At 43.6% G+C, this 144,179-nt stretch overlaps 4 protein-coding genes across 10 annotated transcripts; all 4 read right to left on the reverse strand.

The window, feature by feature from the left end:
* Positions 1–29,263: 29,263 nt before the first annotated feature.
* LOC308431514 (MAL-like protein) lies at positions 29,264–54,047 on the reverse strand. The gene is made up of 4 exons (XM_080931024.1): positions 53,919–54,047; positions 36,583–36,750; positions 33,289–33,411; positions 29,264–30,517 (listed from the first exon to the last, which is right to left on the reverse strand). The coding sequence occupies exons 1-4, from the start codon at positions 54,027–54,029 to the stop codon at positions 30,455–30,457; spliced, it is 465 nt and encodes a 154-aa protein (XP_080787150.1). The 5' UTR covers positions 54,030–54,047; the 3' UTR covers positions 29,264–30,454.
* An 8,504-nt stretch (positions 54,048–62,551) lies between these two features.
* On the reverse strand, positions 62,552–105,067 carry NPHP1 (nephrocystin 1). Of its 5 annotated transcripts, none has more exons than XM_080931022.1 (20): positions 104,987–105,067; positions 98,008–98,081; positions 97,081–97,141; positions 95,476–95,600; positions 92,059–92,272; positions 90,298–90,399; positions 88,242–88,351; positions 87,598–87,640; positions 86,130–86,214; positions 84,718–84,812; positions 83,442–83,570; positions 82,276–82,350; positions 80,886–80,996; positions 79,396–79,478; positions 77,816–77,892; positions 75,885–75,984; positions 70,119–70,231; positions 67,844–67,917; positions 64,746–64,790; positions 62,552–63,001 (listed from the first exon to the last, which is right to left on the reverse strand). In XM_080931022.1, exons 1-20 carry the CDS (start codon positions 105,053–105,055, stop codon positions 62,729–62,731), a joined length of 2,058 nt encoding a protein of 685 aa, XP_080787148.1. In that variant the 5' UTR covers positions 105,056–105,067; the 3' UTR covers positions 62,552–62,728. The 5 variants fall into 5 exon arrangements, with proteins under 5 accessions (XP_080787148.1, XP_080787147.1, XP_080787146.1 ...); XM_080931021.1 differs by having other exon boundaries at positions 84,718–84,815; XM_080931020.1 differs by having other exon boundaries at positions 86,130–86,217.
* Positions 105,068–107,724: 2,657 nt separating this feature from the next.
* Positions 107,725–108,480, reverse strand: MTLN (mitoregulin). Of its 2 annotated transcripts, none has more exons than XM_080931210.1 (2): positions 108,215–108,480; positions 107,725–107,836 (listed from the first exon to the last, which is right to left on the reverse strand). In XM_080931210.1, exon 1 carries the CDS (start codon positions 108,459–108,461, stop codon positions 108,291–108,293), a length of 171 nt encoding a protein of 56 aa, XP_080787336.1. In that variant the 5' UTR covers positions 108,462–108,480; the 3' UTR covers positions 107,725–107,836; positions 108,215–108,290. The 2 variants fall into 2 exon arrangements, with proteins under 2 accessions (XP_080787336.1, XP_080787337.1); XM_080931211.1 differs by having other exon boundaries at positions 107,740–107,836; positions 108,127–108,480.
* A 2,164-nt stretch (positions 108,481–110,644) lies between these two features.
* On the reverse strand, positions 110,645–140,241 carry BUB1 (BUB1 mitotic checkpoint serine/threonine kinase; the record flags this gene model as incomplete). 2 transcript variants are annotated; one of them, XM_080931000.1, is made up of 25 exons in its annotated part: positions 110,645–110,840; positions 112,458–112,564; positions 113,683–113,851; positions 113,980–114,137; positions 114,315–114,476; positions 114,823–114,938; positions 115,611–115,754; positions 117,126–117,334; positions 118,279–118,366; positions 120,363–120,537; positions 122,751–122,832; positions 123,632–123,728; positions 124,458–124,568; positions 124,661–124,789; positions 125,901–125,959; positions 127,053–127,285; positions 128,789–128,940; positions 130,785–130,962; positions 131,048–131,104; positions 132,613–132,713; positions 134,163–134,206; positions 136,113–136,309; positions 137,801–137,939; positions 138,022–138,081; positions 140,216–140,241. In XM_080931000.1, 25 exons carry the CDS (start codon positions 140,239–140,241, stop codon positions 110,645–110,647), a joined length of 3,189 nt encoding a protein of 1,062 aa, XP_080787126.1. The 2 variants fall into 2 exon arrangements, with proteins under 2 accessions (XP_080787126.1, XP_080787125.1); XM_080930999.1 differs by having other exon boundaries at positions 130,785–130,965.
* Positions 140,242–144,179: the final 3,938 nt, after the last annotated feature.

Consider the following 144,179-nt stretch of genomic DNA (forward strand, 5'->3'; position numbering starts at 1 on the left):
CCCTCCCTGCAGCCCCATGCAGCACACCCTCCCTGCAGCCCCATGCAGCACACCCTCCCTGCAGCCCCATGCAGCACACCCTCCCTGCAGCCCCATGAAGCACACCCTCCCTGCAGCCCCATGCAGCACACCCTCCCTGCAGCCCCATGCAGCACACCCTCCCTGCAGCCCCATGCAGCACACCCTCCCTGCAGCCCCATGCAGCACACCCTCCCTGCAGCCCCATGCACCACACCCTCCCTGCAGCCCCATGCAGCACATCCTCCCTGCAGCCCTATGCCTTCCACACCTCAGTAACCTCTTGTCGCTTCTCTTGTCACATGTGACCTTTGCCTTCCCCTCTCATGGTCCCCTAACTACTTTGATAGTCTACATCTCTTGCTACACACATGCACACATTAAACATTAGAATTCACATAGGAGAGAGAACATGGGATCCATTTGAGACAGGGTCACTTGACAATATAATTGTTTCTGGTTGCAACAGCTTTCTTACAGATTTTATAATTTTATTTTTCTTGACAGCCGAGTAAAATTCTGTTTTGTGCATATGCTACATTTTCATTATCTGCTCCTCTGTTGGTGAGTATTGAAGCTGGTTCCGTTTTCTCGAAACAGTAGTAGACAAAGATATCTCTGTGGTATAGAGAGAGCTCTTTGTGCAGATGCCCAGGATCTGAACACCTGGGTCATACGGTTTTCTTTCCCTCCCTCCTTCCCTCCCTCCCTCCTTCCCTTTGTTGTTGTTTCAAGACAGGGTTTCTCTGTGTAACCTCGGCTATCCTGGAACTTGCTCTGTAGTTCAGGCTGGCCTCAAACTCACAGTGATCCAGCTGCCTCTGCCTCCTGAGTGCTGGAATTCAAGGTGTGCACCACCACCCACCACTGCCCTGCCTCTCTTCTTTCAGAACACTTTTGAGGCCTCCATATTGCCTGAATAAAGGAGTGCTGTGGCCCCCTAATGGCAGTTTGAAGTATAACATGTTCAGTCAAACTGGAAGGAAAATTATCGGAAATTCCTTATGCTCAACTTTTTTCTTTCTTAGAGATAAGTGTGAACTGTATCCTAGCCTCTTGCTCTGATGCAGTCTCTCAGAAATCTTGGGGAAATTCTTTTAAAGTCTTCTCTCCCAACTTGCACCTTCTGTAGTGGGAATTCGGGACTCCCTCTACTGCCTGAACTTCCATCTTTATTTATGCTCCTCCCACCGGACTTGGAGACCAATTCTGGAACTCCTCTCCACCCAAAACCCGGCATGAGACTTTCCAGATTCCCACAAAGCTTTTATGTTCTTAGGACCGAGGAATGAATGTGGGCTGAAAGAGTTCAGGTCTGAGACCAAATTCTCAGACGACACTGAGTTTCAACATATTATGAAGGTTTCTGATGTCTGTGGGCTGACATAAGTGCTTTCTGGGGACAAATTCTTTCCTAAGCTAAGATACAAAGAACTAAGAGAACCTCTCAGCTCCTTGGGTTCAGTTTTATGCCTCTAACACAGCCTACTCCATTGGATGAGCAGCTGTTTCTGCCATGGACTTGACTTGGGCTATGAGAAAGCAGTGGGCTGCCTGCTCCGTGACTAACTGGTCAATTTTTACTTGTGGGGAGAAAGTCTAAGGCAAGAGGGCTATAACCATGCATAACCTAAAGGAGTCCTCAAAAACCAAAGAGCAAAGTGTGCTTGCCAGCTGGAGCCTCTGGGACCAAGGAGTGCCCCCACCCCACCCCCACCCCACCCCACCCCATCTCAGGGTTACAGCCATCTCTGTCAACCATGCCTCCTGGACCATAGAGGTTGGGGATGTGTGAGAATGGGAGAAAGGTCTGCTGCCCACATCCATCCAGTCCTGCAGCAGCAAGAACTCTCAGGCAGGATGAAGGGACTAAGCACCAAGGTCAGCAGGCTGCAAGTGGTGGGGGAGAGCTGAAGAGATGACTCATGGGTAAAGAACATGTACTTTTGTTGCAGAGGACCTGAGTTCGAGTCCCAGAATCTATAGTTAAGCTGCTCAAAGTCTCTTGAGAGTCCCAAGGGATGGGACACCCTCTTCTGGCCTCCTTGGCTGCTTGCACCCATGTGTTTCCTTATTCATTTATTTATTTTTTAATCCCAGTCTTACTGTGTACACTAGGTTGGCTTTGAAGTCTCTGTCCTCCTGCCTCAGCCTCCCAAATGTTGGGATTACCCCAGGCTCAGCTCAAACAGGTGGATTAAGCTTTATGCTGAGGCATACAGCTAAATTCCTCTTTTCACTCTCCAAAGATGTTCACCTGGGGCCAGTGAGACAAAAGTGCTTACAGCTAAGCATAAAGGCCTGTGTTTGATCCTCCACATGGTAGAAGAGAAAGAAGAAGAAGAAGAAGAAGAAGAAGAAGAAGAAGAAGAAGAAGAAGAAGAAGAAGAAGAAGAGGAGGAGGAGGAGGAGGAGGAGGAGGAGGAGGAGGAGGAAGAAGAAGAAGAAGAGTAAGAAGAAAGAGGAGGAAGAGGAGAAGAAGGAAGAGGAGGAGGAGGAGGAGGAGGAGGAGAGAGAGAGAGAGAGAGCGCGCACACACACACTCACTTAAACAAAATAAAGATTATATTTTTTGGAGAAAGAAAGATATCTATAGCAGCTCTACATTTTAAAAAGGCAAAATTTCTCAAGATCAATCTACAGAATAACAAAATCTCCACCAAATTCTTTATGGTTATGCATAATGTAGTCCTATATTTTAGGTTAATGGAAAAGTCACGGGAAAATGCAAAGGATCCAAAATAGCTAGGATAACCCTTGGTTGGTTTAGTGCTTCAGTACCACAAAGCCTACATGGGGTGATGTAAGCCTGTAATCCCAAAGCCTTTCGGGGTGGAGGGTACCAGATGTTCAAAGTCAGCCTTCGCTACATTTTAAGTTCAACACCAGCTGGGGCTGTGTGAGACTTTGTCTTTTAAACATACTGATTCCTAGATGTTTCTGACCTTGAACATAACCCAAGGTTGGCATGTGCACCTGACGGGGAGGCACTCTGTTGTCCCAAACACCAGCAGATTTCTTTCAACCTACCTTTCCCTGCTTTGTTTTTGCTTTTTATGTATGTGTATCTGTGTGAATATATGTCTCATGTTATGTGGGTGCCACCAAAGGCCAGAAGAGGGTATTAGATCCTCTGGAGCTAGAGTTACAGACAGTTGCAAGCTGCCCAGTGTACGTTCTGGAAGTGAACCGGCAAGCACTGTACACGCTGCTAGTTGCTGAGCAGTCTCTTCAGACTTTAGTATCTTTTTTTTTTTTTTTCTGAGACAGAAGCCTCCCTAGCGCTGGAATTAAAGGCATACACACCATGCCCTGACTTTGCTTTGGGTCTTAACACAAGGTTTCACTATATAGCCATAGGTAGACCCAAAACTCTCAATCCTCCTCCCTCCGCCTCCCAAGTGCTGCGGTTACAGGTATACACCATTACACCCGGCTACCTGCCAGTTCTGTGGCTGCTGGCTGCATAAATGTCACAGCAGCCTTGCTCTGACTATAGTCAGTTCAAGCACACACATTTGACCCTGTGTGGGCACAGAAACAACTCTGGGTTTCTCCATCAGTTCTTGAAGAAGACTGATGCTATTTTTCCATCTGGTGTCTCTCTTGTGCTTTTAATTATATTGTTACTAAATAGAAAGCACAATGAATTATTTTCTGCTACGCGTAGTTTCCCTACTCAGCCCAAATGAGCACACACAGGACTCCACAGAACACGTCCACAATGTGTCCAAAGGAGGGAAGTAAAATAGAAGGAGCTTCCCTGCGTGCGCCTCTTTTGTTGTTACTGTCTTGCTATGCGGCTCAGGTTGTCTAACGACACACAACCTCCCTGCTTCAGTCCCCTGGATGCTACTATTAGGATCACAGGTGTGTGCCACCATGCCCAGCGTGTGTGCCACCATGCCCAGCTTTTGCTGGGATCCTGATCCACATTTTGTCATCTAGTTGTCATAATGGAAGGGGAAGAACTGCCTAGGTTAGAGTCTCTGACCTTCATGGAGCTGGTGGAGCTGGTCCTTCAGAGCCACAGGACAAAGAAAAGATGCCCATATGAGCTATAAATACTATCCATACAGTACATAGAAAAGATGCCATTTACACTCCTGTGGACTAACTTCAAGAACATTGTTTCAATTCTATTTTGTGATAAGAAAGGCAAGTGTTTAGGTTAAGTCATAACTGTAGGTGGCGTAAGCAGGTTTTAGTCCAATGAATAGTTCACAGGGTTGCAGGATACTCTGGCCTGATTCCAGCCAAGATCCCCTTGTCTTGTGAGTTCATGAGCTGTCCGAGACCAGCTCGAACTCCCAAGAGGTCCACCAGGAACCAGAGCGAGGATTGAAAGAAAAAGACAAGTCGGTTAAAGCTGCAATATGACTTCAGCCGGACTTGAGGCCGAAACCTCGGGGCCGAAGCGAAGCTTTTTTATTTGTCCTCTTTTAAAAACTATTTTAATTACATGCAAAAATGGTAACAACTGTTCAGGGATCAAATGGGTAAACAATCTTGGAGGTCAGGTGAAAAGGTCAGAGACAAAAATGGATACTGCTGAGCCTATATTCCAAAATCCACCCTACCCTAAGCTGCATTTCTAAGGATACTGCCTGGAGCATCAAATATGAATGTACTTCCCTATGCCGTGTTCTAAAAGGCCCTGCCCCATACTACAGATGTAAATGCACTTCCTTAAAGCCTTATTCTTAGAACCTTCCTAGGGCTACAGATGCAGATGTGCTCGATCATAGCCCTTACAGGGCGTAGCACAGAGGCCAGATTCCTGCCTCGGCTAGCCCCAAAATGTCCTGGGATAGTATTAATATTACTCCGCCATCAACCGTTCAGAGGTGCCAAAATGACTCTCCACAATGAGCAGGAGGGGAGGGGTTTCCTGGGAAGCCCAGAGCTTTGCAAACAATGGTTCCCTCCAAATCCACCCAGGGTGAGCCTTGTAATTGTCAACCTGACAGCAGCTACAGTTACCCAGGAGACTGAATCTCCGGGCCTGCCTGGGAGACGGGCAGGCCTTTCCTAACTGTGATGATGCCCTTCTGTAGGTTGGGGTCCTAGACGGAATTAAAAAAGGCGAATGCAGGCTGAGGTCTGGCATCTATCTGTGCTTCCAAACTGTGAATACAATGAGCTGTAGGGAGCCGTTGGTGCCAATAGATGGCGCCAGCTTCCCGCCTATATTCAGCCAACATAGCCTTTCCCCTCATGGAGCTCACATTATACCACATACGTCATAGCCCACTATCGGGGCACGCTAATGAGCTACTGGAGGATGCACCAATCAGGTAGAAACACAAGTCTCTTAGGCATATATAAGCAGTGTATTTTTCTTCCACATGGGAGTCCCCTGCTCAGGGTATTGTACAATAAAGGTTGTTCGCAGAAGAATCCTGTTGTTGCATGCCTTTTCCTGCCGGCAGGAAGTGGGGCGCGAGACAAGTGGTGCCGAAAATCTCGGGAAGCGCTTTAGTGGATTCAGAACTGCGAAAAGGTAAATAGGTAAGTTCCGAGAGACATGTCCCTCTTTGGATTTTACGGGGTGCCAAAAGAGCGTGCCAAAAACTTAGGCATATCTCTTCTTGGATTTTCTCCGACAGTAGAAGGGTTATTGCTTGCATTTGTGGTAACTGTTGTAACATTACTGTTGTGGAAGTTATCTAGACAGAAAGTTATCACGCAGCACCAAGAGGGTGGGTCAGAAACGGGGCGGAATGAAAAAGGGAGCGCGCAAGAAAAAAGTAAAAGAGGTAGGCTCCGAGAGGCATGTTCAAAACAAGTCAGAAACGAAGCGAATTTAAAGGTGGAAAGACCATTGGGAGAAGAGAGGATTGTGCCCCAGAAAACAAAGTACAAGTTTCCCAGAGAGGATACTTTGTGTCCGCTAAAAGAGCAAAAAGCTTTGGAGCTGGCAGAAGAAGGGTCAGAGACTGAATTATTTGAATCTGAAGAAGAAAATTTAGAAAAAGAGGAGGCAAAAGAATTTGGGGCAGAGCAGTTTCAGCCGAGACAGAAAACTATATCAAAACTGAAAGCAGTCTCTGCTTTTCCGCCTCATGCAGAGAATAAGTGTGAATTCTCCTTTTGTACGCCAGAGACACGCCATGCCCTCAGACAAATGTTTCCGGTGTTCGAGGAGAATAACAAGATCCGCAGTTATCACCCTCTAGAACATAAACAAGTCAAAGAGTTGGCGGAGTCAGTCCGAGTTTATGGAGTCACTGCTAATTTTACCATGTCCCTGATATAAAGATTAAGTACAATACCCATGACTGCTGCTGATTGGCAGTTTGTTACCAAAGCTTGTCTCCCAAGTATGGGACAACACATTGAGTGGAAAGCCTTGTGGCATGATGCTTGTCAGGCCCAGGCTCACGCCAGTGCAGCCGCAAGACAGCCAGCTTGGGATTTCGAGATGTTGTCAGAACAGGGACAGTGGGCGATTAATCAAACCGCCTATCCCGTGGAAGTCTATGGCCAGATAGCACTTTGTGCCGTAAAGGCATGGAAAGCGCTCACTAATAAGGGAGAAGTGTCAGGAAATCTAACAAAAATTATTCAGAGTCCAAGTGAACCCTTCTCAGGCCCGAATGATGGAGACAGCAGGAAAAATATTTGGAGACCAAGAACAGGCTATGCCCTTGATAGAGCAACTAATTTTTGAACAATGTACTAAAAAATGTCGTAATGCCATCATCCCCTGCAAGGCTAAAGGATTGCAAGCCTGAATTAAAGCCTGCAGAGAGATTGGAGGACCTTTAACTAATGCAGGTTTAGCTGCCACCATACTACAGGGGCAACGGCGGCTGGGTCTTTTTAAAAAGAGTGTCATTTGCTTTCAATGTGGAAAGCCTGGTCATATAAAGAGAGAGAGTGTAAAAATCAGAGCTCTGGATTCAACCCTAAGAGTATTCCTGACCTGTGCCCTAAGTGTAAAAAAGGGAAGCATTGGGCTAATGAATGTAGATCAGTAAAAGATATCACTGGGAGGCCCCTAGAAGCGTCAAAAAATGTACAGCGCCCCCCCCCCCCCCGTCCTCAGGGCCCTCAAATATATGGGGCAACCAGCTCCCCAGTAGTCTGGGAGCAAGAGAACCCCCGCGGAGAGCCACTCCAGGTTCCGCAGGATTGGACCTCCTCGCCACCACCAGAATTGTCCTGACTCCACAAATGGGAGTTCAGCCTATCCCTTCTAACTTTCATGAGCCATTACCGGCTAATTCAATAGGGCTGCTTTTGGGATGATCATCTGCCACCCTTAAAGGTTTGGTAGTACACCCTGGGGTGATTGATCAAGATTATAAAGGCCAACTAAAAATCATGTGCTCCTCCCGGAGGGGTTTGTTTCCCATCTCCCCAGGGGATCGGATTGCTCAATTGCTCATCCTCCCCAGTTGTCATGCCCAATTTGCATCAAAACGGCGAGGAGGGAAAACAAAGGCTTTAGTTCTTCAAGAACTGACTTAGCATATCTAATAGTAGATTTAAATACTCGACCAACCTTGAATTTGGAGATTGAAGGAAAACTTTCTGAAGGAGTTTTGGACACAGGGTCAGACAAAAGCATCTTATCTACTAGGTGGTGGCCTGCTAAGTGGCCAGTTAATCAATCCTCCCATTCTTTACGAGGCCTTGGCTATAAAGCCAGTCCTGCCATTAGCTCTAAATCATTAAAATGGAAAGCCCCTGAGGGACAAAAAGAGACTTTTACACCATATGTCCTTCCACTACCGGTTAATCTATGGGGAAGAGACATTTTAACAGAACTAGGTCTTAAACTTATGAACAATTATTCCCTGCCTGCACAAGAGATGATGACTAATATGGGGTATATCCCCAGAAGGAGCATTGGCAAACATCATCAAGGTCCTACAGACCCCATACAGCCCACCATAAAATCTGATCGAAGTGGTTTGGGTTTTTCTTAGGGGCCGTTGAGGGGACTATGCCCATACAATGGCTTACAGAGGAGGCATTGTGGGTTCCTCAATGACCTCTTTCCTCTGAAAAATTAGAGGCTGCCCATCAATTGGTAAGAGAGCAATTACAGTTAGGACATTTAGAGCCTTCTAGCTCCCCTTGGAATACTCCAATTTTTGTCATAAAAAAGAAATCAGGCAAATGGAGACTCTTACATGACCTCAGAGCTATTAATGCACAAATGCAACTGTTTGGGTCTGTTCAACGTGGTCTCCTGCTTCTGTCAGCTTTACCCAAGCTGTGGGAGATAATTATTATAGATATTAAAGACTGTTTTTTCTCTGTACCGTTACATCCCAGAGATAAAGAGAGGTTTGCCTTTACTCTGCCTGCCATAAACCATATAGAACCTGATAATAGATACCAATGGAAAGTTCTCCCACAAGGAATGGCAAACAGTCCTACTATGTGACAGCTATATGTACAACAAGCTTTAACCCCTATTAGAAGGCAATACTCGTCATTATCCATTTTTCATTTTATGGATGACGTCCTTTTATGTGGCCCTAATGTTCAAGACTTAGAAATAGCCTTTGATGATTTAATTAAGTCCTTACAACATTTTGGGTTAACGATAGCTTCAGAAAAAGTTCAGCGATCACAAGTGGGAACGTTCTTAGGAGCTGTCATTCACCCAGAATTTGTTGTACCTCAAAAAATTGAAATCAGGAGAGATCATTTACAGACATTAAATGATTTCCAAAAGCTCCTAGGGGACATTAATTGGCTTAGGCCTTTCCTAAAGATTTCTACTGCTGAACTAAAACCCTTGTTTGATATTCTTGAAGGAGATCCACAGTTAACATCCCCACGGTCTCTGACCCCAGGGGCTGTGGCAGCCTTACAAAAGGTAGAAAAAGCCTTGGCTGAAGCTCAGCTAGTCAGAATACACCCTGGTGAACCTTTTGAGCTATGTCTCTTACAGACTGAGAAGTTGCCTACTGTAGTGTTATGGCAAAAAGGTCCTTTGCTGTGGATTCATCCACAGGCTTCTCCAGCCAAAACTATTGAATGGTATCCCTCGGCCGTGGCCAAACTTGTCTTGCGAGGATTAAAGGTTGCTGTTACTCATTTTGGTACCTATCCAGAAAAAATAGTTATTCCATATACTGCAGAACAGTTACAGACTTTGGCTGCTGTTAATGATGATTGGGCCATACTTGTATGTGCCTTTTCTGGGACATTTGACAACCATTACCCTAAAAACCCAATTTTGACCTTTGCACGCTGTCAGCCTCTTGTGTTTCCCTGTTTGACAAGTGCAGTTCCTCTTACAAAAGGTGACATAGTATATACTGATGGCTCTAAAACAGGGCTAAGTGCATATGTGCATGAAGGCAAAGTAGTAACCAAACAGTTTGCCCAAAATTCCCCTCAACTGGTTGAATGTCAAATTATTCTAGAAGTTTTACGTGCTTTCCCTGGTCCCATTAATATAGTCTCAGACTCCTCTTATGTAGTTAATGCAGTTAATTCCCTAGAGGTAGCTGGTCTAATTAAATCTGGGAGCCCGGTTGCTTCCATATTTATGCAAATTCAGCAAGAGCTGTTATCCAGACGTTCTTCTTGCTACATCACGCACATTCGTGCCCACTCAGGCCTACCTGGCCCAATGTCACAAGGTAATAATTTAGCAGATCTTGCCACCCGAGTTACTGCATTTGCAGTCCAGACCCCTGTGGAGGCCGCCACCCGGTTCCATTCTCTGTTTCATGTGACAGCTGAAACCTTATGTAGGCGTTTCTCCATCACCAGAAAAGACGCCAGAGACATAGTTCTCCGCTGTGGAAGCTGCAGCGTCTTTGTCACCACTCCACATATAGGGGTAAACCCACGAGGCATTCAGCCTCTCCAAGTTTGGCAAATGGATGTCACCCATGTTCCCTCCTTCGGAAAATTGAAATATGTACATGTGTCCATTGACACTTGCTCAGGAGTTATTTTTGCTTCTCCTTTATCAGGAGAAAAGGCTTCTCATGTTATTACTCATTGTCTTAAAGCGTGAAGTGCATGGGGCATACCTAAAGTGTTAAAAACAGATAATGGTCCTGCCTATACCTCAGCAAAATTCAAGCAAGTTTGCCATCACATGGGAGTTTCACTCCTGACAGGATTGCCTTATAATCCTCAGGGCCAAGGCATCATTGAACGTGCTCATTGCACCCTAAAGGTTTATTTAAACAAACAAAAAGGGGGAATTGAAGAGATACCCCCACACCCAAAATGGCCATTTCTACTATGCTTCTTACCTTAAATTTTTAAAATTTGGATGCTCATGGCCATTCAGCTGCCGAGCGCCATGGACAATGGCCTGTGCCACCTAAAGAGTTAGTAAAATGGAAAGATGTCCTCACTGGTAATTGGAAAGGCCCGGATTCTATTTTAATACGATCCAGGGGAGCTATTTGTGTTTTTCCACAGGGAAAAGAAAGCCCAATTTGGATCCCAGAACGTCTAACACGTCGAGTGCTACCAGAACAAGAAGCTGTTCCACCTGCTTCTGATGAACCTGTCCTGCATGACGATTCAAGCGGAACCGAGATAGAAGATTCTGTCGGTGTTTCCAAAACCGATGCCCATATGCCTTAATGCAAAACTATTTTCTCCTTTGTTTGACACCATTAAACCTTTGATGTACTGTACTTGCCCTTAGACACAGAGATAGCAGGGTTAGGAGATTATAAAACTCTTGCTTTATCAAGTAATTTTTGGCATGCTTTTGTGCAGAGAGACTGTGTTTCTGCTCTAGATGGTGTGCAAACTCTGTACTCAACAATAACGTGACAAAGTGGTCATAGCACAAGCTCTTGCTGCACTCAAAATGGGCACCTCTCCCTCTGTTTGGCTTAGTATGCTTCAGAAAAAGTGATGGGTCTGTGTCTGGATAGCCCCTGCACCCTGAGCCTTCGAGGCATTGCACCAGGAACGGGTGTCCTACACATAGGCAACCTTTGCACCCTGCAGGGCTTGTTCCCATTGCATGCAGGAAGGTGCCTTACCCAAAATTATAAGATATGCTTTAGGAAAAATGTTGGGTCTGTGTCTGGATAGCCCCTGCACCCTGAGCCTTTGAGGCATTGCACCAGGAATGGGTATCCTACATGTAGGCAGCCTTTGCACCCTGCGGGGCTTGTTCCCATTGCATGCAGGAAGGTGCCTTACCCATAATTATTGCTGATCATGGTCTTGAACCCTAAAGGTCCAACAAGAGCCTGATGGTTGATTGGCCATGTTTTATGTTTTTATTTAAAAGAAAAGGGAAAAATGTAGGGAGCCGTTGGTGCCAATAGATGGCGCCAGCATCCCGCCTATATTCAGCCAACATAGCCTTTCCCCTCATGGAGCTCACATTATACCACATACGTCATAGCCCACTCTCGGGGCACGCTAATGAGCTACTGGAGGATGCACCAATCAGGTAGCAACACAAGTCTCTTAGGCATATATAAGCAGTGCATTTTTCTTCCACATGGGAGTCCCCTGCTCAGGGTATTGTACAATAAAGGTTGTTCACAGAAGAATCCTGTTGTTGCATGCCTTTTCCTGCCGGCGGGAAGTGGGGCGCGCGACAATGAGCTACCTCAGTTTCCTGCTGCCATGTCTTTCCAGCCAGGGCGCCATACCGTGAGCCAACATAAAGCCGTCTTTAAGCTTCTCTCATTACATATGTTGTCACAGCAGCAGAAAAGCAGCTAACATGACTGCTTTCTCCCCAAGTGCTTGTGGGAGGGCTTTGGTTGTTCTGTTGCTATAAAGAGACCCCCTGGAGACTCTTATAGAGAAAAGCATTAACTGGGGGCTTGCTTACAGTTTTGGGGCATCAGTTTATTGTCATCATGGCAGGGACATGGTGGCAGACATGGTGCTGGAGCAACAGCTGAGAACTTTATATTCTGATTCACAGGCACTGGGGTGGTGGGGGGAGCGAGAGGGAGGGGGAGAGGGAGAAACTTGGGCTTTTGAAACCTCCAAGCAGAGCCTATGGGAGCGATTCCCTTTCACTGGCTACCATCAGCGGGCCCACAGTCCTGTCTCTCTGAACCTTTCATCAGCAGGACAGGCCGTAAGGGACTGTGTTAGGCCAGACCCAGCAGCGTCTCAGACTCCATGTGTGCACCTTCTTGTCTGTGTGCTCGCCTGCCTGTCTGTGTTTGCTTACACACATGCATTGCGGATTGTCACCGCCCACAACAAATGTGACTTTTCTTGACTTGTACGTTTGTGACATGAAAGAAATGTACAGAGGTTCAAGGTGAAAATTCCATGTTATGACTCCAGCAGACCATCTCCTGCAAAACCTTTTCCACTCTGGGACACTAGGCTCTTCTGAGAAACTCCGCATTTTCAAGTTACACTGCAAGCCCAATGAGCAAGTGTATATGGAGGAGGCACCAAGACTGGAGATGGGACTCAGGTTCAGGCTAGCCCTTGCTGGTGTCTGGATCCTGCCCCCATGCTCTCATGCACCCTCACCGAGCATCTTCCCAGAACTTCTCCTTGTCTGCCATTTCTGGTGTCTGCAAGCTCCTCACGGCCAGAGGCCATTTCTTATTCATTGTGATATCAGGGCCCAGGGCCCGGCCTGGCACAGACAAGGTGCCTGGCAGCTGTCTGTCAAGAGTCTCTAAAACAGATCTTAGGTCTGGGCTGTTGCAAAATGTCACACTTCAAATAGAATCCCACACCAAAGGCCCCTCAGTCCCCTGCAAAGATGTGGGCTCCACCACAGTAAGAGAGGTGAGGTGTCTTGAGCCTTTCCTCAAAGCTGCCTGGCCAAAGGTCGAGGTCATTAGGCGGATCCCAGGCGTCCTTTGGATCTCTGGGCTAACAGGACTTTGGGATGAAGGCAGCCCTTCAACCAGAAGCCGTTTTATTTTTTCCCTCGGAGACTCAGAGAATGCCGCCTTATGTCACCTGCAGTAGAGATCCCAGGGACAAAGGGTTCCAATGAGGGCTGATTTAGTTCCTTCTAGGGTACCATAGCTCTGACAGCCATTTCCTAAGCAAGAGGTAGGTAAGGCGCAGCTAGCCCACACAGCAAAAGCCTGCCGTTTTTGAGACAGGGTTTCTCTGTGTAGTCGTGTCTATCCTGAAACTCACTTTATAGACAAGGATGACCTCAGACTCATGAAGATCTACCTGCTTCTAACTCCTGAGCTCTGGAATCGAGGGCATGAGCCACCACTGTCCAGCTGGGTTCAATCTTAATAACAGCAAAATATTCGAAAGGGCAATGTTTAGCTCTTAAAGAAGTCAAAGTCACAGGATCTTGAGAAATACTCAAACCCCTAAGTGGTCACCTCTCCTCGGTGTCCACCATCCCTTCTATGATGAGTAATGTAGGCAAAGCATGGCCTGTGCATGGCTTGTGATGTGATGGCCCCTCCTCAGATTCAGGGGCTTGATTTCAGCCATGGGTAGGGCCAGGTACCAGAGCTGGGAGCACCAACACATCTGTGTGAGGCACTGCAGAGCTAGAATGGGGAACGGAGTCATGTCAGGATGCCTCTGGAAGTTTCTGGAAACCTGGGCATAATAAAGGACCAATAGAAGGACCAGTTAGTTTTTAAAAATATGTGCACATCTGTGGTTCTTGCCCCATAACCCCAGACTTTACCCATACCCATTGCTCAGCTTTCCCTGGAGTATCCCCATTTGCACTCCCAGCATGCACTTCTGTCCTGTTCAAGCACAGACTTCATGTCCTTTGTGGATAAGTTTGAATACAACTGCATGCCACCTGGTGGAAATATTTAGTAACTCCATGCCATCTGGTGGAAATATTTAGTAACTCCATGCTGCCTAGTGGAAATATTTAGTAACTGCATGCCACCTGGTGGAAATATGTAGTAACTGCATGCTGCCTAGTGGAAATATCTAGTAACTGCATGCCGCCTAGTGGAAATATCTAGTAACTGCATGCCGCCTGGTAGGAATATCCAGTAACTGATCTGAGGTCTAAAGACTAGCTTGTGCTTTGCAGGTGTTACTGTTTTATATCGACCTTCTCAGGAGTCTTAATTCTGAAGCCTGAGCATGGCTGAGCATCCCCCAGTGGTCGTAATGACAATAATCTTAGGCTCTCCTCTCCTTTCTTTCTTTTTTGAGGAAGGGCCTCCCGTAGTCCACGTTGACCTTGAACTTGATATGTAGTTGGCGATCACCTTGAATTCCAGATCTTCCTTCTGCCACCTTCCACACGCTGAGATTACAGACTGCCACACCTGTCTCTTCCCAAGGCCTTTAAATCTTACGTGATAGTGACATTGTGGTGGCACCTGACATTTTAGTTTGCCCCCAGCAAAACACTGCAGTGGGGAGATTTGTGGTGGCTGGGCACCGAAGACAATAGTGGCAATTTTTGTCTCTGCAGGGACAGAGGGTTTACTTTGTCTCACAGTTGTTAGGGATACCATTCATCATGGTGGGCTCAGTGTGGCTCAAATAAGATAGCATTCATTAACTTCACTATTGTGGAAAGTAGAAATCACCCTTAAGTCATTAAAAAAAATCTTTTTATTTGAGATAGACAGTAACATATGACACAGTGTGAGCCTTAGTCAGCTATGCTCTTGTTGGGGTAAATGGCCAGCACCCTATAATGTACAGTACTAAACAAGCAGCACCCTACAGTGCACAGTACTAAACAAGCAGCACCCTACAGTGCACAGTACTAAACAAGCAGCACCCTACAGTGCATAGTACTAAACAAACAGCACCCTACAGTGCACAGTGATAAACAAACTGCACCCTACAATGCACAGAACTAAGTAAATTCCAGAAGATGCTCACTGGCTTACTGTAAAGTAAGGTTTCTGTTAGAAGATTCTGTGGGCTGTAAGGTTCTGCAGGTTGGTGTAAGTGCTCTGAGCACGTTGAGCAGGGCTAAGCTGGGATGTTAGGTTTAGGAAAGAACACCTGACGTGTACAGCATTTTCAGCCATCATTGGTTTATTAGGAGGTAACCTCATCGTACATTGAGGGACCTCTGATCTCCCTTCTCCCTAAGGGTGAGGTAGTGACTCAGGAATGAAGTCCCATGTCCTCTCTCCTTCGCTCTGGTCTCAGATCATGACATTCCCCCACCCCAAACCACCCTTACCACACCATCCAACGCTCCAATTCCTGGGACACTGGCTGAATATGTTACGATTTAGCTTAACTAGGATACTATTTGCCCTGACTTGACATCAGCTCCCACAGACTGAGGCATGTAACACAGTGGCCGGTTATATAGGGTGCCAGAGATTGAATCCAGGACTTCCTCCATGCTAAACAAGCATCCTACCAACTCTCCTACACCCCAGACCCTCTCACTCCCCTCTTTGTCCAGGCCATGAGGCAAGTATCTTGCTACGGTGCTTATCCTCACCACAGTCCCCAAAAACAGCAGGACCAACTGACTCTGAACAGAAACCTCCAATTCTGTGAGCAGAATAAACCTTTACCCTTTCTAAGGTGGTCGTCTCAGGTGCTTTATCATAGTAACAGAAAGGTAACCAGGGTAACCAGCTCATCTCCCTCTTGTCAGTCATAGTGTGGCTCCCACCCTTGCCTGAGGAAACTATGAGTTATCTTGATTTCCATAAGAATATAGATTGGTCTGGCTTTTCAGGGTGTGTGTGTGTGTGTGTGTGTGTGTGTGTGTCTTAAGCCTAATGTTATGAATGCTTAGCATGAAAGTAAGTTAACTGGAGTCTGATGCTGAGCTAAGACATCCTTAAAACCGTCACATATTTTATGCTGTATTTCTACACTGACAAATCTTCCATACACAATCATGGAAAACTTGATATTTCGTAATTAGTATGAAAGTTGTGCTGTTACAGTTTTTTTTTTTTTTTTTTCAATTGACACAAGCTGGAGTCAAATGGGAAGGGGACTCTCAGTTGAGAAAATACTTCTGTCAGATAGTCCTGTAGGCAAGAATGTGGGCACTTTCTTTATTGATGACTGAAAGAGGAGGAGCAAGATCACTGTGGGCAGTGCCCTACCTGGGTAGACCGTCTTCGGTAGTGTAAGAAAGCAAGCTGAGCTGGGTGGTGGTGGAGCAAACCTTTGATCCCAGTGGTCAGGAGGCAGAGGCAGGTGGATCTGAGTTCAAGGCTAGCCTGGTCTTCAGAGGGAGTTCCAGCACAGCCAAGGCTGCAGAGAGAAACTCTGCCTTGAAAAACAACCACATAAATAAGTAAATAAATAATGTGTGTGTGGTGTGTGTGTGTGTGTGTGTGTGTGTGTGTGTTTGGGAGAGAGACAGAGAGACAGAGACAGAGACAGAGAGATGAGGAACAGCTAGTAAGAAGTGCTCCTCCATAGACTCTGCTTCATTTCCTTGCCTGCATGCTTCTCTTGAGTTCCTGCCTTACCTTCCTTGCCAGTCAATGGGGTTGCAAACACCTGTTCTTAGGCTTGGGGCCTGGTGTAACCCGCTGTAATTCCTTCCTCCTGTGCCTTTCTTTTTCTTTCCTTTTTTCTCTTTCTTTCCTTCTTTCTTTCTCTCATCTGTTTTTTGTTTGTTTGTTTTTGTCTTGCTTGAGACAGGGTTTCGCTGTGTAGCCTTGACTGTCCCGGGACTCCCTCTGTAGACCAGGTTGGCCTCAGAGACCCAACTGCCTCTGTCTGCCAGGATTAAAGGTGTACACCACCAGTCTTCCAAATGAAAGCATTTAATTGGGGCTGGCTTACAGTTTCACAGGTGTAGTTGATTATCAGCATGGCAGGCAGCAGACAGGCAGACATGATGCTGGAGAAGGAGCTGCGAGTTCTACATCGGGATCTTCAGGCAGCAGGAAGAGAGATCCTTTAGGCCTGGGTTTCAGAGATCCTTCAGAAACCTCAAAGTCCCCTACCCTTGAGTGACAATTTTCCTCAAGTGTGTCAAGGCCATATTTACTAATCCTTTTGAGCAGTGCCACACCCTCATGACTAAGCATTCAACTATATGAGCCTATGAGGACCAATCCTATTTAAACCACCACAGTCTGATGGGATAGAGGTCATGAGGGGTCTGATCTACTTGACAAACTAATGTATTTACAGAATCATAATGTGGTGGAAAAGAAATAGAAACTGGGGGAGGGGGAAAGGTCCTAGTTAATGCAAGTTGGTTGCTAGTGGTATGGCTTTGAAGTTGGGTCTGTGTCCCTTCCTGTCTCTTACGACCGCTCTTCTTCTTAGGATGATACTGTGTCTCACCACTGGTCCAAAATAGTTTTGAAATCTCATAGGTGAGCTGAGACACATCTTTCCTTACTCAAGTTGTCTCCTCAGTATTTTGTCTTAGCAGTGAGTGTATCAGTCTTATCGGATCTGTTTGCCTTGGGCCCTGAAAGAAACTGGCTAGATGCCGATAAAGGCATTCCAGGTTTTCTGCGAAACAGGGACATTTCTCTTACAGTGTTTTGCCCACATCTGCTCCAGACGAGAAGATCTTTATGTAAAGTACTTCCTGTTGCTGATGCACTGGATACGTAACCCTGAAGTAGAGGACTTGCCTAATAGGCACCAGGCCCAGGGTTCTCCAGGACCCCAGAAAAAGTGTTTAGGAACACAGTTAACAGGATGGATTGTTGTTGTTCTTTAAAAAAAAAAAAAAAGAGGGTGCTGGAGAAATGGCTTAGACATTAAGAGCACTGGTAGCTCTTCCGGAGGACACAGGTTCAGTTCTCAGTAGCCACACATAACTTTAGTTCTAGGGATCTGACACCACCTTCTGACTGCTGAGTGCACTACACACCTGTGATGCGTAGACACATATGCAGGCAAACTGCTCACACACATGAAAATAAATAAAATTTAAATTTTAAAAGGAGGAAAAATTTTAATTAGCATGTGCTAGTTAGAGTTGATTAACCTAGCCTGACATAATATTGTCTTGTCAAAGTTGCTTATCTTTGAGCTTGTTTTTTTTTTAAATCTTAATTAAAGAAGCATAAAATTGTTTAAAATATTTTTAAAAAGAGAACACTAAACGTTATTATTTTTATTATTGCTTTGGTAGACTACTGCATATGAAATGTATATTAATGTCTATGTGATCTGTTCAAGTTACCTGTGGTCTGCAGATATGACTGACATACAAGTTGTAATACAAAATAAAATGAGGAAACATACTTAAGATTTCCCCTTCAGTGTGCAGAACTCATAGCAGTTTTTAGATGTGCTACAGAAAACCCTGGGCCATCCATTTGGTGACTATGAAGCAAACCCTGTTGAGAACAAAACCCAGGGTCCACTCTGCAGCTCCTTGGAACTGTTGACACACTTCTCAAAAAAAAAGAAAGAAAAAAAAAAAAAGCAAAACCCAAACCAGCCAAGACCTTCAGGAATCTCTTTTCCCAGAGGCTACCCACCCACCCCTATGCTTCCCTAATGTCTTCTTTTTCTAACTCTCTCCCCCTCCATTTTGTTACCCTCGAACCCCCAGCACATCACAGAATGCCTGAGGCCCAAGATTCTATACTGGCTGTTTGCTGGGGCCGCTAAACCACCCTAACTGTCACACCGGCTTCACACGAGTAGGGAGAAAGAAAGCAGCCAAACAGCTGCTCACACCTCTGGTCCTAGCAGAGAACCTGAAAGGCTTAGCCAGGGGGTGGTTGGCCTTAGGTTGGATGCTTGCTTGAGTTAAGTAGTAAGTTCTTGATCGGGCTGGGTTACAGAGTAAGGCCCTGTCTCAAAAAAGAAGACAAAGAAAGGAGAGGAGAGAGCGCCTTGGTGTTTTTCTTATATGGAAAATCAAGGTAGAGGGATGTCTGTGCAGCCCAAGGAAGCGAAGTAGGGCCGGAAGAGTTGTCACAAAGTCTGGGAGAGGAAAAACTCATAAAGACAAGTGAGAGAAGAGAGATGTGAATCTCCAGACCAAGGAAGCCAGGAAACCGAGACATGACAGAGTAGACATGGACCACATGAGGTGTAGTCACTGAGTCCCAGAGAGCTCACTGTCCCTTCCTCCCATCCTTTAAAGCCTTTGGAAGCAGCCGTGAGCTCACCAGGCTGATGAACTGAAATGCTTTGATGTGAGCTTGAATTGTTCTCTGAGGGACCCTCCTTCTGCTCTTGCCAAGGACACTGTCTATTTGATCTGTACGGATGCTGCTCTATTAGAACAGTGAACTGGTTTTATGAATGAACACTTCTAAGAAACACTGAGATGATCTCCTTAACATAAGAGCCCAAAGAAAGGGGGACCTGTCAGCCCCCAGTCTCGCAGGGCTGCGGCACCTCTTTTATGGTGGCCACCCAATCCTGCCTTTGGAAGGCATCTAACCTTTCTTTTGCAGCTACCACTATCCAGGAAGGCTGTGCAATTATTGGAGTTTGGAATCCAATGAGTGTACACCAGAAAGCTTCCACCCCATCTGAGGTAACTACCATCTACTTACTCTGGCTCAGCTAGTGAAGTGCTGAGGCTCTTGGGCCGTGCTTGTCCTGATGATAAATGTTATGGATGGAAGCAGATAGCATTTGAGGGGCTGGAGAGATGGCTCAGCGGTTAAGATCACTGACTGCTCTTCTAGAGGTCCTGAGTTCAAATCCCAGCAACCACATGGTGGCTCACAACCATCTGTAATGGGATCTGATGCCCTCTTCTGGTGTGTCTGAGGACAGCTAAGGTGTACTCATATAAATTAAAAAATTAATCTTAAAAATAAAAAAAAGCCTTTCAGTGAGCAGAGTAATGAGGTTCTTAGTTCAGAATGATTCCCATAGCTAGCTTTTGCTAAAATCTGAAAAAAAAAATTACAGAAATTACTTATTTTCGGGTTAAAAAAAAGAAAAAACTCAAATATGAAGTAACATTACAATCTTTAGAAGCTATAGTGAATACAGGAATACAGGTAAATGGAAGTAGGCACTAAAAAATAATGGAATACAATTTGTTTCCTAATCTCATAGCAGGCTTCCTAATAACATTGCTTGTAACATTGATTTTTGAGCATCCCAATCCTAACATCATGGTTTGGGTCTTCTTGATGGTAGAAGAAAGAATGTATCTGATCTGGTCCAAAGCATTTGCTATTCTCTAATTTCTCCATGCAGTCGAAGTAAGATGGCAGGGCCCTGATTTTGACGTAATTTGTCCTCTGTCACAGAAGGAGCTGGTCCACACACCTACCAGGTCATCAAGATGTCAGTCTCCCACAGCAAGAATGGTGCTGGTTCCAAGCCTACTCCAGAGAACAGCCCAGTTTAAACCTTCCATCTTGTTGCTACTGGGAGATAGCATCATCCCCGAGGCGTTGACCCACTGCAAAGGCAACGACATGGAAGCCCGCTGCTCTCAGTATGATGCCTCGCGAGAGATGCCTGCGGCTTCCGTTTCCTGTGACTGACACCCTGCTTGTCCTTGTGTGCTCCTGCATCTCATCATCGTTAGAAGTAGGGAACTTTTCAGTGTCGCCGGGGTTCCTCACATTTCCCTATGCATGGGTTCTCCTTGCCATTCAAAGTCAAGTAGAACAGGAAGAGTGGCGATGCCTGTGCCCGCGTAGCCCAGACGGTAGAAGGGTTGGTAGGTAAATAGGGCGTGTGCTGATGAGTATTTTTGTTGATTCTCTACTAAAGTGGTTGACCGCCCAGTAACTGCTAGTATTTAGCAGAGCCCAGACTTCCTACGCATTCCAAAACAAATTGAGGCAGGAGAGGGGTTTCCTTTGCCCCCCACCCCTGGTTATAATTATGAAAACCACTGGCGGACCACCGAGCTCTCCGGTTCATGCCCAAGCTCTTCATTTTTGGTTAGGCAACAGGGGCTGTCACCAGGGAACAGCACCAAAAGCCCCAGAACAATGCAATGGGGGGAGGAAGCGATAACACAGCCTGTCACATCTAGACTCTCTCTCTCTCTTTTTTTTTTTTTTTTTAAGAGTACCAGGTCCTGAAGAGTTGCCTGTGGCTGTAGGGATCTCCAGGACTCAGGAGGGGTTTCCCGGGCGGGCGGGCACGGGTTTCGTTGATTTTGCAGAGCTGTGTGCATAGAGCAGACCCCATCACCTTCCTGCCCAGCAGAGGAGGGAGCAAGCCCAGGGCTTTAGCGACTAGCTGTGTGTTCCAAAGTTTGCAATGACACACCCCAGAAAGACAGTCTTTCAAGATCATGGGCATGAGCCACCCTATCCTTTGATGATCTGTATTACTGCATTTTGGAGAGATAATTTATACATTTGATAGATTACGAAGATAAAGGAGCACATTTGGCCAAAACAAACAAACAAAAGTGATACAAATTTATCTACCATACTCCCAAAAATAAATGTACGCATTTATCAGTTCCTAGTGTGTTTCACAACAGACGGGTATATGCATGTCATGGCGTAACACATTAAGGCTTTGACCATATGCTCCCGATTGCTGAGAGAACAGGCCCACAGCACAGGGTCCACTTGGCTGTCCTTTTGGATGTGGTGCTTGTTGCCATGAGCTTGGTTCTGGAGAAAGGCACAGGTCCTCCTCTCCAGGATTGGAGGAGGACACAGGCCTTTCAGGACACGCCTCTCTTCCCAGGCTCCTCTAACATCCCTCACACAGGGGCCACCTGGCCTCAGCATCTCAGAGAAGTGTAGATGTTCTCTGTGCATCCTAATCATTATTGCCTCTTTCCTCAGTCTCCTCATTGAAAACCTGACCAAGGGCCATGACTATAAGCCCCCCTGTGTCATTCCTAAGGGGGAGGAGGATGTCCTGATGGTGGGTCTTCAGTTTCACCATGGCCCACCTAAAGGTTTCTGAGCAGCATAGAGTGACTAAGATGGTGAGGCCTTGGAGATGCTGAGCATAAAGAGGGAGGTGGGAGAGCTGAGGCTGCTTCTCCAGTGCAGCACAGGGTGGGATGTGAGGGCCAAGGTTAAAATTGTGTGTGCGAGATGTCACTGCTGTGCCCGACTCAGCTCTTTCCTAAGCAATGTCAGAACTCTCCTAACCAGTTTGTGTTTTGTCTGGCAGAGTTTAAAGAACGCAGCCCATTCCTAGAGCTGAATTATTCATTCTGGACTCTTGGGGGAAAAAATACACCAAAAGTACATGCCACGTAGAGTCAGTGAAAACAGCCCAAAAGTATGGGGGGTGGGGTGGGGTGGGGTGGAGATGGTAGGCGGGGGGTGCCTTCATTTCTCAGGCTGTGCCTTGGGATGATAGTGTGTGACTTTGTGGTTTTAATGTGCTAGTTTATGGGAGGAGGCAAAGGTCAATAAGTTTAAAAAAAAAAGTGCTATTGTGCTGGTGGAGGCATCAACCAGATTCAGCCTGCTTGTCTAAGAGAAAGTCTGTTTTCTGCTGTAACCAGAGCCATGAAGATTCTCACCAGAACATACAATTTTTGAGCTCACAGGATTTGGAAGTTTGGCTAGCATGTGGTTATAGGTAAAGCTGTTTTCTTGTCATAGTTGATCTTTCTGGCTGTATATCCACTGAGTCAAATCTGGAAGAATTAGTTCAAGCTTTTGGAGAGCATCCAGGGGCCCTCTCTGGGCCCCTCCTCTCACCAGGAGCAGCTCTCTAGGAGGAGCACACACTCTAGGCACTGACACACTGTCCTGTAATCGTCTTCTGGGTTGTTCTACAGGCAGATGTTGACTGTTAGAGAGCTAAGCAGCTCTGAGCTGTCCGTTTCTAAGACACCTAGTGAGGGAAGGAAGTTTATAACTTTATTGTGTTATTTTAAATGTCACTGTGTTGGCACAATCATCAGGAACATTTTGGAGACTTCGACAGCAGGTACGACTCTGGACTTGGAGTTTAGCCTGTTGAGGACACAGACTATGCATATAGTTTAGACTTGGAATGGAATTGTGAATGGCAAGTTATGGGGGGCAGTCAAGGTGTGCCAAGATTTCAATAAAAAGTAAAGTATGGGGCTGGAGAGGTAACTCAATCTGAAAACGGATTGCAGGGCAAACAAGAGGTCTTGAGTTCTAGCCTCAAAACCCATGTAAAAACGACAATGACCAGAGCCAGGAGGGTGGACACTGCTTGTAATCTCAGTGGACAGTAGAGTCAGGCTGACCCCAGGAATTGTCAGGTCAGCCAGACTATCCAAATGTGTGATTTCCAGACTAGGGAGAAACCTTGTCTCTCCCTGAAAAAATAAAATAAAATGAACCAAACCCAGAAGTTGACTTCTAAGTTCCACACACATGTATACACATATTACACACACAAATATTCAGAGAAACACACATATACAGGCGAGTACAAATATGCACGCACCAAGAAGATTGGGACTTTAATTATCTTTGAAGACAGCTCAGTAGAGAATGGATAAGGTTGTTCTCCATGGCTCTAGGAGTATGAGAGGAAGCAGGATTTCTGGGTTGGGAAATAATACCCAAATAGACTACCCTTTGGATGCCTCCAAACTGAGAAGGGCTTTTCTTCTGAGATGTGAAGTGTTAGCCTGAATCTCTCTTTGTAGGAAAAAAGAGGAGGAGTTATCTTCCCAGAAGAGCTGGAAAAACTCAGACAAGAGACTTTCTGGAGAGTCTTGGAGCGTAGATCCTCACCTACCTGGGACGCTGTCCCTTGATAAAGTCCTCGTGAAGATGTCCCCGCCGCATTAGGATAAGCCATACGGGATGAAACCTGTTTCATAGACAGCATCACAGCCAGTCACAGCTGGTTTGTACAGAGAAGATGTCCTCACCACGTTAGTGTTAACCACATGCTACACAGACAACACACCGGCCAAGCTACCACTGGTTGGTGATGTAGAAAATCTCTGTGAAGAAGTGGTCCCTTTGACATCTGGCTCGGACACACAAGCTAAAGAGACTGTCATAATTGGGCCAGGTAAGTCACCTCTGCCTCCTCACTTGGAAACGCTGCGTGAAAACACAGTCCCCACAGCATCGGTGTCAACCAGACAGTCATCAGCCTGAGACAGTGACACTACCACCTAAGCCAACATTGCTCTGTGTTTGGGGAAAGCCTCGTATAGCTGTGGTGCCCCCACCACATCTGGGTCAGCCTCACAGGCTCCACAGACTGGAATACAGTAACGAGGACACATCTGCTTAATGAAGGCTTCCTCGTTCTCCGTTGTTTCCAGGTCCTCGGCGCTGGCTACAGAGTCTTGTGTGATGTTGTTTTGTGTCCTGCTGTACTAACCATCTTGTGGAAGTGCTCTTTAGCTCATGTTAAGATGAGTCACTTTTCAGACCCTCCCACTGTTTAAGGGCTCCACGGAGATGGGAAACACTGGGTGAACTAGAGATTGTGGGTGGCTTTTTGAAGAAGCAGCTTTGAAATGCCTAATACCGCTGTGCTAACCAGACTGAATGAAAGAAAAGGCAGGCTGTTTGCTGAGGTTTGATCTTTTGCTATGTATTATAATGCTAATACTGGCCCCCAAGATCTGGTTGCCTCTGGGACAAGAGAATCCTCAACTTAGACCAAGTGGTGCTATCTAACCTCGCTCCTTAATTTAAAATTATTGGTTGAATAAAGATGCCGACAGCCTATAGAAGAGAGGTAGGTGAGGTTTGGATGCCTGAACTTGTGGTCTGAGGAGGACCAAGAGGGAGAAGAGAGAAGGTGGAGAGAGGAGAAGGTGCCATGGGGTAAATGATTGTAAGAACTGGCCATAAGGTCTGGCCAGAGTAAGAGCGGCTCAGATGGAACCTGACAAGTTATTTCTTGGGGGTCATTGATACTAATAGCATAGAGAGTAGATATCTGCCCAGGTCTAGTGCTTTGAAGACTGAGATTAAATATTTAGCACAGCAATTGGGAGGTAATAACTCAGTTTAGCCATAAAAACTGTTGATCTTCTTAACAAACGGGGCTCAAGATAATAGCAATGGGTTGAAATAGTGAGAAAATTTTGTTAGGTTCAATTTGTGAAAGTAGGAACTGACTTCCAAAGGCTGTGTTGTCCCAGTTTACAAAAAGAGGGAGTTCTGGGGGTGGGGGGTGGGGGTTTCTCCTCTGTCGCATACAACAAAGCACATGAGCAGCCAAGGCTGTGAACCACCAATGGGAGGGAATTCTGGGAACACAGGAGCTGCAGATTTGGGGAAGGGCCATCACCTGGGTTGATTTGTTTTTTTAATGGCCACTTTAGAGTAGGTTGGGGAATTGTGGTCACAATTGTTGTTTCTGCCTTTGCAGGTAAGAAACCAGGGCCTGATAACAAGTGTGTTGACCCCTGTCCAGGAGGATGGTCCCAACGCAATGAAGAAATCTTCATCCACTGGGCTTCTGACCTTAGGCTGGATCCATGTATGCAAATGTGACTCTCTGAGGGCTCATAACCTCTTTCTCTTCACCTAAGAAAACCATCAGTCAGTGTCTCTGAACAGAGTAGATCTAATCCAGATTATGCTGCTTTTCTTGCACATGGTTCTCAGCACACCCGGTGACTAGTGTTCCTCTCCTGGGTCATGAACATTTCCCAGGGCATTTACATTATCATTGGCTGGTCACTCAATCTCTGAAAGATAGATAGATAGATAGATAGATAGATAGATAGATAGATAGATAGATAGATAAATCGGCCAGCAACTTTCAAGTATACAGTACCGTGTTTTGTGCTACATGCTCACCCTTTTACATTAAAGTTCTCTTGAACTTACAAAAAACTCCTCACACACAGAGTTAAGCTCCATTTACTCACAGTGCTGGCAAGGAACTTACTGTGTGGTGTAATTCTTCTCGGTGTCCCATAGGTTCTGCACGGGAAGAGGGATCGGGGACAGCTGTTGAGAGCTCCTTAGCCCTGGCTTCCTTGGCAGACAAGACATGATTAGCTGGACTCACTGAGAATTCTCTGACCTGTTCCCCTCTCGGACCCATCCAACCCAGACAGCCTTTTTGTCTAGCGTAGATCTGCATATGTACGTACACATGCACCACACTAAAGGAAGCTTCCAGAGTCCCTAATGGTTGTGTGCTCTACTAAGCACAGTGAGTGAGTACACGGGTTACTCTTGGGTATTATGGGAAGAGAAGTGTCTCTGCTGAGACCTTAAAAAATAACCAAACCCCATAAAATATAGCATTAGCTGATGGCTCTGAAGGGCACCCTTTAAGCTCTCTGTACTGATGAACCCAATTTACCCTTTAAAAAGATACCTTTGTGGCAACCAAGTTGCTTTTCTAAGAAAACCCTTCAAGAAACCTGAACTATTTGAAGTGATGGGAACCCCAAGAGCCTGAAGTGAAGACTCCCCACACCAGACACCTTCTCAGAAAGGGACTTCTCTTTCCTTCCTGAGTCCATTCTAAATTCACCCCAGTGTGAGGCAGCAGTGAAGCATGTCTGTTTTAATTATCCTGTACTGTTACCACACAACATTTGTGGGCCCTATTCGCAACATTTTTTTTTCCTCATCAGTGCCTGTTAAGAGTATTCACAAATCAACGTAACTACTTGCTTTGGTTATTTTCTTTCTTTCTATTCATTTCTCTTGAGGAAACTCTAGGGATTTTTTAATTTTTGCTTAAAACCTTTAGCTCAAGAATTTGTTTAATTCTAATTAACAGTCACTAGGTAAATCACTCTTTAACTAGGATCCACTCACCAGAGAACTGTAAGCCAGTATCCTGGTGTCTGTGGGTTGGTGTGATGGGGGGAGGGGAAGGGGAGAGGGGAGAGGGGAAGAGAGTAGTGGGGGCACCAAAAGGAGGGGAGATAAAAGGAGGGTTTCTTTGCTTAACTGTAAACAGAAGTGAAGAAACAGATGATGAAAAATCAAAATATTTGTGTACAGTGGCAGATGAAAAAAGCAGTTCAGATGATAGAGATGATTTTTATCAGCATCCTGTGGCTACTGCAACAAACTGGCACAAACCCAGTAGGGAATTATTCTTTTATAACTCGGCTGTCAGGACCATTTGCCCTGCAGCCATGCAGGAGAGTGCATGCTTTGCCGTCCCCAGCCTCTGACATGCTGTGGTAGCAGAACTTCATCCAGTCCCCGTCTCTTGCCCCGCATACCTTCTCTGTGTCTCTTCTGTGTTTCTTAACAGGACGGTTGTCTTGACCTAGGGCTTTCCCGTCTGCCTGCCTCTTGAATTTGACTGTTCTTAGAGTCATCATTTGGGCCAGTGGTTCTCAACCTTCCTAATGCTGTGACCTTTGAATACAGTTTCTTGTGGTATGATCACACACACACACACACACACACACACACACACACACCCCATTACTTCACCGCTGGCTACTTCATAACTGCAATCTTGCTTCTGTAATGGATCATAATGTAAATATCAGATATGCAAGATATCTGATATGTGACTCACCTCGAAGGGATCTGGCCCATAGATTGAGAATCATGATTTGAGCGGCTCCTTTAAATAGGCTCACATGCAGTGCATTTGTACTAGCCAGCCCTACTATGTGATGTGCCCAGAATGGGTCTAGGCTGGGTGGTGGGGAGGTAGGTTCCAGCTTCCTCTCCAGGCCTGTTTTCCTTATAACCAGCTGTCCAGGGCCAAACTAGCGTGCAGGGTGGGGGGTTAGCTCACTGTGCACAGTATAGGAAGAAGTTAGATGGCAGCTTCTCTGTGGAGTTTCAGGGTGCATCTAACAGACCTCCAGGATGCAGGGATGAGATGGCAAAGAGGCACTCAGCCAGGTTCCCGTGTGTTCAGCTCTGTGTAGTAGCGTACAGAACTGTTCCGAATGGAGCAGGACTCAGCCCTCTTTTACAAAGGCCATCCTTACCCTTTATGAACTAACTACGAGGACGTGGTGGGTAGAGCATAGGAGACAGCAGAGTGGCACCAGGGGAGGAAAGGGGCTGAGCACTGATGATGCTCCAGAGAGGACCAGCTATGACTAAGGAAGACCCTGGGTTTTGTTTTCAAGAAAGGGCTTCTCTATGTAGCCCTGACTGAACTGGAACTCACTCTGTAGCCCAGGCTGGCCTTGAACTCACAGAGATCTGCCTGCCTCTGCCTCCTGAGTGCTGGGATCATTACCATCCATCCAGCTCTAAGTCAGACTCTTAACGCACACTGTGGTAGTTTGAATGTGCTTGGCCCATGGGAAGTGACACTATTAGGCGATGTGGCCTTGTTTGAGGAAGTGTGTCACTGTGGGAGTGGGATTTGAGGTCTCCTCCTACGCTTAGGCTCCACCCAGTGTAGAAGAGAGCCTCTTCCTGGCCGCCTTCGAATCAAAATGTAAAACTCTTGGCTCCTCCAGCCCAATGTCTACCTGTACCCTGCCATGTTTCCCACCATGATAATGGAGTGAACCTCTAAAACTGTGAGCCAACCCCAATTAAATGTTTACCTTTATAAGCATTGCCTTGGTCATGGTGTCTCTTCATAGTAGTAAAACCCTAAGACACACAACTTGGGTTCTGAGCTATGCACTTTGGGGAGAAATTGGTGATAGTCACAGTATATCCCATAGAACAAGAGCCTGCATATGGCCCTCCATGTGCAGGGCTCATTTTGTTCTGAGATGTTTCACCTTAGATTCCCAATGGGATGATGGCCAATAGACTTGAGGGTGGAGGGACCAACACCTGGACAGCTTAGATACCTTCTAGTCCCATCACTGCCCCAGAGGTTAGACTGTTTCCTTTCCTCCTCCCTGGCTGTCTCAGGCAAAGCTTGCTCAGTGCAGGGATCCTGGGTCACTAATGCTGAGGAAACATTAGGTTCCCTGGGGACAGTGTCAAGAAATTAGTCTAGGTTCCCTTCGAAGTCAACCGTGGGATGGGACCTGAGTGTGGGACCCAGGGAAGACAAGTGGAGAAAGTGTGTGGCCTTGTTGGAGGAGGTGTACCACTTGGGGTAGCCTTTAGGTTTCAAAAGCTCATGTCAGGCCCAGTCCCTCCCTCCCTCCCTCCCTTTCTCCCTCCCTCCTTTTTTCCCTCTCTCCCTCCCTCCATTGTCTTGGTCATGGTATCTCTTCACAGCAATAGAACACCATGACCTGGACTTAGATATCAAGGCTTAAAACCATCTCAGGGGTAGTTTTGACAACATTTCATGATAGATACAACAAAAATGATGGCAGAATACAAGGACCAGCAATATCAAAGCAATAGACTCCGAATTTGCCACTGTCCAGCCATCTTTTATTTGCTCCCGGTCATCCAGCAGATACCCAATGGTGATGATCACAGACAGCTCCCAGGCTACAGAAAGATAAGTGGTAGTTTTCAAGATGTCGGGGCAATTAGTGACTGATAAACAGTGTCGAAGCTAAGCCTGCCCAACCCACCCCCATGTCCCACACCCCCCATCATGCCTCAGGCCCCCATTCCCACCCCCAAACCCGCACACGTGGAGAAAAGTTAGATTCTGTTGAGTCCCTTTAGGTAATCCCTTATTTAGGTGGTTGCAGGGCCGTGTCCTGTTGGACTGTTGGGTGAGTACCCTTGGCATTCAGGGGCCCTTGGCAAGGGGATGAGACATGCCCAGATCGTGATAGGATGGAGAGCCTAGCTAACTCTGGACAGTGTTCACTAGACTTCCTGCTTTTCTTTTCACAAGGCCTGTCCTTGAAAAAAGCCCAAAGGCCCCCAAATGCAAACACCCTTCTGTGATGAACCCTGCAGTCTGGCCCCACCCAGAGGGTCCCCAGGAAGAGCTAAGAGCACACAGAAATGAGTGTAGACCTCCATCTGGGTCCTTCCACAACACTTAGAACAATATATCAGCTGCTGCTTCCCCTGTGTGTCTGGGGGGGGAGCCTGAAGATAAATCTAGGCTTTCGATGTTCCACTCTCCTTTGCTGAAGTCTTTTCTAAAGGACAAGGATGCTTCTGGTCATCTTTGAGGCTCCACACCCGCACACCAAGCCCCGTGGTTCCTGAAGGATCTGCCTTATGCATCTTTCCCATTCTGATTCCCCAAAGCCAGCAACTCATTCCTCCCACAAATTCATCCTCCAAGTTGGTTTTATATACATTTTCCTTGGGCCCTTAATACAGAGGAAGTAGGGGCGTGAGGGGGGAGAAAGGCAGGGTCTCGACAACTGCTCCAGGGCCACAGCACAAGCTACAAGCAAGGTGTGTGCTAGGCCTTCGTGAAGCCTTACGGAAACAAGATCAACTGTTTCCTAAACCTGTCAGAGAGAGCACCATTAACAAAGAGACCCTAAACAGGCAGGACAGCAGGGTGGCATTTGAATGGTCCCTGAGGAGTTCAAGGTTATTTTTCTAGAAAAGTCAAGCTCAGCTGAATTCACGGTTGGGGAAACTCCAAAAGGCGATCTTCGGGGCAGCCAGGGTGAGAGGAATCTCCAGGGGAGAAGGAGAAGCAGTCATTTTTGGTGGAGGGGACAGTTTTCTCACAGTCACCACAAGGAGTAAAAATGTTCCAAAGATGACAATGCCAAAGTGAGTCGCCTCATCCTTTCAGAAAGATGTCTGTTGGCCCCGCGGGTGGCGTGGTGGGTTTATCACCCGGTTGGCAAATGGCAAGACCTGCTTTAAGGGATAACCACGCGGCCTCCAGGGGTCTCATTGGGTTTGGTTCTCCCCGTGCTTCAGTGGTAATAGATGCTGAAGGCGTGCAGGATATAGAGCAGTGTGGTGAGGAAGGCGAAGAACTGGAAGGAAACAGGGAGCGTCAGGGTCAGCACAGGGCAAGTGCTGGGCAGCCATTCCATCCTCTAGGGATGCTTTCTCCCTGGGCACTGCAAGGGCTACACTGTTCAGCTGTTCAGCTCATGGACTTCCTCCCACTGCAACCTGGGCCTTTCACCTGGCTCCAACACTACTCTCCTCCCTCCATGAGCGGGGACCTAGGTCATGCTGTCTCCCTGGACCCGTGTTGATATGTGTCTCTGTGCTCTGCTCACTCCCACAGCTATGCCCAGAACTCTGCTTGGAGAACCTTGTCTGCGAACATTTCGGCTTCTTCTCAAGCTCTTCACGGCCCAAGCTGATCTCCTAAAGCCATTAAGCTCAGTAAGCTCTCAGATTCACATCCCCTCCAGCTCCCAGTGAGAGAAACCTGAGATCTCTCTCACTTTCCTCCCCTCTAACTGTCAAGGCCGAAGCAGCCACAGAGTCTGCTTTCTGGCCAGCTCTTGTTACACCTGACTCTGCCTCCGTCTCCTTTGTCTTGGCTGCCGTCATCCCATCTCCTGCCTACTCTGCCTATTCTGTTGCAACAGGAAAGCATGACCACAGTTAAAATCAAGCTTAAAATGGTACAATGGCTCTCCTTAGAAGGAAAGCCTCGCTGTCCTCCATCCACTCACCCTCTGTTCTATTCACCCATTCACCTATCATCCATCAATCCACCCACCTACTCCTCCTTCATCCACTCGTATACTCACCCACCCACTTATCCATCATCAGCCCATCTACCCACCCACCCATCCATCCATCCATCCATCCATCCATCATCCATCCACTCATTCATCATCTGTCTATCCATTACCCATCCTTCCACCCCTTCACTCTCTAATCTATCCACCCACCCACCCATCATCCATCTACCCACCCATCATCCATCCACCCACCCACCCATCCATCCATCCATCCATCCATCCACCAATCCACCCACCCACCCATCCATCCATCCATCCATCCATCCATCCATCCATCCATCCATCAGCTTTGAAGCACCTGTTGTGCTTCAAGAATAGCTATTTCTACAACAGTGAGCAAGGCATTAAGTTCTTACATCTAAGCCATGAGTGGTGACACGTGTCTTTAATGCCAGCATCTAGACAACTGAGTCAGGAGAATGACAAGTCTGAGGCCAGCCTGGTTATCTAGGCGAGACCCCATCACAAATATGAGAATAAGTAAATAACACCTGATGGGTGGATTTTCCAGCAAGAAGCTGAATGAGCAAATCCTATACAAATAGTCCAGATGGGGAATAAGGCCAGGGGAGCATAAAGCAGAGAAAGACTGGAGTTGGGGAAAGGCGATACCTTGCTGATGTGGAATGTGGGCAACCCCGCCCAGGTCCTGCGTGAGAAAACCTGTGTCTGAGGGACAGCAATAAAACCTGTGTGGTCAGAGGTTGATTGGGAGCCAACCACAGTGGAGAGGCCACCAAAACCCATCCCTGGGAGTATGAGTTTAAGGAAGTTCAGGAGCTGTGGCAAAGAAGAGAGAGGTGGGGAAGGCTGAAAGGCTTCTGGGAAATGCTGTGGCCTTTCCAGAGGCCCACAGTGTTTGTCTGGTCCCCTGTTCCTATTCTGGGGACAGTGCCCTCTAATAAATGCAGCCTTTGTCCCTGCCATGATTCGATAGCCTTTGGAAGCCATTAACAGGGTCATTCCATTTCATGGTCGAGGTGTGGCCAGCCACCCGGTTTGTGGAAGGTGAGCATACTGCCACAAGAGGGCGCCAGTACACAGCAGAGAAAGAGGTGGGCTCAGAAGTCGGGGCATCAGATTCTTTCCACATTTATAGTACACACAGCCTTGCTTTCCATTACCTAGCAATGGTATCTCCTCAAACTTCTGTCCCTGAAACAAAAGGACTCAGAACAGCTGCCTGGGCCCAACAACTGAGGCTCCATCACAAGGCAGAGCTCTTAGCAGATATAAGACAAGAGAAATGTGGTTTTGTTTATTTGGGGAGAGAACAAAATTCTGAAGACTGCTGTTGAGATGACTCACAAATACAGTGTTTTCAAAGAATGTTTTTGTGTTTTCAATAATTATTTGGAGTTGGCAGGTTAAAAGGATCAATAAATGTTATTTCTGCACCTGCCTTTAAAAGTCAGACAAGCTGCTTTGGGGAAGGTGACCGACTCTGCCAAACTTACTAGTTGAATAAAGAATGTGGCTTTATGTATTATAAAGAGCTGGGGTGAGAAGTACTGGGAACTACCAGGCAGGCAAAGGTAGAAGGAAACACTCGGTGGGAGGGAGGCACAGAAGGAGGCAGAAGGGAGGTGAGGTGGAGCAGGAAGCAGGGAGAGAACCACGTGGACACTAGGAGAGATGGACGGGGGACGGAGGGCAGGGATGGCGCAGAAGTCAGGAAAACCAGCTACTAGCTATTGGCCCCAGCAAAAGGCCAACAGTTTTAAAATTATATTGATACTTCTTTGTCTTAATTAACCTCAAGGGGGATCTGAGAAAGGCCGGCAAGACTGTGGAGAGCTCTCTCTCTCTCTCTCTCTCTCTCTCTCTCTCTCTCTCTCTCTCTCTCTCTCACACACACACACACACACACACACACACACACACACACTCACACTTGGGCACACACAGGCATGCACAAACACACACACTGTCCTCTCCTGCAGTCTCCTGTGACTTGACACAGCTGTGCAAGACACCCAAGACAGCACTGAGCTGCAAGTGATCCGTGCCCTCCATATGTGCTTATCCGTGTAGCCACTCACCGTGGCTGCAACATTGATGTAGTAGTGGCCCAGGTCCTGCTCCTCAGAAATGATAGTGGCATGTGCCTGCAGGACAGCGGCACTCATGTACAGAATGCCTGTGGTGCCATGGTACAGGCTGTCCTGGAAATACAGAGCAGAGGCTGGGGTCAATGTTACTCAGGTGAGCACCTCTCCTCTCTGTGTACACAGCAGGGGAGAGGGAGGAGAGACGGGCAGGCCCATTCCCTACTGTTCTTTGGTTACAGTGTTCCTGAATGCATGTGTGTTCTCTCTGTCTCTCTCTCTCTCTCTCTCTGTGTGTGTGTGTGTGTGTGTGTGTGCTTCGTACTGCTCTTTTGTTCCATGTTCCATGTGTGTGTATGTGTATGTGTGTATGTGCATGCATATTCTATATGTGTGTCTCCTACTGCTTTTTTGTTATAGTGTTCCTGTGTGAATGTGTATTCTGTATGTGCATGTGTGTGCGAGTGTGTAGGTGAGAGGTCAGCTTCAGAAGTCTCCCTCTATTGTTTTTTTAATATATATTTCAATATTAGCTTTTTTTTAAAGATAAGATCTCACTATAGAGACAAGGTCTCTTAGGATCATCTGTGTAGACCAGGCTGGCCTACACAGAGATTTGCCTGTCTCCTGAGTGCTGGGATTAGAGGTTTTAAAATGAGTTTTTATTTATGTGCCTGCTTGTCTGTATGTGTATCATACTGGCATACAGTGTTTGTGGAGCTCAGAAAAGAGCATCCTGGGGACTGGAGAGATGGCTCAGCCGTTAAGAGCACTGACTGCTCTTCCAGAGGTCGTGAGTTCAATTCCCAGGAGCCATCTGTAATGGGATCTGAGGCCCTCTTCTGATGACAAAAGACAGTGTCTGAAGACAAGAGACAGTGTACTCACATATATAAAACAAACAAACAAATAAATATTAAAAAAGAAAGAAAAGAGCATCCTTTCTGGACCCTCTATGGCTTCTGGAGCTAGAATTAGAAGTAGCTGTGAGCCATCAAATGTAAGTCCTGGAAACCCAGCATTTCTGCAAGAGAAGCAAAAGCCCTTGACCACTGGGCCACCTCCCCAGCCAGCCTCTTAACACCTTATTTTCTGAGACACATCTAGGTAGATCCGTGGGCAAGCCAATCCAAGGACCTTCCTGTCTCTTCCCTTCCACCCTTCGCCTCCACCATGTGCTGGGCTCACAGATGTATGGCACCATGCTTAGCCTTTTTTTGTAGGTGCTGGGGATGTGAACTCGGGTCCCCATGCCTGGACAGCAAGCACCCCCCCATTTTCCTAACCTTCCTTTGCAGTGCTTTTAATGGAATATCTGCACGGCACATGAATGGATAAATAAAGCACACAAGTGTGGGATACCCAAAGCAGCTAGCATGTACCGAGCTCTCACTCAATGCCCATCTCTCTGCTGGAGCATTTTCCCATTTGATTTTGTCTGCTCTGAGGCACGTCTCATCTTAAGGAAGTAGAACCTCAAGATTCAGATGAATGCCAAATGGGTAAGCCAAGATTTGAACCCATGCCTCATGAATTCTAAGTCAGTGTTCTTAACTGTGGACACCATCCTGAGACAGACAGCTATGCCGAGCTATACTAACCTCAAAACAAGGCTGTTTTGCTGCAGGCGGGACTGGGCTTGTTGCTCCCAAATAGGACTGTTATCTCCTCACAAAGAGTTAACTGTAACAAGCCACAGCTTCGATTGTCCAGGGTAGGATGGCAATAAAAACCAACAACAAAAAAAACTCCCTGGGTAAAACTGCCTTCCAAAATATTCCAGAATACTCCAGAATACTCCAGATGCTTCTGCAGTTTCTCTCTGCTCTACACCACTGTGTATCTAATAAATTTCTTACTTCTGCCTTTCCCTGTTTTGGTTAATTCTCTTACCACCCTTATACAGCTAACTGGCCTTCCACATAATGCTTCAGCTAGATGAAAACCTACTATGGGCTTGTCACTGCCAGGACAATACACTTTACCTTATGTGATGTCCACAGTCGACTTTATGGGGCTTCTTTCATTATTCCCAATTTATAGAGAAGGAAACTTAGACTCAGCTAGCATTGGGGTCAGGAGTACCTGATTTCTGACTTTAGTTGTCTTAAAAAATATTTTAAGTGTGTATGTATGTGTGTGTGTGTGTGTGTGTGTGTGTGTGTGTGTGTGCGTGCGCGTGAGTGTTGGGGTTGGGCACAGCACACATTGTGGAGGTCAGAGGATAAGTTGGTGCTTTCCTTCTACCACATGAGTCCCAGGGATTGAACCCAGGCTTGGCTGCAAGCCCTTTCACTTGCTGAGCCATCTAGCTAGCCCCCAGTTTTAGTTTTGATTTCCTGTGTTACACTGTCAACTCAACAGGAATGTCCTGCAGCCACTAAAGTGCTCATTAGCTCTTGGGAGGTATGCCTTTGGAAACCAGATGTTCTCCTGTGCCTGCTGTCCCTCTTACCTGGGAGCACTGGTGTTCCAGAAGTGTGACCTGCTGCATGGGGCTCTATGTGGGTCATGGGATTCAAACCCTGCTCCTCCGCACATTACTTACTAAGCCGTCTCTCCAGCCTAGAATTATTTTTAAGAGATAGGGCCTTTCCATGTTGCCCAGACTGGCCTTCAACACCTAGGTTCGATATGTCCTCCTGTCTCAGACTTCTCAGTTACCGGGAGACTATAGGTACATACCGCCATGCCTACCTAGCCTTACAATATTTTTTAGTTTATTTTAAGTGGATGAGTGTTTTGCCTACATGTATATATGTATATATATGTATGTATATATATATATATATATATATATATATATATATATATATATATATATATATACACACACACATACCTACATATATATGCATACATGTGTGTATTTATTTATCTCTGTGCACTGTATGCATGCAGTATCCACAGAGACCCGAAAAGGGTGAGGGATCTCTTTAGACCTGTAGTTACAGATGGTTGTGAGCGTCCATGAGGCTGTCAGAAACTAAACATGTGGGTCCTTGGCAATAGCAACAAAGTGCCCTTTGCAGCTGAGCTCTCTTTCCAGATAATGTTCTTAATGTCAGGAAGGTGTCCAGTCCTAACAAGGAAGGCAGTGGAGGGAAACACAAGGAAAGATTTACAGTTATGTTTTCATTTTGGCTTAGTAGTCAACACACTTCATAGGAACCTCTTCCGATGGGGTCTCTAATCCCAGTCTTTGCTTCTCCCTCCCCACCCCGAAAAGCCCACCATCCTTACAAACCCAGGACACCAGTCCAGGAGGTACCACCCCCTAGTTCTTACCAGGACTCTCCAGGACTCGAATCGTTTGTAAAACCCAAGCAGGTAGGACAACAGGAACATCAGGGAGATGAGAAATGAGGTGAGAGAGACATACAGCACCCATCCGTGCAGCAAGGGGTATGCAACGTGGGTAGCAGCCACCAGAGTCCACACCCAGAACCCGCACACCTGTAACAGGAGAGCACAGACGGGCTTTGCTTGCTGTGTGTCGGTGGGAGGGGATCCCTTTGCAGGGCATCCCTGGCTAAAAGCTCAGATGAGGGTCAGAGGGTGGGCAGCCGAGCTTGCCGTCAACGCTGACAACCGGAGTTTGAGCTCTGGAACTCACGGAAAGAGCCCAATCTCTCAAGCTGTTCTCTGATCTACACATGCACACTGTGACGTGTGTATGTGTCCACACAGAAGAAGGCTGACCTCTGATATCAAGGTCAAGTCTGCGGATCCTCTGGAACTGCTGTCAGCTGCCATTGTGGGTGCTAAGGACCAAACTCGGGTTCTCCTGTGGAGCCCCTGAGTCATTTCTTCTGCCCTAAACAGTGCTGTTAAGGACACACTGACTTGTGATATCAAGAACTTGTCTCTGTCCCCTTTTCCCTGTGACCTTCAATCCTACACATGCACCTGTCCACTGGATATCAGTTTTTGGAAATCCCTCTGTAGAGACTGGACTCACATCTGTCCAGCTGAGCGAGGAAAAGTACCCTGCATTCTGGCTCCACCTTCCCCAGCCTCACCCCCTTCAGGAACCAGCTCGGCCTATGTAGGTACAGCCACTCCGGCTATCCCTTGTAAGACATCCCTAACTGTTGCCTTGAAGAAAAGTTCTTTTGTCTTTCTGGAGAACCCTGGGCTCTTAAGGAGAAAATGGAAAAGGGGGGTAAGAAGCTACCCAACTAACCACAGGCCAGGAGTGAAAGCCCGCCTCTCTCAGGGTGGACCCAGCTCCACATCCTGGCCGCCTCTTAAAACACAAGTCCTTCTTTAGGATGCCAAGAACAAGGGACTGTTGTGCTCATCTCATTTAGGGCTAAAAGATGTAGAAGATGAGGAACTGAGGAACGCAGGAAAAGATGCAGGAGCTGGAGGCGGGGAGGACGGTTGGAGGCGGGGAGGAGGGCTGGAGGCGGGGAGGAGGGCTGGAGGCGGGGAGGAGGGCTGGAGGCGGGGAGGAGGGCTGGAGGAGGGGAGGACGGTTGGAGGCGGGGAGGAGGGCTGGAGGCGGGGAGGAGGGCTGCGAACTGCTCTCTTCCAGACACCACATGGCCATCACACTCATGAACTCAAAGCTGCTATGACTGCACAAGACCTACAAACGACCGGGGCCCATCAGTGCTCTGTCATGGACGCGGAAGGAACTCATGGTACTCTCTGTTCTTCCCTGTGGAGCCACTAGCAGATAGCGGGTGCTGGGGTGTAGCCCGTGGAAATAGTCCCTATGTGCTTCTGCAAGCAACCTTAACGAAACTCAACCAGTATCAAAAAAAAAAAAAAAAAAAAGAAAGAACGAAAGAAAGAAAGAAAGAAAAAGAAAATAAATGTAGAAGGGGTACTGGTTGCAAAGAAGACCACTGGGAAGGGAGAGGGACAAGACAGAGGGCAGTGAGGGGTGAGGGGTGGGTACCTGGGGTGGGAGGCCTGTCCTCTGCCCTCACCCCCCATTGTTGCTATGTGCCTCCCCACCTCCCCCGACTGGCTGTAGGAAGAGCACAGGGCTGCTGGCCCAGGTCAGTCTCAGACAGTGCTGACTGTTAGTAGGGATGCCAGCCGGGGCTTGTAAAACTGGTGCTTACACCAGAGCTCGGAGGGCAGAGAGTGGTCTGTGTTATTGACTATAAAAGCCCAGAAAAAGGCCTGGAGCAAAGCAGATAGGTGTACGGTGAGGAGGAAAAATCTATAAGAAAATCATCTCTTCTTTTCACTCACCAAAAACTTCACAGTTTGTACAAATAAGACTCTATTCATGAGAACTGCCTCGTTTAATCAGGGGTGCGACTCAAGTTTGCTCAGAGACCAGAGCAGCCAGTTCTTTCCCCTGCTCTGTTGAGCCCACCTGTGACAGGCTTGGCCGCCAGCCAAGCGCTTCTGTCCCTCTGCTCCCATCGGAGGGAGCAGAAAGGACTCCCAGAAAGCTGTGTTGACCATTAATGCTGTGCGTGCGTCATTCATCTTTGTGAAAATGTAGACACCACCAGAGCCACTGGAGGGGCTGAGACCTGAGGTTGTGTGGGCAGTACGGAATGGGGCCTGAGCACAGGGGACTGTCCTCCAAGGCAGATTTCATGCTGAGGGCAGGGGAGCTAGATGCTTCTAGATGCTTCTAGAAAGAAGTTGGTCGGCTAAGACCTTAGCAGAACTCTCAATCCTCCCCACCCCCACCCCCGGTACCAGGGGGCCCATTTGGATCTTCATCCTCCATTTTCCAGCTGAGATTTGAGGATGTCTGTCCCCACTGTTCACTCAAAGACCTCCAAGCATGAGGAATCCATTCAAGGTACACGGAATATTTTTAATAGCCCTGCTGAATAGTTGTTATACAGAGGAATGTTGTCTGGGTTTCACTTCCACACTCCTCTGCTTTCTAAACAGTAGATGGCGCTGAGACCAGAGGTCAGCTCCAGGCGAATTAAAAACCAGTGGTGTTTGTGTCTCACACCTTTGCCTCAAGTAGTCTGGGCCGGAACTGGATTTTCAAGTTCTTGTTAAAAGCTCATGTTTAACTTTACAAAATTTCCTGGCTGTTTACACTGTTCCCTCACTTAAGCCCCCATTTTACATCTCCCAGGAGCAGGGCACATTTTTTTTTTAAGGTGGCATGTGTGGCCCCACACCATGGAGGGGTATTCCACCGTAGTTACACATCTAGAGTAAGTGTGCATCAAATAGGACTTTAGCAGCGTCTTTTTCTTCGAAGAAATGCACATTGCTCGTGGGTATACTTCCCAAAAGACTAAACTCAAAACACCTTTTAAGGTGTGATGGAGGTCCCAGCAGGGCAGCTCATGCGCAGGAGGTGGACACAGGTTGACCTTTTTGAGTTTGAGGCAAGTTTGAGACCTGGTCTATAATAGCAAGCTCGGGGCGGGGGGGGGGGGGGCGGTTGCTAAAGCTTCGCAGTAAAGACCCTGTCTCAAAAAAAAAAAAAAAAAAAAAAAAGACAGAAAGAAAGAAAGAAAGAGAAAGAAAGGAAGAAAAAGGAAAAGAAAAAAAAAGAAAAAAGAAATAAATGTAGAATATAGTTGAACCAAAAGGTTAGTCATGCATCTTAGATCATAATCTACTTGTTGGGTGCTGGCAAGGTGGCTCAGTGGTTAAGAATGCATACTGTAGTGGGAATTCTTTAAAAAAAAAAAAAACAGAAATATTATAAGAACATCTTTTCATCTGAGTCCCAGGTGCTCCAGACTGCAGCAGCTGACCCAGATCTGTCTCATGCTCTAGCAGAGGCTTGGTTTTTGTCAGCAGCAGATAGTTTGGAATTCCAGGGACTTTTCAGAAGGTGTATAAATGCTAGAGCGCGAGAGGTGGAGTTGGTGGTCATTTGGGGGGTGGTGGGGATTGTGATCTGTTAACAATTGTGCTTAAAGAAGAAACAAGAAGAAATTAGACTCAAGGATTCCTTTCTTTCCTACCTAGTGATAGGAGGTGAAACTGGGGGAGTAAAGGGTGGGAAAAAGAACCCACAACATAGCAAAGACCAGCCACAGGCAAACAGAAAGAAATTAGATTCAGGAGTTTCTATCTCTCTCTTTTCTCTATACTCCTTTCTCTCCTATTTAGTAATGGGGGGCAACCTGGGAGATAAAGGGTGAGAAAAAAACCCCCAGAAAACAGCAAAGGTGAGCTACAGAATACAGCTCTTGCAGAGGACCTGAGTTCAGTTCCCAGGACCCGTGTTGGGTAGTTTATACTGTTGTTACTCTAGATCCAGGCTGATCCAACACCTCTAGCCTCCATGGGCACTCATGATCATGTGTCTGCCTGCCTACCTACTTACACATATAACATATATACATTGGGAGATGTCAAAGAGTGGGTGACATTTGAAGGCCTGAGAATGGTGTATGTATGTGTGTGTGTGTGTGTGTGTGTGTGTGTGTGTGTATACACACATACATATACCATAAAGAATGTACAGGGGTGATTGTTGCATCTAATACAGAAACAGAAAAGATATATACATATACATATATATATATTATAGAAAAATTCCCACCCTTTAAACTTCTACTGGACACAATAAATGCAAGTATTAGCGTCAGTTAAGTTGAAATACATTAGTTCAAAAAAAAAAAAAAAAAAAAAAAAAAAAAAACACTTGAAAAAGAACATTTGGAGCCTCTTGACAGCCTTTGAATGAAGAAAAATGTTTAACGAAGGAAATAAATCCAACCTATGGCAATGGTGAGATGGTTTTGGTGTAGCTTGATGGCAGAGTTTTTAACCTGGCCTCAGCCGTACCCTGGGTTAGGTTTCCAATACTGTGAGACAAAACAGAAAACAAAACCAAAACAGAAACCCAGAAAGCTTGGTGCCACTTAGTGGCACCACCCACTGAGTCCTATGGGTTCCTGGACCTCTCGGTGGACTTAGAGACAGCTCAGTGGTCTGGGCTGGGCCGCAGAGATGCTGCCCAGAGCAGCCAGGGAAGCTGCATTGTTGGAAGCTCTCCAGATGGTGCCACTGAAACCCAAACCCTTCAGCCAGTTTCGTTTGCCCCATTCAGATCTGTGCATCGCCACCTCTGGGTTTGAATCCCGCCTGCTCTCTGTGTGTGTGCGGGGGTGGGGCAGTGGGGATGCATTAGCCCACTTGTGCCTCTGCGTCCATCAAACAGGAGTAGAGGCTTCCTGACATTGGGGTCTCGCTTTGGCTTGTGGAGGCTCAGATAAGCATTAGCTGAGGTAACTACAATCGCTTGAAAGGGGACAAGAGGACAAGAGGGAGGTCGCATAGGAAAGACCCAGAAGAGCAGTGCCCTAGCTAGTCTTCTTGAGGGATGAGGAAGTCTACATCCAAGGTGGAATGGAAATGGGAAGTCAATCTGCTGAATGAGTGAAATACTATTTGGAGGCATAGATTCTTTTGGCAGAACATATAAAAGCCTTTAAAAATGCATGCATACACACACACACACACACACACACACACACACAATTTTTTGCCCTTAAGTTTAATAGACCCCAGGCTGAAGAGATGGTTCAGTGGTTAAGATCACTGACTGCCCTTCCAGAGGTACTGAGTTCAATTCCTAGCAAGCACATGGTGGCTCACAACCATCTGTAATGAAATGTGATACCTTCTTCTGGAGTGTCTGAAGACAGCTACGGTGTACTTATATATAATAAATAAATAAAATGTTAAAAAAATTTAACAGACCCTGCCCTGCCTCCCATGTCTGTCTGAGCCTGTAGTTAAGGCTCACAACTACTACAGGTCAAATACCTAGTTTTGGGGTTTTGTTTGCTTTGCTATTTTTGTTTGTGAGACAGGTTCTTACTATGTAGCCCTAACTGTTTTTGAACTTTACTGTGCAGACCAGCCTGGCCTCAGGTCCACAGAGATCCGCAGGCCTCTACAGAGTACTGGGACTGAAGGCCTGTGCCAGGACACCTCGCAAATACCTGCTCGTTTGGAAACACTGCTCAATACATGAAATGAAAGTGCTCCACTCAGTGACCTTGCTTTCCAAACTGTCCTTCACAAAAAAGGTCTGGACACAATAAAGAGTGTACAGGGGTCAAATATAGATACAGAAAAGATAGGGGAAAAGAGATTTTTAAAAAGACGCAGAAAAGAAAAAGATAGATTGACCCAAATGCTCTTCTAGAGGACACCAATCAAACCAGCTGCGCCTGCCAGAATGGGTTTTCTCTGCAGCCTTCAGAAAGAAGAAAGGTGCTAATTTCTCAAAACGGAACAAGTCCCAGCAGATAGCAGCATGCCAGTGGGCTGAGATTTATACAGAACAAAAAAAAAAAAAAAAAAAAAAAAAAAAAAAAAAAATGAACTTAGCATTTCCAGACTGAGACCCTGCCTCAGCTTCAGGGAGAACTGGTCGGCTTGAGGGCAAAGTTCTCTCCCTCTTACCATAACCAGCAGAAGACAGAGTTTTCAATGTGAGATATGGTCATGTTTAAAATGATCCAAAACAAGCAACACAAAAATTTTAAAAGACTAAGAAAGTAACTAGCACAAGGGGTGGGGCTCCTAAAGTCCTGGCCGAGACCTGCCTTCCCAGGCAATGCAGCAGGCATGAGTGGTGTTGACTAGGGCCTGGTGCAGTCTGCCTAGAAAGTTCAGAGAAAGACTGCCTAGTGATGGCCCAGGGGGTTGGAAGTATATGCAGGTGTTAAATCTGCATAGTGGGGCTCCAAGACAGCGGTGGGTTCAGGGTGGGGCGGACAAAGAGCTCAGAATTGGTGGCACGCAGAAGATGGAGACACTGGTGGCAGGTTTCTCTGCATAGCTGGGTGACATTTCAGCAGGGCAGGTCTCACCCCTGCCAACACCACATTCCTGTCTTTCCTGCCCATCTTTGTTTTCATGAGATTCCTCCCTCACTTGGTTCTCAGGTGACAACAGAGTATACCAGGAATCCCTGGGATCTGAGAGGCAAAGGCCAAGTCAAAAGATGGGTGGGGCTCATAAAGTCAGAAGTGAAACCGAGCCACTGTAAGGGACTCATTCAGGTGTGGTTCATGGTGAACCCTTATGCCCTGAAGGCACCCTGTGTAGTCTCAAAACCATTGTCCCTCCGAGTTCAGGATGATGAAATAATGAAAAAAGGATGGGACATTATATACCTTTCCTCTTTTTAAAAATTGTACAAAGACATGCTGATTCTCAGCCTTTGGGTTGAGACAGAGTGTAAAAAAACGACACTAAAATACACAAAAGTCCCCTCTTATCTGTTTTATAGACATGCAGTTCAGTGAAATTGCATATATGCATACTGTATGTAACTATCATCGAGGTCCAGCTCCCCATCACAAAACAGAAACTCTAACCTCCTGTTTGTTCCTTCTCTGGCCCCAGCAGCCTTCACTCTCGCTTCTCTGAGCCCCTGACTACTCCAGGTACCGCAAGTAAAAATAAGTCACACAGAATTTCTCTTCTGAGATTGGCCAATCCCACTGAATACACTGGTTTCAAGGTCTGTGTTTAGCATGCATCAGAATTTCCCTTTGCTGTAAGGCAAACTAGTGTTCCACTGCATAATGTAGTCCTTGCCTTAGAACGGTTTGAAGCTTATGGTTTCTTGGCTTTGCAAGGCAAACATGACAAGCATTAGGTAGAAACTTTCAGTTTTTTAGCTGAGTCTCTTCCCCTTGTGTGCTATGCTGAAGTGGGTCCTCCATCTTCCCCTCGGACAGCAATGTGGGCAAGGCTCCTAGATGGCCAGGAACTCATGAATGGGAACTGGGGATACTCTGCTCCAAACCTGTGCTGCTAAGTTAGACAGTGTGGACTGTGATATGTATTCAGTGCGATTTCAACTTAAGTGGGCTCATCGGGGCAAAAATCCCCTCATACACTGAGAGACATGCAGATTTCTCTTGGCTCATCATCTTGCCTGTGGGCTGCTTCCACCTTTTGGCTATGGGAAACAATCCTGCTACATGCAAGGGTATGCAATATTCCTTCAGCGGAAGGAAGAACGGGACGTCACTGACCCTGGGCTGTGTCCAGTTCTTCTGTGAAAGGCCTGGAGAGTAATGACCCATCAACCATGCGTTCCTGTTGCTGTGGTCACTGCTCAAGCGAGGGTTTGTGCCGTCCTGTAGAAATGCCTCAATTCCAGGGAGATTTTGATAAAAGCAGATGGCAAGAACTACTGTGGGACTCTGAGACTGTACGCTGGCTGTAAAACAGTGTAAACACTCTAGGGACTTTACATCACGTCTTATTCCTTCCCTGGCACAATTTTTATGAATAATTCTTTCTCAGTGCTGGAGAAGGAACTCAGGGTTTTGTGTGTGTCAGGCAGTCCTCCGTTACTGAGCCTCCGTTACCCAGCCCCTCTCCCATTAGAAAGACTTGTTTTATATCTAATTATGCAGTGTGTGGGGAGCGGGGTGGGGCTGGTAGGGTAGATGCACAAGTGAGTTCAGTACCCAAGGGGTCCCAAAGAAGATGTCAGATATCCTGGGGCTGGAGTTACAGACAGTTGTGAGCTGCCCAGTGTGTGTAGTAGAGACAGAATTCAGGTTCTCTGCAAGAGCAACCCAAGTTCTTGAGTGCTGAGCTGACTCTTCAGACCCCTGATTGCAGTGACCTCCAAACCTATCCAGGGAGGAGCACCTATCCAGGGAGGAGCACCTATCCAGGGAGGAGCACCTATCCAGGGAGGAGCACCTCAAGCAATGGCAAACTCCCTCACCCTCAGCACTCTCTCCATGGGAGCTTGCTTTCTTTCCTTCTTCCTTTTTCAAATTTTTGTTTGTTTGTTTTTCTAAGACAGGGTTTCTTTGTGCAGCTCTGGCTGTCCTAGAACTTGCTCTGTAGACCTGGCTGGTCTCAAACTCGGAGATCAGCCTGCCTCTGCCTCCTGGGTTCTGGGATTAAAGGGGCATGTACCACTATTGCCTGGCTCCGCCGGAGCTTTTAAATATGAACTGGTTTTTAGGTTGTGACTTGATGTTAGTGGGTCAATGATCAGCATTAAGAAATCAAACAGACCAAAATGGAAAGTGTGGGAGTTCAATGTTCAAGGCAAAGGAAATACTATTTCCTGAGTCTTTTTGTTTTAACACACACACACACACACACACACACACACACAGCAGTTTGCCATGGAAATCTCTCTCTCTCTCTCTCTCTCTCTCTCTCTCTCTCTCTCTCTGTGTGTGTGTGTGTGTGTGTGTGTGTGTGTGTGTAAAGCACAAGTCTATTGAGGAAGTCCATCCCCTGGCATGGCTTTCTGACTCTAAGCCACAGGCTATTTATTGTAGTATCCTGCCCTAGCCTGCACCCCCGGATGGCTCTTCATCACATCAGTTATCCTGTGATAAGGACTTCAAGGCTGCTTCAGTAGCACTGGGCATGAGGGTAGAGGGGCTGGTGGGAGAATGAGAAACTCTGGGACCTGGACAGCAAATATGAGCCAGGCATAGGGTGGTAAAGAGAGACACAGCTGAGGGAAAGCCAGAGCAGTGGGAGGGGCCTTGGGGTGTGTCATCTCTGCACGCATTGTGTTCTCTAATGCAATGGGTTGGCTTCTTGGAGGAAGCAAAGCCAAAGGCATCGCAGCCAAGATATAAACGTGGAGAGTTACAAACTGCAACAGGCAAGGGGAGTGATGGGAGTCATGTCTAAAGCTCTATCTGAACCAAAAAGGTCTGGGGAGTTTAGTCAGGGGACTTCCATATATTCATATGGGATAAATCTATTTCTGAGCAGAGCATGCTCATTTTAGCCAGGAGACTTCCATATATCCACATGGGGTAAGTCCATTTCTAAGCATGTTCATCTTGAGGTCATTATTTTACAAAGAAAAGAATAAATACATTATGCTGGGGTGGGCAGTGTTTAGCTCAAAGTCTCAGAATGTGTAAGCAAAGATTAAAGAGATAGACAGGAAAGCCTCTGAGCATGCTCAATTCACACCAGAAGTTTTAGCTGGAAAGAAAAAGAAATGATATTTATAAAGTGCACTTAACCGAGGGGCCTGACTTGCTTAGTCACTAACACAAGAATGGTACCCAATGCAGACTCCATTGAGAAATGGCCCTGTCGAGGCCAGAGGCCCACAGGCAGTACTGACCACAGCCATTGTATCTGGCTTCTCTTGGGCAGGCCTTGCTACTGCGGGCCTCTGTGGATAGTTCAGAGACATTGGCTCCCACAGGGTGCTGTGAACAGCCTGACACACTGGCCAGGAAGTCTTTTTGAAGCTTCTGGGTCTCCGGAGGCCACAGCTCTGACAAGTCAAGGAACTCCCTCAAATACCTTCATCAGAACCTCAAAACATCAATCATTGTAAGGCATTTCCCTGCTCAATAAATACACCCTGAACTCTTACAAATTCTGAGTCATTCTGTCCTGACTCATGGTGAGAACATGTTTCTCTTTGTGGCTTTAAGGTTAGCAGGAAATTGCTTGCCCAGACTACCCAGTCTTCCTATGAGGCCATGTCTTATTCTGGCCTCTCCAGATAACCAGGTGGTGTGGGTTGAAGCCCCATGGGCCACTGCTCCTTGTAGAACAGTCACATAAGGGCCCTGTAAATGCTCTCCAGACCTGGCAGCAAGCTCAGGAAACCTGGAGCTAGTGCCTTTTCTGAGCGAACTGGTCTGAACTTCCTCCCTGCTCTGGGGGCTTCCTGCTCCCGAGCCACACCCTCCCATTCAGACTCAGACTGACCTGAGTCTTATTGATCAAACTGCACAGATTTACAATGTGACATAAAATAGAATGATTAAAAAAAAAATCTTATCTACCCAAAGGTTAAAGGCACTTTTTTTCCCCGATTCTTAAAAATAAATTAAAAATAAAACACTGGGGGTGGTGGTGGTGTTTTTCGTTCTTCATTTTAGGCTTCACCACTCCCTAGGCTTCACATAATTTCTTCTCTCCCTTTGGCTCAGGCTCTGTGACTAATTTCACGTCTCTGTGTAAGTTCTCAGTACTGCTCTGGACCCCCCACTGTCTCCAGAAACCCAGGCACTGGCTCCCCAAGTCTTCTCACTGATTCTTCTATGTGCCCTCGAGATCCAGCTGTGACCAAACCTTACAGGGCATGGACCAGACTGTTGTCACCCACTCCAGAAAGCCACCCTACCACAGTCCAGCATGCTTTCCTTGCCACCCTCCACTTTGTCTTTGTCTCTCCTCCCTGTTTGCTGTCTGGGCCCTGAGTTTCTGAGGCAGGGCTGGGCCCTGGGGTCTTCACGTCCCCAGCAAAGGGCAGAAGGCTGGTGCCAAGCAGGACTGAGGAAGACAGGTCTCTGGAAACATGTCAGGCAGTGCCCCGTTACCTTCAGGGCCCAGCTGTGAGCTGGACCTTCTTTCAGGAGCCTGGATCGATGGAGTCAGAGGCTCATCTGCTTCCTTCTCATCCACATTTGCTCCCCAAAATTCTTAGAGAGTGGATGGAACGCTCTGTTTGAACTCTCCCTCCCCACTGCCTCTTTCTCATTCTTTCCCACATTCCTCTCCATCCTAGGCTGACCCAAAGCCCTGGAACAAAACTGTATTATTAAAGATATTCAAAGAAATCGTTTGGGCAGAGAGGGCATCTGGATGGGTAGGGGCTGAGGGTTATAAACCCTCTAGAGGCAGAATCAAAAAGGAAAGATCTTGGATTTCCTTCTTGCTCTAGCCTGCTTCTGGACAACCCTCAGGAAATTCAGAAAATTCATCCACAGCAAGAGTCGCAGATGGGATTGTCTAAAACAGACCAGACCACTGCAAAGCAACAGTTCTCAACCTTCCTAATTCATTGATACATTTTTTTCATGTTGTGGTGACACCTCACCATAAGATTATTTTTGTTGCTACTTCATAACTGTAAGTTTGTTACTGTTATGAATTTTAATGTAAGTTTCTGTGTTTTCTGATGGTCTTAGGTGACCACTGTGAAAGGGTTGCTTAACTTCCAAAGGAATTGTGACCCATAGTTTGAGGCCCAGTGTTCTAGATCCTAGACCTCTGGATGTGAAGCCCTTGAGACTCCACTCTGGGGGCCCATCTGGGGGTATTTTACTGTGGCTCAGGCAGTGGGAATCTGGAATCCAAGTGGGGAAGGTCCCAAGGAGTTACAACTGTGAGGCTGGCTGGCAGGGATGGGGGTCAAAAAGGAAGACTGGCAGAGTCAGGGACTAGAGTGTGGTTAGGGACAAAGGCCAAAGATCTCCAAAGATCTTGGACTTCCTTCTTGCTCTAGCCTGCTTCCTTCACTCACTGATCTGGACCACCCTCAGGAAACTGCCCTGACTCCCTCCAGCTCTGCCCTGACTGGAGAAAAGCCCCTGGGAATAGTGAAATGAATTGAGCACCCAGGCTATCCCTTTTTAACTGTGAGACTTCATCCTGGGACTTCTGATCCTGGTCCCAGGTTATTCCCTTCAAGCCTGATATGCACATGAAATAATTGTAATCTGCTGACCTTCCAGAACTGACCACAGCTATACAGACAGAACACTTACTTAAAGAATCATGTGCATGCGTTCGTTGAATTGTGGCCAGAACAGACCTAGAGGTTGCCAAGGAGTAGGAAGGGAGAGAGGTGAGATAGGACAGAACAGGCAGCTTCTCCGTGTGTCTCTGTTTGGTTCCTGCTCTTTTACCTTCCACAGGGGATGGATTTCCTGCAGCATCCTTGTCAGGGTCAGGTGATGGGGTGCTGGACAGAGACTGGTAAGAAGCAAGGGGTTATTTCTGTGGCCTTTTCTAGTCTTGCTTCTTTCTTTCCAGAAGCATCTGGTTCACCCCCAGGCCTCTGTGACCCCTGGCTGGATGACAACTGTTTCACAAGAGCCCCTCAAAGCGTTTATCTGGACGTCAGCAAGCCCGGTGCTTCTTTCAGAGTTTAAGCACCAGATGGCTTCTTGTTTGTTCCCCTAACCTGGGGGTGGGCAGTGGTCGCTTCCTGAGCCTACTGTTCTCTGGATTGCTTCTATAACTTTGGGGAGCTTGCGCGCGCGTGTGTGTGTGTGTGTGTGTGTGTGTGTGTGTGTGTGTGTGTATGCGAGCATATTTGTGTTTTTACCTACATATGTCTATTCTGTCTGAAAGCCAGATGTTTGATACTGGAACGTGTTCCTCAATGGCTTTTTTAAATTAATTAATTAAGTGATTAATTAATTAATTTTGAGATAAGTCTCTCCCTGGTTCCTTCTTTTGAGATAAGAATCTCTCGTTGAACCTGCAGCCTGATGTTTTGGCTTTGATGCTGGCTAGTGAGGTCCCAGCTCCGCGCATCTGTCCCTCAATGCCAGGGTTGCAGGTGCTGCTCCTCTCAGCTTTTGCCTGAGTGCTGAGGGTCTACACTGAGGTCTTCATGCTTGCACAATGGCCATTTTGCCCACCAATCCATCCACCAGTTTCTCTTCTTGTTTTTAGTCACCATAGAACAGAACCTAGAACTCAAGCTAAGGTCACAGGAGAATGATAAATTCAGCCTGCGAGGAACAGGCTTCATTTGAGCTTCTTGCATGAGCCACTGGAAGGGGAGAGGGGTCAGTTAGGGACAGAAAAGCCAACTTCTAAGGAAAACCCCTAATTACTCCTTGCAGACCACCTGGTCACTTTCAGTCCCAGCAGGGTTGGCTCTACCTGGGTTCCTTGGTTTCAAACAAACTCTTAAATATGGCTAAATAGAAAAGAAAAAAAAAAAAAAAAGCAAGTAGATTGGAGTCAGGGTAAAACTTTGGATTTGGGGTGACACAGAGATGAACCTCCCAGGGTGGGGGTGGGATAGAAGTAACGCTCCCAACATCAAACACCAAGCTCAAGCCACCTCCCCTTTTAACTAGCTGACCCTCTAAGGATTTTCTCACCTGCTGCTTTTTAATTAGGCAAAAATCTAATTAAAGAGTCAACTAATGAGAAGGGTAAAGTTCAGATGACTCCCTCAGCTCTTCATTCATACAGCACTCCCCAGGGAGAGCCAGAGGGATGAGCTCTCAGCTTCTATCTGTTAGCTTGCCCAAGAGCTCAGGGCTCACCCAGGTCACGATGGGTAGGCCCTCTGCCCTCATAAACACTGGCTCTGTAGACAGGGAGAGCTGGCTGTTCTGCCTACCTCAGACTTAACCTCTAATGCTGGCATTATTGGATGCCCATACACTTCATGGGGTGAGAAAAATAAATGGAGGTCTCTCCTCATCATAAAACCCACTGAGTGAAAGGTCCCTCACCCTCAAGAGGTTATTGTCAAATTGTACTTTCAAATAAAAAAAAAATCTAGATTCACCACTACATTGAACAAACTGTTAAAGTTTTATGTCATGCTAGTGAAGAAGTAAAAACACAAAACAGCCAAACATTTCTCAGCCACCCTGCAAAACAACTTCTTTATCTTTTAGTAATAACAAAATGGACATCTGCTGTTCTATCCAACAAGTTACTCTTAGGTGTTTCCCCTCAACGAAGTAAAAATGCTCCCCAACAGAAGCCTGAGCAAGATGCCAATAGCAGCTTTATTTGAAACTGCATAGAACAAGAAACATTCAATACCTGATGTAGATTATGGTAAATCTTTACCAAGGTGCTTTTAGCAATAAAATGGGACAAACTTGGGGTTCAGACAACTCAGATGGCTGCCAAGAACATCACGCTCCACAGGACGAGTGGGTACCAAAGGTACTGTTCAGTTACATTTCTGTATATAACTTTCTTGAACTGAAATAATTGTGATTTCTAAAGAACTGTTTGGGATAGCAAGGAAGCGGGATGGGTTGGGGAAGTCTAGAGAGTAGCAAAAGAGGGGGCTTTGGTGTGATGGGACAGTCCCGAACCTCGGTTGCTCTCAGATAAATCTACTCCAAATGAGAGATCTCTCTTCCCAACCTTCGTTTCCCAGGTTGAAAACAAAGCTAGTAGAGAAAGGTATGGCCGCTGGGGAGATGCAGGGGATGGAAGTTCCTGTTAGAGCAACCATTATCACAGAGTAAAATGTCTTAATGTGAATTTTAATGCTGAAGATTGGGAGATTGTAGGCAACGGTCAAAGGTCACTAGTGTAGGCTACTGGGAACCTGAGCTACCTTTGCTGTCATCTTCAAGAACCACAAAGAACGAGAGACTGTACCTCCTCTACAGTCAAGGTGGCTCATGGCTTGTCTGATTTGATCTGACAATGAATCTGCCCATTCTTGGTTCCTATATGGTACTACACACACACACACACACACACACACACACACACGCATTCACATACACACATACTCATATACACACATACACACACACACTCACACACATTTACATATACACATACACTCACATACACACACACTCACACACACACACACACACTCACACACACACATTCACACACACGCATGATGGTTAGGAGAGGTCACTGTAGACACCATGTGTTAATGTCACCCAGAGCGACCCTGCTGTGGAATCACTGCACCCTAATTCTTGGGTTCTGCTTTCTGTGCTCTGCAGAGGTGCGCTGGCCTCCCTGCTTTCTAATGTGTTCTATATAGACTTTTGTCTCAGACCAGAAGACTATGGGATCAGGATACCTAAGGACATGGTGCTGTCACAGTGCCCCAGTGGACAGCAGAGCGAGAATGCATCAGATTACTAGAGCCAAAGAAGGGCCTGGGGCAAATTGATTCAGCACACATTACATCTTCCCAGCTTCTTCTGCACATGACATCAAAACTTGATCCCCCACCCCTTTTCCTTATCCTTCTTCATTCTCCAAATAGGCACACATTATTCTGGAATCCTTCTAGGCATGCTCATAGCAGGTACAAGAAGCATGTGCAGAATAATGCACTCAACACATGCACACACACAGATGCACACACACACACACACATGCACATACATACTCACACACATACACTCATACACATGCACACACACACTCACATACACACACACACACTCAGATACAGGCATACACTCACACACATACACATGCACACACTCACATACACTCACACACACTCACACATATGCATACATGCACACACTTCCATACACACACACTCAGATACACACACTCACACACAGAGACTCGCACCCCCACACACACACATCCACATAGAGATGATGCATGTACTCCATCTGTGAACACATTTCTGTATTTTCTAAGTTTTCATCCATGGATGAAGATGACTTGCAAATTAGAGCTACGTAGTGAGCAAACGTAGGACAAGGCTAACTACAACAAGGTCCATAATAGCCGACCGACCAGTGCTTTCTCCAGAATGCCAAGTCGGAGGCAGAGGCACCACCCGGGACTGAAAGGACAGCCAAGCGCAGTCAGGAGCTTTGACCTGGATCCTGGGCTAGGAAAAGGATATTAGTGGGAAATGAGCAAACAGAACAATGGTCAGTGGCAGTGTGCTAACGTTAACTTCCTGGTTTGGAGAGACCTTTGGGGTTCAGAGTGGGGAGCAAACTTCCTGCGCTACCACTGTGGCTTTAGGAGAAACAGAAAACTATTTAAAAACAAGTCAAGAAAGTCAAATCAATGACAATGACCTAATCCCCTCAAAGTCCAGGACTCTCTCAGAAATCCAACTGCAGGAGGACAGGTGGGGACACCTCTAGTGACAATTCTTTACCTGTTCCCAAGCCTCTCTCTAGCCACAGAGACCCCTGGAGGTAGTCGCTCCTCTGATGATGATTTGCGTGACTGACAAGCGTTTGCTCAATAGACTATGGCAGAATCATCCCGCCATCCACGTGGCTGTTCCAAAGTGAGGCCCACACCCAGGGCCTTGCACACAGAGCTCAGGACATGATCAACCTGGCAGGATGCCCACGCTTGTGGGGGATTGTCACTGGAAGAAACTCTTAGGTGGAGTCTCTATCAAAGCCACCCACCTGTGGGACACACAAGCCTGGCTTCCCTTTCTCGGTTGACCAGAATGGCTGTTGTTTAAGCGATTTGCCTAAAGGTCACTTAAAGGGACCTAACCTTCCACAAGACCAGGAGAAGGGAAAGGGGGTGGCCACACTCATTTTATATAAGAAGTCCTACCCCAAGTCTTCCTCCCAGCCCAGAGGCAGCATGATTAAATTCAGGGCTAAGAAGAAAATTCCACCCACAAACTAGATATTACAGAGAGCTTGCTGGGGAGAGGGGGAGGTGGGTGATAGCAGGAGCCAGCCGAGGGAACTTGTTTTCTACTGAATGCACCGCTCAGTGCAGGCGCAGAGTAGCGCCCAAGTTCTGCTGTGGGGTGTTTCCCAGAGTAACCTGGGCGGTTCAGGTTGTTTTATGGTCGGTGCAGTCACGAGCTCCCTCCGGCAGGGAGCTCACATAAATCAAAGTTCAAAGTCAGCTGATGTGATTTGAATAAACACTAGGAGACCTTCTTTCATGAGACCCTTTAGAGAATCCCCTAGTTCTTTGAACTTTAGGAAACTCCAGCTAGGGGGATAGAAACCCGTGTAATAGAAATTTCTTAGAGGTCTGGGTAGTCTAGAAGGTGGCTGGACCCTTCCAGCGAGCAAGTGGTCTGGGGATGCTGCCTCATCCTTTGGGAAAGTGGAAAATTTGCTCTAGCGGAACCTAGCCTGGGGTCAAGTGGACCACAGGGAAAGTGAGCCTGTAGCCAATTGCCGTCCCCATTCCTGTTCCCGGGAGAGGTTCTCGGCTGGTTCCGCCCCTCCCTCCCCGCAGGTGGCGGTAGCCACACTCACCAGCTCCGGTAGGAAGAAGGCAAAGGGGATGGTGAGGAACAAGGCAGCGACCCCTGAGGGCACGTCAGGCGGGGCGTAGCTGGTGGCCGGCGGTGTGTCCCGGGAGGCCATGCTGTCACCTATGCTGGTGCTGGCGTCCTTGCTCCGCCGCACTCGCCCGCGCCGGCAGCTGTTCAAGAATCACCTCCCGCCCAGCAGACACACCCATCGGTCGGAGGGACGTCGCCTGGGAGGGGAAAAGAAAGGTTCCAGTGGAGCAGGTCCTTCTGTGCACTGTGGCCAGCCAAGAGAGGGGACAGAACCAACCTACAGAGGCTCTTTCTAGACTTCCCTGCTAAGGAACTTTTGAATGCCGGAGCAGATGACTCCAGAAGATATGAGTAAGAGTGTGTGGATGGAACAGCTTTGTATGTATGCCCCTGGTGATCTCCGTGCTCTGAGGGTGTAAGCAAGGGCTTTTTTGGTAAGATAAAGAGCATTTATTGAGGACCCACTGTGTGGTTAGCGACCTACACACACATCTGGAGTTCAAACCACATTTCCAAGAAAGGAGACTGGAAAGAGGTGTAGTTAAGGTCACAGAGTGGTCACAGCAGCATCTGCCTTTGTCCTCAAATTCTAACTGAAGGATTGAAGCAGTCTAGTTGGCTCCTCCCCTCCTCAGGGACTCTGACTCCCTCTTGGGTCCCCCTCTGCTGTCTTCTTAGTCCAGCTAGGACACAGGTTGGAGCTAGGCAGCTCCTTCCTGAGTAGAGCCTGGGGCTGTCTGCTTGGCTGTGCTTCCACATCCAAAGCTGTTTCTTACACACACACACACACACACACACACACACACACACACACACACACACACGTCAGGTCTGGAGACTGGACTACTTTCTTCTTTACCAACCCACTAACCTTCATTTTTTCCCCACAACCCTGAGGGAAGGCCTGGCACCCTAGAGTCTTCTTCCTTCCTCTTCGGCTCCAGCAGGCCAGTTGGACAGCCTCCTCAGGAGGAGGAGAGTAGGCATGGAAAAGCTGCCCCAAGGACTGGGGGACGACCTGCACAAGAGCCCTGTGTCTTATTCCTGAGAAAACAGCAGGGAATTCCAGGCCCTGTGCTGGGCAAGGTTGGAGGAGTAGCTGGCTCGCCCTGCTTGGTCTAGAGCAGCCTGCAGAGTGTGGATACATGAAGCTTAAAGCCAGGCATTGCAGGGGAAGGCAAAGGTCTCCTCAGCAAGCCTCGAGGCAGCCTGTCCTCAATCTTTTTCCAAGTCCTAGAGCTTACAGTCCGTATGCTTAGGTCCCCATGCTACTGACAGGATGGATCCAAAGCCATCTACCTTCTCCGAATGTCATACATAGGCACCATGTCTCTCTTTGGGACGGTGGCCCCCTTTGATGTGACTGTGATCTACATGGGACATCAGGAAACAGGGCAGAGTAAGAAGCACACACAGGCTCCAGGGATTTAACTCAGGCCATTAGACTTGAGGGACAGTGCCTTTCCCTGATAAGCCATTTCAGTGGTCTAGGAAGTATCAATTCCAAGTACTCCGGATTCACCGAGAGATCCTGTCTCAAAGGAAGATGTCAGAGCATGACTGAGCACACATCTGTGTGAGTCCTAGTCACATACTGTGAATTCACAGTGTTTTGTGCGTGCACACACACACAAGTTCCAGCAAAGGTAGATTCTACCAGTGGGGGCTTGAGGTAGTCGAAATGAAGGAATTGTAATGTGGATGGTAAATATGTGGGCAAAGTATTACACCATGGTTGAGAGCAAAAACCATACTGCTATTAGGGAACATTCTTGGTTTATTTGCTAATGTTTTTAGTTTATATGTATTTAATACCATGACTGCCACATGAGGCAAGAGAGAGGCAAAGGGATCGTATGATGATAAAGTTTCTGTAGTCTATCTGAAGGGAATTTTTACATATTTTAATTCACCTACTGTTATTGTGTGTGTACATGGAGGTTTGCCATTTTAGAGCCATTTATCTCTCTAAAATTTCCCTCAATTCCTGTTTGTATCATCTGTCTCCCTGTTGCCTTCTATTGGTTGCAAATGGACTTGACCTTACTTCTTGGCACATGACTATGACAGTAACTTCAATGCCTTGGTTTTAGTAAATATGTTGTCTTAGACTTGTTGTCTTGGTTTTCTTTTTGTCTTTTCCACTTACGGATGCTGTTTTTTTTTTTTTTTTTTTTTCTCCAGTCTTCAGAGGTCAAGTGATTTTGGATTGTCTCATGGACATTAGGAATCATGTGCCATGGGATTTGCATCTTGTTTAAATCCTGTCTAGTACTGATGGGTTTTATCAGCCAATGAGCTTTGTGTCTCCTTTGAGCTGTGGCTTCAGTGTTGGATCAGCTTTGAAGGCTTTGTGGTACTGTGATAGCTTTAAACCCAAGGCCAAGCCCTGAACATTCTATTTCGTTTATGGTCAGCTTTGGGGTGAGCTCAGGCAGTATGGTCTATTTTATGGGTTGATTTTCTTGAGCTCTCTCCATACTGTGATTGCTCTAACACCTTCTAGAACCCAGAAGGTGCTGGGGCAGGAAAGGTACACAAGGATTTGGGGGAATAGTATTTCGATGTTAAAAAAAAAAATACATCTCTCACCTCAAAAAGAATAGGAGATATTTTGTTCTGGAGCCAAATTTGAGTGTCCATGGCCTGAGAAACACAGAGTTAGGTATTCAGGGTTTGTGTTTCACAGACTCATAGCTGCAGAACATAGAAAGCCATAAATCGAAGTAATTTTAAAATACTTGGGTGGAAATATCAGAGAAGCAAATCTCTCCTACAGGCCTCAGACACTGTCTGATGATGTTCTTAGCTTTTGAGTTGGTAGAAGCCAGTGGTCTGCTAAGTTAATAAATCCCAAAAGGGTTTTTATCTATTAATCACAGGATGTCAGGTCCAACACAGAGATGGGCAAGGAAATGGCTGTAGATGGCTTAGGTAGGAGACAGGAAAGATGTAGTTGGGCTCTGGCCCTGCAACACTCCTTCCTCTCCTCATCACCGCAGTCCCAACTCGTCAACCAGTCGTTTGCAGTCATGGTTTCTTTCCAGGAGTCCTCCTTCATAGTATTAATCACCAACCGGCAGAAACTAGTCTCACCCAAGAGACAAACCACCTCCAGGGTCATCTCTGGGGTAGGAAGACCTGCCCTAAATGTAGTGACACCATCCCATGTGTAGGATCTCACCCTGAATATAAAGGGGAAGGTGAGCTGAACCAGCACTCACCTCTGCTTCCTGACCGTGATACAGTGTGGTCCAGCCACCTACGTTCTCACAACCATGCCTTGCCCACCATTTTAAACTATCCCTCAAACTGTGAGCCGAGCAAAGTCTTCCTTCAAGTTGCTTCTGTTAGGGACTTTTGTTGTAGCTTTGAACATTTTCTCTGGTTCCAAGGGCTCTTTGCATTCATCAGGCTGGGCATCAGAGGCCACTTTTGGAGATGTCTTCGCATCCTATGTCCAGTTCTGGGCTCAGTTCATGCTCTAGAACATGGCCTCTGTGTCCTGGCTGGGAAGTACCAGAGGGGGGGAAAATGGGAAAGTCAGGTATGTATGGTAGTTTGCAGCTACAATCTTAGAATGTGGGAGGCTGAAGCAGGAGGATTACTCATGAGATCAAGGCCTACTGGGCTAGAGAGTGAGGCTGTGCTTCAAGCAAGAATAAATAATAATAATAATAATAATAATAATAATAATAATAATAATAATAATAATAATAATAATAACAACAACAACAACTAACCAAAACAAAACCTACCAAAATAACGAGGGGGGAGGGAGGGAGAGAGGGAGAGGGAGGAAGAGGGAGAGAGGGAGGATCATCACCAGCATGGTAATGTTTTGAATTCTTCGTTTACTCCCCTGCTCCCCCTCCCTTGTTTCTGTTGGGTCCTGGACAAGGATCTCAGCTCCACCCAGTGGGCAAGGGAAGGCAGACTGTCCTTGGCTGGGGCTGAGTATAACCTCTACCATCGAGTGTTAATTCTCTGCACGCTCTAATCTCTACCGGGACTTTCTCATGCCCATTTACTGCTCATTGCTGTTCGTCTCTGACCCTTGTCCCTTACCCTTCCTTAGGTCGTGGCTTCGGGAGAGCAGGAATATTCTTGCAGTGGGCCACTGTGCCATCTGGAATGCTTGCCTGGTGGCACGGAGGACCCACAATGAGATGACACCTTTTATCTCTCCAGTCATAAAGATTTTAGTGACATTTCTCCTCCTCCTCCTCCTCCTCCTCCTCTTCCCCTCCTTCTTCCTCCTCCCCTTCTTCCTCCTCCCCTTGCAATTTTGATAGCCTCCAGGTTGGCCTCTGAGAAAGAACAAAGTTCTGCATTAATCTTTGCTGGCAGTGTCAGACACAAATGAGCAGGGTAAGGTCCAAAATGCCCGAGGACCATAGAAACTGACTGATCCCGAGTGTGAGCCGAATCCCATTAATGATTTCGATGTTATATTGCTGCCCGCAGCCCACACACCCTCATTCAGTGTCAGTCACCGCTGAGTCAAGATGTCATAGGTCACCAGTGTCCTACCCGTGTGGCAGCTCACCTCTGCCCTAGTCATTTCCTCATCCCTCATTCTTTCCTCCCCAAGTTGAAATGATTACTGTGCCGGATAGCAGGAGCTCAGCTGGCAAGTTGCATTTCCAGAGACAGTGTTGTCAGACTTAATGTGGTCCCGAAACAGTTTTGGATGTTGAAGTTGAGATGGCTCCAAGATCAGGTAGTGGACAGTTTTGGATGTTGGAATTGAGATGGCTCCATGATCAGGTAGTGGTTTGGAGAGGGAGCATCCAGACAGGAATGAGTACTGGATACGTATTTCTGACTGTACTGCCATTGGGCCATTAATGCCCCAGTTATAGAACTGTTGGAGTTGGCTAAGTGTACAGATGTGCACAGATGTGCACACGGAGCCTAGAACAAGCACATCTTCAAGTGCCATCTGCCTTGATTTTAGAGTCTCTTTGTGGCCCGGAGCTCACCACGTAGACTAGACTGGCCTGCCAGTAAGCCCCAGAGGCAGCGGCCTGCCTGGGCCTCTCCAGCCAGTGCCTTCCACGGTGGTGTTGTGCTTGGCATTTTTTATGCGAGGACTGAACTCAGGTCCTTGTGTGCGCACAGCAGTTGAGCTACGGCCACAGCCTAAACAGAATTTAAATGTCACAAAAATGAGACACCATTGTGGGACCACATAGCAATCAGACCCTCCCTTTGAGGTTGTTTCCTGTGGTTCCTGGCCACTTGTGCGTGTTGAAAGCTAGAACACAGAAGGCACTCAGCTTGGTAGTATAGTAGGTGTCCCAGCAACATTCTGAGTAAACAAGGGAATACACAGAGACACCCCTCAGATGTGCAGGCACCTAAGGAAGTGCAGCTCTGACCCCACCTCTTTGAATTGAGGAAATAGAATACATTGCTCCGAGCCAACAACCAGGTCTGATCATTGTCCCTGCCAGAGAATTCCTCTGCCTTGGGAATACTTTACACAAGAGGAAGTGTGGGGACCCCGCAACGGATATCCTACACACTGCAGACGGACAAAGCTCACCCTTGAAGATGACATCTCTGCCTCCTTTCTTCCTTTGTAGAGATAATGGCTTTCCGAGATGCTCCTGGGATGGGCAGGCCAGGCTGCCCTGGTCCTGGGAATGTTCGTCCAGAGACTTCCCAGGGAGACACCAGACCACAGAATCACTGAAGCCTGAGACTTCCTGCCCTTTAGCATCATCTCAAGCACCCAGGGATAGGGAATCCCAGCAGACCTGATGATAGAACACTCGAGCAGTGTCAAGAGAGACTGAGGGTAGAGGGCTTGCTGGGAAAGTGTAAGTTCAGATGCCTAGGACCCACATAAAGCAGGCTGTACTATGTGTAATGCCAACACTCCTGAGTGGGGAGGCAGAGGAAGGAGAATTCCAGGAAGATCAAGGCCAGCAAACCCTGTACAACAGAGCAGTGAACGAAGACCCTCCCCAAATGATGTGGTCTAGGCCTTGTGATTTAGTTTCTATGGTTCTGACATAGGGAGTCTCCTCACCTTCCAGGCAGGACCCTGTGGAGAAGTCTTCTCCTGCCTGCCTTTTCTTGTTCCTCTCCCCTGCAAGCCTAACCCAGCCTGCTGTCGAGTCTCACTTCTTGACACACACACCCTAGGACTATTTCCAGGATGCTTTTGGCTCCATGACAACCCTTTCCTGTTATGGAAGCTAAAAAGTGACATTTAAAAAGTCAGGGAGGTTTTGCTGAAAAAACAAGATTTCACTGACTGAAAGGAAGAAGTTTCTCACAGGCAGGGTTACGCCACACCATGGCTCTATGCCCTCTCGTCAGGGGGCTCTCTGTGAACCTCCCTTTCTGGCCCAGCGTCACCTACATTGGCTGTCTTTGTCCTTTCTCCATGCATCAAAAACTGTCCACTCCTGACACAGTATGAACAGGAAAAGTAGCCAGAGGTCCCTAAAAGTGGCTATTTCTCCTGGCCCTACCTCCACTAAAAGGATTTATTTACACCCCAAATGCCAGTCACCAGCCACAAAGAAGCCAACTAGTATATAATACGTCATGACGTCAAAGAATCCGTCATGAAAAACAAAACAACAAAATAAAAACACTCCCCACAGGTGTGCATAGGTCCCTGGAGTCTTTATGCACATCTGACCAGGTAGGGTTTCCAGGGAACAACAGCTGGAGAGACCCTCGGAAGGAGAAGAGCTGCCTTAGAATGATGGGCAGAAAAGATGTCTTCTTTTCAGTCATTGATGACAGAGGGGCTCACACAGAGGGGCACAGTGAATATTTTTTCAAGGCCAAGTTCCTACTTGTCAGTCATATTTTGGGCCAGGAATCCTGCCAGACCATGTTAATTTCTGACCTCAAGGCCTATTGTGGTTTGGACAGAATTTAAGTATGTCTCCCTAGAGTTTCCAGGTTGGAGGCTCAGTCCCACTGTGGCAATGTCAAAAAGGAATGGGACCTTTAAGAGCCTGGGCCTCCTGGAAGTCAGAATAGCTCAGAAGTGTCATAATATAACAAACTTCTAATACTGAAGGTCTCTTATAGGGCAGCACATTGTTAAAATGTATTTTGGGGACTTGTAACAGTTTAGGTTGGCCTCTACTTCATTAATCCAGACTTTTCCTTAAATACCTTTTAAAAACTTTATTAGCACATTTTTTTCCTTTTAAAGAATACATTTCACAGGGCAGCAGGCTGGTGGTAACAAATTCTGCCTGTCTTCACACAAAGAGGTGGAACCTCTGAGGCAGTAGACGTGTGTAGCATGTGTAGCTGGAGTGAGCTGCTCAGTTTCACCCCTTCCACCCTTTCAGCCCCCTGACAATAGGTAGGAGAGATATGAGGAGGAGGGGGAAGGAGTGACATTGTCATTAGACTACTTCCTGCTAATTAGGGGCATCAAGTTCCTTGGGGCAAGTTTGATCTTTGCTGTTTGATCTCTGCCTAATTTCTTCTTCTTGTTGCTTCTTCTTTGCACAAGACTCCTTAACAAAAAGCAACCAGCAACCAACCACTAACCAAGAACCTATCACCAGCACCAGCAACCCTGCCTCTTGGGGCCCTGCACTTATAGAAAATACTTCTGAAAAGTCCTCAGAATTCCAAATGTCACAAAATCGCAGAAAATGTCTGCCATTGGTAAAATCACACCCCTGCATGAGGCAAATCATAGTCAGCTACTGTGGACAATCTAAAGCAGCCCCATATCCCACACCTGGGATTAAAACAAAAATATATTCCCATATTTGTGTTTTGTAAGAAAACCCAAATGTCAAAACTGTCACTATAGATGTGATACATAGCCATCGGCTATACCATTGACTAGCTCTGACCTTATGCAAATCATACAACCTGCTTGGTCTGTTTCTTCAACAGTATCAGGGATCAGAACCTGCATCCCACAGTAGCTCAGAGGACCACCTAGCTACTGCAGAGCCCTGACAAGCATGATCAGGTACACAGGATTGCCAACTGGTATCTATTATTACCCAGGTTACCTGACTGCCAGGCACCCAAGGGATACCTCGTGCTATTATTGTTAACAATAAAGGCTTGAGGCATTTGGCAGCATTTGAGAGGGTACCTGAAATGCACTAAGACCTGGGTGACTGAAAACCATGTCAGCTTTACTCTTCAGTGTGGGAAAAACAATTAATTTTGACTGAGGACTTTTTATATTGACTTGACAAAACAAGGATTCTGCATTTGTTCTAGCAGGGGTAAGGCAATCCAAACATGAGACTGAATTAAAGGACTAACAACACAATTTCTCTGATGATGATACATATTAGCAATATTCAGAAGTTTATATATTCTGCATATGACACTGTCTTTGTGATGCTAGGGTTGGAGCCAGGGCCTTGCTGAAACTAGGCAAGTACTCTACCACCGAGTCCCATCCTTGACATTAAATTTGCATCAGTCTTATGACTTGGAAATATCTTTTCCCAGTTAGTAGATTATATTTTCACTTTCTTGGATAACCACAAATTCAACCCTTGCTAAAAACTGCTTTTATAGATATCTACACCTGCAGGTTGCCATTTAATTGGTGTTTTGAAAAAATTAGATATAACAATATTCTTTATAAAATTTATTTTGTTTTACATGCAAGCAAATAATTAGTTCTTTGAAAATATTATTTGCACACAAAAGAATATGACCTAAGTTCTAACCAGTCTGTTTCTTTTGGTTCTGTTTTTTGAGCCAAATCATCCTGGTGAGCTCACTGGGTCCAGTGGGAATTGGGAGCCATGGCTGTCATCAGCCTGAGTTCTTTCTTATTTCACCTAAGAAGTCATAGGTCTGCTCCGAAAGGTCAAAGGGTTTGTGAACTCCATCTGGTGACAGAAGAGCCTTCAGGGAGCCCTCGTTCTCTCGGCTCTGCTTGAGGAAGTCAGCGATGGCTTTCCATCTAGCAGCCTCTGTCTCTTCCTCGGCCCACCTAAAGGGGGGCAGCAATGTAGAATGCAAAAGGGGGAGCACGCAGTCATGGTAGACCAGGAGGAACTCGGCCTTTAGGAGCTCTTTGTCTCTCTGGAAAACATCACCACAAAGGAACTATCAGTTGCCTGACATTATGGCTCTAGGCACAAACTCCTGTGAGCTGTCAGCTGAAAGCCACTGAGGAGCAGAACAGAGGAGCTGGCAGGGATCGCATGTGCTCAGAGCTGGGGGAAGTAGAGTCACAGTGGAGTTGAACAGTTCTCCCTCAGAACTCTGCAGAAGCTCTGAGAGCAGGAACTCCTAAGCTCCACTCAAGAGTTGTCACAATGTTCAGTCAAGGAGACCAAAGTGTTGCAATTACTGTAGTGACATCACAACACACACACACACCCCACAATGCAAGGTGGCTGTGTAGAATTGGCTGGATTATTATCTGCCAAGAGATAATAGCCTCAACGTCATAAAGAACCCGGGCTGGGCATGGTGGGCACACCTTTAATTCCGGCACTTAGGAGGCAACGACAGGCAGACTCTGTGAGTTCAAGGTCAATTAGGTCTATTTAAGATCCAGCCAGGATGCATACTAAAACCTACAAAAAGGAAGAGATGTGGCAAGCACTTTGAGATCTGGAGAAAGGAGGCCCAAGCAGAGGAGACTACTTACTGGTGAGTAGTACAGGCTCATCAGCCTGAGGGCGTCAGACCCTCCCCAGATAATGGGAGAACTCACTTAGCCTGCCTCCAAGAGGCTGGGGTGGGATCCCAGAGGCACAGTAGCTGAGTGCAAGGGCTCCACACACAGCCGGCTGCACACATGGAGAGTGCCTAGGCACACCATATGTATGGGGTACCTTTGGAGAGCCTGAGGCCCTGCACCTCACCCACTGTTGTTCTAGAAAGGTCTGGAACCTACAGATTGGGTAAAGTGCGGTGTTATTGGTCATGTGGAAGCTCAGGCTGTAATTCTTGCTCCTGCTCTTAAGTTTCGGGGTTTTCTTTTTTTTTTCTGCTACATTTCTTGTAAACAATGAACACTTTAAGGTATACCTGACTTTTTTGTATTGGGATTGTACTGTTCTAAGTACAGTCCTAATTTTATTTTGGGCCACACCCTCAGCTATCCCAGGGCACATGTGGCACAGGGGCTGAGGTACACCTGCTAGGTGTACAGGAAGTAGCACACATGAGCCCCCGTGGCCTCTGCCTCCTTTTGTAAATAAACGTTTATAGAGTCAGAGCTTTGGGCTCTCACCTGCCATCTATGCAGCTTTTTCTTGATGACAGAAACTCACTGTGGGAGAGATGGCATGCCTTACAAAGCCTGTCTGAAGTCACTCCCTGGTCCTAAATAGAAAATGACTGTCCAGTCCTGGGTTCCGGCAGTGACGTCCTACCTCACTGGTCAAGGCCAGGCTTGCCGAGGTAGCCCTTGAGCCTGCAGCAGTGTAAACCAGTGTAAACCAGTGTAAACCAGTGTAAACCAGACCAGGCACCCACTCAGCACATCCACCTCTCAGGAAAGCTCTCCTTTCCCTTCTCTTTACTTGAAGTGTGTGTGAGAGCTCGAGGACTTAAACAAAACAAAGCAAAACAAAGGCTATGTGCTGGCTAGCTGCAAGACTAGTTTACAGACTTCAGTAAGTAAATTCAGGGATCTGAAATGCCTGGCTTGTCCAGGGCCCTCTTACATTAAGAAGCAAGCATGTCACTTTCTTAGACTGTGTCTGTGTGAGCACAATGAGGAAAGGGGTAAGTCTAGACTGCTTCACTGAAACAGAGGCCTTGTTAGAACACATGGGAAATCAGTCTTGAGATCAGTGTGAAACCCAGTTACCTTCTCCGATCGCTTTAGTGTGCTTTCTTTCTCAGCCCAGGAACTCTACAGAAGAGAACAGAAACACTGTATTAGTCAGAGCACTCACAAGTCCTGGCAATACCGTCTGCAGCTTCATCCCATAGCTAAGCTATGGGCAGGGCCAGCATTGCTGCACAGCATCTAATGCAAAAGAGGCCACACTGTCAAGGCCTCTACTGCCAGCAACCCAGAACCAGCCTGACGGGGAAAGCAGGCACATCTGTGAAGGCCAGCTCAGAAACTTGTGGTTATTATAACCAACTTACAAAAACAATGGGTCAACCCCCCCCCCCCCCCCCGCCCATGCCAAGCACACACAATGCCCAGATGCTGAGATAGTCACAAGCTTCCTAGGTGAGATGGTGACAGAAGTAGGAAGTCCTGCCAAGTCCCCTACACCAGTGACTCTGGTGACACAGATGGGACAGACAAGTCCATTTGCATGTAAACATTTCCACAAGCTTTACAAAAGCTTCTTTAGCCAGAGAAGCTAGAGCTCAAGGGATCCCACACAGGGATGAACTGAATGGCAAAGCGATTCCTGGGAAGTCTCCAGGCTGACTGTCCAGGACTGGTTTTGGGTGGATTTGTAGATAACTACCCACTGGCACCTGACTCTGCAGGTATCCTGAAGGCACCAACTCTTTCTGGGTAGAGCAGCCCCATAGGTGCCCAGGGTCACATTGTGCTGAGACAGGGAGCCATCAACCCCTGAAGAAAGGATGTGGATGGACTGACCATGAAGTGTTGGTGTGGCCAGGTTGTTTCTGCCTCCTAGGGTTGCAACATCCCACCCTATTAACTTGCCACTACTGCCTTTAGGTTGAGAGAACCCTTCAGAGCCACAGCATTTGATGGCAGTCAGGTGTCATCATCATTCAAACACCCACAGAGTGAACCTAGCTGAGTAAAGCCTGGAGACCCACACACTTCATAAAGTAAACCTAAAAGACAACAGGGCTCAGTGTGAGCATTACTTAGTAAGTTACACTCACTGTCTGTAAAACTGACTCCACCTGAGCTTTCAGTCCACAGAAAGCAATGGGGGTTTTCACACAGAGGGACTTGGGGATAGAAAACGTGTGTGGGTCATGACCACCTCACCACCTCACCAAAAACCACCCCTTTCCTTCTGGAACTGATGCCTGTCTTTCCCAGCTCCCTCCCAGTGAGGCAGAGCACTGGACTGGTTCTGGCCGATGAGATGTGAGCAGAAATGAACAGGCTCTTGAGGCAGAGTGGAAAGCCCAAGGTCAATCCCCCACCTTTTCCCTTTCCTGCAAGGACAGACGACAACAGAGAGAGCTATTCATTCCAAATGATTCTAGAAGAGAACAGGGCCTGCCTTCACCAGCCTTCACCCTTGGGTAGCTATGGGATGGAGTCATGCTGGAAGGGAACCAGGAATGAGAAACAACCCTCTTTTTAAAGACACCCAACCCCGGGCTGCTTCTCAGACCTGCCTACCCAGTGCTGCCTGCCTGCTTTCTTGCCCTCTGACTTGGACAGTACAGATGACTCCATCCCTCGCCCAGCTCCGGCCTCCACCATCTGCCATGATCTTCAGTTTGCTGTTCCTGAGGTTTTGTTTCTCAGGCTCCAGGATGAAACATGCTTGTTCTGTGTTTCAGGTCCCTCTGACACATAGCAGGCAAACACACTTCAATCTTCTACAGGCTGTGCCATGGGAGGGGTTATAGCTAAACCACGATCCACTTCCGAGTCCTGCGATGTTCTCCAAGAAGCCTCTGAGAACACTGGGCCCTTAACTTACTTCATGCATAAAACACAATAAAATTGTCCTCAAGTTTCCTTCTGGGTCTGCTTTAAATATCTTTTACCTCTAAGACAAGAAAACCTATAAAAGGGAACCTCTGCCTCCCTGTCTCCTGACAGTATGATTACTCTTGTAGCAACAAGTTCAGCTGACATGGCCACAGTCACTGCGGAAGAATCATCATCCAGGGAAACTTCCTGGTCAGTCACTCCCTGCCTTCCGCCATATGCTCTCCATATGCAGCCTCTGATTTTGGCCATCTTTGGCCCCTCCACAAATATCATGCCAAATTGGATCCTATTTGCCTCACAAGGTTTCTGCCAATCCTGTGACAGCATCCCTGACAGCAGTTAGGCCATGGCCTCACCTTCTGTTAGGTTCCCCCTCACCTAAGGATCTTTAATGAGACAGAGTTCTGACTGTCATTTGCTGCCTTCATTAGACCTTTAAGATCCCTAGAACACACCAACCAAACCCTCCATAACTCCCATGGACTAAAACACCAACCACTGAGCACACATTGAGAGGCTCCAGTTACATATGTAGCTGAAGATAGCAGTGTCTGGTATCAATGTGAGAAGAGGCCTTTGGTCCAGGGAGGGCACGTTTTCCCAATGTAGGGGAATGCCAAGGCAATGGGGTGGAGAGGGTGATTAGGAGTGAGTGCACCTTTGTGAAGATAAGTGGAGGGGGAGGGGGATGGCAACAGGGTGGGGGAAGGGGATAACATTTCAAATGTAAATACAGAGAGTATCCAATAAAAAAATATAAAACTTAAAAAAAAAAAGATCTCTAGAACACATTTGGCAATGGCACCCGCCATGTTATCTGCATATGAGCCTGGCTTGGTCACAAGGCTTCTCTCTTTGTTGACCCCAGTGTTTCAGGTTGAAACACATTAAGATAATGATTTTGGAAATTTACATTCAGCTGAAGATCAGAGATTTCAACTGTTCACTTTAACACCCAGTTGCTATTTCGGACAACACAATATGATGAATTAAACTAAAGATGGTAAGTATGCCTCAGTGCTTCTGAAAACTTGGCTGACTTATCCAGTGGACTGTTTTAGAGTTTCACTTAGAGTACCACCCTCTTGGGCATCTTACCTGGAGGAATAGAACAGGCAAGAAAGTACAATGCTCAACACACTGTCCCCTGCCACCTGCATCAGGGAAGGTAGGCCCTGGGGAGTAATAGTCACCATGCTTGGAAGGATGAGGCCGGGTTAGCTGGACAATGAACAGGGACTGGGAAACACTGGTTGCAGCAAGTTTCCATGACGGTACGTGCTACCCACCCTGAGAGCATCCATCACGTCGGGCTGCTCCAGGAGCAGAGGGAAGGTGGCCAGCACGGGATGACTAATTAAATCTGAAACACACAAGGAAGAATTCAAACTTCATTCCTATTTTACTGTATTTGATCTCAGTATTTATTGTATTTATTCAGGTTAAAATTATTTTGCCAATTATTTGCTGGTAACTTTTTATACACTTTGGCCTCCGGGAAGAGTTCAGAGGCTCGAGATGTCCCTTTTAGTATCTCTGTGTCTCTACCTCTTATCCTAAAAAGTTTTGAAATGAGGTTTCTAGTAAGAGTGGCCATACAGGGTCTTCTGTACACAAGAATGTGGAAGAATTGGAAGGGTGGTTTGAATTCCCTGCTACAAAGATGCCTAAATCCATCAAGAGTCCTGAGCAGCACTCTCGGCCTGATTCCTCCCACAGGTTCTCCCTTTAATACCATCACAATGAAAGGCACTAATTTTGGAAAAGACATATTCAAACAATAGCATTTATTTCTGAAATGCCAAGTACAACATGTCCTACCACATACTGTGCCTCAGTAGAGAAGCATCTAGAACAGCCTCCTTGCCTCTAGGAACAGCTAATAAGCCTGCACCTGAGCCCTGGTGCTGGTGAAGGTTGCTAGTTGTTAAATCCAAGGTCAACTGATGGTTAAAGCTCCAGTTTCACTCCCGGCATTACAAATATTTCTTCGGGTGTTTCTGTGCAGCTTTAGACTTGGCTGTCCTACATAACAGGGGCGAGACTTCGGATGTCGAATCTGTTCTAACCAGGAACACGACTGTCCAGTGTGAGGCCTCACCACGATGTCCTACTCCTCAACTTCAGTCTCACCATTAGATACGTTTTCTTGCCTGGGGTGTCCAGGCACACCAGTTACTCTAATCAGAAAGGAGTCTCTCACACATCTCCCCACATGTCTGTTCTATTGCTCAGGTTTCATCTTTACCTGCTCATAGAAGCCTTTCTTCTTGCTACATAATAATTCATGTCTTCCTGGTGAATGTTCCCTCTATTTTCTTAATGATCACGTATTTTAAAAAGCCAGACGGCTTCCTCGTGTCATTTTGTTTTGAAGCTTGGTTGCTCCATTAGGGTGGGTACAACCAAATCTTCCCCATTCACCACACAATGGCACCACAGCATATACCCAGCAGGCAGTGGGTATCTAGACACTTGCTGATTTCTAGGGTTCAGGTGATGCACAACAGAATTAAGATGTTTTACCTTTGAGCCAAACTCTTATAGCACACACACTCCTCTTGGAAAGTTCTTTCATGTATGACGGTATATGTATTTTTAAAATTATTTTGTTACTATTTTACTTGGAAAAAAGTATTTTAAAGATTTATTTATTTATCATATATAAATACACTGTTGCTGTTCTTCAGATATACTCAAAGAGGGCATCAGATCTCATTACAGATGGTTGTGAGACACCATGTGGTTGCTGGGATTTGAACTCAGGACCTCTGGAAGAACAGTCAGTGCCCCTAACCAGGAAAAAACTTTTGAACTCAAAACAAATGACAAGGACTGGGGAGATAGCTGAATGGCTAAAGCACACAGTATACAAATATGAGGTTTCCCCAGAAACCCACACAAATGCCAGTTGGGTATAGCAGCCTATATATGTTCCAGTATAGAGAGTGAATCTCAGAATCAGCCAGTCAAACTGTAGGGGAGAGCTCTGGGTTCAATTGAGAGGCCCTCCCTCAGTGAATAGGTAGAGAGTAAGAAATGAAGGTGCCCAATGCTAAGTTTGGACCTCCACATGTACGTGCATTTGTGTGCACATGAACTCATACACACACACACACACACACACACACACACACACACACATAAATAAATTAATCTAAAGATTAATTCTAAGAATAAAATTAGTGCATAGAAAATAGAGCACTGTTTGATTTATTGACTTTTACCTGACCCATGGGCAAACTTCATTATGCTAGGAACAGCTACTTGGGTTGACAGTTTCTTCTTGAAAAGGTGACATACAAGATCACAAGTGAAAACAGATCATTGCAAGGCTGAAAAGGAAACTGTGTCCACATGGATGGAAAAGATGAAGCTAAGTGTGTGGGGATGAGCTCAATGTGTGTGAACTCACAAAGCTGCTTCCAAGTGGTGTGTCCACCCTAATGCTATTTAGTGGTCTTATTCCATGTTCCACATCTGTATGCAGGAGATACAGCCTGGCACAGAACACATACCGTCAATGTTTGCAGCATTAACACATAGGAGATACTTCAAACTTACCAGCACTTTGCAGGCTTGTCCTGTCTCTCAGGAGCACATCTCCAAGAATTTGTCGGTAAAATATCAGTAAGTGGGCGGAGCACATACTCCCCACCAAGGTCTCGGGCAGCAGACTAACGGGGAAGACAGGCAGTCATTAAACGGACCCTTCCAATCCAACCTCCCGGGGTTTTTCTTGTGTATTATTGAATGAATAAGTTTTACTTTACTATTGGAAAAAAAAGACTTTACAGTTTAAAGGAAAACTTACACCACAACTTAGTCACTTTAAACCAGCGATAACTAGTCTCCCTTAAACCAGAGATAACTAGTCTCCTCAGCTCTACATTTTTATGTCTCAGTCCCATGTTGTATGCCGTGGTTCTGTGCTAGCGCACACACCCATGCATAGAATCAAATAAAGGAAAGTCATTAATGTGTTCTGGAAAGTGACTAGTGAGCTACAAGCTTGAACAAAAGCATGTGGCTGCCAAGCCTGATTTGTTGGAAGAGGAGGAAATGCCAGTTTAGACTGTTCATGGGCTGGGTGGGACACAGGAGGTGTGACAAACCTGAACTGAATCCTGATTTTGCTACTTCCTAGCAGTCTGGCTAGGGATTAATTAATCACTCTTGGTGTGCTTTTGTTTCCTTAATTGTAGGATGCCAAGCCTAACACCGGAATTTCAGGTTACTGAAAGGATTAAAATGAAGCAGCTGTAGCATTTAATACATGTCTAGTATATAGCAAGGCTAAAAAAAAAGAATTTAATATTAAAGTTAAGATGGTATCCGTTTAAAATAGGTTATTATGACTTTGGGGTGGAATATGTAATCTCCATGGTAAACACACAAGTGCACACAAACAGATATATATGATTTACAGACTATATACAAATGGAAACAGAAAAGAAATCAAGTGTCAGTGGCAAAACAAAACAAATAGAAAAAAGTATGGAAGAAAATGAAAAAAAAAAAGCTCCAAGATATAGAGAAAAAAGTAATAAATGCCAAAATAATGGCACTTCCATGGGCAACTACATTAAATGTAAATGGATCAAAACTCCCCAATCAAAATATATAGACTGGAAGAAAGAATTTAAAAAGATAAATCAAACTATATAAGAGTCTTATTTTAGACTCAGGACAAAAATATTTTGAAAGGTTACAAAGGTGGCTTCAATTTTTCTAATTTATCCCTTATTTTACTATCTAGTCAATTTTAGAAAGAAAAATGATCATACAGGTAAAATTCAGGCTTCCAGTTGACTGGAATAAGAGATGAATGAGGTCATTAGGCTGGTGTGCAGGAGCAAAGAAGACCACAGGTAAGTAGCTTCACAGCATGTAGATGAATATCCCTGACCACTCCCTATCCCTGCATTTCTAGGCTGTCTTACCTAGTCATATCCACTATTTGGCTCACGGATCACATAAAAAACCCTGATTTGGTATAAGTTCAAGGTAGATTTCATGATTACTATTGAGGAGCCCTGATGCCACCATGTCCTATGAGGTCACGCTGTGACTCCTAAGAGTAGTTTACATCTGGCTGAGGCCTCTGTGGGTAGTGCGCCAAGGTATGCCAAGTACTGGCTCATGCCGAAGATCTGTCACTGATTTTGCCAAGGGAAGGGATGGAAACTTCCTCCCTTGTGTCTGACCCCTCTTTTCTTACAGATCGGCCTGCTCCATCTGTCTGGAAGGCATGGACACTCCTTCCCTTCCACCTCCTTACTGCAAGAGGCAATGGTATTTCACTTTGTTTCTTAGAAATTGCCTAATTTTTTTCCAAACCCAAGATGACCAGAAAGTTCTAACCTACTAAAGGCTGGGCTGAAGAAGTGGAATAAACGCCCCTACCAAAAAAAAAAACAAACAAACAAACAAACAAACAAACAAAAAAAAAAACCAAAAAAGAAAAACAAACAAACAAACAAAAAAACCATTTTACTCCAATTTCACCTGAGTCTCAGTGAACTGGGAACAGAAGAGTGTAATGAATAGGCCCCAGCAGTAACAATCCTATTGTATTTTTAACAAGAGTAAAATGTAAGTAAAAGAGAGAAAGGGGTGGAAATGTGTCACACAGACAAAGGAAAATAACTCTGTAGGAATTTACTCAGACCATTGTTCTAGGCAAATGTTTCCTTTCATTCAGAACCCCAAGGGCCTGAACTTGGAGCTTTCTCATCTTAGGACCTCAGAAGTGTGCCTATGTTCAAACCAGTCAAATTAAGTCCCTATGGAAATTGGCTCTAGGTGTGTCGGGGTGGTGCACACCTTTAACATCTGCACTCAGGAGGCAGAGGCAGGTGGATCTCTGTGAGTTCAAGGCTAGTCTGGTCTGCATTAATAAGTTCCAGGAGCAGCCAGAAATACATTAGCAAGTAGCAAAACCCTGTCTCAGAAAGAAAATTAAAGATAGAAAGAAGGAAAGAAGGAGAGAAAGGAAGGAAGGAAGAGAGAGAGAATGGGGCAAGTGTTGGAACTGAACAGGGAGCTACCGTCACATAACATAACAGGCTCACCCTAAACTGAGGCTATGGGCCTAGGGGGCAAGGCTCTTCCTTGTGCAAAGAAACTGGTATAAGACATGGGTCTGCACTTCGCACTTTCAAGTCTTCTGATATACAGATCATACCTAGCATTTATGCAAAAATGCTGAATAAATGAGGTGCCACAAGCAAGCTGGTTCTTAGGAGAAAATAGGCACATGAAAATTCGAACTGGGGTTCTCACCAGGGACCAGGCCTCCACTGTTGTGTGCTTTTGGCATAATAGAAAGAGCTCCACAGAGCATCTCTCACCATCTAGCAGAAGAGAACCATACTTAAGCATGGGTGAAGGTAACGAGGGGCAAGTGTGGTTAGAAGTGGAATATACCTTTAAAAGGGAGAAGAATTATGTGGGGGTGTTGTTCTTTCTTCTCCCATCTATGGAGAGTAGCTTGTCAGGGATGTGAGGATGCTAAATAGACCAGCCCTGCCTGCCTTCACTTCCCCCGTGTGGAAGCTCAGAGACCTCTGTGGAAAATTCACATGCTGGGCCCAGCCTCTCACCCATAGCATGGGCCTCACAGTTCACAATCCTTTGAAAATCCATGGCCTGGTTTCTGTTAGAGTCAGCCTGTTCTTGGATCACACCAACACAGTGCTCAAAGTAGAATGGCCACTTCAAGATACAGCTTAAGTCTGTGGGTCTGTGGTGCTTTGAATATGCTTGGTCCAGGATGTGGCTCTCTTAGGAGGTGTGGCCTTGTTGGAGGAAGTATGTCACTGTGGGAGTGGGCTTTGAGGCCTTCTTCCTAGCTGCCTAGAAGACAGTCTTCTCCTGTTGGCTTCTCAGCTTCTCTAGCACCGTGTCTACCTGCACACTGCCATGGTTCCTACTAATGATAATGGACTGAACCTCAGAACCTGTAAGCCAGTCCCAATTAAACGTTTGCCTTTATAAGAGCTGCCTTGGTCATGTCTCTACAGCAGTGGAAACCCTAACTAAGAGAAAAGGATACATGGCAGACAGGCAGGAGAGGTTGGGTCAGTGGGAGTGAAGTCCCAGGGAAGCACAGAGGACACAGCAGGAAGCTCTCTACTTGGACACTTATCTGTGCCCACTGTGAGCTACGTTTAACACAACCTTGGCTGGTCCCAGGGCGACAGGAACTAAGAACTTTTGCCCATGACCCTCCAACACAGGACAGTGTTCATGGCTTCATACAGATGGCCAGGTTGAAGGCCATCTTGAGGCAGTGGAGAGTATCTGAGAAGCAGTATTTGAGCCCTGCAGGCCTGGTCAGAGCTGAGCAGCCGGGCAGCACAGCAACAGAACCAGGACAGGATTGGGCTTCTCTTACTAAGGCTGCTACAGTGAGGCTCTTGTTCTCCCCACCATGAAAAGGAACAAGTTTTCAGGTGAAGATTGGCCAAAAGAGAGAGGGAAGATTAGAGGCTTCATGAATACCTAGGGAATAAAAAAAAAAAAAAAGCCAAGAGTAAATAGTGTCCACAACCACATTATTAATGGCTGCGGACAGATTGAACTGTAAAGTATACCTCACACTTCAGCACAACCTGGACTGAAAACAGCCATGCTCTGAGGGCAGACCAAGCCTTGTTTCACCCCACTTCATTAAAAAAAAATTAATGATCCACTTGTGTGTGGGGGCAGGGGGCAGAAGAAAACTTTTAGGAGTTGGTTTTCTTCCAGCACTTGGTCCATGGGACCAAACTCAGATGGCGAGCACCTTATCTGCAGAGCCATCTCCCTGGCAACTCTCCCCACTTCCTGATGACTTGTGAGCCAGGTCTTCGCTTTCCCTGATTCCCTATGTGTCCCATGGTCTAGCCCTCCACCCTTCAAGGCCTATTTAAAGACAATGTCTGATTTTTACCAGACGTGCTCATTTGAACAAATCTTGGGATTACATTTCCATTTATCTATGCATAAAACAATCATGCTGGCACCTACAGAGGGCAGCACCAGGTTTCTGTGTGTGTGTCACATATAGATATGGGCTAAGTGGTTTTATATGCTTCCTTTTACTAAGCCCCATTACAGCTTTACAGGGCTGATACTGTTAAAGTCTGAGATCCTGAGAGGTGCTTCAGTGACTACAGGGCACTGAGTGAGGCACTAGCAGATCTGAGATGTCGCTCAGGTAGATTCAATCTTCCTGAGGAAATCCAACATCCTCAGAATTGGAATGGCCCGCCCCTCTCCCCCAAGTGCTGTCAAGAATGTAGAGTAACTGACACTTTCCTGCTTTGCTAGTGACCGGGTAAATGGCACATCATATGAAAACGCTCTGGCAGCTTCTTATCCAGTTAAAGAAATGCTCTCTAAGATAGCAATTTCATCCCCAGGTATTTTTACCCGTAAGAAATGCAGATAGACGCACTGCATGCAAATATTTGGAGAAGCTTTATTACTGTCTGACCAGATCTAGAAACATCAGGCAATGCATGGATAGGCAGGCAGACAACAGTGGCCTATCCACCGAGTGTAACACCATCTAGAACAAAAAGGATCAATTTGCTACGAGGCCCGCAGCATGGATGGGTCTCCAGTGCATCTCCCTGAGTGAAAGAAGACAGATTTCAAGTCTACCCACTACCAAATCATGAGGGATTGGAAAAGTAGACAAGTTGAGGAAAAAGACATATTTGGCTGCTTGAGGTTGGGGCTGGGATGTCCATTTCAAAGGGACATAAGAGAACTCTTTTTAAAGAGAGAGAAAGAATGAAAGTGTTCTTCATCTTGCCTGCAGGAACTGTTACAGCCATCATCATGAACATCTGTCAAGACTCAGAGCTGTTTGATAAAAGGGAATTTTACTATAGGTGAATTAGAACTTCCTAAACCTGACACAGAAAAGAAGGCCCCTGAGCATAGGACTACATACTGGTAAGCCTCACCTATTCGAGAGCATCTACATTATCTAATGTAACATCTATTACTCAAAAATACAGGTGTATATGTGTGTGAGTCACATGGAGGCCAGAAGAGGGTATTGGATCTCCTGGAGATGATTTATGAAGGCTGCCCGACATGGGTGCTGGAATCCAGCCCTGGTCCCCTGGAAGAGCAGCCAATGCAGTTAATCACTGAGCCATGCCTCTAGGTTTTATAGCCACTTGAGCTAACTGGAGAGGAAGGGAATCTAAGCTTTATTACTACTGCACTTTTGTCAGAGTACTTAAAGAGGCAAGAGCAACTGACAGAAATAAAGCAAGCATCCCCTTCACTTATCCCCACCCTCCCCGAAAGGTCAGGCCAGCTACTCACCTAAGCATGGCCCTTGACCTCCTGTTCAGAGACCGAAGTTTCACCAGAAGTTGAGGTTGCCTCCGCACGCTTATCATCTGACGGAAAACACTGCCCTGTGCTACAAAAACATCAGGAATATAGTCACAGTTTAAGTGCTTGGAATGGTGTTCATTCAAACACACATTCAATGAGAATCTACAGCCAGTGGAGCTGGGCCACATGAAAGGCAATGGTCACCTGCCTGTCTTGACATGAATGTAAATGTGTCTCCAGAGGCCACCTCACAGGCCACTGTGATAGATGCTCTGAGGTATAAAGGGAGCTGATAAGACAAGCCTGGCTCCAGATGGAACCAACAGATCCTTAGACTCCAAAGCTCTGCCTGTTCTACAAAGCCAGACTCCCACTGGCGCTGTGGGCACTGGCACTGTGGACCCTGGTGGCACTGTGGACCCTGGTGGCACTGTGGACCCTGGTGGCACTGTGGACCCTGGTGGCACTGTGGACCCTGGTGGCACTGTGGTCCCTGGCACTGTTGAGGATCTGGAGCACCAAGCCCTGACCTGGATCCTGGAGGAGCTGCATGTCTGTTGGAAGCCACACTATGAGGAAGGACCATATCTGTCTTACTGTCTTACTGGTGGATGGTATTCTTGGTTTTTATTATTTATTTAGTGGAGAGGGTAACCTGACATGCATTTAAAAAAATCTACATCCTTTAATTAGCTTATTCTACTCATTCTATAACTGTCGAGTATTATGCTGGCAGCTTTATGCCAACTCGCCACAAGCTAGATTCATTTGAGAGATAGGAGCCGCAGCTGAGAAAAATACTTCCGTAAGACCAGGCTGCAGACAAGTGTGTAAGGTATTTTCTTAATTAGTGATTGATGAGGAAGGGCCCAGCCCATTGTGGGTGGTGCCACTCCTGGGCTGATTGTCCTGAGGAACAAACCAGAAGGCAACACTCCTCCATGGCTCCTACCCTGTCTGAGCTCCTGCCCTGACTTCCTTCCACGATGGAAGGTCATGTGGAAGTTTACACCAAATAAACCCTCTCCTCTCCAAGTTGCTTCTGTTCATGTTTCATTATAGTAATAGAAGCCCTGACTACGCCAGGCATCAATGTAGTGTCCAATAAAAAGGAGCTGAGGCAGGGTCCCCAATTCTTCACAGTTCCTGACCTTAGAGTCTCAGAGGTGTCAACAAAAATAATCACTCAGTGGCTTAATGTTCGCACTGATGGCATATGAAGGTTTCTAATTCCGAGGGAAAGCAGATTTTGTTAGAATGCAGCTGGGCTCTCTGCTGCTCTACTGCTCGCTCCACTTATGGAAAGGAGGGGATATGGTTCTAGATGTCACCCAGAGGCCCATGAGTGCTGCAGAGATGGCCTAGTGGATAAGAACACTGTCTGCTCTTGCAGAGGACCCATGCTCAGTTCCCAGCACCCACACGGTAGCTCACAACCATCTGTAACTCCAGTACCAGGGGATCTCACAGCCTCTTCTGACGTCCATAGGCACCAAGCATGCATGTAGTGCAGAGAGATACATGCATACAAACACATACATAAAAAACCAAAATAAGCCATTAAAAAATACCTGTATACTAAAGGCTGATCACCAGACTCTGTACTATGGAGATGGTGGAACTATTTGGGGGTGGGGCCTTCAGGGTCACAGTCAAGCTACTGGAGCTGTGCCTATGAAGGAGATACAGCCTTTCTGGGCTGCTCCACAGCCATTGAGGGGTGAAAGGCTTCTTTACCACATGCTTTGCCATGATGTTCTTTGCTAACAGAGACCAAAAGCAACAGGGCCAACTGACCACAGACTGAACACTGTGGAAATGTAATTCCAAATTACCCCACCCCCATTTAGCTTGCTTATGGCAGAGTCACGGTGGTAAGAAGCCAGCTGATAGAGGGTCACACATAAGGGCTGTACCTCTTCTAGACACTGAAGGGTCCACTTCAACACCTTTTTCATAAGGAGTGCCGCCATTCAAGAAGAGTTCGTATGTTCTAGAAAAGAACGGTATAAGTGAGGGTCCTTGTCAGGGGCACTTGCGAACTAGACCCTGCCAGGGATGCTTTTTAGCATGAAATGATACATGGGAATTTTACTAAACTCATAGGTAAATGAGAATCAAGGTGCTGACTCTTCAGTGAGGTACCAACTCAACAGACAGACTCTCTCCAAAGCACAAACTGCAGGAAGTGTGGTGTCCACATGAAGAGAAGGAAAGTTCTGACATTACCACAATGATTGGACTTTAATAATTTGTGCCAATAAGTAACAGCCTTTAGTTTTCAAATGTATGGAGTCGCTATTTGCAACGAAGTCATTAATCAGCTGTGCCCCTTCCCTTCTTTGCTAAGTGTGTGCTGTATGTCTGAGTTGTTGCCCTTGTGTCCCATGTGCTTCTAGTCTATGGAAATGTGACTTAAATGCAGAGAGAAGCTCAAAGGTTCCTTTATTCCCCATTGCACTCCTAGAGAGGTTTCCCTGGATCCATCCACACAACACACACTGGAGCGATTAAAAACAGCCGTGAGTCCACTTCTGGACAGGTGGACATTTTATCTCCCCTACTAAGTACACTATAACCCTGAGTTACAGTGCAATATGTTGCCATTTATATTATACTGGGTATAAAATAATTTTTTAAGAAATGTAAGAAGTCAGGGTTTCCATAATGACACAGTGATAACAAATGTCCTCTCCTTCTTGCTAGGGTGATGTCAGACAACTGGTGGCCAGGATTCTTATCTCTGCCCAGTGGTGAGGAGGGCTTGATGGGGGTGGGTGTTGCCTAAAGTAATCCTCACGTGAGGCTCTGAGATAAGAAGTAATCTCCAGATTAAAGATGGAGGAACCTGAGACCTAGAGATGTTAAGGAACTTGCGTGATCACCCAGGGAGAGCTGGGCTTAGAGCTCCAGACGGGAACTTCCCACCCAGAATCTCATTCCCGTCTGCCCCTCTGCCTCTCTGTATTCCTCTGGGGAGTTTATGCTTATGTCCTTGACTCAGGTCTTTATTCTCCCCTATTTAAAATTGAGATTATCTATTATCTTTTTAGTTTTTGAGACGGGGAGGCAATCTCCTCACCTAGTATGTGTAACACAGGTATTGGCCCAGACTGCTTTTGCTCTGACAGCCTCAATTTGATTACAGTTGTTGCCACTGCAATTTCAGTGGGCTCCCTGTCATGGAAGGCAGAGGGTCGAACACTCACCATCTGGAGCACACCAGGCTCAGCACAGTGAAGTGCAGTGAATCCATGGGAACTACCGACTGAATGTTCTCAGCACGCAGCCCGGGCAGACATCTTTTAAAACATGGATTTGCTGGGTCATTTCTTTCTCACTAGGGTGAGCATATGAACTGTTTTTCCATGCTCCCTCAATCTTAGACACCCTCTTCCTAAAACTTGTTGAACTATTAACAGAACACATCTGAGGTAGACAGTCCCTAGGGCTAGAAATCACTCACTTGTGAGGAACAGTGAGTGAGCTTACTTACTTTGCTGGAATAGGAACTCCACTGGCATCGAAAAGCTTAAGAAATACCCAGCCACAGCTTAACTCTCCTCTCTCACCAGTCGACTGCGAAATAAAATGAACACATGGGACAAGGCTTAAGCTAGCCACTTACACACACACCAAGTCCTCACACTCAATCTAAGCACCTAGCTGCTCTCAAAGAAAATAAGATGCCATATGCCACATGCCATTTTACTTGTAGGTCAGTTGTTAAAAGTGCTACTTCAAATGACAATTCTGCTTTATCACGGTTGCTTGGAAAGGTCCCTTAAACCCCACCTTGAGGTAACTGTTGCCACTGGGTCTTCAGTGCCACAGTTTGGGAACACTGTCACAGGATACTACAGGGCATTTGGAAGCTTTGTTTTACAGGAGAATGGAACAGAAGAATCAATAACTCAAGGAACCCTTTCCTCAGCCCCCTGGATCAGTGGGGCTCACCTGGTCTCCTCACGCCCTACCCATCTATCCTGAAGATGTACAGGACCATGCAGTAAATTAATGGGCTCTTCCTCTGACAGCTTTCTGTGTAGCTGCAAAGCCAAGTTTATTATATGCTACGCAGTTCAAGCTGGGACCAGAATACAGACATGTGGACTCTGGTGAGTGTGCACACCAGTGGGTTTAGTGTTTCTCTGACAGACATTAAAGCACACTTCTGATGATTTCCCTTGCCGTTCTCACAAGTCCCTCAGCAAGAACTGTGACCTACAAAGTTAAGTGGCCTTGACTCCTGGAGGACAGTGCTAGGATGCCCTCAGGACTTTTTAATTACCTCTGGGAAGTCCCGGCCTTTATTGAGATTTTGTTCTTTAAAAGCAACTGGAGTTCAATGATGCTATAAATGCCAATAAAACCCTTCTGCCTTAAGTAGCACTTAGCATTACTAAGGGTGGAAAGATGGCTCAGTGAATCTAGGTGCTTGCTGAGAAACCTGACAACCTGAGTTTGATGCTGAGGACCATATGGAGAAAGGAGAGAGTGGACTCCTACGCTTGTTCTCTGTGCCCACCCTAAATATCATGTAATAATTTTTTTAAATGAAAGATGAAAGTCAGTATCACTCTGGTTCCTTCACAGTTCAATTACTATGTGTTTGAACACCTGGTCTCCAGCTGGTATACTGTTTGGGATTTTGGTTGCAGCAGGTGGACCCTGCTGGAGGAAGTGGGTCCCTGGGGGTGGCCTTGAGTTTTACAGTCCAGTCCCACTTGTTCACTGTCTGCCTCCCTCTTGACTGCTGCTGCTCTGAGACTAGGCCTCCCCCTGCTGTCTGGCCTGCTTCCCTGCCACAGTGGACTGATCGATCCCTGGAACTGTAAGCCAGAATAAACTTCCCCAGCCACTTTTTTATCGGAACAACACAAGTGTGGCTAACACAGCTTCTATCACTTTGCTTGTAAATCAGATACAGGTCTAAGGGTTCCCCTTTGACACAGCAGAAGAGTTTGTCTTTCAATTTTGACATACATTGCGAATATAAGAAATCCCAAGTTCAAATAATATCCCAAGGTCTGGAGTTGAAGAATTGGACCTTATAAAACAGTCACCATCGAGCAGGCATGGCAAGATGCCAGTGACCTAGAAAGATAAGGAAACCAAAGTTACTGACAGCAGTGAAGAGTGGGCTGGGCTTGGAGCCTCCCTTCAGCAAAGGGAGAGCCAGGAGGGACGCACAGAGATGGCTCAGTGAGCAAAGGGTTTGCAGCCAGGACTGAAGACTTGAATTTGATCCCTGATGGACCCACAAAGTAGAAGAGAGAACTGACTTCGGCAACTACCTCTGCCCTTCAGTTGCATGTTGCGTTTTAGCATATGATATGGTAAAACAGACAAAGGTAAAACAAACATATACAAGCTTTCTGGAAAGTAGATGGTCCAGATCCACTACTGTCAGGCAGTCCCCAGAGCTGTGACAAACACCTCCTGAATGCTATATTATACTGTTTCTAAAAGGAACAAGGTGTGTCCATCAGTAGTGGGTACTGCTGCTATGCACGTGTGCACATGTAAACACCCACAGAACTAGAGCATGTGATGCGCTCGCACTTATCCCCCTGCATCCCGGGAAAACAGGAAATTCCACTTCTAACGCTGCATGTGCACAGAGATGAGGGAGGGAACTGAAGGTCTGAGCCCAAAGACAAGCAGTGCTCCCTGGAGGCAGGTGTGAGGGAACAGAGGGCTTTAAGGAGCTGTGTCACAGAGCAGTGAGGACACAAGTCACATCAAGTGAAGTGGCTGAGCCTCCAGCACAGCTTGTGCCCTCTCCCTGACCTGTCTTGTACCAGGAGGAAGGGAACTGACGGGTTCTAGGGTGCAGTGGGACAAAGGAGTTAGCTGTGGGAGGGAGGGAAACTCGAAGCCACAGTCCTTGGAGGCAGGAAAAAGCGAACCACAAACATTCCTGTAAAAGGAACATGAAGCTCCTTTGACTCACTAGCGTCTGTGTGAAAATGACTCAGACGTGAAGCCCTACCCTCACCAGCCTCAACGGGATCTGGGTGTAACACACCAGTCCCTGAGGTGGCGTTGCTTTGGTTTCTATCTGAGGGAAATGCCTGGGTACCATTAGCACAGTTGGAAGATTTCATTTTGAAAAACACCCCAATCCTAATCTTCCCTTCTTGTTTTCTGCTCCATGAAAGGACACTTCCTAAAATTGAAATCCACTGAGAGGCTGTGGCCACAACTTCAGTGAGTCAGGGGCCTGAGGGACTCTTGCCGAGATCAACAAAGAATAATAAAGACTATAAAGATTTCCATTTGGCCCTATACACTGCATATTTCATGCACCACACTCTGGAAGCCTTAGACGTACACTTTGCAGGTGAAGGATCTCCCTCAGCAAGTGACCTACCTGAGGAGAAAAGGTCCATGTTTTTGGCTTTTTAGGCTGCCACACAGCTCGGACTGTATGAATATTGCTCAGGACCTGAAATGAGATTTTCTCATTTGAAGTCATACTGTAGGGGCCTATGAAACACTGCACCTCTGAGTTCCAAGCCAGCAACAATTGCTGCATCTGTGTGTGTGTGTGTGTGTGTGTAGGGTATGTATAAAGGACAAAGAAAATGGAAGAACAAAAGATTAAAAGAAAGAGGAAACCAAGCAGGCAGCTGAAGATGGGGAGCCCAGTGCAGAGCATGTGAGGCCCTGAGCTCCATCTTTATCCACAAGAGAAAGAGAAAATCAGGGAAAATGTAGCATTCAGCTGAAAGCCCCAGGCCCTTTCCAGCACCCCTGCTTTCTTGGGCTCTGCAGCCTTTGGTGAACTGCTCAGAGAACTGGGCTATGTGGAAAGTCTGTCTCTACAAGCAACATGTCCTTACTTGGTTCTGACAGCAGAACTTATTTGTGACAGTCTTAGATTCACTGTGGGAGGATTCAAGTAAACAGCACGGGGACACACATTCCTACTAGATACACCTGTACCAGGAAATACGCTACAATCCAGCTTCCTGAGTTAATGACTATGAGTTTTTCGTACACTCTATTATGTTGATGTGTTTGTTAAAACTCAAACTTCAAACTGGAACAGGATGTGCTGTTATACACCTGCAATCCCAGAAACAAGAGGATGAATACCAGGCTAGCCTGGGCAGCACTTAAGAGTCCAGGCCAGGGGCTGGAGAGATGACTCAGAGGTTAAGAGCACTGGCTGCTCTTCCAGAGGTCGTGAGTTCAATTCCCAGCAAGCACATGGTGGCTTACAACCATCTGTAATGTGATCTGATGTGTCTTCTGACATACAGATGTATATACAGACAGAGCACCCATATACAGTAAATTAACTAATGCATTAAAAAAGAGTTCCAGGCCAGCCTTGAGTACATAACTAGGACAATATCTCAGATAGAGAGGTAGGTAGGTAGGTAGGTAGGTAGGTGGTAGGTAGGTAGGTGGTAGGTAGGTGGTAGGTAGGTAGGTAGGTAGTAGGTAGGTAGGTAGGTAGGTAGATACTAATAGAACCATTCTATTGTACCCAGGGCAACTTGCCTCAGTTCTTATGGATTTAGCTCCTACCTTGCTGCCATCAAACAGGCAGAGGCGGATGTGTCTGCTGAGGACTTGTATGCTTGTTCCCGGGAGAGGAATCATTTTACAGCTCCATAAGGTCAGAATCAACGAAACACGACTTGGTCTTGACATGATCTAAAAGGAAAATTAAGCATAAAATTTATTTTTATTTATTATGTAAAACAAAAACATTTCTAAAACATCTTTTCAAATACAGCTTAAACAAACAAACACATAGTAGCAATTCACTCTGGAAATCAGCACTTAGGAGGTAAAGGGAAAGGACTAGAGGTTCAGGACCAGCCTGGGCTACATGAGACCCTTTTTTTTTTTTTTTTAACTGTTCTTCCAGAGGTCCAGAGTTCAAATCCCAGCAACTACATGGTGGCTCACAACCATCTGTAATGGGATCTGATGCCCTCTTCTGGTGTGTCTGAAGACAGAGACAGTGTGTTCACATATACATAAAATAAACAATTCTTTAGGGGGAACAAAAAGCAAGCAAGCAAAGGAATACAAAAAAGACATATAAATTAAAAAACAAAACCCAAGAATTTTACACAAGCATATATGCACAATAGTTTTGGTGAAGTTCACTTAAAATCAAAATCAATCATTTGAGGCAAATTTTCATGGAGCTACATTTGAAAGTTGCAATTTTTTCTTAATTACTTATAAACTGCAATGAAAAGGACACGCAGGACTCCCAGGTAAAAATAATCTATCTCTGAGTCATTTTGCAAGGTGTGTGTGGGCGTGCCCAGGTTAGCACTAGGACAAGGCATCAGTGTCCAGAGTCCTGCCCTGAACTCCCGCAGTGACACAGTGGGAAAAAGCTGGAAGAGGAAAAAGAGGAAAAAGCTCCTCCCCAAGTTCTTCACTGTGCTTTATCCGAGCACTAGAAACCACGTGGTGGCTCACAACCATCTATAATGGGATCTGACGCCCTCTTCTGGTGTGTTTGAAGACAGGTACAATATACTCATACATAAAATAAAATAAATAAATCTTTTTTTAAAAAATGGCAGGATAGTTGGAGTTACATAGTAAGGCCTTGGCTAAAAAAAATGGTTAATATATAAAGTTAGAGTTTGTTCTTTTGTAATCAAAGAAAATAACTTAAAAGAGGAAGATAAAGTTGACGTAAAAAGTTTCAAACTATAAATATCTTCTAGAAGTAGAGTGTGTTCTTTGCGATGCATCTGCCAATTTGCATGCTATTTACATACTTGCCACAGGAGAGACACTGGACACTCCCTTGCCCAACAGCAACTACACGTACCGTGCCTGCTTTAGCATCCCACATTAGATCTCTGAAGGCCAGCTGAGACGTCGTGAGCTCTGGCTGCAAGAAGTAGCTTGCTCGAAACTGGCTCCCTGCTGAAGCAACGTTCTCTTTATTTTCTTACAAAAGGAGACATGAGATTCAAACCCTTCACTTCAGTCCACACTGTTACATGACAAGCTTAGCAAGAGCGCTCTGAAAAGCCATGGGCTCAGTGAGCTCAGATCCTGAGACAGATGTACCGATATATGTTCGTACAGAAAAACAAGGCCCAAAACTTGAAGATAAAAAGGTCACCTTAGTGCTCACCATTAGCCCCAGCACTCAGGAGGCAAGGGCAGGCAGATCTCTTGAGTTTGAAGCCAGCCTGGTCTACAGAATGAATTCCAGGCTCCCCTGACCCCCTAAAAAAAGTAAAGATCACTTCAAGGCAGTTTTAAGAGAGTTAGACAAAACTCATGCTTCATGATAACGATGATGTATTCAAATACTTATATAAAATGTAAGAAATGTGTAATCACATTTTAGAGATTTGAGGGGGGGGGAAATTATATAACAAGTTTCACTTTTTACATTTTTATTTTTATTTTTTTGAGATAATGTCTCCTATAAACACCAGGGTCCTCTAACTCTCTATATAGCCAAGGATGATTTGAACTTCTGGCTTTCTTGTTTCTGCCTTCTACAACAGAAAATACAACTTAGGGAGTGGGTGAGGAGCACCCTCATAGAAGCAGGGGGAGGGTAGATGGGATAGGGGTTTATGGAGGGGAAACTGGAAAAGGGGATAACATTTGAAATGTAAATAAAAGGGGGCTGGAGAGATGGCTCTTCCAGAGGTCCTGAGTTCAATTTCCAGCAACCACATGGTGGCTCACAACCATCTGTAATGGGGTCTGATGCCCTCTTCTGTATGTCTGAATCCTGAATCACTCAAGAGGTGAGGCTCAGGGCTGGGGAGACGGCTCAGCTAAGCTCTTGCCATGAGAGGTTGAGCACCTCAGTTCTATCCTTCAGAACTCAGGCAGGAAAGCCAAGACCAGAACAGTGACGTGTACCTGTGGTCCCAGAACTGGGGTACAGAAGCAGGGGACCACTGGGGTTTCCTGCCTAGCAAGTTTAGCTAAATTGAGTAGGGGGTCCTTGCCTCAAAAAATATGGTAGGGGATACTGGCCTCAGCAATATATACATACAGGATCTCTCTCTCTCTCTCTCTCTCTCTCTCTCTCTCTCTCTCTCTCTCTCTCCCTCCCTCTCTCTCTCTCCCCCTCTCTCTCTCTCTCTCTCTCTCTCGCGCGCACACACACACACACACACACACACACACACACACTTGGACAATTATATAAGAATTAGAATTCAGCCTTGACTCCAGAACAAGAGTACAGAGACCGAAAGCCTGTGTTACCTTCATCCAGCAGCTGGGAGAGCGTGGAAGGCCGGAATCCTGCAGGAATGGCTCCCATTGTAGCTAACACATCAACTGTGTCTATCTGCTGAAGAGAGGAAAATGAAAGACTTGTTCCTGTTCCTCTTCTTGCCTTTGGAGCATGTCAACGCTACTGCTACTACAACCCAAAAGGGAAACGCAACACATAGACTGTGAAGTAAGAAATACTGCAGTGGGGCTGGAGAGATGGCTCAGTGGTGAAGAGCATCAACTGCTCTTCCAGAGGTCCTGAGTTCAAATCCCAGTAACTACATGGTGGCTCACAGCCATCTGTAATGAGATCTGATGCCCTCTTCTGGTGTGTCTGAAGACAGCTACAGTGTACTTACATATAATAAATAAATAAATAAATAAACGAATGAATGAATGAATGAATAAATAAGAAAGAAAGAAGAAATACTGAAGTGCAAGCCCAAATTCCTAGAGCGTGGCAGTCATCATGAACCCTGGTCTTCCCTAATGACTGTGACCTCTCTCAGTGACTGGAGAATGGAGCTCTGAGTTCTAAATTAGATGCCAAAGTGTCCCCACTCCCGCCAAGATCCACAGCATATGCCACCGAACAAATGGTGACCACTGCAGCTAACAAGCACTTGAGAAGCAAGGGATATGTCCTGTGTGAGCACCCCACTCATGTCCTGTGTGAGCACCCCCACTCATGTCCTGTGTGAGCACCCCCCACTCATGTCCTGTGTGAGCACCCCCCACTCATGTCCTGTGTGAGCACCCCCCACTCATGTCCTGTGTGAGCACCCCCCACTCATGTCCTGTGTGAGCACCCCCCACTCATGTCCTGTGTGAGCACCCCCACTCATGTCCTGTGTGAGCACCCCCCACTCATGTCCTGTGTGAGCACCCCCCACTCATGTCCTGTGTGAGCACCCCCACTCATGTCCTGTGTGAGCACCCCCCACTCATGTCCTGTGTGAGCACCCCACTCATGTTCTGTGTGTTAAGGAGGGAAGGAGAATGAGGAAAGCTACTCCTTGCACCACTAGTGGGGATGACTTATGGGGTTGGGAAAACTTTCAGTATTACATAGTTTCTGAATGACAGAATTGTGGGTAATTTCTTACTCTGATGTCTTTTCAAATGTTTTTTAAATAGCTCAACTTTAATATTCCAAAATGATAGAAAGTTCATGTAGGAACACAGGACAACTCCAAGCTCTCAAGCCATATCACAGATGAGATTCTTGACTTCTTATAAAAAGGACTTAATGAGCATGCTATTTGCATCATGAGCCCACGAAAGCGGCAGGTATGCCTTATGCTCCGGACACCTCACACCTGTTTCGGTCTCTACTGCCCCCCAGTCTAGTTGGCTCTGAACTCAGTCTGAACTTCTAAGTAACAAACCAAATGTATCTTACTTGTCAAATGCATCAATATCATTAGACACAAAGCTGGAGACAGGAGATACCAACCTCTGAAATAGCTTTTCGAACAGCACTCCAGTGGGAATCAGTTCTAGGAAGACAAAGGAGCAAGGTCAGTGCAGGGACCAGTTGTGCCTATTTCAACAGGGAGTCAAAGACAAAGTGTGCAATCATCAATCAGCTCTGAAAACTAAACAGTCTTCTCAGGGGAGGTCTAACTGGGATTAAATGCCCTAAAAGAATTACAGAATTAAAGTAGCAAAACTTGTCCCATTTCAAGAAAGTGTTGAATTATTTATAACAGTAAAAATAAAGCCAAAAGTTTCTGAGGCTGCAGATGATTTAGTTGGTAAGTTGCCATGTAATTGTAAGGACTTGAGTTAACATAACTTAGAGCTGACATAAAAGCTAGGCATGGTGATGTGTATTTTTAACCTCAGACCTGGCAAGTGGAGATACCAGGGTGCCTGGGGCTCACTGTCCACCCAGCCCAGCATAATTAGCCAGTCTCAAGACCAAGAGAGAGCCAACATCAAAAAGCATGGTGCACAGCTCCTGGGTACACTATCCAAGGTTTCCCTCACACACACAAACACATGCATATATACACGTCTGCACATACACCCACTAACACATGCTTGAACATGCACACACAAGTTTAAGCGACCCTGACGCCCTGTCCCACCTCGTACCTTTGCTTCACCTGGGCTCCATCTGCAGTTTCGTCCGCCACCTCCACGTCCTCCTCACCGCCCTCCTCACTGCCTTCACTTGATTCCAGCTTGTCTTCTTTATTATAGGGCTGAGAAATTGTGGACATACAAAGTGATTTTCAACAAATACAAAATCAAGCAACAAAAATACCAGTATTTGGCATAGATGAGGATATTTGTATGTAAAGCTTTTAACATGTGTTTGGTAATTTCACTATTTGAAAAAAAAAATGGCAGACAGGCATGGCAATTCCAAAACCTAGGAACCTGATTCAGGAGGATTATGAGTTTTAGCCTGGCCTGGGCTCCACAGCAAGACCCTGTTGAAGAAGAAGAAAGAAGGAGAAGGAAGAGGAGGAGGAGGAGGAGGAGGAGGAGGAGGAGGAGGAGGAGGAGGAGGAGGAGGAGGAGGAGGAGGAGGGAAAACAAGAAAGGCAAGTTTAACTTACAAATCTGTGTGTGTCAGATGGAATTTAAATTAAAAATTAAGAGAGAGATCAGTAAAAGTGCTGGAAAAAATTACTCTTGGAATGAGGACACCGTTTTTAGAAGCAATGCCAAATATAAAACCAAAAGTCATAACTGGAAACATAACACGGATAGATTTATCTGACAAAAATACACACAGCTGAAAGCCAACAAAAATATCACACAAATGTCCGAAGGGTAATACCTTCACTAATATTATAACGACTGTTCTATTCAATAAGGAATGATATAAATGGGAAACAAGGAGTGTTAAGGCCTAGGTAGAATGCTTAGGCCTATGTAACTGATACCTGACTAACCTGCCATTTTGTTCTGTTACTAATATTATAAGGAAACTGTCTCATATGTTGCTTCTGCTGCTACTAGGAAACTTTCTCATGCCCAAGTTGATACATACCCTGTTACTAGGATGATCTGTGCTCTTGGAAACCAATCACAATAGAAGTCAGTTAGAAGCGTTGTGTAGTTACCCACAATAACCTTGGACCCAAACCAACCACCCAGCAGTACTTCCTGCACCTGTGTATGAGCTTCTATGGTATTCCCTGTAGGAGCTACCCCTGGGATGAACCCCAAAATAAGAGAGCAGCTGCACATATTTAGAATAGAACTTCCATTCTGAGCAGGGATCAAACAAAGTTTAAGTTCCCAAGACCTCCTTGGGAACTGACATCCTACTTGGCAGAACAGACATGTATGTGGGTAACTGACATTGTGGTTGACAAGTTAAGACATGAATTTTATACAAGGAAAGTCCCCTTGTTGGATATTCCAACTAATAGGAACAGGATAAATGTACAACGAAGACATGTTCCTAAGAAAATGCCCTGTCTGTAAGTCCTGGATGATGGAATAACTTGGCATAGATGTTTGTAGATCTCAGGCTTAAAAAGCCCTAGAGGATCTTGCCACAACATCAAAATTCAGTTCCCAAGTCTGGACTGCAGCCCTGATTTATCAGTCCCTGTCTGACTGAGATGAGTGTTTGTGTGGTTTGTGAGGCAACTTCTGGACTCTAACAAGGAGTATAATAAATGCAAATAAAGCCATAAAGAGATTAGTTTCGATGACCACAGCCAGAACTGTCAAATATAAGCAAACACTCTCAGGTAATGGCAAACTGGTAAAACAAATCAAATCCAAAATGGCTGTGTGGGCCATCACAGCAGTGGCTGCCTGCTCTCCAACTTGGTATCTCTCTCCTGAAAGAACTTCTGACTACACCAGGCACTGGGGAGGTGAGGACAGGCAGATCCCTGGGCCTTGGTAGCCTTGGTACCCAATGAGAGACCTTGTCTGAAAAATGAAGGTGGACAGAATCTGAAACAGCGCTAACCCAAAGCACCCTCATGATGGGACTGTTCCAGGCTCACACACATGCCCAGAGGGCTGCTGGGTAAGCACAGCTCCCCTGCCACTGTCCCTTTAAACTCAAAGCCAATCTCTATCTCAAACAATCCACTTACCAACAAATTAGACAACCACTGCCTCGTCTCCATCTAAATGGAAACGTGTTAGTGGGAAAGGCACAGTGATAAGAACTAACCTCCAAGTAGGTCCTGGGAATGAGGCCTTCAGCTCCTGCAGCATCTTTAGCCAGCCACCAGCCATCAGGCTTCTTCTCAATTATATGGAGAATGTCCCCTTTCTTAAGTGGAAACAAATTAGAAACTCAACAAAAACTATAAAACTATGAACAATATTTCACTACAAATGCTTCAAAAAAATCTTTTTTAAAAAGGTAAAATGAGCTTATTTAGTCCCATTTAAAAGAAAAAGAAAAAAATTGTAACACTCTACTACATGAAGCTTATATTCAAGCGAGAAGCACCTCTTCTTTTTTTTTTTTTTTTTGGTGTGCATGAATGCTTTGCCTGCCTGCATGCATGGCTATGCACCACATGAATGCCTGGTGTCCATGGACATCAGCAAGGGCTTTGGCTTCCCTGAAACTGGAGTTTCAGATATTTGTGAGCCACGGAGCGGGAGCTGGCAACCAAACTCAGGTCCTCCGCAAAAGCAGCAAGCGCTCTCAGCTGCCGAGCCTCGCTCCAGCCCCGTCACCATCATTTCTACGGCACCAAGCTTATACTAACAGTTTGCTTATTATCTAAGATATGTTGAATTTTACATCTCTTTTTAGACAACATCTTTCAGAAGCAGCATGTGAATCCTTGAGGAAATTCAGTTCTGTAAAAATTAAAATTAAACCATATGCTGAAGCAAAAATCGTACTTCTCCAACAGATTCCAATTGACATTTTGAACGAGATTTATGCATACATAAAAATATAATCTACCAGTGAGGTATGGTAGTGCACACCTTTAATCCCAGCACTGGGGAGGCAGAAGCAGATGGATCTCTTGAGTTTGCGGCCAGCCTAATCTACACAATGAGTTCCAAGCCAGCCAGAGATTATGAGAACATGTCAAATATATATTATATAGTTCATCTTTAATGAGCAAAAAAGTTCTATCATTGATAATATTTAGAAACAAAGTTTTTCTTAGAGTATACATTATATCTAAAATGTAAACTTCAGAACTGAAAAATAATCCTACGAACTAAAATGTGAAAGTTTTAGAACACACTTAAATACTGCATTATTCACTTGTTATTAGTTTTGAAAATTGATAACTGCAAGGACTAAGATTAGTATGTTCTTTAAATTTTCAGCTCATGTTGATGGCAGAAAGTCACAAGCTTCTTTGAGAACCACAGGTCTCAGGCCAGGCTGACCTAATGGGAAAGTGGTTGCCTAGCACTCAGTAAGGCCTGAAGTTTGCTCTCCAACACTGAGGAAGCAATTCCCTCAGTGGAATTGCTTTTGTTTTGTTGTTGTTGTTTTGTTTTGTTTTTGGAGGAAGGATGTTTTGTTTGTTTGAGACAAGGCCTCACCATGTAACCTTGACTGACTTGGAACTCACTATGTAGACTAGGCTGGTTTTGAACTTACATCTGTCTGTCTCTGCCTCCCGAGTGCTGGGAGTAAAGGCCTGAGTCCAGTGTCTCTGTCGACATGAAGCATGCCTGTTGCCACAAGCTGAAAGCTCTGCTTTAGTGACTTCATGCATATCACAATTATAAAATGTACCCTTATTAGGAATTATCAAAACTGCAGCTATTTTGTTTTAACTCGTTAGAAGGGATAGTTTTAATAAGAGATCCTCCAATTAGTGCTACTTGGAAGTCACGATTACTTTTCTAAAGAGGGACTATCCCGGGACTGTGACACAAGCACACATGGCCTTTGGTATTGCCAGCCATGCAGTTGCCCGGGCTATGCTGCAGGCTTACTCCACTTTACCTTAAACGTCAGGTCGCCAGCCTGCTGAGCAGCAAAGTCCCCAAGAGCAATGAATGTGACAGTTTCTGCTTGTTTCGGGGAGGCTTGCTCCTGCTTTCCTTCCTCATCCCCTTCTGACTCTTCTTCCTCTTCACCCGTTCCTTCCGTTCCTTCCGTTCCTTCTTCATCATCCTCAGTGGTGTCATCTTCCTCCTTGTCACTGTGTGCCTCAGCTCTGTAAAACACTTCTATCAGGAGGGCCAGCTGGAGTCACATCCCACATCCCGCCACAGTGAGCAGAGAAGGTTTGCATGGGGACAAGAGCTGCTCTGAATTGGGAGCTGGAAGTGGAAGGAAGCAGGAGGAAAGTGTGGCTGAGCTCATGAAGTGGGAGGCACTGAGAATGGAAGAGGAGAGCCTGGGCTCAGAAAAGGTATCCAAACCCTCGAGTGGTCCCTGCGCACACTGCTCAAGTGTCTTATTCAGCTCTGACAGCATGGGTTCGGCAGACTAGCTGGTCTTGTGTGTTTGTAGTGCTGGGAATGGAACTGAAGGCTTCCATATGTTAAGCAAATGTTCTACTACTGAGCTATAACCCCAGTCCTTGGCCACATGGTGGCCTTAGCCTCCCAAGTGTGGGATTAGAGACATGCCACCATGCTCAGAAAGAGATGTAATTGTTTCTCAAAAGAAAAGAAAACAGAGAGAGAGAGAGAGAGAGAGAGAGAGAGAGAGAGAGAGAGAGAGAGAGAGAGAGAGAGAGGGAGAAGGGGAGGGGAGGGGAGGGGAGGGGAGGGGAGGGGAGGGGAGGGGAGGGGAGGGGAGGGAAAGAAGGGAGGGGAGGGGAGGGGAGGGGAAGGAAGGGAAGAAACAGGATTTTGTCTGTCGATCTGGCCCACTGCTTAGCTGTTCTCATCTCCACTGCTTTCTTTGGTCCCTTCCTTTCTTCTTTGGCTCCTTAAGTTGGAAGCTCTAATTGTTTCTCAATCTTCTTTCCAAGTTACCCATTCGATGCTATACACTTTCCCCTAAGCGCCACTTTGGCCGTAACTCACAAGATATATTCATTTTTTATTCATATATGTTCTAATTGTCACTGCAATCTTTTCTTTCACACATGAGTTATATAAAGGTATATGATTTAGTTTGAAAACATCGGTGATTTCTAATTTTTATTATTGAATTTTAATGTAATTCCAAAATTTCAAACAATATACATGACACAGATCCAGGTTTTAGAGACACAGTGACAAGTATTTGTGGCTTCTGTAGTTCGTTATATGTACACTGACCTTGAGAAGGTCACACTGTGTCCTTGTGCACAGAGATTACACAATCTACACCAAGGTTGCTGAGTACTGTGGATTGATTCACTGGCCCACAAGTCTGGCAACTCTGGCTTTTCCTTTGTCCTGAATTTTCATTTTCCCACACAACATCCCCATCATCTCACCAATATGTACATTTCTGCCTAATTTGTCAGCATATTGAAAAATGATTGTTTTACAGATTTCTTAGCCTCACATTTGGTCCATGTGAGTGTCTAGGCATTACTTCCCCCTTTGGTTATAAGGCACACTCCTGTCTTTCCAGAGCTTTAGACCACGTCTGATTTGTGAAATTCTCTCCCTCACCTTACCTAGCACATGGCTCAGCTGATCTCTGCCTACACAGAACTCTTCAAACCTTGCTATCTCTTTCCTCCTTTCCATCTCTTCTTCCATGTTCAATTTTTTTCTTTTCTTTTTTAAAGATTTACTTATTTACTGCCATGTAGGTGCTGGGAAATTGAACCTGGGTCCTCTGGGAGAACAGCCCCTGAATTTTCTTTGATGTATCACTCAAATCATTTAGAATCCTTGCCAGCTAGCCCTACTGTCTGGCTCAGATCTGGCTGCCTTTACTGACAATTCACTGCCTGCTTATACTGCTCATTTATCACCCCTAAGTTTTGTTTTTGTTTTGGCATATTTAATAACTTTTATTAGATACTGTGATGGGCATATTTGTACACAGGATTACATTGTGTTCTTAGAGTGCTGCTATGTTTAATGTTACTCAGTAGTAGCCCAGGCTGTCCTGGAACTCCCTCTGTAGACCAGGCTGGGCCTTAATCTCAGAGGTCCACCTGCCCCTGCCTCTGGAGCGCTGTGCACCCTCATCTCCTGGCTCTTGTTAGGTTTCTTTAGGATTTAAGTCTGAGTTTTTTCAGCCTTATAATCTGTTAAGCTCTTGGCTTCCCTTTCTCTTCCTTCTCCTCCTCCTCTTTCTCCTCATCTTCTTTTGATTGGGGTTTCTCTACATAACCCTGAATACTGGGTTGGGAAACTTATATACTGGAATATGAAAACCATGCCAACCTCAAACTAACAGAGCTGTCTCTGCCTTCCTACTATTGTGATTAAAGGCATGCGCCACCAAACTCAGTGCTCTCAGCTTCTTAGTAAAGGCCTTCTGCTTGGTCTTCAGAATGCCCCAGGGAGCCCAAGCACACACCAGACTTCTGTCCTTGTCTCTCTTCAGGCCCTCCCACTCTATGGTACCAGGACCCAGTCCCAGTGGACTTAGCAACTCTAAAATGTGATCTCTGGCACCTCGGCCCAGTAAGGCTGGTTTCCTGTTTCAGAAACCATTTCATTCCTAGGGAACAGGTGAAAGTCAGGGCTCACTTTGATGTCTCCAGTGTGTATGAAGGATGTCAGTCCAGCTTTGTACAATGTACAAGAGCTGCACCGGCCACCCTAATCCCCTGAACCTTAGAGTTGTTTCTAATGGGAGGAGAAACAAAACACTGGCTATTCTGGTATTCTTAATATTACAAATCAGAAAAATCCCAGAATGTTTCCATGTATATCCATCCTCATTCTACCTAGAGTTCAGAGTGAAAGGTTGATCCAAGACCATCTGAGCTACACAGCAAAACCCTGTCTAAACAAGTAGAACAACATTTGAAGAGTCTCAGTAACTGATCTTTTTCTCTCCACAAACTGAATTTGTTCATAACTACAGGAGTTTTGCTCTATAATTTATAAAGAACTATTATTAATCCTCTTTCTAGCAAAATCCAAAACAAAGTGCAAGTTTCAATGTTTGCACATTTATGTTCTTTGAAAGAGGAAATGACATAAGTGGCCAGTCCAAACCACTTTCTTTGTTTGTACCAAGGCTTGCTTCAAAGGCAGCATCCATATTTTCTAACTCTGGTTTATTAGTATTTAGGCTCTCTAGTCTATTGCCCCAGCTAGAGGACAGTCTGAGAGCAGAGGCTATGATGCCTCTTTACACCTCTCTCAGGAGCTAACCCATTTTGGAATCTACAACAAATGCCATGAATTTCCTGTATTGTTTTTGACATTCTTCGGTCACATTGTGGTATGTCTCTATTCTGAACCAAGTTTCAAAGGTTCTGCTGCAGGCCTGAGGGAGGAAGGAACTTACTTCAGACTGTCTTTCCTGCTGATGCCCACGGCAAGTCCCTGCAGCTGGCAGGCCAGCTTCTCCAGAAGACTGTGCTCCTCCTCCTTCCTCTGCTCATCCTTCCCCACAGGTGCAGCTTCATCAGCCTATGGGAGAACAGGGACCCGATTCAGTGGGAAATCGAGTCCAGACTCCCTAAATGTATTTAAAGTGAAAGGATAACACCAGGACTAGAGAGATGGCTCAGTGACTAAGAGTGCTTACAGCCCCAGGGGAAGACAGGGTTAGATTCTCAGCTGCCTATAACTCCAGTCCTAAGGGATCTAATGACTTCTCATCTCTGAGGGCACTGCAGGCATGAGGGGCACATAGAGCCAGCCAGGCACACATTCATACCCATAAAAAATGTATTTAAAAAAAAAAGAAGCCAGGTGTTGTGGGGAACACTTTTAATCCCAGCACTCAGGAGAAGGAGGCAGGTGGATCTCTGTGAGTTTGAGGGAAACCTGTTCTACAGGACAACCAGAGCTACAGTGAGACCCTGTCTTAAACAAACAAAACAAATAATAACAAAAACTCCAATAAATGTTGTAAGAAAACATTAATTACCAATGTGAGAATATGTTTACCGTGGAGATAGTTTATAGTTTAACTTGGAAGTCAAAGCAAATGAAAAATGTTGGCTTTCCTTGTTTCTTTACTATACATTATAGATCCTTTATAGTCAGTATGGGACAGGTTTAGGTAGTAGAATATTAGGCATCCCAAAAGACAGGCTTGTTCCTAACTTCCAGCACTTACAGCTAAGACAAGATTTTTCACCCCTTGAAATCATCCTTTTGTTGTCCTTGGATGAGGAACAAAAAGGTTTTCACTGCCCCTAAGGGGACAGCCTGCCTCTGACATGGAACAGCTCACTGGAGAGGTCCAGGCTAGATAGAGAGATGCTGAGGTGCAGGACCAAGCATTCAGAACAGGTGGCTCCCACTGTAAATGCTCCCACTGTAAACGACCGCTATGGAGACCCTGGCTTGTGTTTAAATATCCCCGGGAAGGACTGCCAAGAGCAAATTCCTGTTCATCTATCTCACTTCTCCAGAGTCACTGACAGGAGAGTTACTTTGGGAGCTGGAGACTTCTTAACCAGGTCCTCTCTCCCCACACATTTTAAATCTAAACTGTAATACACAACTAATCCAATTCAAAAGAAAGGGAAAAAAACCAAAACAAAAACCAACAACAGAAATCTTGTTCCCAGGTTTCTCCCTCAAGTAAAGCTCCATAATAGAGCTATGGTGGTGGCAGATTCTGGCTGTCCACTTGACACACCTGGCAAAGGGACTGTCACTGAACGTGAGCCTGAGGGCGTCAGTGAGCAGCAAGCCTCTGTGGTCTCTGCTTCAGTTTTTGTCTCCAGGCTCCTGTCCCGGCATCCCTCGGGACCACTGTAGTCTGTGAGCTAAATAACTTTCCTCCTTAAAGTTGCTTTTGGTCACAGCATTTATCACAGCCACAGAAGCAAAGTAAAACAGCACCCTGACTCCAACCCAGGCTCTTACTGGCTGAAATTCATTCCCACCTAAAGTATTTGTGGAAAAGGAGATTTTGGTGATTCATCATACTTACTTTGCTTAATTTTTGAAGAGCGTTTTTATTTTCATCTACTGCCTGTTTTAACTGGATACATCTAAATTTTACAAAGATAAAGTATAGGTCAGTTCTCTCTTGTCAGAACTAGGCAATACTTTTATTAAATCACCCACAGCTTCTTGAGTGGCGAGACTAATGTTCACCTAGAGAACAGTTGACCACGTGAAGACAGCTGAAGAAGTGACTATCTTGAGCAGGGACAAATGGCTTTTAGAGATTTGTGACCAGGTCATCAAATCTGGGTTCCTCAGGTCAAGAGATTCTGCCTCAGCCATGGACCTGAGCATACACACACACACACACACACACACACACACACCACACTGAACCCTGAGCAGTTCTTACAGTTACTGTCCACAAGTGTCAAGTGTGGTGTGGTTTCTTCTAGACCCGTGCTCCATCTACTTAGAACTTTCTAGCCTCATCACTGTGGAATGCAGCTGAGCACCTGCTCTCTCTTCACAGAACTCAGATTTCCCAGCTGCCCTAAATCATGTCGTTCTTCCCACTTTAATGTCTAAATGACTTTCTCAATTATGTGGGCCAGCATCCCACAGGGTTACTGTGAACAAGACGACAAAGCCTGCAGGGTACCAAGTATGAACAGAGAACAAACAGCAGTCTTCCCTCCCCGGCAGGACTCTGCTTACTCTTGCCTTCCAATCAGACTGGGTAGAAAGCCGTACTTTTAAATACATTTTTGAAACATTTACTAGCTGTTCCTTCCACATTACTCTCCATTATTATTTCATTTCTGGGGAATGAGAGAGAGAGATCGAGAGGGTGAGAGGGAGAGGGTGAGCAAGCAAGAGAGAGGGGAGGGGAGAGACTCACTGCTGAACAATAAAATAGCATCCACCGAACTAGCCCCAGGACAGGCAGCACAAGAGCAGCTCACTTTACCTTTGGTAAATCTCTCTCCTTTTGCTTGGTTCCAGAGCACCTGTTAGTTGGCTTTCAGTAACCAAACTATCAACCTACAACAGATGGAGACAGTTTAAAACAGCGTGTAAAACACCCTGTCACCTTGGGAAGCAGAGCTTTACTAATTTTCTCACAATATAGAATGAACAGTTTTAAACATGGGCATACAACAAAGTGTAATTTTATAACCAATACCACCACCGGAATCCTACCATTAACATCTTATAATGCCTGCTTGATTTATCTATCCGGTGTTTTCCCATGAAAACCGTCAATACACTTTCCCAAAATAATCACTGGCCTCACCAGCTAGAGCTCTCTGAAGGTCACAGAAGGAACTGCTCAACACTTGCTGTACTTTAACAAATACTCTTCATAACCCCAAACCTTATCAAGATGGAGGAAATTGTCCCCCAAAGTGACTGTATTCCCTTCCTAATAAATCCTAGTTCAATTTCTCCTGAGATAAAACCAACTCAACCCCGCCCCCACCCCCCCACTACAAGAGAGGTTTTTCTGCTCTCAGGAGCTCAAGGGAGCTGTCTAGCATGGCTCTCAGTAAGCCCTCCTGTGCCCGGTGCTTCTGAGAGATTTCATACTGTATGGCTTGGTTTATTCTTCGAGACAGATGTGCCAGGATTTCCCTTGGACTAGTGTTTTGTGAGCTCTCTCTTTACCTCTGTTACTTCCCACAGAGGCCCACATTCTTTGGCTTTTCTACAGAGTGTGTGGAAAAGGCAGCGTGGGGGAGGGAAGAGGTAAAATCGTACTAGGGTCCTTTTTACTCTTGCAGTTTGGTGCCCACCATATTGTTATTAAAATTCACCCCAGGACAGGGGCAGCCATCAAAGGCCCAAGTGAAAGGAGAGTCCTTGGTCCACAGACACCAACATGAAAATCTATTCTAGTTCCTTCAGGTATGGGAACTGGCAAAAACTAGCTAACATCAACATGTCTTTTCCAGATATGGTATTAAAGGGCTCCTCACCCCCTCACTAAAGATACTTTGTTTACAATGGACAGAGCATTACAGTAAACCACAACAGACTTGTGGAGCCCAGTCCCAACTGATAACATCTACAACAAAACTGCACCTAAGGCTCAGAAGAGGGGATGGAAAGATTGTAAGAGCACAAGGGACAGGAAGAAGCTACACTGATAAAGTCTCACCAATATGGCTGCCTAAACAAGACTAGAACAACCTGCAGTCACTGATAGGCATGCTCATGTGAAAGAGATAAAGCTTAGAGACTTCTGCCCTAGACAGAGACCCAGGCAAGTAAGGAATGCTGAGAGCAGAAATAGCCTTCCCCAGGGAAGGGCACACCAAGTGGTCATCCAGTATCAAATGGTCAGCCCTAAAAACATATACATGCAAGTAACTTATACAGATGGAGGAGCAGGCTGTATTTATATATTTAGGAATACACACACACACATGCACACACACACATACACACCAAGGAGGCAAGGAAAGAGAGTGGGGGTGGGGATAAAGAGGGGAGTGGCTGTAAATATGGGAAGGAAAGGGTAATTATAAGCTAAGAAGTAAAATTAAAAAGGAGAGCTCCTGAGCCAATCTGTCACCAAATCCTGAAAACAGTGACTGGTAAGTTTCCCCGCTGAAAAGCTACAGTCCCCTGCTCCCTCTATGCCCTACAGAATTTCTACCTCTAAAAAGGGGCCCAGGCCATCATCTTCTGAGACATATTGGTCATTTGTACTCGCGGGTGACAAAGATGGCTCTCGGTTGTGACTAACCAAGGTCCCGCCTAAGATAAGACCAAGCTTCTTTCCACCTTCCACAGGTGCTTTACAGCATCAGTGTAATGATGCAGAAGTCGGGATGGGAGGTTGGAGCCTGCTAGCAGCTCAGGCCCACACATGGACAAACCTCCCTGGCTTTCATATGCTCCCTGGCCCCAGGCTGAGAAGGAGCAAACAGGGCCACCTGTTTCTCTTGGGTCTCTCTCTCTCTCTCTCTCTCTCTCTCTCTCTCTCTCTCTCTCTCAACTCTCTCTCCCCTTTCTCTCATTGTTCTGTCTCGCCCTGACAGTCTGACCTGTGTGGGAGGCCATTTGTATCAGACCAGAACATGCATGCAACAAAGCAAAATTCTGGAACAAGGTAATCCTCTGGACCTCATTCAGAAGCACCTCGCTAGGTCTGGGAAGTCACTGGGGCTTTCTTCTGTCCTGAGACCGGCTTGGGAGACTTTCTATGGCTGAGAGAACTACTAGATCAGCCAAAACCTTTGAGAACCTTCCACTGGCCCTGTGAATTCTCAACGTTGGCATGGCCACAGTTGGGGACACTCCTTTACTTTGCAGGTGTGCTTGGTCACAATGCTCTGGATATTGGCCCGTTTCTACTTTTGTCCCTCGGCCACTCTGAATTTTCTCTAGAAGTGAAACTGGTGATGGTGACTCTCTTTTGCCTTTCAGTGCTAATCTGTCCTCAAAATACACTGGACAGATGACCACTGAAGGCCCAGATTCAGAACCTTTGATTCTTAATATCTCAACTGATTTAAACAATTCCGTTTTATGGAATGGTAGTGTGGTCCAAGACCTCCTTCCCCCATAAAACTCACAGTGCACTTAAATATTTTTCAAGGCTCTGGCTTAAAATCATGGCCAGAGCCAAAATACCTACTGTTTCTTTTTAAGGTTTATTTATTTATTACATGTGAGTACATTGAGGCTGTCTTCAAACACACCAGAAGAGGACATCAGATCTCATTACAGATGGTTGTGAGCCACCAAGTAGTTGCTGGGGTTGGAACTCAGGACCTCTGGAAGAGCAGTCGGTGCTCTTAACTGCTGAGCCATCTCTCCAGCCCTATACCCACTGTTTCTGCTGACAGATTATTCCTGAGGTAACAAAGAATCCTTTTGCCCTGCTCCCCTCCTTCCCTACTTGTGTGTCTGCCTGTCCAGGCCAGAAAAATCCTGTTTGTATCTTTAACAGCTGAGAGGTAAAAGGACCCCAGTTGTCTGTGCTGTCTGCAGACACACTCACTCAGTCCTACAGACTCACTCGTGGACACTATTGAGTTTTGTTTCATCTGCTCTACTCTACTAAAAAGCGAGGCTGTGCAGGTGGAACTCCCCCCACCCCCATAGCATCTCTGTTCTGGCCACTTGAGGAAAACAGCAATTACTCTGCCCTCAATGTCCGCTGGTATTCAGCTCTTCCTCTTTGGAAAGGCTAATTCCAGGGTCCTCATATAACCAACATCTGCCATCATTAAAGGAGGCTGCCAGATCCTCTGCCATCAAACTCGTGCTCTGGAAAGTTGTTGGGACTGTGTGAGTGTGGTTGACTGGTTTTGTAGCGATAGTCAGAAAATGATCTTATTAAATGAATAATAAGGTTTTATTATGGGTGGTAGATACCCATGACTTTAGATTCTTCGGGGGATGACTTAGACGAGCAGTCTCTATCTGACCTGGGCCTCTCTGTGTGCTTTGAGACTGTAGTCTAGTCTCTACCTGGAGAGAGAGAGAGAGAGAGAGAGAGAGAGAGAGAGAGAGAGAGAGAGAGAGAGAGAGAGAGAGAGCGAGCGCTCTAGGGCCAGTGCCTGCACTCTTACCTTGAAGTCTACAAGGCATACAGGGTTTAGCATTGATGCTTGCAAATATTTTCTTAAATTTCAAAAGCCAGTATCTGTTAAACCTCTTTTAATTTGGTTATCTTGGCTTACAAGTGCAAACAAGCAATTTATTTTTAAATAGAATGAAGAAATGTGCTTACTCTTGTTAGTAAGTGGTGACCTAGAGATCTGACTCATGCCAGCAGGAGCAGAGCTGGTCTTTGTTATTCCAGTCCCTTACATGTAAATTATCTATTAGATTTGACATGACTGACTGCTTTTATCTGTTGGTTGAGGGTATGGAATGAGAGTGTACAAGTTTTTTAAAGGTTCTATTAATAAGGTTACCTCCAGGAAACTTCATATAAAATGGCCATGCATTCTTGATGTGGCAGCTTAGCAAACTTTTTAGCCAAAAATTGTGTTTTGCTTGAGAATTTTGTGTTCATTAAATAATAACGGACAGTGTTAATATTTGGAGCAAATATACAAAGGCCATACTTTCTGTTCAGACTCATTCCTTAAATGCTGACTTCAGCTGACTTCTTTTACAAAGCTTCCAGGTGCCTGTTCCTTACACAGGAATTTGATGTAACAAAAGCTGATGACAGTCACGGTACCCTTCCTCACTGGTACATGCTCCAGGCAGCTGCTCAAAACATTGTCTTATAGTGATTCATGTTAATCTCGGTGTACGAGTTTTCCTCATGTAACCTTGATTCTAAATGTTCCTTGCAAAGTTCTACAGTTATTACCTCTTGATTCATGTTTGTATCTTTGCCATCTGTTAAATTTCATCATGGCCCCCTGGGTAGACCCTCTTCTGAGACACTCTAACTGCTGCTTCCTTTTCTGTCAGCCTTTGAAGCAGTAACCAAGAGATTGATGCCCCCAAATGCCTAAAAGCAGTTCGAGTGACCTCTAAATCAGGCCTGGCCATCCACCTCATCCTTCTTCTTGTGACTTTATGGACATTGTTTTTGAGACCCAGAACTAAGATACCTAAACTAAATCCTTCTTTGCATCAGTAAACCTTTCCGGCTCACCAACTTAGATCAGGTTGACCCCCTTCAAGCCCAGCTGGACTCCTGGCTGCTGCAATGTTCCACAATTAAAAAGAACCAGATCTGACTGCTGCTAAGGATGGGACCTGTGTCCTCGTCAAACAGTGCCACTTGCACACCTAACTGGTTTGAGATAATGCCAGACAAAAGTTCAACCACCAGCCTCCTCCTATATGAGCTTCTGGTTCCTTCCAACCCCCTTGATCTCTCTTTCCTCCTCATTATCCTCATTGTTATGTTTTAAGCCTGTCTTTTAAATGTTTTAGCTACTGAACTTCACCCTATACCCTCCCACACAAACCATCCCAGTACTTCTAAGCCCACAACAGCTCCACTTGTTCCTGTGCATCTGCAGAGACCTTTTGATGCTGTGGAAAAACTCTGGCTACAGGAGATGAAACTTCCCCTCCCATCCCAGCCCAGATACATTCTTTTTCCTTTATCCTCTATTTTCTCCTGTTTCCTTCCTTTGGTAAGTCATTTTGGAGCAACAGTCCTGACAAGGGGACCAATCACTGTCACCCTGAATTAACTCCACACCCACTTCCTCTCACTGACCCACTCTGTCTGTGTCTTCCCTCCCCAGCCTTCCCAGAAAAGCTCAGTGCTACTCTATAACCAAACATCTGCTTACAGCCCTCTAAAAATAAGTCTCTTCAGGTTGAATACCGTGAATACAGGATGACAGTACCCTGATCCAGCACAGCTGGTCAAGTTAAGACTCTCCCCTGCTATATGACCAGAGGACTACTCTTCAATGGACCCATAACTACCTCCTCGGATGAAGACCCTGCTCATCAGAAAACTGCTCTACACTCTGCCCTGCATTTTTTATATTCTCTCAGATTAGATATAATCTAATAATATAACAGTAACTAAATGCATGTGTGTGTGTGTATGTGTGTGTGTGTGTGTGTGTGAGAGAGAGAGAGAGAGAGAGAGAGGGAGGGAGGGAGGGAGAGAGCACCTTGCTATGTAGCCCAGGCTAGATACCCAAATGCTGGGATTACAGGCATGTGCCATCATGCCTAACTAATTTTTTTAAAGATTTATTTATTATATATAACTATCCTGTAGCTGTCTTCAGACCATAAGAGGGCATGAGATCTCATTACAGATGGTTGTGAGCCACCATATGGTTACTGGGAATTGAACTCAGGACCTCTGGAAGAGCAGTCAGTGCCCTTAACCGCTGAGCCATCTCTCCAGCCCCTAAATTATTTTTATAATGTACTTCTGAAGCTTCCCCTGGCTTTCTACTGTCTCTGTAAATTTAAAATTAGATCCAGAACTCCATGTTAAAATTCTACTAAATGGGCTGCTGCTCTATTCTGGTGTGTCTGAAGACAACTATGGTGTACATATATACATAAAATAAATAAATCTTTTTTTAAAAAAAAAGTCTACTAAACTCTAAGAAGTCAGAATTCCACCATTTTATTTGTAAGTAGTTTGATTTTTTTTTTTTAAAAAAAAAGACATTTATTTCTTTATTTTATATATCACAAATTTATCTGTGTCTCCTGAAAGTTCTTTGTGGTTAAACACTCTTGAAGCTGCAGTTAAGATAGTTCCTGTTACAACAGAACCAAGGAGGCTGGGACACTCAGTTGTCACATATGTATAAAAGGGCTGCATTCTCAAAAGACTCCACTTCATTATTACAATTGCTTACATTGTAATCTTGACATTTGCTGTCCCCATACACAAATATTTCAAGATCACCATCAGAAGGATATGCCACTCATGTGGTCAATATCGAATAAGACTTCCCAATTTAAAATTTATTACAAGTGGCAGATTCCTGGAAGTGTAATCAAGCTGCCTAGGAGGATCAGTTTTTGCTATCTCTTGTCAAACTGCTGTCCAGAAGTGCTGTAGTGCATAAAGCTTATACCTCGCCTGTTTCCTCGGGTCTTCTATGCCCTGAGTGCTGTGACTTGCAGTCTCTGTGATCTCTTCTGTGTTTGATCACCTTTGAAATGAACTTTTCTTAAATTACTAATCTTCTGTCTTTGGTTAGTTTCTTAAGACTATACGTGGACACCTGTTACGCTTTGAGCAAGTGATGAATTTAAAAGGAAAGGGGCGCAGGGCTGAGGTGGATCTGGCCAGTTTAGACATGGGCGGGAGGCATGATGGGTGCTGAGGGCTGGTGAGTCGTTAGACCGAGTTCTTAGTTGACCCGCAAGGCTTTCTGGAGCCTTTATCTAAGGCGGGGGCCCGGGTTAGAACCTGGTCGTTGGGCGCTTGGCTCTTGTGAGGGTCTGGGGTGTGGGGCCCTCTTCCCCGGACCTACCTGCAGCTTGAGCTCCTGCCCGCGGCGCCTCAGCGCCTGCAGCGGGTCCCGCGGCCGCCGGGTGAGCATCGGCCTAGCCGCCGCCGGCGGGACCGCGCCGGTTGCCAGGGAAACCATAGCGAGGGCTCAGCAAGATGACGCTATCAGAGGGCGCCACCACCCCGTGCCACTGACGGCGCTAAACGGTCGTTTAGGCTTTGCAAAAAAAAAAAAAAAAAAAAAAGTACTTTCCTCTGGATTCCTAGGGATAGTAGACTCGTAACGATCACGACCCCACAATGTGCGGTGCTATGCTCTACACAGCTTTCCAAAGCCGGGCCTGCAAAACTAATCCTCAAAATAGTTCTAGCATGGAAAACCTTAGCTTTCCCGTGGCTTTTGTGGGACTCGGTTTCGCTGCACTTTCACCCTGAAGGTGGTTTTATTGTTTGCTTCACTGTATAGTCCTGAGTTCACAGAAATCCACGGACCTCTCTGTCTCCCTAGCACTGAGATAAAACACTTGGCACAGAGACAGGTTTTAAAATCTTGCCATTTGAGGTACTGCTAAAGCATCTCCAGAAAATGTTCATGTGGTCCATCCTTAGTTCTATGGGGATGGTGAGCCCACCATGTAGGGCAAGCCTGTAGGCAAATATATTTCTCAGGAGTCCCCAGTTTTAATTGACTCTCAGGAGGATGGTGGTATTTCCCTTGAGACTCAACCCTTAAACTGGACAGCAACGTTGGATTTAAGAGTGATGGTCCAAGCTCACCACTGGATAAAGCCGGTATGTTACTGCCAAGGTATCTATTATTGTGACTCCTGGCTCCTAATTTATGGGTGAAGTACCGTGCCCACGAAGACTTTTCTGGTGTTGGGGGAGGAGGGTGTTTGATTTCGGACCTGGGATAATGGACTGAGGTGCATATTTTACTTATCAAAGCAGACTGGCTCTCCAGATTCTCCCAGCACCTCTCAGCCCTTATCTGACATATGCCCTACCCCTAACCTTGAACTTTCCACCCCAGATGCTGGGTTGCCCTTTCCCCAAAGGCTCTTTCCTGTGTAATCCAGACATTTTGGTCTCTCCCTCCCTTTTCCTTCTTCTCTCTGCTCTCACCCTTTCTCTCTTACTCTTCCCCTACTTCTCTCTTCCCATGGTGATTTCCTTAGGGTCATTGAACTCACTAATCTGACTTGAATTGGCTCATTTCACCAATAGAGAAATAACTTATCAGAGGGAACTTCATATATTTAAGTATGAGGGTTGAAGGAAAAGAAATGTGACGTAAGTGATGTCCAGGGGAGTGGTTCATGACAAAGCTAGGGACATACAGGACATACAAGCAGGTAGTAGTAGAGAGCAAGATTAGCGTGGCATAGGCCACCAACATGTTTTTAGAGGGATGCCCAGTGTCTTAGAAAAGGATGAATATATCCGAATGCTGCACTTAAGCAATGAGGACCAAGGGCTGGTAACATGGCTCCACGGTTAAGATTACTGACTGCTCTTGCTCAGGACTCAGGCCAGTTCCCAGCATCCATGGCAGCTCGTAACTGCCTTATAACTCCAGTTTCAGGGGATCCGACACCTTTCTCTGGCCTCTGCAGGCACCAGGCACCCATGTAGTACATAGACATGCATGCAGGCAAAACACCCCTTATAAAATAGAAAAACCATAGAACAAAAAGCCCAAACAAAACAGTGCAAATACCAGGTCTTCCAGGAACAGGCCCAGAGGCAGAGCTAGTCCAGTCACGAGTCAATTTAACCTCAGATTTTCAGTTTAGGACAAAATGTACTTCCAAAACCTATCCCAACTAGGCCTCAGTAGGTGATGTTGACTACAAAGTTTACCCCCTCACTTAGGAAAATGCCTACTACACATACATGAAGCACTGGCTTCAAACACTCATGTAAAAACCTGGGGTGGGACAGGGAAATCTGTAACACTAGTGCAGAGGACAAAGAGTTTGGATTCCCAGAGCCCACAGTGGAAGTATCCATCCTTAGGACAAACTTCCAGTCTACACCTAAATACAGTCACACGTGCACTCATACACACGCGGACATACATTTAGCACACACACTACACATACACGAGGGAAAAGGAACAGGGGAGAACAGTCTAGGAAGGTACCTGACACTGACCTCTGGTCCCCACACAACTGCCCACCACAACCCACAGGCAGATAAGGACTCTTCTATCTTCAGCTAGTTCTCTAAGAGGGATGAACAGAGCTCCAGCCAACTAAAGCCTAGACAGGATGGCACTCTGAAGACCTGCATTTCAGCCCTTGCTGGATTCATAGAATAAGAACAATGTCAGAAACAAGGATCAATAACCCTAGGAAATTGGGCCATAGTATTTTCTTGAAGAACAACTGATTTTCTTAAAAATGAGGACAAGGTGCCAGAAATCCATCTTATAAACAAACAACCAGGGCCTTGCTGACTTGTGATGACTGGCACTTTAAAGTTACTCATCAGTTTCTCTTTCACATGTATATTCCATTATGGCACATGTATATTTTTAGTTTTTTACTCTCTACATTCTTCAAAGTGCAAATATCTTGCATCTGAATGCTTAATTCAGGCATCTGCTGTTCTGAATGTCTAGAAAAGTGACTCATAGTGGTCCTTGATCAGATCTGCTTCCAGGCTGTACCAAGGATGTGAGATTCCATCAGGAAGTCTCTGCTTTCAGCTCCCAATCTTACTGCAGCAAACGGGAATTGTAGGCAAAACACTGCTTTCCTTTGTGAAAAGGAAACATTTTTAAAGATGTTTAATTTTATTTAAAAAATAGATTCATAAAGTAAAAGAAATTATTTCTTTCCAGTGCTTTATCTCCATCTTCGATAGGCTGTTGAAAAACAGAAAGAAAAAAAATCAGCAACACGCTTGCTTTAACTTCAAATTTCTGTACTGTGATGACAAACCATGAACTAAGAAAAGCACTGAAGAGTAACTATGATGAAATGCAAAGCTCTTGACATCCACGCTAAAAAGCCACTGTGAACCTATAAAAATGAATGTGGGGGCATGAAATACTCCCCTCCCCATTTCGAAGTTAATGTTAAGGTGCAACTGCATCACACGTGGTAAAAAACAACTCTCCCATTAAATACCCTCAGCAAACTGAGCTGTTAATACCTGACAGTAAGCTGTTAGCGAAGACAAAACTATTTTCTTTCTGAGGTCGAGGAGCAAGCCGTGCGTGCGAGGACTACCCGAGACTCACGGGCGTGTGGTCGCGCCGCTCCCGCGATCCGGGCTGCTTGAGGGTTGGGGAGAACCGGTCTGGCTGCAGCGCGTGCTCAGGCCAGGTCCAACTTTTTCTGAGTCGTGGCCAGCTTGTCCTGCAGCCTCCGCTTCCTCCAGTCCAGGTAACGCCTCCGCAGCCGATTTGCTTGCCAGCCCAGGACCACGCCAGAGGCGAAAGCCACTAGCACAGAGACCTGCAGCGTCCTCTCAGACACGTCCGCCATTGCAAACACTCAGCACATAGTAGAGTGAGCTACGGAATGGCGTGTGGATCAAATGCCACAGCGCTCGCTAGAGGCCAGTTCTGAGTCTGCGCAAGGAAAGGACCAGTGTTTCCTGGCTCTAGGTCAGGAGTCTTACTGTGTGTGATGTGAGATGGTCTTGATTTCTGAGAAGGCTCCGCATTTCTTCTACATTTCTTGTTTGACATTAGTCAGATATTCACTTGCACCATACCTAAAGGGGTGTCGGCTACTACTGTTCATTTTTCTTATCTAAGCTTTCTTAAAACTTGATTTTAAAAATAAGCAAATAAAGAAAAGTTTTAATAACACAAAATGAACAAATTTAGATGAAATTACCTTTAATAATACAATTTTAAAGCAAAATCCCAGTATACAGTGTTCTTATTTCAATATATAGTCATCTTCCAAGTTACTAGTGTCAATGCAATGACCACAGCTCTTATATGCCAGTCAATAAATGGAATAGTGAACGTTATCAGATCAATTGAAAGACCTGGAGAACAAGAACCTAAGAACTCACAGAGAACCTATCTTGCTGCAATCAGGCAAGAGGTTTATTGGGGGATGGCAGGGGTGGGGTGGGTGGGAGGAAGGAAGGCCAGAGTTCTGGGGACGATACATATCTCAAGCAGGAGATAGAGGAGTTGACCCCGAAATCAATTAGGGGGACATATTTATAGGGAAAATTACATAAGCAGTTAGCAACAGATGCATAGCAATGTCATTGGTTTATTCAAATTGGCACACTCTGCTTTTGGATATGATTCAACTCTAGGCCACTCTTGTTTTGGGGCACACTGACCATACTAGTTTTTCTCAGGACTGCAGAGCAAGACCTTATCGAGACCAGGTGGTCTGCAGTTTTTGTTCTCAGCCTTGAGACATACTTGTCCGAAAGACAGGGTTAGTGGGGCTAGCTTGAAATTTTAACTCTTTCACAATGACCTTTAAGTACTTAAAAGAGAGCATTCTTTGATGAGAGAACTGCCAACCCAAACTACTTCTTTTTCTCACCCTTATGAGAACATCTATCACTAACAAGACAAAAATGTCAGTGAGCATGTGAGTAAAAGGGAATTCCTTATTCATTGTTGGTTGAAATGCAACCTGGTATGTTGATTATGGAAATCAGTATGGTGGTCTCTTAAAAAAAAAAAAAAAAGAAAAAAGAAAAAAAGAAAACCAGAACTGTTTATGACCTAGTTTCCCACTCCTGAGCACACAAAATTCAAACTTCTGCAAGAGAAACCTGCACATCCATGTTATTGTTCCTCAACTCATAATAGCAAGAAAATGGAATCAGCCCTGATGTTTATCAATCAACTAATGGATGTGTAATGACAACGTGGTATCAAACACAATACAATTCCATTTAGATGTACACCATGAAATTTGTATTAAATAGATGGAGTTAGAAAGTATAAGTAACTCAGTCAGACAAAAAGGTTCTCTCATATGCAGACCCTAACAATGATTATATTGTATAAATTGGGATGACAGTAAGTGTGGGTTATGAATTAAAAAAAAACCTTAAGGGAAAACAATGTTGAGAAAGAAGGAAGAAACATGGACAAATGAAACATGAAAGTGAAAAGTAAGCTATGGGGTATAAAAGAGAACAAAGGGGGTCAGAGGATGGGGAAGGAAATTCAACAAAAACAATTATTTTAATGCCATAAGAAAATCTAATCCTACATATGCTGATTAAACATAATTTTTAACTCTTTTTGGCTTACCTCTTTGACTTAAATAGGTCAGTGTTTAGAAAGGTGATTTCTAGCAGGGTATGGTGGTGTACCCCTGCAATCCCAGCACTTGGGAGGCAAAGGCAGGCAGCTTTGAGCTTGAGTCCAGGATGGTCTACAAATCAAGTCCAGGATAGCCAGGGCTCTGGTTATACTGAGAAACTCTTGGGGTGACTTCTAGAAAGCATTTAAATTTTAATCAATCTCATGAAGACTTGTACAAGAGCAACCCAAGAGATCAGCCTGCTTACATGGCTCTCCTTACTTTGTTAGAATATTTATAACAACTAGGTAACATGGGTGTATTATATGGGCTTTATTTTTGAACATACATAAATAATAAGTATGAAAAAATAGGATTCAAAGTGAGAGTTTAAATTTACAAAGTGTGTTTTGGAGAAGGTCCATATTCGTATTTTATTTTCTTGAACGTTTATTTTCTGAAAGCAGCACAATCAGCCTATTACGCAAGGTCTTTATCTTGTTGGAATACTGTTGTTCAAGTAATTTCTTCATCTTTTGTCTCAGAAAATCCAAAGATGGAAGATTATGACAATCTGGTATATTCAACATGATGTGAAAGAATTCCTCCCACATATCCAAATGAGTAAGCCTGAAGAGACAAAAATATTACAATGGATAAAATGCAACCTTCAACGCACATAACACCCAGTTCCAGCATCTAACTTGTACAGGTGTGAACATGTTAAAAAAAAAAAAAAAACAACTCTCATTTACCTGTATCTTAGCAAATCAAAAATCCAAACACATGTCTAAATATACCTTGTCCTAAAAATATGACTTAAAATAGGCTTTTTGCAATAGTTTTTCAGTAGAAAAAATACTTTTTAAAGAGTAATCTATCTTCCTTTGGCTTCCTGTGTATACCACATTGTCAGAATCTGATAATCTAGTTATTTGGTTTTTAATAAGCTCAACTGCATACATACGTGGCAAGACTGGACAGGCAGCTTGAACTATTTAGGATAGAGCTCACACTTAAGGGTCCTAGCTACTTAAAAAAAATTTTTTTTTGAAATGATTTACTTTTTTAATTTAAGATATATTTATTTATTTTTAAATGTAGGTCTGTACACTGTCGCTCTCTTCAGACAGACCAGAGAGGGCATCAGATCCCATTACAGATGGTTGTGAGCCACCATGTGGTTGCTGGGAATTGAACTCAGGACCTCTGGAAGAGCAGTCAGTGCTCTTAACCACTGAGCCATCACTCCAGTCCCAGGTCCTAGCTACTTACAGTGATTAAATTAACTGAAGAGCAGAAAACCCTCCAAAATATGGAGAAAAGGTCTCAGGGAGGGAGAAAGCAGAACACACTAAACTGTCACTTTAGATGGAAACTGAGAAGGAAGCTTTGGGCTATATGCTACTGGCAATAGATGGAAGCCTTCTGACCCTCTAGTCCTTTGATAATGAGCGAGAGAAGCAACGAAGTGAAATGAAGAACTCACTGAATTTGATGGTTCTAAACATAATAAAATTATGTTGTAAGTTTTCTTTTGGGTTTTGAACCTACTGTATATGATATTTATCAAATTTCTGCAGATTTCTGCAAACGCTTTTCCCTTTTTGCTTTGGAAGTGGGTGGGGAGAAATAAGGAAATCTTGGTCAATTTTCTCAAGAAGGAACAAACGTAAAATTTCATTAGACTACACTAGTGACATTTTCCTATATCTGTTTTTATATCTCAAAAAGTTAATGATATATGGAAACACGCATACACAGAATAATTAGCTTCAGTTTGATGTCACCAGTGTTATGTTTACAGAGTGTTACTCTGGAAACAATACCAACATGACAAGTCCAGACCAATCATTAACATTCAAGCATTTTATACTAAAGTCACACATGGCTTAATAGAAATTACCTCCTCCTTACAATTAACTAAACAGCTTCCCCTGTGTTATTTCCTTTGCTTATAAAATTTGAAAATGCAAGCTTATTATTATTCTCATTTATGTACACAAGAAAATAAACCAAACTACAAGGCTCACTAATACTGACTTCACTTAAACAGGATGCTACCTACATGCCCAGGAACCCTCAGTGGTTTCACAAGGCACACTGGATAATAGATTTGTTCAGTGCCTATGTCAGTCAGGATCATGCTCTGTCACACACTGTCCAGGCTTGTTTTCTGGCTAGATAAAATACACCAATTTACTGTCGTTGTTGTTTTTCACTGTGGCATCAATTCCAATAACCTACCTTCTAAAAAGACCTTCAGGTTTCCAAACTCCTCCTTCATTTTTTACTTTCATGTAAGTGCCAAAGAGCATACAGTATATTGTTGCAGCAACTCCATAGTAATCAACCTATAAAGAAAACAGATATATGTGTTGTAAAAAGTAACTTACCTGTGAGTATATTAAAATATGTCTCTAACTTAGAAGCTAAATAACCATGGTATTTTAGGTTTACAAAATTCCAAAAGTCAATGATTTGCTTCACTGAATGCCTGTCCAAGCTGTTATTGAGGCTTCTATGAACACAAACACTACTGCCCCTAGGGTAGCCCTTTGGGAAACCCTACCGTCATGTAAATAATGTCTTCCACAAGTCCTCTGTTCTGTCCCTTCCTGCAAACAGAAGCACAGCTTGGCAGTTCTTCCAACCCTATTCCCTGGGACTCTGGTGATTATTATATAACTGCACACCAGTGTCTCTGTGTGATATGTTCATAATAGAACAGAACATTCTAGCATGGTCCAAATCTGTAGGACAGCAAAAAAAAAAAAAAAAAAAAAAAAAAAAAAAAAAAAAAAAAAAAAAAAAAACCAAACAACAAAAAAAAAACTATCCATTCTCCATGCCGAAATCAGCATTCATCTACCTGAAGCCTTTCTGTTAGTAACCAATCAGAAATAAGGCTTGTGCTCCCTTTATTATCAGCTTCAGGAAGTCACAGATCTATATCTGAAAACTGAGCAGTTGTTTTGTTTTATTAGGTCAGCCTCAAAACATTTATATTTACCCTAATTACCCTAATTAGGAGTATCTTCTTTATTTGCCAGCTAATATTCTACTTTGCTGAAAATTCAGAAACTCTCCTATGGAATCTATTTGTTTTCCTGATCTGTTGACAGAATCTGACCTAATAAGGAAGACTGCTCAGAAGTAGAATTTCTTCTTCCTCTTTAGCCTTACATTCTACCTTTCCTTCAGTGCCCAAGAGACTAGTTCAAACTACCTGGTGCTTTAAACCCACTTTGCAAATCTGGTAAGAGTAATAAAATGTTTTCAAATCTCTTGCTTTTCTGCTATGTGGTAGTGGCAGCATGTGGCTTTAACCCCAGCATTTGGGAGGCAGAAGGAGTTCAAGGATAGCCTGGCCTACAGAGTAAGTTCCAGGTAGCCAGGGTTACACAGATTAATCTCTTCTCAAAAAAACCAAAAACAAAATGAAACAAAATCTCTAGCTTTCCTTCCATACCTGGTAGCTCCATGGCCTGTTACTGAGCATCTCAGGACACTGAAAACCAGATGTTTCACACTTTCCTGTAAATACAGTTCCTTTAGGGAAAAATCTCATATCTATACTCTGACCCAGATCAATTAATGCCAAGCCGGTAGCTAAGTCTTCATCATCCTGTTCCAAAAATCTATATTAAAAACAAACAAGGACAAGGATCTATGAGCACAAATTAACAAAAGGATACATTACAAAACAAAGGATAACAAAAAAATTCCTATAGGAAAGAAAAAGTGAAATTTGAAGTGTTATACATACCTATGTCCTAGTATGAAGTTATCCGGCTTAATGTCTCCATGAATGATTTCGCAGCTGTGGACTTGTTCAACCATGTAAAGCATTCTGATAGCGAAAGTGATGACGAGAGCCTGGGGCATCACTTTTTCAGGGGTATTTTTATAGAGGTTAATGACATTCTAGAAATAAGGCAAATGGCGTTCTAAGTTGGTTGTAGAAGATAAGTGAAATTTCAAGTCAAGAGCTTTACCCCTACTCTCTATACTAACAAAGGTTCCAACTGTGAAAAACAGTGTAGGTAAAAACCAGAAATGCACATACATTTCATGTTCACAGCATAAAAATTAGATACTTACTAGTAACGTCCCATAGCTGTAGAGCTCCCCTACTAATATGCTGCCGTTCTGGAATAAATGGGCAGAATAAAACTTGATGAACATGTGATGTACTTCTGGCTTTAGTCTTTCCATCAGCTGCATCCCAATGTAGAATTCCCAGGGGTTGGCAGGTTTCTGCACCTGCAAATCAAATCAGGTATATGATGCACATATCCTTATCTATATCCTGTAAAAAGAACAGCAAGAAAGCAACTCCTCTCTGTAAGGATATGGACAAACAAAACAAAAAAACAAAGAAACAAACAAAAAAAAAAAAAACAAGGATAAGCTAAGCAATGGTCAGCAGGATAAAGCTTGCAGGATAATCTTAGTGATAAGATACTTCTTTGTCTTTATAGGATAGCTCTGTTTAACTGTTGGCTAAGGACACACTGACATCAGTATTTTAAGGGAAGTTAGCAGGGGAGGCTAACAACTTCTAAAAATTCACATCTACATTATACAAGAAGTTATTCATATCATTTACCTTCAAAATACATTTCTGTTTACTTTTGGTATCGTTCACATCTCCATGAATAGCTTCAAAGACTTGAGCAAAGGCTCCTTCTCCAAGAAGGTGATTCACATAGACCAGCAATGAACCTTGAAAAATGATACAAAAACCAACAAAAAGCCATAAGGACTATCAAAGTAAAGAATTCCTGGTGCCAATTTAAAAAATGGATATAATCTGGAGAACATTTTCCCAGACTTAAATAAAAGTATCTACCATGAAAGAACTTCCTTAACAAATTCTAAAAGAGGGGTGAAAGCAGCCCTGATGCCTCAGTATACTTAGATGTATGTCCCTTGGGCCCTAGCCCTTCCATTACCTGCAGTACCTCCTGTGGATAATTGTTGAGGTAGCAGAAAGAACATAAAGAAACCTGTAAAGCTTTTTGGAAAATGTGCCTATTCTACAGGAGAATAAAAAAGGCAAAGCGTAAGTGCATAAATATCTAATAGTTTAGGATGGTTAGGTCAAGTTTGTATTTTAGAAGTTTTTGGTGCTGGAAACCAAACTGAGGTCTCCTGGAGGTGCTCTTAACCTCTATCTACCTATCTCTATCCAGGAGTACATGTATTTTTTACTTTCATAAATTATTGCCAAATTAAAGTCCCAACAGCAATCACAATTTCAGTATCATCGCTTAACAAAACCTCTCAATAGGTAGCTATCAACGTTCTTGAAGGTGGAAAGGGTAGGAGAATCTGAGTTACTAACAGTTTCTCACAAACAAGAATTCAAAATTCTATTACCCATATAATTCTTACCCAATTGGAATTCTGTCTTGGTCTTGATGGCTGGAAGTTTACACTGCCACTCAAAAGTATTTGAATAGGAAGTAACTGGCTTAGAAAGTCCAGACAGAAGCTTAAGAATCAATTCATCATCCCATGGGTTCTCAATAGTAAAGTCTTAAATAGGAAAAATAAAGAAGAAATTGAGCATTCAAATATTTTAACAGAATATTAGATAAGTAAGTACATGTATTCATTAACTATGCTTTCAAACTCTTACTCCATGTGGAGCATGTCATTTCTGCCATTCAAGGTCTACAAATCTAGGCTGGCTATCCAGTTGTGACAAAGGGAATCGACTAGCTTTTTGACTCATCAGGATCTGCAGGATTTGCACCTTTAAATGTAGCTGCACACCTTAAATGTACACATGAACACTAACTGCTTCTAGTGTGCTCAGACATATTCTTTCATTGTTTCCCCCATTAATACACATAAATTACACTACTCACAAAGAATTTACATGAAAAAGAGTACTGTGTATAAGGAAACAATTCCTAAAGGGAAGACAAAGCCTCTTCTCCAATTTAGTGTTATTAAACATTCTATTAGTAGTAGTGTGAAAAGGTTACTCTCCAAGATGGTTACTACTTAGTACACATAGAACAAAGTTCTGAGATTTATGAACTCACTTAGTTCTTACAGTAAGCTTCTAGGTCAGAACTAGTATGACCTTCATTTTAAGATATATTTATTTAAAAAATTTTAATATGTATTGGTTGTTTTGCCTACATGTATGCATATATGTATGTGTTATGTATGGCACCAGATCCCTTGGAACTGGGGCTACAGACAGTTGTGAGATACCATGTGGTTGCTGGGGATTGAACCTGGATCCTCTGGAAGAGCAGTCAGTGCTCTAACCACTGAATCTATCCTTCTGACTTCACTTTAAAGAGAAACAAGCATAAAGTTGAGGAGCTGGTAATTAGAACCTAGCCTATCTCCAGATTCTGTGTTCTCAAGCAAGACTTTCAGTATAACAAGGGATAGAGAAAGATACCTCTTAATTAATATATTTCTTAATATTTGGTATTGACTGTTCTGCTACATACAGGGTGGAGGGTAATATTAGATTATATATTTGACACAGTGTCAAATATAAACTCTTAACCTTGAACTCTTTTTAAGAAGTTCTTTTTTTAAAGATTTATTTATGCCTGGTCTCTAGAGAGATCACATGAGGGTTTCAGATTCCCTGGAATTGGAATTACAGACGGTTGTGAGCTACCATGTAGTCAGTAGTTCTCTTAATCAGTATACCATCTCTCCAGGCTCCTAATTCATTTTTGTAATATGATCTTGTTGTCTGTCAAGATTAACGCATCTCAAATTTGTTAGTAGTGAATTATTTTGTGATACAGTTACAAGTTTGTCTAAGTTTATTTTCTATTTGGAGTATTTAAGTTCCCACTCTGTTCTTTCATGGAATGGCATTTCCATGCTATCATTCTTATGGCAAAACTAAGATTGAGCATGTGTGCATACTTGGAGCATTGACATTTCCAAGTGAACTAGTCTGCACCCATTCAACTTGGAGCCCAGCGCTGGCATTTGTTAGATCTTCCACTGTCGCACGGTCAGTGCCTGTGCATTTATAAGCCTCAAGGCTGAACACTGCTTCCTGGGTGAGCAAACCACCTGTGGCAGGCTGACTAGGACAGGGTAAAGCTGCTGACATTTTCTCGTGAATTGGACTGGATGTGGAAAAAAAGAGAAAACAAAAACTTCATGTGATTAGAAGCCTATTAGATCTGATGAAAATAAAAGTTTCTTTTCATTGTAAGAATAGCATTTCAAAATTAACTCAAACGTTAAACTGTTCAAATAATGTTCATTAAACAAATATGTATAAATAAATACACAGCTACTAAAATATAGATATGGAAGAGAAACAAATCAAAATCACTTAATATCTTAGGTAAACAGGTAAGAGGATATATTTATTTATTCTCCAAAGTTACATCTAAATAGCACTATCGTAATCAAGACTGAGTATTTTTATTCTAAATGCCTTTTTATAACACTAAAACAAACCAACACACGAGAGGATTCTCATTCATGTATTTTTTTATTTGTGATTTCGCCTATGTGCTAAATAAAAATCTAACAGAAGAGATGTCATAATTCAAGGATTAAAAGGATACAGCACACAGAAAGCATAAACACTATGACTGGATTACAATAAACAAAAAAATGGTAACTACTTTTTGTATCTGTTATATACACCAGCCTAATCAATACAATGGAACTTTACCTTAGACCAGTACTTAAAAAGGCTAAAAAACATTCTATCTTCTATTAAAAGGCAATGATTTTCTCAAATAGGTGTGTAACACAATTTGTGTTTCTTCAGTTTTGCAATAGTTGGCATATTGGGGTCTTGGTATTATAAGAGGACTTACAATTTGAACCCTAAAATCAATTTCAGAAAATGTTAGCTCAAGGATCTGTTAGCAAGCTGTTTTAATATACCAAGTGCTTAGGTTTACCACTATGTTTACATTCACAAAAAGTACCTTCTGAGTCAAAGCTACCATTGAATAAAACCTTTGTAGTCTTATTGGGCTGAGATAAGGTATTGTTTATGAATCTTAAAGAGAAAAGCTATAATGGAAGAGGAGAATGACCAACACGATACCCAAGCTGTCTGTCTTTTGAGAGGTCCACTATGTTTTCTTTACAAGAATCCAGAGCCATATGTGTATACTGTGTGGCTACCACATTTTCTGAAATATAAAAAAAAATTACAGACAGACATATTACATACACATGTAGATACAAACAAACATTTGATATGGTTACTTTATACTGACTTTTACTACAATTTCTAAATAGTGTTCCATAGTAAAAAGTGCTATGAAAATAGTTATACTTAGGGTTCAAAGAATAAAATCAGGTTATAGGCATGATGACTGGACTAAAGAAAGTCACTGGCACAGGGACAGCACATATGTGATGAAGACACAAAGGGAGAATAAAAGGCTGCAACCCTTCTAGAAGGATCTATATAGAGATTTGTGAGTCTTTTTAACAAACTGGAGAGAGATCGCATATGTTTGCATGGATTTAGATATTGGTAGTATTTAAACCACTGTTCTTTCTAACTTAAAAAAACAAAACACTATCTTTATTGACAGTACAAAGAGCAGAATTATAGGCTAAACTTGGCCAAGTGTCATACTGGATTAACTTTTATCTGACAGTTGCTTAAAACAAATACTAATATTTACTTAGTACTAGAACATTAGCTTCTATTTATAGGATCACAGTGGCTAAGGTGGTAATCACTATTCTAACAACAGTTACTTTTGATACTTTGAAGAACTCTTCACAGATTAATTTTTCTTAAATTGCAAAACTTCAAATTTTAACATGGTAATGGTTCTATTCAATATTATATTAAATATATGTGATATATTATATTAAATACATATAATATACTTGACTATCATAAAAAAAACTTCAAATTTTTTATGAGTGGCAAACTTGTGATAGTATTTAAAAATAGTTGGAGTTTTGAACTCTCTTCAATTTTTAGGTTTTTAGGTTCAAAATGCCTTCTATCTAGTGAAGTAAAATTCTTTAGCAGTTAATTACTGACTTGATATTTTTAAAAATTATGTTTGTATGTGTGTGCTTAAGTGAGTACATGTCACCGCATATGTGTGGAGGTCAGAGGACAACTTGCAGGAGTCAGTTCTTCCATTTTATTTGTGGGTCTTAGAGATAAATCAGGTCATCAGGCTTGGCAGCAAGCATTTCTATTTGATAAGCTATCTCACTGACCTTCATTATTGTTTTGGTGAAACAATTATACTTTTAAGGAATCCTGAGAATGATATAATTTAGCTGGTAAAAGGATAGTTATCAAAATGGCATAATGCTCCAGATTTCACAGTTTATAACTTTTAGTACCTAATATCTGTGTTCAATGCAGTGGCATTAGAGTTAAATTCAAATGCTGATTTTTTTTAAACATTTAAAAAATTATTTTATGTGCATGGATGTTTTACTTGTATATCATGTCTGTGCATTCCAGGGTATAGTCCCTGCAGAGGTCAGAAAAGGCTATCAGATCCCATAGAACTGGAGTTACAAACTGTTGGGAGCTGGCATGTGGATACTGGGAACCAAACCTGGATGTCTGAGCAGCCAGTGTTCTTAACTGCTGAGTTGTCTTGACAGCCTACACGTCTCTTTTATATTAAGATTACATTAGATTTGAAGTTGAAATGAGGACTAGAAGTTTCATAATGCTTTTCTTAAAGTTAGATAAAAATGTTTAAAATGTGATCTTCTCTGTATGGTATACTTGTCTATATTTCTAAAATAACATTTGAAGATATATCATAGACAAAAACTGGTTATTCATTACTCACTATATTAGGAAATATAAGCTCATTGTTTCTAATAGTTTAGTAATTTAATTTTTTTTGTAGCTGGTTTTCTTTGCTATAACAATACAACACAGTCCTGTTGGATATATGTCTATAAGTGACTACACACATTTTTTCACTTTCTACCTACTTATTAAAGTTTAAAAATATAAACTATGAAGACAGACCATCAAAAACTAAGAAACAGCAACAACAACAAAAACATGCACACACATACAAGTGCACACACATGAGTATCTTTACAATTTTCAAACTTCCTCTATAGAATTTTCAAAAAGAAACTATAATAACAGTATATTTTTGCAGAAGATAATTGAACACTCACCCTTATCTTCTGGAATCTGCACTGAATTTGCTGGAAAATTGTGAAACGGTGTAGATGAAAGCTGGGCAGCAGATGTAAAGTCTCCTATACTTGTAGGACTAGGAGCTAGAGTTTTGTTGTAGCGAATACCACATACTGTTGAATCATCCATAAACTCATCAGTGTGAGGCATTTCCTATAACAGAAGACAAACTGAAATAAGCAATCTGTCTGTTACACTTTCAAGTCCAGCAGTTAACATTGTCCTGTAGTACAAGCTACTCAGGAGGGTGCAGAAGTAGAGGATCACTTGAGCTTACAAGTTCAAAATCATCCTGAACAACACAGCAAGTTCCTTTCTCAAACAAAACAAAACCTCAAACATTTTAAGATTAAAAAAATAGATATAAACCTTGTTTTTAGCATACTTCAATGCAGGTTCGTAACAACTGGACATGTTTTTATCTTGTACATTATTCTTTAAACTTGAAAAGAGGGCCAAGATAGTAAAAAGCTCTTTGTTAGTTCCCTTTAATAGTAATCTTATCCAAAATGTAGTTTATTGTTAAAAACGATACTAGTACCTGGAGTCCTTATTTGACTTTTTTCTCTCCAAAGTTCAACATAGGTCAGAACATTGCATGTGGCTGTTCTGTCTATTCAACTGCTTCTGACTTTAGTCACCCGTGGATCCTTCCTACCCTTTATTCCACTGACACTTTTGAATTGAGATCAGGATCTATGACTGTCTAGTTTATTAGGCTTTTACACTACGGCTATAGATTCCAGAGAAAACTATAAGGGAGCATCTCATTAAACTTTCAGGCTATGTTCTATAAACACAACTTACTGGTGATGTTAACCCAACCACTCGGTCAGATATCTATCTCTAAGGTTTCCTTACTGAATTCTTTTCCCTCTCCTTACTGTCTTTTCTGATGTAAATCCTGCCCATACTGAAAGGGAGGTAAACTCTATCTTCCATAGGGCTTCATCAAAAGAACCAGTGGAAAAATGTACATTAACTTATCTGTGTCTGTACTTGGTATACACATGTACCAAGCAAAGGCTCACATGTGGAGGTCAGATAACAACTTTGGGAGTCAATCTACCATGTGGGTCCCAGGGATCAAACTCTTGTCTTCAGGCTTGTTGGCAAATGTCTTTACCTGCTGAGCCATCTTTTTGGCCCTCCTGGTGAAATGTTAAACCAGTATAGTAAATAATAATTTTGGTAAGAAGCTTCGGAGCTATGTAGACACCGCTTCTTCTCAATAACGTCAGTAGTCATCCATGGACCTTGCCTGTAGCAGTTACTATCTTAGTGTTCTAATGGTGACCTTCTACATTCCTTGGAATGCTTCTGTAAACAGGGGAGATCTGCTCCCCCTCCCCTATTGCATAAATATGGATATTCATTTTATTTCTTGGGTTATAATACTATATTGTATTACTTATTCTTTCAAATTGTCCCAGGTCTGATCACTGGTTTATTCAAATTGGTTCTTGTGCCCCACACCTCGCTTTACATAAAGACAAAATAATCACATCCATAATTTCTGGCATAGAGTCATCTTGTATTTTCACTGACATGCTATAAAATCATATATTTCTTTAAGAGTGTAATTATAAGCTACGTTTTAGAATACATGGGGAAAGAGAACTAAAGTTTAGTCAAAATTAAGCTTGATGAATTGCCTCAGTTCTTAAAATGCCGCATATACATTCTACACATCACACCTTTTTATAAATTCTAACTTTTTTTCCAGCATTGAAGGAAAAACTGGATGCTAATAAATATGCCAGTTTCTGCTCAGCATCAGCATATATAGAAAATGTACCTTTTTTGTTTGTTAAAGCATGCAGCAGGATAGTTCAACAAAACATAGTTGAAGTAGTGACATTGAATCTAAACTCCAGTCTAGTGTTTAAGGAAACTGTAAACATACACATGAGTAACACTCTGGGTCACGGTCAAAGTCTAGGTCCAATGGTTGCCAACATAGGACTGCTGTGAGCCAATAGGTCTCAATTCTTATGTCTAAGAAAATGTGTATGTGTGTGTACATGTGCACACGTGCGCGCACACACGTGCACACGCACACACACACACACGCGCGCGCACACACACACACACACACACACACACACACACACACACACACACACACACCCACCCCTAAATGGCACCTCCTAGCTAAAGGAATGGTTCTTGAGGGGCAAGAATCACATAACTGCTTTTATTTTCTCTACTTATAGAATTCAATTCTGTTGATGAACAAACACATCTTTCATGCAACACTGGATTTTCCAGAAGTTGCATCTACCTTGTGCTACTTGATGAGCATAACCATTGGTAAAATGAAGAACACATTATAAGATATTTCACTGATGAAACAGTTTACTTACATTTGATCTTGATGAATATTTGCTGAGAGATCGTTCTCCAAAGGTCCTAGCTCCTAAGGGCTTATTTTTAGGCTGTGGTAAGCTAAAGTAAGGTTTGTGTAAATACAAATCATAAAGCATACAGATGAAATAGATAAGCTAAAAGTGTTATAGTAATTTGTTACTTATCCTATTTATTGAGTTAATGGTTTTAGACTCCTTACTTTCACAGCAACTATAGCAAAACTGTGTCCCAACTGAATTAACTGTAAAAATTAGATGTTTACAGTACACTGGGTTCCATGTTTTAGAAGCAAATGAAAACAAGGGCCTTGATCTTAAGATGTCTCAGGTATCAGGTAACACTTATTTCTAGTGCCTGCTCTAGATACAGATATCCCTTCTGCAACCTGGTCATGCTGTCTCCATTCTACTTCAGCATGCCAAGATACCTGTAACTCACTTAATTTCACTTAACAATGAAGATTCCTGAAAATACCTCATTCTATGCCCAGATGTCTTCTACCTTAAAACATTTTCTCTGTAGAGAATCTTCTGTTCTACTTTATTGGCCTTACACTTTACCGATATATTAGCAAAGCCAACCACATTTAATATAATTTCAAATCCAGAGAACTCATCTGTTCTCTGGCAGCTTATAACTAGACTGCATTTCTTCTGCAGCTGTGCTTCTGCTATGGGAGATCTGTTGTCCGGGAACTCACGAACTGATTCCTCACTGTGTGGTAAAGGCTTATTGATAGCAGCGCTGGAACTCCAACCCAGATCATGTGGTGAGCTGTCCTCCCTATCTCCTTATTGCCTTAAAACTTTCAGCATTTTATGGCATTTTGGTGACATGAATTTCTCCCAGGTTTATTTAAAATAGATGTTTCCTTTACCCATAATTTTCTTTGTTTCCATCTTCAAAAATAGAAAAAGCAGACGACAAAGTCATAATCTTTTTAACTCCCCAATCCTCCGAAGATACTGCATTTTCTGCAGAAAAACAAAATCACAACTCATTATTGTGTTATAAAAAGGCATTATCCTTTAGGCTAAACTTCAGCTATATATAAAAGTACTGAAATCTCTTTTTTAAGAAAGAGAAAAAAGAAACAGTAGGTCCTAGATGATGACATAAGGTTCTTTGCATCGAGGTGAACTAACTGATTTATAGTCACAGGGTCTTGTTCTCAGGGCCCAGTAGAGACATGTCACATACAGAGCGGTGTTCAACCTCCTATAATGCTTCTCAGAGCACACTCAACAAAAGTGCACTGAACAAAACTCTTGAGTTGTTGTTGTTCATGTCCTCTAAAAAAAAAAAAATTAACCTGAGTTTTTTTAATTTTCAGCTTTCTCAATTCTAACTAGATTCTACTTATCTTTGGCTTCCAGCAATGCTAAGTTTCAAATTCCACCTAGACATCTTTCCCAGGAGGTTACTTAAGTATTATATTAAGAACTTACTTTCCCTACCTTTCCTACCCATGATGCTTTTGTCTTTTAGCACTCACTATTAAACAGTAACAAAAAAATCCAACCTAACAAAAAACCCAAACCAATTATCACATGTACTGCAATCTTTTCAAACTGTCACATATGTGATTTATTTGTTCCCTGCTCTTACATATCCACTATTCAAAGGAGGGTCATATCTACTTCTTGATAAAACCTATGGCAACTTCCTGTGATGTACTTAATGGCTTTTAAATAAATCATTACTTTGAAACTGAGCTTCAAATGCATCTTCATTTTGGTCTAAAGATGGCCATTCATCTTTATCATCAGAAATGTCAGGAAGTGTTGGAGCCTGAAACATATCCATAATGAAACCTTAAAGAACAGAAGAAATATGTGTCAACAGATTGCAAATCAGTTTTTATTAATTTATGGGAGGCGCTATACATGCAAACAAAATGCTTTACCTAACGCTTCCTTGGTGTGGACAGTTGGTGATGGCTGCACTTTGCATGGTGTTCCTTGAATCATTCCCAACGATGTGTTTGGAGTTGTACGAAAATCATTAATGCTGGCAACTTTATTTGTTTCACATACTAGCAAAGGAGTGGGACAAATGTACTATTAATATGCCAATCAGAACACATTAGAAGGCATGTGATTGCAGTAATTACAAGTAAAAATTTACTAATGTCAATAATGATCCCTACTTTTATTTTCATTGATTGGGCTTTCATATATTCATGTTTATCTTTGTAATAACATAATGAAGTAAGGTTGAGAATTAGCCTTCTATAGAAAAAAATCAAGGTCACACCAAGTTAGTTTTGTCATGAATAGCTCTTAATATACCAAGTGCTACCTGCTTCTGGTCATATTATAATTCTTTTCCTCCTACTATGTTATAAATCTTAAGGATGCTTTTCATTTTACTCAGGTAGGTTTGCTCAGACTTTATTTCTCTTTCTCCTTCTCTTCCGCTGCTCATCTGAAAGTATCTTTGGTGCTTGGAACATTAACAGGAATACTGCTGCCTGAAAGAGCTACATTTGTCATTCTTTCTGCCTGAAACAGGTTCACAAATGTTGCTGCATGGGTAGTTCCCTTCTCCCTTTCACCTAAATCTTATTCTATCAGTCCTTCCTGGCCACATTCTTTGAATCCTAACTCTCTACCTAATAGTAATACCTCTTTTCCAGTAGGAATTCTCACCTTTTTCTCCACAACTACCTTTCTAACTACTTAGAACTATGTTTTAAATCTAGTGAGCATGAATGAAGTAGTGTTGGTGCAGTAAATCTCTATTTCAAATAGCCCTGTACCTACTGTTAGTGGAAAAGATGCCAGTTATGAGGAGAGGAAGTAAATAAGCAACTGTGTCTTTATTACTTAAGGGACAAAATTATCTTCTATGCAAATGCCTACAATTATCTTTTATGTTAATGACTCCATTATACTACCAAATAGAATGAAAGACTAACAAACCTTTGTAATTATGACTTTTCAGATTAATACATTGAGAAGCCAAAGGATCCTCAAATAGGAAGATGTGATAATAATCTTCTATTTTTTTTAAATAGTGTGAGGCTTTATCAAATCATTCTTCCTCTGAAGAAAAAAACCTTCCTATACACAATATAGACACTGAGCAACCCAAAAAGAGTCAAAACAAATAAGGTGGATGAAGTTATTTTAATGAAACACTACCTTGTTTTGTTTCTGGTCCACTCTGTGGCATGAATTCATCAGTACTTTGATTCATACATCTGAAAGAGAAAACTCTTGAGATACACTGAAGAATAAAAGCACTTTACATATTAGAATTTTAAACTCTCAAGAAATTATAAAATATTGCCAACAATGTTAAGTCTGTTAGGTTGAGGATAAAACTGCTTAGGGCCATAGTGTAAGTAAATGAAATATTGATTGCCTTTGACAATACTAATAAATAAAGATAACCACTGAATTTTTTTCTGTGACCCAATGGTTATTGTGTTAGCACAGTAACAACCACACCCCCATATAGCAGGACAAAATGGCTTCCCAAATTCAAACACACTTCATTTATGGTACAGGTTAAAGGCCTAAGACCTAATTTCAGGCAATGTGTGTTGGTGGAACTAGTACATTTTTTGGGATGAACCTAAAATCCTTAGTGATGTCCAAATTTTATAATGGCAAGAAGGAAAGGTAGCAAACCACTTATATAACAGCTTGCTTTTAAACACACTTGGGCAGTCAACCTCATCTGTCTAATGCTGCAATTCTCTTAAGGAACCATATTAGATGTTAAACTAGTGAAAATTACTTGTAGTTTTACAAATTCCTATCAAATCACAAGTTAAAGGATGAATGACCAAAGAGGAAATTGTAAAAACAAATAAAAACCTAGAATTATTATTTTTGTGGCCTAGAAAATTCCTTCTATATTTGAGAATAGTGTAGCAATAGATCTTGGCACAAAGAATCATTGACACTTATCCCAAACTGCTTCTGAAGGAAGACAGAGGAAACATCAGAACACATGTCAAGTAATTTGCTGTGCATTAATAATGCCTACAGGTATGCAGTCAAAGCCAGTAAACAAAGGTACTTTCAGTTTTCATCTATATATTCTGAAGGTACAAAGAAACTGCTCAAAGTTTTTAATCCAATAAAAAAATAAAGTAAATAAATACTGTAAAAGAAACACAGAATTACGTCTGAAAGATTTGGGACCAATATTTAAAAATTTTTTTAAAATACAAATTTTAAAAAAACCAAAATCATTCATCTCTTACACAACATGGCATTGAAGATCAAGAAAAGAAATGAAACATGCCACTCACATCACTACCATTTCCAGGACATTTAGCTTACCTGGAGTCTGTCACTGTCACTGCCTGGCCACTTATAGGAATAGGAAGAGTTGGCAGGTTGGCAGCTGGGAACAGCAAAGTGCTGTTAACAGCATTTACCATAAGAGGGACAGAAGGTTCTTCCTGTGGTTTCCCTCTTGAGTTCTCTGAGGTCTGCTGATTGATGGATGAAACACTTGGACCCTTCAGTTCCTGCTGGGAGCATGTATTTTGTCCCATACATACTAGATTAACCTTTCACACAAAACAAAGATTAAAAAAAAAAGAAACTAGGAAGTCTTGAATATTACTAATCAGTCACTAGAGCTTTTCAAAGTATAATAACAACAAAAGACTAGCCTCTATGATAGCTGCTTGTAGCTTTTTAAACATGGACACACCTTTCAGGAGCTGGTTCCCTCTTACTTTGTTGGGCCAAGGTCTCAATTCACTGCATCGCATATTACAGTCCAGTTGGCTCACAAGCTTCCAGGCAATTTCTATGTCTCTGCCTCTCATCTCACTGGATGAGGGATGGAATTACAGATGTGTGCTACCATATCTGCCTGTTTTACATGGGCTGCTGGAATTAAACTCAGATCATCAGGCTTGTACAGCAAATACTTTACTGGCTGAGCTATCTCTCTGGTACAGTATCTTACACTGTCATCCACTGAAAAACAAGTTGGCTTCTATAAGATCAGTATTTAGGGAGTAACTTAGTGGCTCACGGGAGTCTAAGGCACAGGACAGTTGCAGCGAGGCTGAGGCTGATCTGGCTACCTAGCTAGTTCCAGTCCAGCCTAAGCCAGTGTGAAACCCTGTCTAATAAAACAAAAACTGAGGAGTTAATAACAGTATGTGTGATATCAAAGTGGAAAGTAGACTACTAGGAGCAAAAAAATACATAATAAAAGGAGGGCCAGATAAAGATAAAGGAGAATCAACAAAGACAAAGTATGACAATGTCATAATGAAATCTATTTTTATATAAAAAAAAAGACAAGTGAATCACAAAACAAAACAAAAAGTATCTCATTTCTCTTTACTAAATTTTAGGAAAAGACTAAAATTAATGTTGCCAAATATTCTCCAGTGCTCTGCTAATATTCTTAGTAGCCATTTACTATTTAGTGAACAGGATATATTCAACTTCCATAAACACATGGTCCATAAAAGGAAGGATAAACTTATTTAAAATACAGAAAAGCTAACTCCTTATCTTATGGAAGTATTCTTATAAATTGTAAGACAGTTAACTTAAGTTATCATGGTGGCATATGCCTTTATTCAGAGGCAGAAGCAGGGGTTCTGTCAGTTCAAGATACATCTGACTGACATTAGCACATTCCAGACCAGCAAGGACTACATAATAAGAACCTGTCTCAAAACCAATACACACAAAGCCGAAACTATCCCTTAATACAGTAACTTAAATGACTTTACTATTTCCTCACCTAAGAAATTAGTATAGAAAAAGGGCAGTCACAACACAGATCAAGTACTCCACTAAGAAGCACCACAGATCTCAGGTCTCTTGTACTTTAGACATCTGTGAAGACTAGCTTGAGCTAAACATTTCCACACAGTCTCTATATTTCTTTGCTTATTCCAAAATTTCACACCTTTATCTATCAAATTATTAACTCAGTAAAATGTCTAGCAGAATTAGAATAATTGTAAAAACAAAGCAGAGAAAACAATAGCTAGTATTACTGGGAATAATGACACTGGAAATAGTGAAGAATATGGACATACGTCAGGCCTGTTCTCAGATGCAGGCAGGTCCTTGTGAGACAATTCCACCACTTGATGCAATTTCTTGTGAAGTTCATCCATTTTCTGTTTTAATAATTGCTCTTCAAATGCATTTGCTTCTTTCCTTTTCATATAATTTCTATCTTCACTAACTTTAAGAACATTAAAAAAAATAGTTTGCTCTCAAAATTTCATCAGAGAATTACACACAAAATGAGTAAAATGTCACAATTTAGGACAGATAATTTTTAAATCAAAGTTTTTCATATTTATATTTCAGAGCTTAAACTTACATTATTTTTTAATTGTAACCTTTACCTTTCCTCACCACAGTTACTATTAAATACAAGGCTTGAGCTATCCCCTTGGTTTTTGTTCTCACTGGTCTGGAGCTGAGTAATCTAAGCTGTCTTTGCCACCGGAGTGCTGTGACTACAACTGTCTGCCATCATACTTGTCACTTTTGATGTTGTTCCTAGGAATCAAACATACACCCTCCTTCCTTACTGTATGACCAGCACTGACTGAGCTATCTCCTCATCATCCCATCATCCTCCATTTCAGATTTTAAAAAAATCAAACTCTAGGCACTTCTCAAAACAAAACAAACAAACAAAACAAATAAAGAGCACAAGTCCCAAGGTATGCAGGTGGCGGTTGGAGGACAATTTGCAGAAGCTAGCTCTCTTCCTAACATATGTATGTCTCTTAGGGGCAGCACTCAGGTAGTCATGCTTGGTGGCTTTTATTTTTTAAATTGGTGTCTGCATATATATGTACATATATGTGACTGTGCCTTTAGAGAACAGAGGTGTTAGATTCCCTAGAGCTTGATGACATCAGGGTGTTTGTTGTGAGTCACCTGACATGGCTAGGTACTGAACTCAGGTGCAAAAGCACTACCAGCTCTTTAACTGCTGTGCCACACTTCCAGCTCTACCTTTCTAGGAAATAAAGTGTACTAAGGGTCAGAGTTTCAAGTAAAACTTTTGGATAGTTCTATAAACTTTTGGATAGTTTCTTATAAACATCACATAAAGGCACACTTTATACATGTCAGAATTATTTTTGTTAGAGACTACAGGTTGTGATAATAAAAGGAAACTATCAATGGACAATTCAAAATGGGTCCTTAACAAATATTGACAATTCTCTATAGCTGGTTAAATATAAAAAGTAATGAATATAGGGGCTAGAGAGATGGCTCAGCAGTTAAGAGAGCTAGCTTGCTGCTCTTATAATAAAGTTAAGCTGGGTTCCCAGCACCCATATCAGACAGCTCACAATCACCTCTTCTGAGGGCACTGCACTCACATGCAAAAACCCACTCATATATAATTTTAAATAAAATCTTTTCAAAAAGGTAATGACTCAAAGGCTCACATAGTAGATCTAGTCCAAAAAAACCTAGATCATATAAAGCCTGTGTGGAAAAAGTTTGTTTTCCTCTCTTTAGAGTGTATGCTGTTATAGTAAAAGCCAAGTGTAAATGCATATTTCCTTATGAGGAACAAAAAGTATTTAATCATAAACATAGATAATTCATGTAAATAATAATATAATTATTTTATAAACAAAAATTTGGCATGCTGATTATAACATTATTCTGGCATGTTCTGTTTAAAGTCAATGCAAACTTGGGAAATCTTTTCTGAACCTCAGTTCTCAATAAATCCTTTCATAGAATAAATGCCCTACAAATTTTAGGACTACTGTATACACAAGTTCAAATTCACATAGAGAATTGGAAACACTATCTATTTCACACATGCAAAGAAACACCAGTAAGAATGTTTACTGAAGTGCTGTTTCAATCGGCTGCTATCAGTTCAGCAAAGGAGCCTGTGGACAAGTGCTGCTGCCAGACTAGTATCTAACCAAGACTTCTAGGCTTCTGATGGAATGAGCTCAAGGCATCTCCTGTTTGATTCAATTATATAACTATCCATTATTTTAAATAAAATAAAACAATCCCAACATATAAAAGGGTAAGTACCCCACTGTTCATGCTTCTTCCGTTGATTGTATTTCTGGGCTCTCAGTTCTTCAAAAGAAAATTCTGAATCTCCACGAATAAGCTTTTCCTTGCAGTACATAACTTGCTGAGCTTCAGGATTGGGTGCCACAGAGGAGCTGACAGAGCATTCTGACTTGGATATCATGATCACTCTTTGTTCCCTATTGGGGAGAAAGACACCATTTATAACAGTGTACTGAAGTAACATTAACAAAATTTATGTAATAATGTACTCATTGTACTTGCATATTAGACTTTTCATCACAAGTGGAAGGTGCCACACCAGAACATTCTAAACCCTAAAAGACAGAAAACAAATTTGAGCATTCATTTACCAGAGAAGCCTTCACACAAATTAGTTCACAAATAATATGAAAATGTCCTATGAGGGGCCTTTTAACATCAAGTATATTTACCATATATATGTAAATTATAATAGCTGAAACTTTAAGTGACATAATTTTTAACTAACTTTTCATATTGAGGTTACCCCTAAAGAAAGCAATTAATTTAAACTTTACAAATTAAAATTTCCTTCTGTTACTCTTTCACTCTCAGAAATTTCTAGTATTAGCAATAACCTACTAAACAAATTATTTATTAATATTTCACACTTATCATACAATGAGCTAGTTCTGAGGAATATGACCAAAAGAAAAGTAATATTCACTTCGCCTATCTAAAAATTTATAGTAGTAGAAAGAATGAGGGTGGGCTGGAGAGATGGCTCAGTGGTTAAAAGCACTGACTGCTCTTCCAGAGGTCCTGAGTTCAATTCCCAGCAACCACGCGGTGGCTCACAACCACCTGTAATAGGATGCTCTCTTATGAAGTGTCTGAAGACAACTACAGTGTACTCACATATAAATAAAATAAATACATCTTTAAAAAAAAAAAAGAAAAAATTAGGGTGATGAACGTTGTAAAATAGAAACTGGGACAGTCTGCACAATCTATCAGAGACAGACATATATGTTCTATTTCTAGAAAAAAAAACTTACACTGGATTAAGCTATAAGGAGGTCATAAAGAATGATTGTACTTTGAAAGAGAAAGATGCTAAGAAACATAAAGCAGAAGAGGAGATTTGAGAATTTTTATGGTTATAAACAAGCAAGGCAGAAGAGATTTAGATGGATCAACAATATTTATGGGGATGAAAAGCAGGCACAAGGAGGATGCCACTTTCCCCATAGAAATGGCAGAAAAAGATGCAATAACGCATATAATTGTTGACAGCAGAAAATGAGAAGATATCTTCTGCTATGTGACAGAAATAATATTTATTTTTTATAGCCAGGACAGAGGCACCCCAAACCTGAGAGATGCAAATGAAATTCATCACAATAATTTGGTATTAAAGAATTAACTGGTAAGTAAATGAGACACATAATGTAAGCAGTGGCATGGAACACAGAGAAGAAAGCCTGGAAACATTAGTGCTGTGGTTGACTGAAGTTATGTGTATTAGTGTTTGAGGTTCTGGGTTTTTTCAAAAGCAGGGCCAAAAAACCTCCAGGCAAATGTGATCGAAAATAAGGATTACATAGGTCTATGAAGAGACCAGCACAATAGAAACAATTGGGAAGAAAGAAGCTGCAGATGGGTTATGCGGCAGGGCCCTAGGTCTGACAACAAGTTACATTAAAACTGAACTGAGATAGACAATAAAAAGGCTCTGAGAGCGATCATGGAATGTGGTTGAAATGGAGACAGTGTCAATGGAATGAGATGCAAAGGCAGCAAGAATAGCTGTCCAGTAACATTCTTAATTTCTATACAACATACAAATAAATGTCCTTGTTACCTGACTCCTAGGAACACAGGCTGAGTTTTCTCCTGGACTTGACTTTGTTATCATAACTTGGTTTAAAATCTGTGCACTATGTAAAGGTTCTGAGGTTGAAGCTATAAGAAAAAAAATGAAATGAGAAATAAGTGAAAAGTGACAGTAAATAAAATCAACACATAATACATTCCTCTATTCTTCCAGTATATCATATTTTAAAAGTCTATTTGTGGCTGTAGAGATGGCTCATCAGTTAAGAACATTTGTTCTTACAGAGGACCCAGGCTTAATTTCCATCACCCACACTGTGGCTCACAGTCATCCACAACTGTATTTTTAGGGAATATGATGTCCTCTCTGTGGGCACGAGGCATATATGCAGTGTAAACATACATGTAAAACACTCATACCTATAAAATTTAAGTACATAAGTATGTAAGTACAAAAATTATTAAAAAAAAAAAAATCAACCCACTTAAATTGTCTTAGAAAATGGACTAATTTTCAATTAAGATAAATACTACAGGAACAATCTTCTGATCAACCCTAAAGATAATACCGGGTTGGAATATAAAGCCTAAGTGGAGACTTTAAATAAGATGACTATACTGGCTGGTTTTGTGTCAACTTGACACAGCTGGAGTCATCACACAGAAAGGAGCCTCAGTTGAGGAAATGCTTCCATGAGATCCAGCTGTAAGGCATTGTCTCAACTAGTGATCAAGGGGGGAGGGCCCAGCCCATTGTGGGTGGTGCCATCCCTGGGCTGCTAGACCTGGGTTCTATAAGAAAGCAGGCTGAGCAAGCCAGGGAAAGCAAGCCAGTAATCAACGTCCCTCCATGGCCTCTGCATCAGCTCCTGCTTCCTGACCTGCTTGAGTTCCAGTCCTGACTTCCTTTGGTGATGAACAGCAATGTGGAAGTATAAGCTGAATAAACCCTTTGCTCCCCAACAAGCTTCTTGGTCATGATGTTTGTGCAGGAACAGAAACCCTGACTAGGACAATGACAGTTACTACTGTTGAAATGGGATCTTTATTCCTAAGAGAAAAGACCACATTTAAAAAAGTTGTAATACACTTATGTGACTCAATCCAGAACAGATGGGGAGTCCAGCATTTACTCTCTTTGGGACAATCTTCGTTTTGTTTTTTAAAAGACAGTGGTACTGTTATATAGCCTTGGTTGTCCTCAAACTTATGTTCTTTCTGCTAGCCTTCCTTCTGAGTACTGGGATTACAAGTGTGTCACTACATTGTATTAGCTTATTTTTGAAAAATTCTTCACAGATGGTAAATCCACGAAACTTTGCTCGAAGATTTTCTGTATTACAGTGCTAAGACACAGCTCCTCTGCTGTCCAGAACTATTTTGTAAGATTATTATCAGGGTACTTTTCCTATTACCCAAAATAGTAATTTGGCAATTTTTTGGTTTTCATTAAATACTACATAAATCCCTTTTAAAAAAGCAAAACAAAATAAAACAACAACAAAAAAAAAAACCACTTAGTGAAAATTATAGAATAAATTTTCAACAATCTAGATATCTTAAAAAGTATCATCTTACCTTGAGCTGGTAAATGGGATCCAGTAAAGCGTGCCTGGAATAGCCTACATGATAATAGAAGATATATAGATTTTAACGTTACAGTTTAGAAATGTAACTAACTAATACAAAGCAATAAAGACAGAACAAAAGTTGCTTTAAGCTCAGAAATAAAATTCTGGGAATGTTTATATTAGAAAAGTCTTCTTTATACACAGTTTATGTCAATATTTTTCAAATTTGCTGAGCACATACACAGTCTTTCTCCATGAGTAAATCTGCAGATGTTAAAACTCAAAGATGCATTAACTACTACTTCACCTATTTTATAATCTGAAACAAAATGACTATATTTAAAAAAAAAAAAAAATCAAAATATAAAACTTAGACCACTGTTTCAAAGGGCAGTGGGTTTCATCACTCATGTCTTACAAAAATTTTACACACGTATCATTTCACAGTGCTTTTCCATACCACCTCGGCCTACTGACACTGTGCATCTCCCACGCCTGACATTTTTGGATAATGAAAACAAAAGTGTATTTTATAGAGAAGAGATATACAACTAAGCACTAAATCTTGCTTGATGCTTAATTCAAAGAAAACAATGGAAACAACCATTTTTTTTAATGATTTGAAAACACACAAAGTAAGATAATATTAACGAACTATCATCAGGCAACATAGAATAAGCCTATAGGAAACATTTTCTTTAAAAAGAGGACTGTGGTGGTATTTGAAATAAAAAATTCTGTCAGCACATGGCTAATGAGATGACTCTGGCCTGGCCACCATCTTCACACATACACCAAGTGGTGTGCTTGGCCCAAACAAGTTAAAAACATATATATCATTAATACCAAAAAAAGGTCAAGGAGCTAAAAATATGGCTCAGAGGTTAAGAGCACTATCTACTCTTTCAGAGGACCCAGGTTAGATTCCTAGCACCCACATGATGGTTCACAGTGGGATCCGGTACTCTCTTCTGACCTCTGGGGATATCAAGTACATACAGAGCTCACATAAATATATGCAGGCAAGCAACCATATTTTTTAATATTTTTAAAAACCAACTGTTAGCAATTACTAAAAGTATAGAAATGAACATGTATTAAATACTGATTTTTTTCTTTTTATGTTTATTTGAAAATTTTATTATTCTCATAATAAAAGTTTTTTTTTTTAAGCATAAATACTATAGTAAAACTGAAAAAAAAATAGGTGAGTATGTTGAATGCTGGCAAGGCATGCAAAGCATGGAAGGTCTCAATTCTAATGAGAAAGCAGAAGAAAAACTTTGAATAGATGGTTTGATTGTATGTCCCACATACTCTGAAACTGTCTAAACATACATTTTAGGTAAGTATAAGAAGTATATTACTTTTCAAGGAAAAGATCTTGACATACAGTGTGTCCATAGCTTAACTCTGTAAAGCATGTTTATAATTCTGTAATATGGAGAGGGAAAAAATAAAGTTTTCTGCATTTTCAAGTTTTCCTAAATGAGGCATTTTTATAATAGAAAGGTAACAGAACAAAATGTGTGAAGAGAAAAATAAGGTATTCATTATGATGGTTCACTACAGTTTGAACAGCCACCAAAACTTCATGTTGATATTCAACCCACATTGTGAGATTTATAAAATACTATCTCCAAATTGTGATTAAAATCAACAGGGCTTTTGTCTTCATGAACGGATAATTCCATTTGTGACTTAATGGATTATTTTGAGAGGACAATTTGTTCCGTCTCTTGTAGGCACCCTTCTTGTGATATGATCTTCTATGTTGCCTCACAATGCTGCAGTTTAAAGTGACATTATAAAATCTGTCACATAGCATCCTAAGAGAAGTATAAAGCTCTCTATCTGTAGCTAGACCTACAAGACACATACAGCATGACTTACAATTAAAGTAGATACACATAAAGATACAGACAGAAACAGAAAGTGTTATACACTTTGAAACTACCTGTATTGTTGTTGTAGTAGTTCTTTAGGTTCAGCCTGATTGTGAATTCCTGTCTGAAAAATAGTACTGGCATGCTGCAGCTCTCCCTGGGCTTCCAGATGCCCTGCCCAGGACATGTATAGATGTGATGACTTGGTTCCAATTCCCTGGTTGTACAGAAACTCAAAAAACTGATGAAGGTCACTGTTGTACTCAGCCTACAGAAATACAGAGCAAAACCACACATAAATAATTAGATGAAAAGAGATGGTTAATATTTATATATAGAGGGTAACTGAATTGGAAGAATGACTTCTAATGTTCCACTCTAGGAAACAATGTCGATAATTTTATATTCCAAAATAGCTAACAGAGAGGGTTTTGATTTCTAACACATACAGATAAATGCCAGAGGTATTATACCAATTACTTGAATCACAACAATATATACATTTTTTACATATTGTTGCTCTACTTCATAACTATATATAACTACTACACACAAGACAACCAATCTCTTTCCCAGAGCCCGGCCAGACCTACATTGTCCAATCTTCGTGAAAGTCTAAGGTATTATGTAGGTAAAGACAAATATTGTTCTCTAATGGTGTATCTAAATTATTTCTTCCTTTGATATTCAATAATTATCAAAGTATTTCACAAAACAGTAGGGCCTACAATGATTCATTACATCAAATACTTCTTTTTACTTAATCTGAGCTTACTCAAGTCCCACAAGGTGCTTTTAATTATAGTATTTTATAATTTAGGTAACAATTTCATATTCATTCTGTATTCTGCATGATTTTATTACTAGAATTCATAACCCCAAGCTTTCATTTCAGTTAGAGTCCCACCCCTTTTTTTTTTACAGTCAGTAACAATATTTTAATTAAAAACATGTTGCTACTGAGGGAGGGGATGTTTTCTACTGGTGCTGCATGATATGCAACATCTTAACTGGTTCTCAAATTCTTTTTAATACATGTTTTTGTGGGTTTTTTAAATTATAATCTTATTATTTAAAACAACTTTTAAGTTTAAATATTTTAATCATATTCTCCTCTTACCCACCCAATTTTAAGTTCTCAAAAAATTGACAAAAAAAACCCCAAAACAAACAAAAAAACCCAATACAATAACATAATCCCAAAACCTAAAACACAAAATACATCAACACCAAATATTATATATATTACATAGTCATATATAACACTATGTAGTATATATACTAGTTATTGTGTATAACTATATACTATTGTTAAAATATTCTTCTGATATTTAACTCTCAGTTAACATTTATTTACTACACTCATGGTGAATTCGATTCATTCCCAGAGACTCTCCTAGACTCTTAGCACCTAAAGCTCCTGCTTAGCATCTCTCCCTAAAGCACTTCTTACTAAATACATAACTTCTAAAATGTTCATGAATAAAAACAAGAAATTGATATAAGAAAGGTAGTCTAAAATGATCTTAAAAGGGAGGAGTCCAAAAGCTGGCGAATTGTTGGGCAACCCTTTAATCCCAGCACTTGGAGACAGAGGTAGGTGAATCTCTTTGAGTTCCAATTCAGCTTGGTCTACAGAGTGAGTTCCAGGAGAGCCAGGGCTACAAAGAAAAACCCTGTCTTAACAGCCCCCTCAACTCCCTCAAAAAAAAAAAAAAGAGAGGACTAGAAATAAAACATTATATTTAGTTATACTTACAAATTTTAAGCAATAATTGATGAATCTTGAATCATTGTGGTAGTTCTTCTTATCTAAAAATTCCTTCATTAAATGTTCTAATAACGTTATCAAGTATTCTTTATTGTCCGGAAAATTCTCTTCTACCCACTTCATAAAGCTAGAAACATAGAGATATTAGTTTTCCACAGGGTAGCTTATGGTTCCTTTGTTTAAAGGAAAACAAACAAACATGCACTAACCTTTCCCATTCTCCAAGTGGGTCATTACCCTTGTAGCTTTGCATATGGGCTTCAAACATGCTAGAAGAGAAAAGTACATACATGAAAGAAGGAATAATTCCTAGATGCCAAAGATATATTTGATTCTACATTGTGTTATCTATAAACTTGAGAATAGAAATCTTGACTATCAACCCAAACATCACATAAAAGAACAATTATTCAGAGGTGTTCAGAGAAGCTAGAAGCAGTATTTGTCAAAGTATATTTAGATTTGGTGATCCCCAATGTCACTGCTACCCAGTGGAATTGAGACAAAGCACTACTCAGGCCCCTTTCTTATTTCTCAGGAGCATAGCTTAGTTAGAGATTATGAGATCCAAAGAAAGCCTCTCCTTTGGTGTGACAACCCCAGTACTACAATTTGGAGTTTCCAGAGACTGTTTGCTTGAGTCCAAATCTAAAATTGTCCCAAAGGAAAAGCCCACGATGACAATGCTGATAAATGCCCGTAGAGCTCCCAGAGGACTTTGCTTTCCTTACTTCCACAATACCTACGCACAGCTTAAGAAGTCAGGCAAACAAACCAAGTCCTGAAGACCTCAGGTGCTAGTGGGGTAAACAAAACCAAAAATAATTGCATCGTTCATTAACTATTAAATAGAAAAGGGGGGCAAGCTGAGGGGTACAGAATGAGCACAGTTATCCTTAAGGGGATAGCTAGCTAACACAGCTATGTTAGGGAAATCAGCAAGGCTGACAGAACTTGAGAACAGAAAGAGTCAAAGTGTAAAGAGAAGAGGTGGCAAGCTCCATCTGCATTTGAAAATGTCTTCTTTGTTCCTTCACAGAAGGGAGCAGAGGTGGACCTATAGGAATCAGTCCAGAAGTTACAGCAGAGTCCTCATAGGTAGTAGGTTAGGGTGAGAATAGCATGTGTACAAAGTCAGAGAGGGAAGATTGGAATTAATTGTATTCTCAGTATGAATCAAGTTGAGAAATACTCACAGGTTTTTAAACTGAGAAATAAGATTAGGAGAAAAAGAACTTAAAAGTAGCATTTTTGTAGATGACCAGAAAAATCTATCTCAAAATATATTTCACTGGCACGCTGAAATGATCATTCAGAGAATCTGCAATGGCTTTCTCATAATTTCTCATAATTTTGTAGTATAGATTTTAGCAATGTCAGGTTTATTTTTGTTTTGTTTTGTTTTTTTTTATCTTTAAGTCAAGGATTCTCACTTTTTCACTTAAAAGGAACACATTTTGGATTATTTTTGGCATGTCTAAGATGTCAGCACTACTTCTGTGTTTAAAAGTTATTTACCAAAATAAGATATGCAAATATTTGTTCAAGGTAAACATTGAATAGCCTCACACCAACCACACCTCCCAGGAAAATGGCTTAAAGACACTGTAACTTAATGCTAAAACATCAAATCATTAAAATGTGCTAGTCTTTAAAAAACAAAATACCTAGTTTCTTTTTTAGAACGGGGGAGGAGAAATCCTCAGTCGATCTGATCAAAAATTAAATTGCTTAACGTCAACAGATTTTTGGATATCTTACTCTTCTAATAACTAAAGGACTGATGAAAATAAAATTATATCTCTTGTAACATCTGATTTAACAGTTTTAAAATAGCTTAACATCACAGGCTGGGTAAGTCACCTAAGTGCCTCCCCCAGGGAAAAAAAGCAATCAGTTTTGGGAACTTAAAAAAAAAAAAAAATCTGATTTCAGAAAGACACGATTGATTTAATAGCAGGCATTTTTTTTCCATAAAGTTCGGCTTCAATTTTTTTTTTCTTACGTATGAGGCAACCGAGAAATAGTAAAGTCTTTCCTGAGTGGCGTGGCGTTTTTGTCAGAGACTTTGAAATTTTCCCCCAAAATCTCCACCACACAAGTTTGGGTTTTGAGGGCGGGCCGTCCTTGGCATCTAGACGGGGTGCCTCACGGAGAAGACACGTGACTTCTGAAGCCCCCCCGCCCCAAGACTGCCCAAATCCTGCCCAAAACGGCAACCGGCCGCAGCTCGCACCTCTACTCGGGTGACCCGGGGGCCGCCGCCTAGGCTGAGGCCTGGTGTGGCGAACCCGCTGAGGAAGCGGCGCTGAGGAGAAGGCGCGCCTGAGGGGCCCGGACCCCAACCGTCCCGACCGGCACTCAGTCCGGCTCGCGCCCTCACTCCACCTGACCGACACTTACCGAAAGACATTTTCTAGGTTGTCCATGACGAGAAAAAGGGCGCAGCGGCCAAATGTACCATCAGCCGCCGACGAAACACCCCATCAGGCCCCGCCCCTAGCCTCGAAGGCCACCTGCTATTCGAATTCCCCGCGCAGCCGCACTCGTAACGTCGAGCGTTGGCAGCGCGCCTGACTATTGGTCTCCGCTGCGGGAAAGCTGGCCAATCGCTGCGACCGTTGCTGGGAGACAACGTCCCGCCCCCCCACAGCCCCTCCGGCCCTTGCCCGCAGTTCCTTTCACTTCCCCTCAGGCTTTTTGTGAGTCTTACGCTAGGTGCTGGCTCAGGTGAGGTTCGTTTCCGTTCTAGAGCGACACTAACCATTTTTTTGGGCATAGGGATTATTATTATTACTTTTATAAAAAATGTAATAATTGCAACAGTATTACACTACCAGGCTGACGACGATTCTGTGACTCGAACTGCTTTGAGCCTTTTTTGGGTCTTGAGAGTTGCGAATTTTTTTCCTCCTTGCTTAACTAACAGAAATTGCATAGCTGGTGAGCTGGCTCAGTGAATAAAGGCATCTGCATGGTGGAAGGAAAGAAAACCAGCTTCTTCAAGTCGTCCTCTGATCTCCACATGCATGCCATGGCACATACTCATATAACAAATAAGGAAACCACATTTGGTTCATGAATGAAGAAAAACAGCCCCGTTTGTAGGACCGTGTGTGTTTGTGTGTGTGTGTGTGTGTGTTAGTGTGTTTGTGTTAGTGTGTGTGTGTTTGTGTCTCCAGAGTTTTGTGGGATCCCATGCCTTTGGCTTCTGCCAGCACCTGCACACACTAGGTTCACATAAAGTCACACCTACATATATTCGTAAAATAACATTTGTAAAATATTCATAATAATTTTTGAAGAGTCCGAATGTCCAAGAATAAATATTTAACATGTTCATGTGCTCTGAGGGTAAGTTGAGAAATAATCTAGTTTTCTCTCCTTCTTGAGTTTTAATGACTTCCCACTTTGCCTCTCTAGGGTCACTTGACCAAAGCAAGTAGAACATAAAAGGTTCATGTGATTACCTACCTTCCTGTTTCTAAAGGTTCTGGGAGTGTTTCTGCTCCCTTAAGTTGATAAGCAAGATATTGCAGCTTCTGGACAGATAGACGTTTTTCTAACCTAGAGAAAAGAATTACGAGTGACTTCCCACTTGATTTCTTAGAATCATCTAACTAGAGGAATATTCCTGACATGTTTTTACAGCTGCACACTAAAATATTGCCTGTGATCATATTGGCAGATATCAGAACTGGTAAACACCACTAGAGGGAGTTCCAGGCTCCTAGTAGATAGTAGCAAGCAAAGTAAAGATTAAGGACACACTTCCAAGCTGGGGGTGGTGCTGTCTTTAAGCCCAGCACCCAGGAAGCAGAGAAAAGGCAAATCTCTGAGTTCCAGGCCAGTCTGATCTGCAGAGTGAGTTTCAGGGTAGTTAGGGCTGCACAGAGAAACCCTAAAGAATACACTTCCAAAGGAGAATGACCTAGAGCAGAGGGAAGGCTTAGAAGCTCAATAAAGGTTGTCCAAAGGATTGGGGCTTTCGTGCCACATTTTCTGGGGTTTGGGGTCATTTTCATAGCATGAGATTGCTTGTGCACGCTCCGTTACATGGAGTTGTCTTTACAAATTCTTGCATGGCATGTTTCAGCATTTCAGTATTAAACAGGGGTGGGGTGGGGGTGCATGCAAGTGACTTTGGCCAGTTTACAAAGACCCCAGCCTTTCTTTAGTGGAACGATTCTTCTCATATGCTAATTAAGCAGTCTTTGTGTAAGACTTTCTGGACTTCGCTCTCCACCACAACTCTTTGGCCTTAGTTAGAAGCTGATTAACACTCCAGTTTGTCTTGGGAGCAAAGGAAAGGTTGGAGAAGAGATGAGGGAACAGGTTTCTGTTGCTAACCTATCAGTTCGTGGTATTTCTGAGGCAGCTCCAGGAAATTAAAACAGTGGACCACTGGACCTATTGAGTTTAGCCAAAGTTACTCAAAGGTAACTTCCCTGAGTGTTTATTTCACAGCTTCTCCTTGTTAATACGAAAAGATTTTCAGGAAGTATGTGAGAGAAGGTTAGGGAACTTGTTATTCTTGGTGCTCTAGCCTCTGGAGAGGATGATGATTCTCTGGCCCTTGGAGGTAGGTATGGCATGTGAAAAGATTCTTCTAATATCTTCCAGAACAGGCCAGATTATTCCTGTCAGCTCTGGTAAAGGGGTAGGAGTGGACTCACTCTTGTGCTCTAATACAGAAGCCCAGGAAGCTTCAGGTGGGAGCATTTGGAGCTGTGCATCGTGGGAGTGAGGAGGGGGTGGAGGTCTACTCGTTGAAAGGGTCCAAGCTGAACTTTTGATGCAGTCCTTGTCACAGTGCAGACAAGGGCCTTAGGTCTTAATTAACCCTTTCCCTAAAAACAGCACCTGCTCTCCTTCCCTCCCTCCCTCCAAACAAACAAACAAACAAACAAACACCCTCTCCACTCCTCAGGTTATCTTTTACTAATAGAGAGAAGTTATGAAGTAGCTACCTCCCTACCCCTAAAGTTCCTATTTGCAAAATGATCATCTTTCTTTTGCTTTGTTTGCTGAGAGTCTCATGTAGCCTAGGATGACCTTGAACTTGTGACCGTCTGCCTTCATTTCTTAAATGCTAGAATACAGGTGTGTGTCGCCATGCCTGACCAACTGTGTTGTTTTAAAGCCCACTTCTTGCTAAAAAAAAAATTATTACTGTCAAACGTAGTAGCAGTAGCAGCCAAGACACAACATTCCCTTTGTACTTTTGGTGTCTTTTGAAGTTGTGTGTTCATTGGACATGCCATAGACCAATGACATTTTTGTCTAATTTCTATCATTCTTTTAAAAGTTTTAAATGTGCATTCACTTTATTTTATGTGTATGGGTGTTTTGCCTACAAGTGTGCATGCATCACATATGTGCCTGGTACCAATGGAGGTCAGAAAAAATGCATTGGGTCTCCTGGAACTAGAACTACAGATGGTTGTGGGCCACCATGTGGGTGCTGGGAACCAAACCTGGGCCCTTTGCAAGAGCAAAAAGTGCTCTGAACTGCTGAGCCAACTCTATCCTCATCACCTAACACTTCTTAAAACGAACCTCCTTCTGCCAGGAATGGTGGGCACTCAAGAGGGAGGGGCAGGCAGATCTCTATGAGTTTGAGGCCAGCCTAGTGTATAGGACAGACAGGGATATGCAGAGAAACCCTGTCTCAAAAAAAAAAAAAAAAAAAAAAAAAAACAAACTAATAAAACAAAAACAAATGACCAAGCTCCATCCAATACCATTCTTTTTGCCCATATATATATATATATATATATATATATATATATATATATATATATATATATATACATATACATATATATATATATACATATATATATACATATATACATATATATTACACACACATTCTTAGGTTCCAGAGATTAGGACAAAAACATTATTGATAGGCCATTTGTTTGTCTACCAAGTAATCTGTATAACTTCATGTAGCAATACCCAATTCATGGCAAAGAATTTCCACATAACAGAAATCTCATATATATGTACACATGTATATGAGAGACGTATGTATGTATATATATATTTTTTTAATTAAAAAATATAAAAATTAAAAAAATTAATTTTAATAGCAATATTCTTCCAGTATCTTTCATAGAGTATGTAATGCACAATTCTTCAAAAATTTAGAGTGACTTGTAACAGTAGAAGGTTCTCCCACCTCCACTTGAGCTGAGTGCAATGGAAGATAACATAGTCACTTGTCTTTCTAGTTTCTAGGTCTGTAGGCCAGGAGAAAAGATATCCTGACTTGACACAGAGCCTCCTGCTGGGACTTTGGACTTGATGCTATGATAGTGTGGAGGTCTCGTTGCCGCCCTTTGGGAGAGGGGAATGTAAT

This window comes from Micromys minutus, assembly GCF_963924665.1.
Source record: "Micromys minutus genome assembly, chromosome: 17".
In the NCBI taxonomy this organism is placed as follows: domain Eukaryota; kingdom Metazoa; phylum Chordata; class Mammalia; order Rodentia; family Muridae; genus Micromys; species Micromys minutus.

What these genes read in the sequence shown, in the direction of transcription:
- MTLN (XM_080931210.1), bottom strand. Translation starts at nt 108,461, where the DNA reads ATGGCGGACGTGTCTGAGAGGACGCTGCAGGTCTCTGTGCTAGTGGCT.
- NPHP1 (XM_080931019.1), bottom strand. Translation starts at nt 105,055, where the DNA reads ATGCTCACCCGGCGGCCGCGGGACCCGCTGCAGGCGCTGAGGCGCCGC. An exon ending in CTCTTCAAAAATTAAGCAAA is followed by an intron (nt 95,601 to 97,080) that starts GTAAGTATGATG and finishes GTTCTCCCATAG; the next exon opens with GCTGATGAAGCTGCACCTGT. An exon ending in ACGTGATGGATGCTCTCAGG is followed by an intron (nt 64,791 to 67,843) that starts GTGGGTAGCACG and finishes TCTCTTCTGTAG; the next exon opens with AGTTCCTGGGCTGAGAAAGA.
- LOC308431514 (XM_080931024.1), bottom strand. Translation starts at nt 54,029, where the DNA reads ATGGCCTCCCGGGACACACCGCCGGCCACCAGCTACGCCCCGCCTGAC. An exon ending in TCGAGTCCTGGAGAGTCCTG is followed by an intron (nt 33,412 to 36,582) that starts GTAAGAACTAGG and finishes CTGTATTTCCAG; the next exon opens with GACAGCCTGTACCATGGCAC. An exon ending in ACATCAATGTTGCAGCCACG is followed by an intron (nt 30,518 to 33,288) that starts GTGAGTGGCTAC and finishes GTTTCCTTCCAG; the next exon opens with TTCTTCGCCTTCCTCACCAC.